Here is a 144,179-nt window from a genome sequence, read left to right as displayed (position 1 = left end):
TGCAAGCAAGACACTGCGAGTGAAGATCTCGAGTATTTAAACTCGCATTGTTTGGAGATCGAAAGGGGATATGCTCCCTATTTTTGAGCGCCATCTTGGAACAGTGAAATGTTTATTTAAAATGTCAGAAGGAATCGTTCGCCGAATTGAACATTGAATACGATTTATACATTTATCAACATACTATTATTTCAAAAAGACGTGTTGTTAAAGACCTATTACAATTAGAAACATGTTCACATAGTTTAATGTACCAAAACAACGATCGTCAAAAAATGCATTGCATGTGTGAAGGAAACACATCAACCTTAGGAGAGTTATAAACATGTAAATTCACTCTTTTCAAATAATATACATTCAGTTACTTTTGAATCACACAAAGGTTGTAATTCCAATGGGCACCATATATTGGAAAATAGATGTTATCTAACAGCCTGAACAATAACATTAGCTGTATGATCACATTATTTAAGATCAAGTTGATTGAAATTCACAAATTGAAAATGGATGGTATCTAACAGCCTAAACAGTAACATTAGTTGTATGATCACATTATTTGAGATCAAGTTGATTGAAATTCACAAATTACAACAGATTCCATTGTGTAGTGTCATACATTTACTGTCATCTTTATGTGAAAGTTCTAATCATATAGAGGGAACTAGAATCTTATGGTAAGCATGCCAACGCATGCCATTCTGTAGAGGAATTAAGTCCCTTATTGACAGTATCTGTAATACATATCAGTTTGCCCTCTCTCAAAGAGAGTATTCTGTCCATATTGTTATGTCTTTTATTTAGTTTAATGACCTCCAGAACCCACCAGATCATGTCGGTTTCTTTGTGGTCAAAACGAAGGTAATGCTCAACAAGTGGTGCATTTTCCTTCTTGCACCTAATGCGTGATTGGTGCTGTAAGATCCTTTTTTTGACCGGTTGGATTGTTTTACCGATATAGTAGAGTTGGCACGGGCATTGGATACAATATATTACAGTAGTGGTGTTGCAATTTGAAAAGCTCTTTGCTGTAAATTTGATACCGTTGATTTCACATGACTTAACTGTTGTGGTTGTGGAACAGGCTGTACAATTGTTGCATTTAAAGTGACCTAAGAGAGGTGTTGTTTGTAACATATTGGTCAATGAATTTTTTACAACAGGTTCTTCATAAGCATGACTCAGTCTGTCTCGAATATTAGTGCCTCTTTTGAAGGTCTGTTGTGAGCCGCTTAACCAAGTGGTCTTTCTCTTTTTGCTTTAACACTTATGTCTGAGGCAGAAACCTTAGCCTATTCAGATGAATATATTCTAAAAGTTGCTTCTGGTCCTTCGTTGCTTGGCAATAAAGGTCCAGTCACACAACTTCCCTATGAATCAGATATTAACCAGTTGGAACGTTTAAAGAAAAAATTGGTACGAACTGAACTTCATGCAAAGTTCTTGACCGACTGTTTAAGCTCTAATATCATACCTGCGGGTCTACAGATTCGCAATATTCCAATCACCTTTGTCGACGATGAGGAGTTCAAAATAGGTTTCAGCTTCTCCGCTAATCGCTGCTCAAGAACATGGATGGTTCTAAGCATCGAAACAGCGTTTAGACAAATCAAAATCCTCACCAAAGAAATTGAGACCCTAGAAAACAAGATCACAGGCGATAGTACCATCACCAACAGTAAGGTCCTCCTTGACAAAGTCAAACAAACAGTAAAAGAATTCGAAGAATTTAACTCTCATAAAAAAACTGAGAAATTACAAAACGATATCAGGCGATACAATAAAGAACGCACGTATCCCTATCCTAGAAAAGACTTCTATACAAATCAAGGAGCTAACCAGCAGCAATCTAAAAGAGTCACCTTTTCTGATTCAGGCTCTGAATCGGGGAGTGAAAAATCTTATGACCCCAATTACCATCGGTACGACCAACAACCATCCACATCCAACAAAGGTTTTTTAGCTCAGGACCAAAGATCAACCAGACCCCCTCGGAGACCACAGCCACCCAAGCGAGGATGGTACCGCAACCAGTACACCCCAGGATTTCGGCAAACACGGAACCAATACTACGAATGGTCGAAACTGATCAAACCATTCCAATCTTCAATCTCTCCACCCATCTTCTATCAGAACATGAAATATCTGTATTATCACATGGATTAAGCTATGTACCAACATATAGAAATGATATTTTCAATACTAAACTTGAATTATATTGTTTCTTTCGTACCATTCGCCTTCGTAATTATTTTGCCAATAACATCTGTGACCCCAAGAAAGGCATTACAGGTTTAAGAAATCCATCTACTTTTTATCCTACCAATGCGATGGTACGCAAAGAAATCCCAACTTTTGAAAATGCAATACTCATTGAAATAGAGAATCTTTTCAAAAAACCTTTAGGTTATAAACCAAACCTAACTAAACCACAACAACAGGCCTTAAAGAATTTGCAGAATCTCCCTACTGCTTTATTAAAACCCGCAGATAAGGGAGGAGGAATTGTACTCTGGGAAAAATCAAAATATGAGAAAGAAATGCATAGACAATTGACAGTTCCATCTCACTACAAAAAACTGAGTGGAAATCCCTCCACACGCATAATGAAAGAAATTGAAACTCTCAGCAAACAAGGTCTTGAGGGAGGTTGGCTGAATGAAAAAGAAGCTTCATTCCTTGTCAACAAGTCAGCGACCATTCCGGTAATATATCTATTGCCAAAAGTACACAAAGACCCGGTGGACCCCCCAGGCCGCCCAATTGTTTCAGGGTGCAATTCAATTCTTAAGCCCCTGGCACAATATGCCGATTTCTTTATTAGACCTTTTGCAGTAGATAATCCCAATTACATCAGGGATACCATGTCAGTGATTAATGCAGTGGAGAACCTGACATTTGATCCTATTGGTGACATCCTAGTTTCTATGGATATAGAAAGCTTATACACCAATATTCCTCAACCTGAAGTACTGGATCTCCTGAACAAAATTCTAGAGTCAAGACCCCGACCACATTCGGTGCCAACGTCATTCATTATGGAATGTATCAGAATATCCCTTTGCAAAAAAATTTTTCTTTTTCAAAATTGCTATTTCCAGCAACTTAAGGGGGTAGCAATGGGAGCAGTCTATGCTCCCGACATCGCCAATATTTATGTCTCCTTCTTTGAAGATGAACATGTTCTCAATGTAGCTAATCCATTTGTTGACCATATACGCAGATGGATTCGCTACATCGATGATGTTTTTATGATATGGCATAGTAACATTGAAGAACTTGAATTATTCTACCAATGGCTGAATGCTAGAAATGTTAACTTAAAGTTCACCTTAGATCATAGTTCAACAGAAATGCCCTTTCTAGATATCACCATCAAAATTGATGATAATAACTGTCTGTATACAACTCTTTACACAAAAAAACTGCTAGAAACACTCTTCTCAGCTACAAAAGCCATCATCCTCAAGCCCTCAAGGATGGCCTTCCTTTTTGGCAGTTTCTTCGCTTGCGGAGAAACTGTACCTTTAAAAATGATTACTTTTCAGAGGCAAACAAACTAAAATTGAAACTTATGGCACGTGGTTACCCCTCACGGCTACTTCGCAAATCTATGAAACGGGCCTGGTATTACAACCGGGAAGCCCTTTTGTGTATTCGTGAGCGCCAAAACAAAAAAAATATAGTATGTGTGTCTACTGTTGGCACACATTCTAACATCATCAAGAAAATAATTACCAGAAACTGGAATTTATTGACATTTATTCCTGAATTAGCACAAAAACCGTTGTTTGCCTTCAAAAGAGGCACTAATATTCGAGACAGACTGATTCATGCTTATGAAGAACCTGTTGTAAAAAATTCATTGACCAATATGTTACAAACAACACCTGTCTTAGGTCCCTTTAAATGCAACAATTTTACAGCCTGTTCCACAACCACAACAGTTAAGTCATGTGAAATCAACGGTATCAAATTTACAGCAAAGAGCTTTTCAAATTGCAACACCACTACTGTAATATATTGTATCCAATGCCCGTGCCAACTCTACTATAGCGGTAAAACAATCCAACCGGTCAAAAAAAGGATCTTACAGCACCAATCACGCATTAGGTGCAAGAAGGAAAATGCACCACTTGTTGAGCATTACCTTCGTTTTGACCACAAAGAAACCGACATGATATGGTGGGTTCTGGAGGTCATTAAACCAAATAAAAGACATAACAATATGGACAGAATACTCTCTTTGAGAGAGGGCAAACTGATATGTATCACAGATACTGTCAATAAGGGACTTAATTCCTCTACAGAATGGCATGCGTTGGCATGCTTACCATAAGATTCTAGTTCCCTCTATATGATTAGAACTTTCACATAAAGACGACAGTAAATGTATGACACTACACAATGGAATCTGTTGTAATTTGTGAATGTCAATCAACTTGATCTCAAATAATGTGATCATACAACTAATGTTACTGTTTAGGCTGTTAGATACCATCCATTTTCAATTTGTGAATTTCAATCAACTTGATCTTAAATAATGTAATCATACAGCTAATGTTATTGTTCAGGCTGTTAGATAACATCTATTTTCCAATATATGGTGCCCATTGGAATTACAACCTTTGTGTGATTCAAAAGTAACTGAATGTATATTATTTGAAAAGAGTGAATTTACATGTATATAACTCTCCTAAGGTTGATGTGTTTCCTTCACACATGCAATGCATTTTTTGACGATCGTTGTTTTGGTACATTAAACTATGTGAACATGTCTCTAATTGTAATAGGTCTTTAACAACACGTCTTTTTGAAATAATAGTATGTTGATAAATGTATAAATCGTATTCAATGTTCAATTCGGCGAACGATTCCTTCTGACATTTTAAATAAACATTTCACTGTTCCAAGATGGCGCTCAAAAATAGGGAGCATAGTCCCCTTTCGATCTCCAAACAATGCGAGTTTAAATACTCGAGATCTTCACTCGCAGTGTCTTGCTTGCAGAGTGACGGCTGATACACCCCGCTATTCGAACTCTCAGGATTCCTAGGGGTAAATGCTCTCAGTCCACAAGATGAGTCTTTTGACTCACTTGCATTTGGCCATCCAACTTGGTCACCCTTGGGATGGGTTGTAACCTTCTACCCATTCCACCTTCTTAGATCGTACATTTTTGACGACTTCGAAACACATTGTGATCCCTTTGACGAGTGTGTGAGGCGCAACTAACCAGGAGGAGAGCTTTAATTGCCTACCTTTTCGCTATTCTTAAGGTAACAATATAAAAATACTAATGCTAGACCACCTAAGTAAATGTAATGGAATAGGGTATTGACAGCCTATTTTAATATTACAGATTAACCTCTGTCCACCGCCCGAGTCCTTTTACAAATCGTCTCCTCTTTCATCATATCGATTGATGGTTATCGAACTAAGGTACTTACTAAATCATGTTAAAATAGAATGGCATTTACACTCGAGCTTATCATAGTGATGTTACTTAGAGTCACTCAAATATTTTCAGATCCGTTATGAAGTAACACTACTGATGCCAACAGAGCTCAAGGCATACGATACCTCAGTGATCTTCTCTTTGGGTATGTCAACATTTTTGAATTAATATACCTGAGTGGAACCGACCTATGGGCTATGTCCATTTTCTGCTAAACCATTGATTTCTATTTTACAAAATAAGGTATCCTAGAAACTCCTTTAATCGATTTCAAGTTAATGACCAATCCAAAGTTTTTTCCAAACGGACCGCTTTGGTCAACCTGTTAGAAAAGATTACTTAAATTAAGTTCGTTAAATTCACTGTAAATAATTCTTCTTGCAATTTTTAATACACATGATTTGAACAACCAAATAGAATTTTCTGTTTTCACTGTAAATATTGTCTAAATGTCATCTGGTCCATTTGATTATATTCATGACTTGATAAATGCAATTTTAGTATAGTTTTGATGTTCTTTGTTTGTATCTGTGTGTATAGCGCAACAATGAATTTTGGATTTAGTCTTCATGCCAAAGTGAAAATGTTTCATTTTATCTTTAATGAGGAGTTACAATATTAATTTTCTTTTGTCCCGATGATGGTCTTAAAGAGTTGCCCATAAAGACCGAAACGTCGACTTTCAGTTTTATCCAAAGGAGAATTTATACATCTGTATTTTGGATAGGCGGTTTACAGGCTTTACAGAGATTTTGATTTGTCTTCAGATACTTGTCCTGTATTCCTGTTTTGTACATATATTTTTCTGTATTGTATTTTTCCCTTTATGATTCAATTTTGATAAAATTTACTATTTTGCCTATACACATGTCTATTGGTTATTGCTTTAATGTTATGTATTGTCATGGTTATTCAGTCTTAATTATATGTGTGTTTATCTGATTTATTGAAATTAATTTCACTCAGAACTATTAAGTTACCTGAATTTAATTTATTTACACAACTAACTAAATTCAATTTTTAAAACAAACTCCTTTGGAGGCAAATTTACCCATCCTACTACATTTTACCCAAGCCCCCAAAGGTACATTGGGTCGCTCACTATATTTACTATAGAATCAAACGAGCCAGACAAGGTGGGAAGGTCTCATCTTATTTGGGTCCCTGCCACTGGAACAAGCTCCCTGTACACCTAAGACAATGCACGGAAGATCTCCTCTTCAGGAAACAGCTTAAGACCTTTCTGTTTACCTCCGATCCTTAGTTGTCAGGACTTTCCTCTCGTGTCCCGTCTAGAGCGCAGAGATACCCCTTTGGGGGTTGATTCTGGCGCTTTATAAGTAAGTAAATAAATAAATTCAGTGGATACATAGAGATCCTTATAGACTTAACCCAAATAGGGGCAAGCCCAGGAGAATTTGAGTAAACGTTCTCACATATACCCTAAAGGAGAAGATCTTGTCTAGGGCCTAGACCAAGAAGGTGTTGGAGATTGATGGGGCAAGGTTTGAAGTTAGATCGCACGTGTCAAGTGTAACCTCCAGGAGGCTTCAACTTCAAAATACTTTTTTCGATTTTTCATATTTAAAAACCATAAAAGCAAGGTTACAGCAGGAGGCTGTGGGAGCTAGGGAAGAGAATTGAACCTCTAAGGAAGCTTGGTGCATCAGTACAGTTAAAATTCCCAGCTTTGTTGAAGTGAATGCTTAATTATAAAATGCATTCCTTTCGTTTTGTTGAAGAGGTTGATAAGTTCGTTGAAAATTTGCAGCCTAGGTGTTAGCAAAGGAGGATATAGGAGATTAACTCTGCGGACTCCGGTACATTAATTTTAGACTTTGTTGTATTTCAATTAGCTTCTTCTTTTCTTTTTCCTTTTCCTTTCTTTTTATGTAATGTTTTTTACGAGTGGTGTTTGAGGCAAACTCGTGGGAGGGGTAACCATTGGAGGGGGGTGCAGGGGGCACAGGGTGTGGAGCATGATGGGAAAAAAAAAATCCCTAATTTGCAGTGTTGGCTTTTAACTTGCAATCAATGGTTAACTGTAAGAGGGACCTAATAATCGATGGCTAAGAAAGGTGCAAATGAAATAAAAATCTTATCTTGGAATGTGAACGGTTTGCGGGTAAGAGCAAGACGTGAGAAAATACTGCAATACTTAAGGGATTACCAGGCGCAGATTTTTATTATGCAGGAGACTCATTTGATAGAGTCTGAGAGTCTGGAGTTTTTTAAGGCTAAAAAATGGATCTCTCAAGCAATTGTTACAAAGCAGTCAATAGTCACTGTGGTGATTTTGGTGAAACGGGATGAATATCACAGTAGAAGGTAGTGTTTCAAGCATTGAAGGTAGGTGGCTTGTGGCAAAGTTAAAGATTTATGAGCATAAATGTAAATTGGTGGATTACTATGCCTAAGATCAAGATGATACAGGCCCCCTGGAGGCTCTGTTTGCCACATTTTTAAGTTTTCCTGACCTGATTATTATGGCAGTAGATTTTAATGCCATTATGGATCACAAGTTAGATAGATCCCTAAATAGTAGGGCAGTGGTAAACCCTAAAATGTCAGTGTTGATACACCAAGTCATGAGACAAATGGGGCTCTGTGACATCTGGCGGCAGAGGGAAGGTTCTCAGAAGAGTTTCACATTCCATAACAAGAGATACAGGCAACACTCTAGGATTGACTGCATTTTAATTGACAATAGGCTAAAGGACTTAGTATTAGAAATTAAATGCGTAGGTGTACACCTTTCAGACAACTGAGCTATAATACTCCAGATGAAATTGGGCTAGGGGAGGGTCTAATCAAGATGGCCTTTAGATCGTACCATCTTCTTAGATAATGAGACTCTTGGTATTTTAAAAAAAGAGACAAAATAATTTTTTAGCATTAAATCTGTTTTATTAGGTATACTCAAAACAGCAGACATAGACAAAAGGGCGCCTACAACCCAACGGGCCGGCTCAGTAATGCGATTCCATGCAGTCGTAACAATGAATCACGGTGCGTCACCACCTAATTAACACAGCAAGCCACCTATAACCCAATCGGGCCGGCCGCGTCATGAACAGGGGAAAGAGAGGAGAAGGGAAAGGCGCGCGCCCAGGGCTCCGTGTCTCCGTCGCAATGGACTCTAGTAGTTACATGGGCACCACCCACCCCGCTACCCCCGACACCCACCGCCCCAACCCCACATCCTGAGCTGTGTGTCGAAGAATAGGACCGGTGGAGGCCACCAAACCCAATGCCCCCAGGCCGCTCTGCATACCCCACCCAGGGCCTCCAAATCATGAGTCTCTTAGGTGACCCTCTAATGTGGATTTGATAGAATATTCAATGCCGACATATAGGCCTCGGTGTTAGGCAAGCAGAAAACAAAGAATCATAAAGAAGAAGAAAAACACCCCACCTCCTACCACCCCCCTCCCCCACCCAACGCCCCGCCCACCCCAGCTCCAGGTCCAAACCTCCCCAGCCAAGGGAGTCATCCTTCCGCCTCCACAGCCATCCGTCTGGGACAGACACAGTAGGCGCAGGTACCTAGGACACGCGATTTCTCTACATTCCGTGGGTAATAGGGAAAGGAATGGCTGCCACAGTTCTGCATATTTGGCCCCCTCACCCACTTTGATCAGTGATAGTTTTTCCATACCCAGGACCGCCCATAAGCGATAAAGCCATCCCTGGAACGTAGGAGTATGTTTCGTGCTCCATAGCGACATGATGCTCTGTAATGCGGATCCAATAGCGATGGTGATCAGTCTGCCCCTGCGGGACCTTAGTGGGTATGTTATGGGATTTGGCAGGCCCAACAGAATGTAAGAGGAGAATCGTGGGATTTCAGTATCAAAATGGGAATCTACTTCATCCAGGACGGACTTCCAATAACCCCGGAGGTAGACACAGTCCCAGAGGAGATGGACTAAGGACCCCCTTTCCCCGCAGCCACGCCAGCATGTCGCCTCTCGGCTGTGATCCATTTCCTGTAGTCTTTCTGGGGTATAGTACCAGTAGGATACAATTTTAGTGAGAGTTTCAGTCAAGTCCATGTGATAGGCGGAGTGGCGTGCGCGGTAGTAGATACCATCCCAGTCTTTGGTGCTTAATGTGCGTCCCAATTCCCTCTCCCAACGAGCCCTACCCGAATTGTACACCTAGGAATACCAGTCTAATACCATGCGGTAAAGGTCAGAGATGACGTGCTTATCCGCCGTCCTCATGATCAACCAGTACTCATAAGGGCACAGACGCCTATCTGCCCCTGCTCGCACCTGACTATCAAGCGCCCAATGCCGAGCCTGCAAATACCGGAGGCGTTCCGTTTCCGGCAAGCCATATTCTTGCTTGAAGGTTTCGAAGGGGATGATCCCTTCCCTGTGGTACATGTGGATCAACGTTCCACATCCCACAGGATGCCATTTCCCGTAAGCCGTGACATCCTGTCCCGGAGTAAAATCCGGGTTCTCCAGTAAGGGAGTAAGTGGGGATGGGAAGGTGGTCAACTCATGTTTCAGATTTGTGCTATCCCACACCTCCAGTGGTACCCTCGTAATGTAAGAGGCGTAAAGGTTAGGGGGTCTATGTTGCCTGCGGAGAAAGGGGACCTCCTGAAGCGGGCAGCCCACCAAGGCCTGGTCTTGGAAAAGCCGATGCTTCTCTGATTCCCATCTGCTCCACTCCACAAGCGTTCGCAGTTGGGTCGCCTGGTAGTATAACAGGAGATCCGGTAGCCCCAAGCCCCCTTTTTCAGGAGGCAGCGTGGCCAACCTGAGTTTCATTCTGGGCTTCCTGCCGTTCCATATGAATAGGTGCCAGTTTGGCTTCCGTCTGACGAAGCCAGCCTTCCGGAGGGCGCAAGGGGAAGCCCGGAAATAGATAAAGAATCTGCGGCAGAACCGTCATTTTTACGGCTGCACTTTACCCAACCATGACAATGGTAGATGTTTCCACCGGCTCAGCTCTTTGCGGATAAGGAGACGCAGGCGCTCATAATTGACCCTAACCGTATCGAGCAACGTAGGTGCTAGGTGGACACCTAGATAAGAGAGGGACGTCAGGGACCAACGGAATGGAAAGCACCTTTGTAGTTGGGACGGGGTGTGCGGGTCCAAGGAGAGGTCCAACACCTCCGATTTGGCCATGTTTACCTTAAACCCCGACACTCTAGCGAAGGCATCAAGACTTCAAGACTTTCAACGCAGGCAGGAAGAGAGGTGCTCTGGGAAGATAGAGACAGAAGGACGTTGTCAGCATAAAGGCTGATAGTATATTTATATGCCCCAAATTTAATACCGTGCACCTCCGGGTTGAGCCGCATCAGTTGTGCCAACGGCTCCATGTATAGGGCAAAGAGGAGGGGCGACAGCGGGCACCCCTGTCTCGTGCCACGCTCTATGGGGAAACGGGGAGATGCGCACCCATTAACCCTGACCGTGGCTGTGGGGAAAGAGTAGCAGTTAAGGATCCATGTGCGAAATTTGATGCCCAGACCCGCCTTCACCAGCACCTGCTCCAGATAGGGCCAATGGACCCGGTCAAACGCCTTCTCGGCATCTATGGCAAGAAACATGTACTCGCCCGTTGTCCTTGTGGCCTTCTCAATGAGATGGAGCGCTCTCTTGGTGTTGTCCACTATCTGACGCTCTGTGATGAATCCCGCCTGATCCGGGTCGATCAGATCCCGCATCAGCGGCGCGAGTCGAGTCGCCAGAATGCTAGTGTAGAGCTTAAGGTCCACGTTGAGTAAGGAAATGGGCCGTTAGGCCTCGCAGCGTGAGCGATCTTTCCCCGGTTTGGGAATGACCGAGATGGTGGCTTCGAGGAGGTCCCCCGGGATTGAACTTTGATCTACAAAGGAATTAAAGAGGGCGGTCAGCAACGGGGCTACCTGCGGGCAGAATGTCTTATAAAAGATGGCGGAAAAGCCGTCCGGACCCGGAGCCTTGGCAAGTTTGAGACGTGAGATAGCTGCAATCACCTACTCGGGCCTATTAGGGCTGTCCAGGGTCTCCGCCTGTTCTGAGGTCAGGGATGGGAGGGGAATGGATGCCAGAAAACTCTCTCCCTCCACAGGATCCAACGACGACCCCGCGTACAGGGAGGTGTAAAAAGCACTGAAGGCCGCTGCGATGTCCGAGTCCTCGGTGACCACCCTCCCCTCCTGTGTCGTGATTCTCTGAACCGTTTGTCGTTGCTTCACTTCCCGAAGCACCCGTCCCAGCAATCTGCCACATCGGTCCCCCCCAGTGTAATATAAATGTTGCACCTGTAGAGCTGCATACTCCGCCCGATCCTGATCTAGCGCTGCCAATTGTTGCAGAACCTGTCGCAGCTGCTGCCATATTCTCGGAGCCCCCGTGCATTGGTGCATGTGTTCGAGTTCCTGCGTCCTCCGCGACAGCTCCTCTCGTTTGCGCGCGCGTTCCGCGCTTTCGTCCACCGAGACCGCGATCAGCTTACCTCGATCAACTGCCTTAAGAGCCGCCCAGCGCGTCGCCAGCAAGGTGTCCTCGGTGTTGTTGTGCATTAGGAAATCTTTGGTAACCCTTTGATTTTGTTCATGATCTCTTTGCGATGCAGTAGTGTGTCGCGCAGTTTCCATGAGCGTGGTGTGCGAGTCAAAAGCGGGAAGGAAAAAACCGCCACTATGGGCGAGTGATCAGACAAGGCTGCGGCGTCTATTGCGACCTCAGAAGCAAGCGTGTACATGGAAGAGGAAGTTAAAAAGTAGTCGAGGCGGGCATAAGTTTTGTGTGTGTGAGAGTAATATGTGTATTCCTTCTCGTCTGGATGAAAGCTACGCCACAGGTCTACCATACCCAATTCCTTCAGTCTAGCCAGTCCTTCGTCGGAGAGGGCACCTGCCTGTGAGTAGCGCTGACCAGACCTGTCCTGTAGGGTGTCCATCACTAGATTCAGATCCCCACCAACCAGAATATGTCGATCAGGGGATGTGGTGACTTCAGTGAGGGCTGTGTGAAGGAACCTTTCCTGTTGTTCGTTTGGGGCATAGACAGAACAAATCGTGAAGGTCGCCCCGCCTAGTGAGAATCTATTGGATAACAGCCTCCCTATCAGCTCTACCCCTTTCTGTAGGACCTTCCCTCTGAAGCGCTAGGCCACCAGTATCGCCACGCCCGCCGTTTTAGTGGGAGAATAGGAATAAAATTGGTGTGGGAAGCAGCGAGACCGCATCCTAGAATAGTCTTTCTGCAGAAGGTGGGTTTCCTGCAGCAGGCAGATGTCCGCTTTAGAAGCCTCCAGTAAGGGGAGCACCGCCTTACATTTCACTGGGTTGTTAAGCCCTCTCACATTAAGTGTGAGGACCCATAACTCAGTCAGGGGATGGGGCATTATATGGGGCGTTGTGACCCCCCATGGGTCGTGTGAAATGCCAGCCAAAGACCGCTCCTCCGAAGCCAACAACCCTTGCCTATAGCAAGGAAAGGCCCCCAGTGCCACACCAAGGAAGCCCCCGGACCTGGAACCCACCCACCCCAATCCCCCATCCCAACAGAACCCAAAAATAAGAAAACACAAGTAAACAAGCAGTTCATAACATACTTATTGTCCATCATCCAAAGGTGATTGGTGAAGAAAAGAAGGGGGAACGCTTTCAGGTGGTACAGGAGATCTTTACCCGGTCTCCTCCAGCTCCTAGCAAAACAAAACCCTCCTTACGTGCCCGAGTAGTGCTGTGAGGATTTAGGCGTCCCCAGGAGCCACCGTCACTAACGCCACTGAGGCCACGGCGTCTCCATGCTCTTTCAGGCTTAAGGACCGGACAGGCCTCGACGCTGTCGCTTGTTTTCCCACTAGTTGCCATTCCGCAGAGCGCCTGTGGCGTCTTTGAGATGGGTCACTGACCTCAGACGGGGTAACTGAACTGTCCAGACCCACAATGGAAAGAGCCTCTTCTAAAGACCGGACCTGGACCAGCTTGGAGTTCCACTTAAAGATGAGTCGGAACGGATGTCCCCAGGAATAAGGGATCCCTTGCTCCTTCAAATGCGTCATGACAGGCTTGAAGCTCCTCCGTTTAGTCAAGGTGGGTGCTACTAGGTCTTGGAATAACACCGGACTATGATTCCAAAACTGGAGGAGGAGACGTCTCTCGCTTGCCGTAGTATTCTCTCTTTTAGTTGGAAATTGTGAACACACACGAGAATGTCCGGAGGGGGGGCCTTGGGGACCCGAGGCAGGCCTGCTCTGTGCACTCGATCCATCTTGATCTCCAGCGGTTCCTCTAACTGCAAGATATGCTAAAAGAGGGCCTCCACATGCTCACGCAGATCTTTTCCTTCCCCTTTCCAGGGGTCCGCCCTGATTCGAATGTTGTTCCACCGGGATCTGTTTTCCAAATCCTCGGCGTGGGCTTGGAGGTCAAGATTTTGTTCTGTAAGGCGGATCACATCCTGTTGTAACCTATGGATGTCCTCCGCGGTCCCCAAATCGTGCTCCTCCAGGGTTGCAACCCTCTCTCCCACTCCATCCACATCTTTTCGCAGGTCTCTCATGTCTGACGCGAGTTGGAAACGCAGTTCCGCGATGTCCTCTTTAATAGCCATGAACAGTTCTAGCATGAACGCCTTTGTCGCGGGGGGCGTCGCCATCCTCCCGGCACAGGGATTTGTCAACTCCCGGTGAGGCTGGGTGCATGGGGGTTTTCTGAGCAGTATCCTTTGCTGGTTTGTCCTTCTTGAGCCTGGCCGACGCCATTTTGTCTCTCCTGGTGGTTCACCCCGGCGACAGCAGCAGGGCTATCCCACCCGTGTGGCCTCGGGCTCCTCTATCGGCCCGCTCTGCCCCCCGGGTCCAGTCTGCCGTGCCAAGTGCTGCTCCCTCGCTCCCTCACTGTTTGCCGCTACAAGTTCTTCAGGCGGGGCCCCCTCCACTCAAGGGCCCCTGCGGCCTAGTCGCGCTGCGGCCGGGGACCAATGCTTAGGGAGGGAAGCCAGATAGGCCAGCCCAGCCCCAACCGAACCAATGCGCCTAGGAAATTTCTGTGCAGCAGGGAGGCCACCCAGGCGTGTGGAGAAAAGGGGGTAAGCAGCGGTCCCCTCGCTGGACAGCAGCGAATCTCCTGCCAAAATGCTGGTCACGTAGGACCCGGGGGGTCTACCGGGAGCAGGGGCCAAGGGGCTCCGGGGTGCATGGAACGTAACAGGCCGTGGAAGCTCCCACCCAGGGCGGAATGGAGCAGCTGTGCCTCGTGTCCCCGGACCCCTGCAACTCTCCTAGGTCAGTGCCGTCTGCCGACCTGCGGACCGAGTTCCGAAGTACCTTGTGGCAACCCCCGCCGCTCGCACCTGTCTTAGTGCGCTCAGCTCCGCAGCGCCGCGAGGGAGCACTCACCCGCAAAACGGGGATCTCACCACCGTGGCCCCAGGCAGGCAGGTCTCCGCCCTATGGCCCGCAGATCAGGCACCAAGATCGCTGAGGCTGGGCTGTCTCTCCCACTCCGTAGGGGCCAGGCACCCCTCAGTAGGTACAGATGCTCCAGGGGCACCGACGGGCGCCACCTTGCGAGGCCCGCTCCACACTCACGGGGCACGCTGATCGCACTCGGTTGGGCTGGCAGCAGTGCCCGCAGCCGTTCGGTCGGGACTCGTCAGATCTCGTAGCTCCCTCACCGCTGCGGGGGCAGCGTCCAAGCCGCAGGCAGCCCGCCTTCACTTCGCCGGCGTCACCTGATGCAGGGGACCAGCGCCACCCCGGTGCGCGTCTCGGGAAGGCCGCACCATGCTGCGCCGCTACGAGTGATCCAAACTGCAAAAGGAGGGCACCGATCAATGCCAGGCAACTCTCCGTGATGCCAAATCGGCTTTGTCAACTCCGATGGGCAGCGCACAGGGTGATATTCAAAGCTTATATTCTTGCGGCACCGGAGGGACCGAGAAACGCGTCCTACTCCGCCGCCATCTTGGCCACGCCCCCCCCCCGACAAAATAATTTTTTTACAGCAATTAGGGCTCTTCTTCGGTGCTATAATGTGGGATTCTTACTAAGCCTATTTGAGAGGTAGATTGGGCACTTTAGTGGCAGCTAGAAGAAGATCCTATCAGAATAAGATTCTAGCGTTAGAAGAGCAAATTCGGACTCTTGAAAATTCCCTGATTAGCTCAAGCAACCAGAGAGAATAAGATACCAGGTTGAGTAAAATAATAGAAAAAAAGGCAACTCTATTAGCTATTTTACAAGATAGGGTCAGGAAAAGGTGGGAGACAAGTCGCCTGGCACACTTTGAATATGGAGATTGTTGTAGTAAGTTACTAGCCTGGAAAGTTAAGAGTGAACAAGTGATTAACATGATTAAAGAGATCAGGTGTGAACAAACGGGATTATTACTCAGAGACAATCAGGCCATTGAATCAGCTTTCCATAGATACTTTGGTGAAGTTTACCAGAAGGATTTGGATGTCACGAAAGGGGAGGTGATGAACTGGCTGAGTCAAGATCCTGCTGAGCCTCGAAGAGCAGAGGAGATTGAGGTCCTGAATGAGAGGATAAATATCGCGGAACTACAAAGAAATAGGGGAAGGTAAGAAAGGGAGGGCACTCGGACCAGTTGGTCTGCCCCATGAGGTTTACCAGGCCTTGGCTGATATATTAAGGCCCATCCTGATTGAACTGTTTAATGCAATTTTCCTGACTGGAGGTGAACTTTCAGAGTCTTGGATAGATGCTACCATCACTCTAATCCCAAAACCTGGCAAATTCCTTAAGATTTGTGACTCTTACAGGCCTATATCACTTTTAGATTGTGATTATAAGGTTTTTGTAAAAACCAGAGCATAAGGGCTGAATGGGGTCATGCCTTTGTTGGTCCATGAGGATCAAAAGGGATTCATTCGAAGGAAGAACACTGAAAGAACTGACATTTACCGATATGGGATCAATTGACCTGGCAACTACCTACGGGCTCCCTTTAGCACTTATGGCACTAGATGCCGCTAAAGCTTTTGACCGCGTTAACTGTTTTGTTTTAAAAGCTGTGGCTAAATCCCTTAACCTCAGTCCTAATGTTTATAGAGTCCTGGAAGGAATCCATGCTGCTCCCATAGCCAGGGTTCTAGTTAACAGGGTCTTGACAAAACCTGTTCAGATTCTGAGGGGTACGAGACAAGATTATCCCCTGTCCACTCTTCTTTTTGATCTATACATAGAGCCGCTGGCCAGAAGATTCAGGAACAACGTAGAGATTCTACCATTCCAATATAATGGCTGGAACGAATAAATTGGTTTATATGCGGACGTTTTTTGATCTTCACTGCGGATATACAGAGAGAATTAAAGTGTGTTCTGACAGACACTGCTGACTTTGGGGAAATTTCAGGGTACGATATTAACAAACAAAAAACAGAGGTTATGGCCTGGAACTTGGAGGTAGGCAAGATAAGATGTAAAAAGGATATGAGGTATCTAGGGGGAAGATTACAAATGATATTACAAGCCTCACAAAAGAAAATGTTGAGTTAGTTAAGAAAGAGGTGGGTGCTATGCTAAAGAACTGGGCACATCTCCCCTGTAACCATGTTTGGTAGGATACATCTTATAAAGGTGGTAATCCTCCCAAAGTACACCTTTCTTTTTTAGTCCATCCCACTTCTTTTTTATGAAGAGTGGTTTGTAAAAATTCATAGTCAGATTAGTGCCTTCATCTGGTCCTCTAAAGGTCCATGGATTGCTTGGAAAAAGCTGAGAAGAAGGTTGGAGAAAAGAGAGCTACCATTACCTGGTTTGCTTTTTTATTCTTGGTCCTTTTTGTTAAAGAATGAAGAATGCTTTTGGACACACCCACTAAATCAGAGATTGGCAAGACAGAAAATGGAGGGGAAGGTGGTTTCATGTTCAAATACGCAAAATACTTTAAAAAAAGTGGTATTGCGGTGGTATGGTGACTCAGCCCCTATCTGGTAATATTCAATGGTCCCAAGCACAGTTCTGTTCCTGGGCCCAACTAGCCCTAGCCCTAGCCACTATCCTATGGATCCTGAGCAGAATACCTGCAACACCACCTCATCAGAACAACAAAGAAAGTAGCCATACATTCACGCATCAACGCCAAAGTACACAACAGCAAAGAACTCTTCGCCATGGTCAAAGAATTTGCCAAACCCAGCAGAGACAGCAGACATTACCCCCTCTCAAGACCTCTGCGACAACCTCACCACCTACTTCACCTGCAAGATCAAGGAGATCAACGACAGCTTTGCAACCCAAGAACCATCCTTCACACCCACAACCACTGCACCCAATGTCTCCAGACCCCAACGGACCCTGCCCAATTGGACTAAACTCACCTCTGACGACCCCCTCAGGATCATGAACAGTATCCACTCTGGAGCCCACTCGGATCCCTGCCCTCAACACATCTTCAACAGAGTCAGCACCTCTATCGCACACAAACTCTGCCACACCATCAACTGCTCCATCGAGTCCGCCACCTTCCTGAAAACTGGAAGCATGCAGAGATCAACTCCTGCTGAAGAAACCCTCTGCATATCCAACAAATTTCAAAAACTACAGACCTTTCTCTCTGATCCCTTTCCTACTCAAAGTCATTGAGAAAGCCATCAACGCCCAACTCTCCGAGCTCATTAAAATGAACAACATCCTGGACCTCTCCCAAACAGGCTTCAGAAGCAACAACAACACCGAGACCACTCTCCTCGCCGCTACCGTCAACATCGCACTCCCATCGACTGAGGCAAAATAGCCACCCTCATCCTTCGGCACCTCTCAGCCACCTTTGACACCGTGTCTCACCACACCCTCAGTGCAAGACTATATGACGCCAGCCTCCGCAACAAAGCCTTAGAATGGAATTGCTCCTTCCTCACTGGCAGAACACAAAGAGTCAGACTTCCATTGTTCAACTCAAAACGCACAGAGATCAGCTGCGGAGTGCCTCAGTGTTCCTTCCTGAGCCCCACCCTCTTCAATATCTACATGGCCCCGCTTGCAGCTATCATCAGAAACTACGGACTCATCATAGTCTCCTATGCCAATGACTCCCAGCGGATTCTCTCCCTCACAGAAAAACCCACAGCCACCAAGAGCAACTTCCACAATGGGATGAAGGCAGTCGCCACCTGGATGAAGGACAGCTGCCTCAAACTCAACTCCAACAAGACCGAAATCCTCATCTTGGGCTCCACTGCCTCCAACTGGGATGACTCCTGGTGGTCCACAGCGCTCAGAACCCAGACACCCACAGGCCATGCATGAAACCTTGGAATTATGCTTGACTCCTTGCTCTCAATGAACTTCCAAATCAACCCGTCTCGTCTTTCAGCTTCCACACTCTATGCTTCAGAAGATCTTCAAGTGGAACCCCACAGAGTCCTGGAAAATGGTCCCCATGTGCTTGTCAGCAGCAAACTCAACTACGGCAACGCCCTCTATGCTGGCACCACCCAGAAAATCGTACGCTGCAGCCACATCACCGGGCACCTAAAAGACCTTCACTGGCTACCTTTCAACTACTGAATTACCTTCAAGCTCCTCATGCTCGTCTACAAAGCCCTCCATGATGCCGGACCTGCATACTTTAACCACCGCCTCTCCTTCTACATTCCCACCAGACATCTTTGCTCTGCCCAACTAGCCCTAGCCACCATCCCACGAACCAGCAAGACCAGGGCTGGAGGAAGAGCATTGTCCTACCTCGCTGGGAAAACCTGAAACTCCTTGCCTCTGCACCTCAGGCAATCACCATCGCTACAGCAATTTAGGAAGGAGCTCAAGACCTGGCTCTTTGACTGAACTGCAGATTTCCACCCCTCAACACATTTAGACCCTATGAAGGACTGGGCTATTCTAAGGCCCAGCGGTGCCAGGGAACAACACCTGAAACCTTCGTGGGTTACCTGTTCCGGCGCACAAATCACAGAGACACGGGACACTTCCTTCGGCGTCAAAGATCAGCGTTTATTTACTGAAGGGATACAGAAATCACAAGAAGTACACAGCGTGTAGGTTCTGAGAGACTGCTTCGAATTGCAACAGTGGATCGCTCCTTTTATACATATTTTAGTCATAGCACAACATGGCAAACAAAAGGTTACAACTCAGTTCCCACAGTAAACTTCAAAAGGGTCGCTTTCATGTATTCAGAAGCCCGGAACATAATTACAGTAACATCGCCGGTTCCCAACTGTAAAAGTACGTTATTCCACCATTAGGTACATTCCATTCTGGCTGTAAACGAGTTAAGAAAAGAGACAGAAACAGGTGCAAGGAAGACAAAGATAGACAACAGATTGAAAAAGAGTGTAGGGGAAGCACGATTGCAGGATCAAAGGATTCGTGCCTAATGCATGCACGGCTGAAACAATAGACCGGCACGGCAAGATGAGCCTCAAGCGGAGCCATCTGCCTTTGCTGTGTCATCCCCCTCGTCATAAAGACACCCTCAAAGGAACACGAGTCTTCCGCAAGAGCTTGGGAATCCCAGGGTCACGAAGCGGACAGTGTCCGTTCGCTGGCTACTTGAGGGCAAGAGACAAAATGGATGCCGTATCTAAAATGGAACCCGTGGGTTCAGATGGAGAAACCCATGAATAAGACGAACGGTGCAAAGTAGTGTAGCGAAAACGCATACACCCACTAAACTCGTCATTTGCGGTTCATAGATACCAAACTCGTCCATATTCAAACAAGTCAAAAACGCCATTACGATTCTCACGGAACCTCAGACGCTCCTTTTGCCCTCATGTAGGCAAGCACTAGTCGATATCAGATTCGATCTCGATATTCATCAGATCATTCAGATGTTGCTGCAACATCATTCTATCCATCAATGCTTCCTTGGTAACAGATGGCCGTCTTATACACGTTGTAGCAGAGAGGCCACATAAGGCAGGACCACACTGTACACAAAGACAACACGTGAATAGGAACGTCGCAACAACCCCGATGATCATCAGAATCTTCCAACCCCACGTCGACATTAGGCCCCAAAACCATCCTAGTAGCGTCCAATCACCTACGTCCACGTGTATGGACTCGGAGATCTTATGCAACTTCGAGATGGCTTGATATACAGTTGGAGCGTTATCAGGGATGAAAATACAGCAACTCGAATGGATCACCTTGCACACACCACCTCTATCTGCAAGTACAACGTCTAAAACCATACGGTTCTGCAACGTCATAAGTCTATCCGTCTGAAGCTCTGCTGTTAGATTACCAAGAGCACTTGCAGTTATATTAGCAGTCGATTCTACCACACGAGTCAACTGTCTCAGGTTCCTACTATTAACCATAGGTCCCCAAAATGGCAGGAAACCCTTAAAGAAATCTCCTGCTTCTTGACCGGCAGTGTCCTCTTTGCTAATAACGCCTCTCACAACTCTAGTCTTGTGATAGTCCGAGGCAACTGTGAAAGTTGGTGGCAAATGATTCGCAATATAACAGGTGCCCGAGAAGTCACGGGGCAACCACGTATATACGCGGTCATAACATACAAAGTATGTACCCTTGGCAGTCAGGAAAACAGGGGAAGAGAGCATTGGTAAAACATACGTTTCAGTGCAAGCACTCTTCCCAAGCTGAGCTCGCGGATTTCGACCAAGACCTTGCAAGCAGAAATTACCGAGATGGGGTACGATCCAGATCGGAGACGAGCTCTTAAGCTGTCTATCACCCACTGACATGCTATACTCAGCCTCACTCAGATCCTTGTATGCTCGCACCTCTTCCTCCGGAATAAGCGATGCATCAAAAATATCTCTATCTAAGTCTGCAATTGCTATTGCCAGAGTCTTGTGGTACGGGCCGGGACCAAGACCTGCAGAGCGTGGCTCTCGATGGGGGTAGGAATCTAGTGCACTACGGAACATAGTTTGGAATGCTCGAGCTGACCCCTGGGAGCTGTAAGGAAGAACCAAATACGGAATACCCCTATCAATGGTATGTGGCATTAACCCACACACCCAGCAGTTAGTAGTATTCATCACCAACTGATGCTGATGTAGGAGTTGGACAAAGGAGTTGTTCATGAATTCCGCACGTCTAACCTGTTCATGTTGGGGTAGGGGATGAAAGGAATGTGGAGAAACAGTGGGAATAGAATCCAGTTCAGGAGAAAAAGAAGTAGGTGAAACAGAAGGTAATAACGACTGTATTCCAAAATACACTCCACCCACCAATAGCATAGAAACAGTCAGAAACAGCAGGAATACCTGAAACAGAAAGCATTTTGTTTGTACAACCTTATACAATTTTGATCTTTGAGCCGACATCCTCTCTACTTCCGACAGCTTAGTGGATGAAAGGTTTTCTTAAACAAACATTGAATTTTAATGCAAATCTCCTAGCTGTACAAAAAGAGGAATACACGTGAAAAAGAACTCAAAAATTAGTAAAAGATGCAATTGCTCATAATGTTCATAGCAACAGTAAGGGGGTAATATGAATTCAAAAGGAAAAACAAAAAGGGATCTCTTTATTAGTCTTTGTCACGTGAACGAAGAAAATATCGACTTCTTCCAGGTTGAGTCTGTTCTTCAAATAACTGTTCAGATGGCAAAACAGTGTTCGATCGTTCTGATGACAGTCCAGGCCTTGAATTTTCCAATGCTGACGATTCAACAGATGTATCTGGCTGCAATGAATTGTCTCCTACAGGTTGAGCATCACTAAACGGCACAAAACGTAGAGGGGTCTCTGTTTCCGTTGCGGCAATACCAGTTCGGACCCAGTTATCTGCTGGTAAAGGGATCGGGACTTTCTTGGTGTGGGTGGCATGCACCCAGTTCTTTCTGCCCTCCAACCGAACTACAGTCCTTGTCGCCAGCAGAACTTGGAACGGTCCCACAAATCTTGGCTCCAGATTATGCTTTCTCCCAAAGTTGCGGGTTACTACCCAGTCACCCGGTTGGAGCCGATGTCCAGGACCCTCTGTCTGTGCCGGTAGAGCTTCAAAGACCTGTTGATGAATTAACCTCAGTTTAGCAGTCAGATCATGAAGATAATCAATTAACATTGGATATTCGAGACTATCAAAGGCCTTAGGCCTCGGGACTCCCCAAATGTTCGCAGGACGGCCAAACACAATCTCATATGGGCTAAGCCCTACTCGAGAGTGCACAGTCGCCCTGGTCGACAAGAGAGCTAGAGGCAAGGCATTAGGCCATGACAGACCAGTCGTAGCTTGAATCTTAGCAAGTTTCAGTTTCAGAGTACCATTGTACCCTTCTACTAAACCTGCTGACTGGGGATGATTGGCGCTGTGGAATTTCGGTTGTATTCCAAGGCCCTTACACACACTCTTCATCACACTCCCCACAAATTCACTTCCGTTATCTGACCATACAATCCGTGGCATTCCATACCGAGGAAAGTATTCCTTCAGTAGGACTTTCGCTGTGGATAGGGCAGTATTATCTTTAAGAGGATAGGCCTCAATCCATCTGGAGAACCCGCAAACCACAACTAAAACGTACTTCAGGTTATTGCATATCTCCATATGGATGAAGTCCAATTGGATGACTTCAAAGGGACATGTAGGAGGAGCAAAATGGCCAGGTGGAGTGGGGGTGCCCTTGCCAGGATTATACATCATACATACCATACAATTCTTAACCACTCTCTCAGCACACTTAGCAATACCATCATTCTTCCATACAGGGGACAACAACTTACATATACCTTTCGCGCTAATATGTGACAAGCCGTGAGCCATAGTCACAACGGCTAGCACATATGCATCCGGTAACATCCACCTCTGACATTCTGACAAATCAACCCAACATCCATGCGCGTCTAACTTTCCCGTGCTTTCTTTCCACTTAGTCTTTTCAGTTTCGGTGGCCTCATTCTGAATCGCTTTCACGCTCTCACCAGTGTCTTCACACATACCAGTCTCCGCAGGCCACCTTACTGAACTCGTAACGTACATTCGGGTTGCAAGATTCTTAGCTGTTTCCTTAGCAATCTCATCCGTAAACGCATTACCACGACCAACATCATCCGTAACCTTTCGGTGCGCGCTGCATTTAATGATTGCCACTTGCTTAGGCAATGTAAGTGCATCCAAGAGATCGTTCACGAGCTGTCCGTGTTGGATCTTCGTACCATGCGATGTCATAAATCCTCTTTCTCTCCACAAACGACCAAAGCTATGTGCAACGCCAAACGCATATTGACTATCTATAAACATATTCACTCGCTTTCCCTTAGACAAAACACACGCTCTCGTCAACGCAATCAACTCCGCCGCTTGCGCTGAATTCTGACTCAATCTCGCAGTTTCCACAACCGTACTCAACGTCACCACAGCATACGCAGTCGTCACATCACCATTCGGCAGCTTAAAACAGGAACCATCAACATACAAAGTACCATCGGGATCTGTCAATGGAGTGTTTTTTAGGTCAACACGACCCTTCGTTTCTTCCTCAGTTCGTAGATAACAATCATGTGGTGGTACATCATCTGATTCCATACTAGTCGGCAACAATGTCGCCGGATTCAGCACATTACAGCGCTTGATTTGTATATGACTTGCCAAAAGCATCAACTCATAACCAGACAACCTTGTGCTCGTCAAATGTTGAGTTTTCGTCCGATTCAAGAGAGTGTCAACTGCATGCGGAACCATCACCGTAAGCATATTATCCATGACCAGGCCTGCAGATTGCCGGATGGACACCGCAGCTGCCGCTGTCGCCCTCAGACAACTCGGCAAAGCTCTAGCTACTGAGTCCAAGGTCGAGGAAAAATATGCACATGGATGCTGCTTACCGCCAAATTGTTGCGTCAAAACACTCAACGCACAACCTTCCCTCTCGTGAACGTATAGTGTAAACGGCTTACTGTAATCAGGAGTACCTAACACAGGAGCCGAACACAACGCATCACGCAATTCAGAAAAACTTTTCTGACACTCTTCAGTCCATGGCAAAGGAGTCGGAACATCCTTGCACGTGAGGGCTACCAATGGCTTCGCTAGCAATGAAAAATTTGGAATCCATTGCCTGCAGTATGACGTGATACCTAGAAAGGCACGCACATCTCTCTGTGTTGTTGGCACAGTCATTTGAGCAATCGCTGCAATTCTTTCTGGGGTCAACCTACTTCCCTCCTTTGACAATAAGTGACCTAGATAGGTTACTTCTTGACAACAGTATTGTAGCTTAGAAGGTGACACCTTGTGATGTAAGTCACATAGATGCTGTAACAACGATACTGTAGCAGTTTTGCAAATCTCTTTAGTGTCAGCAGCCACTAACAGATCATCAACGTACTGAATCAACGCCACGCCAGCCGGTAACACAAACGCGTCAAGTTGACTCTTAAGGGCTTGACTGTAGATCGATGGACTCTCACAGTAGCCCTGAGGAGCGCGTTTAAACCTGAAGCTGCGACCACCTAAGGAGAAGCCGAATAGATCTCTGCTTTCCTCAGCAATCGGAATGCTAAAGAAAGCATTCTTCAAATCGATTACCGAGAACCAAGAGGCAGAGGCTGGAATCAAAGTCAGTAAAGCCGTAATGTCAGGCGCCACAGGAAATTGTGGAATCACAATTTTATTTACCTCTCTCAAGTCAATGACAAAACGGTACACAGGAGGCTTGGATGGATCAGTTCATTTCAAAATAGGACTATTACACACATTTCCCCGAGTTTCCTCAATAACATCCTTCTTGATCAAGTCATAAATGATCGCTAATAGCGCTCGTTCACCATCAAGAGAGATACGATACTGGGGAATACGTGGTAATCGCACATTCGATTTCAATTGGACGACATAAGGTAATATGTCCAGCAGGCCCACATCATTGGGACCTGTTGCCCACAAAGAATCAGGAAGAGAACTCAATTCCGGTGGGAGCTTATCAGATGACAAGTACATAGGAGAGATCACTCTCTGACCCAATGTAAGCTCTACTCCCGCAGGAGAACAGTATAGAGTCGCATACAACCGTTTCAACAAATCCAGGCCCAAAAGATTCTCGCCACAACCAGTAGTTAAAATCAAAGGAGCTTCTAGCTCACGAGGCCCAATTGTAAGGGGCAAAGGGCTAGAAACCGGATTGCTAACGGGGGCGCCAGAGAATCCAACGGAAACATTCGTTAAGCCAGACAAAGGTGCGCCAGGGAGTTTTGAATGCATGATGGAACCTTTCGCTGCACCAGTGTCCAACAGAAAAGGCTCAACTACGCACGATGTGGCAACTGCGACGTAAGGCCCTCTCTGATCAACCGGAACTGATACTACTCCCTCTCTTTGTCTGTGGCTATCCTAGTAACTACCACCAGCATCAATATCATGCTCGACGTAATAGTCGTAAAAGACATAGAACGTTCATTCTGATTCTGGGTAACACCGCGACCTCTACCACGTGATGCTTGTTGAGGACCACTACGATCTCCCCGAGCCGAAACGCCATTATTTCGGTCACGTAGAACCGGACAATTAAACTTCAAATGGCCCTCACCCCTACAATATGCGCATTGATTATATCCAAGCATAGATCTCGGCGTAGAGGAGTCAGTACGCGACTGCGTCCTAGAAGACTGTGATTGCGATCTATTTTGCTGCTGTGAGTCATCTTGATTCGAGCGCGGAGGATACGCTTGCTGCAAGAAAACCTTAGTTTTAAGCTCCTTCGTTTTCTTATCTGCACGATCACTTTCTTCCTTTTCTCTGTTTTCGTAATATTGAGCCATGGCTAATATTTGAGCAGTGGTCGAAACAGCCCACGAACTTTCGGAATTTTTCAATTTGTTGCTTAGTTCAGGCAACAAATTCGACACAAATTTGTCAACAAACAGTCGCTGACCTCCCTCAGTGCTCATATCCTGACCACTGTGATCGATAAAGGCCTCCTCAAATCTGGTAAAGAAATCGGAGACACTCTTGTCTTTCTTTTGCTTGCACGCAGACAGTTTATCCCAATTAACTCTCATTGCTGGCATAAGTGTCTTCATAAGGGTAATTATTCTTTCGGGCAGATCCGTAATGATCTGTTCAGGCTTAGCCCCACCAACTTGTCGTCCGCCAGCCGCTGCAAGAGCAGCCCAATCACCGCTTACTCAGCTACGTGATTCTCTTGACGGATTTTTGCCCAAATTGGTTGAGGTACTACGTTACCAAACAACATATCGATGTCAGCAAGCTTCATAATGGTAGCATCCACAAGTTGGGATAACTCCTTGTAATAACCTGCCGGATTTTTGCGGGGGTCAGGCAAAGATTGCTTCACCTGCAAAACTTCCGACCGCTTCCATGGGAGGTGTATCCAAACTCTCTGGAAGTGTGGCAAAATTGCAGGATTTGCAGCAGCATCACCTGGCATCCAAACTGGAGGAACTTCTCGCATAGGATACTGACCAGGTTGTGCCATCCACTCCTCAGTTTCGTCATTAAACAATGCTCGAGGTTGTACTGTAGATCGAAAGGATAAGAGACGCTCTAAAGCACGACGAACATTACCACCCACAATCATTCCGTTCGAAAACTGATTCTGGAGTTCAGTCATTTCAGACGGTACATTTTCTACCTCATCATTATCCCACTGCTCTCTTAGGGATTTACACATTTCCTCAAACACAAATCTTTGTGTGGGCTCATTAAATTGAGAGAACGTGTCAAAAACTATGCGCAGGGTGTATTTAGCAGGATGCCTAATCCATTTACGCATCATTTTCACTAACGTCTCACTCTCCCTACCACCAGGAATTTGACTTCGTCTCTGAGAGACATCAGAAACATCGGACCCAAGGATCGGTCCAAATGGAGAGTAAAGATTGGCAACAGCATTAGGTATGCGACTACGGACAGCAGGAGAAGAGGAGAAAAGTACAGGGGCAACAACATGAGGGCTGAACGTAGGAGCAGTAGGAGTAGCCAAGAGAGCAGAGGTAGCGGGAACAATAGACGGAGAAGGTATAGGCAGTGGAGCAGTAGGAAGAAGGGCAGGTAAGGGAGCAGGAACAACTTGAGGAACAAGAGGATTCGGAAGAACAGGACCAACGGCAGGCTGACCAGCAGCTGCCGGAACAACAGGTTGAGGGACAGGAGGAACCACAGGAGCCGTAGTATCCTGCGCGTATGGAGGTGGTGATTTCAATAGATAGGACAGCAAAGGGTCCTCTACCGCTTCTTCTCCCTTCTTATCAGAACTTGACGGTAAAATCGGATAACATTTATCCACCGCCATATGTTGCAGTCTAGCAAAAACTTCCTTTTCCTTCTCTTCTTTGTCTCGCTGAAACTGCTCTGCATTTCTCATCACCGTAATGATACCTTCTCTCTTATTTTTTTTAATCTGTTTGATTTCTTTCTGCTTGGCCTCTTTGCGCCATAACCGAAAGGAATCAAACATGGCCGGCCTAGCTTTCTTTTTAAACAATTTAGCTTCAAGATTATCTAAAATTGCAGTTTTGAAACTACCATGGGGTGGCCAACTAAGGACACCATCATCTTTAGTGTAACAGATCCAATATTCATTATATACGATAGGGCCTACTCCGTGGCGACTATAGAGCTCATAAACTGGAGTTCCAACTGGAGGTGTCGGACATGAGTCCTCCAATCGGGAATCCGTACCGCAACATTTAAGGAAACCAAACAAAGTACTACGGCCAGGCATCGTGCATACTAACCGAGTTTACAAACTTCAAGGGTTATCGAATTACGATGTCCTTGCAAAAATGCAAGACCCTCGGTTTTTGGCAATTTCAATCGTCAAATAAAACCCAACAACTAAGAACCAACAACTAAGAACCACAAATGCAATGGAACCATGCATACAACCAAGTTTCAACAACAAAGCAAATGTCCCAAAAAGGAACCAACAACTAAGGACTGGGAGCGACCCACGAATACTTAACTGAAAGAACGATGGCGTCACCAGGAAGGCCCGTCTATCGTCTCGCTGTACAAAGGTCTACGCCAGGCGCCAAAACAGGTCGACAGTCAGACCAACAGTCCGTCGCAGCCGTCAGGAGGCGGGAATCTTCGCGGGAAAAATCTTCGGGCCACTTATTTCGACAACAGGATCGATGAAGCGGGTTGCACCTTCCCTCGGAGATTTCACACGAAGTTCCTCACGATCGTCGGGCTTTGGACCGGTACCGCTGATGTCACCCCACGAGGGGGCCAACTGAAGGACTGGGCTATTCTAAGGCCCAGCTGTGCCAGGGAACAACACCTGAAACCTTCGTGGGTTACCTGTTCCGGCGTACAAATCACAGAGACACGGGACACTTCCTTCGGCGTCAAAGATCAGCGTTTATTTACTGCAGGGATACAGAAATCGCAAGAAGTACACAGCGTGTAGGTTCTGAGAGACTGCTTCGAATTGCAACAGTGGATCACTCCTTTTATACATATTTTAGTCATAGCACAACATGGCGAACAAAAGGTTACAACTCAGTTCCCACAGTAAACTTCAAAAGGGTCGCTTTCATGTATTCAGAAGCCCGGAACATAATTACAGTAACATCGCCGGTTCCCAACTGTAAAAGTACGGTCTTCCACCATTAGGTACATTCCATTCTGGCTGTAAACCAGTTAAGAAAAGAGACAGAAACAGGTGCAAGGAAGACAAAGATAGACAACAGATTGAAAAAGAGTGTAGGGGACAGTATCGGAAGCACGATCAAAGGATTCGTGCCTAATGCATGCACGGCTGAAACAATAGACCGGCACGGCAAGATGAGCCTTGAGCGGAGCCATCTGCCTTTGCTGTGTCATCCCCCTCGTCATAAAGACACCCTCAAAGGAACACGAGTCTTCCCAAGAGCTTGGGAATCCCAGGGTCACGAAGCGGACAGTGTCCGTTTGCTGGCTACTTGAGGGCAAGAGACAAAATGGATGCCGTATCTAAAATGGAACCCGTGGGTTCAGATGGAGAAACCCACAAATAAGACGAACGGTGCAAAGTAGTGTAGCGAAAACGCATACACCCACTAAACTCGTCATTTGCGGTTCATAGATACCAAACTCGTCCATATTCAAACAAGTCAAAAACGCCATTACGATTCTCACGGAACCTCACCTAGCTGGTGAGTAGTCACCCTTTAAACGAAACATGATTGATTCATTGGACCTTGCTCTCCTGATGGCCATTATTTACAAGCCAACAGTGTCCTTTTACTGTTCTTGTGCTCCATTGTAGGACAGGCCATTTTCCTCTGCTGCCATAAGTAGAGATAGATTTTTGCTTTTGCAGTGCATGCTGCATTTCAATATTAACACCCAGACCCTTCCAGAGACCATCAAGACTCGAATTGGCTATTTAAAGTTTATCCTGTGGTGAGCCTCGTTGCCGGGCCTTTTAAAGAATGGAGGAGTCTTTCATTCATACAAAATCAAGAGAGTTCAGTATTCTATTAAATTATACCTTCTTTGTCAAAGCTGTGCTGGCTATACACAGAGCGACAAGTATACAAATAGAAGAACTCTGGCATTTGACCAGCAGGTTGCCCTGAGCCAGTAGCTACCAGTGGAAAAATAGCTTTGGTTGTTATGAGTCCCCTATTGAAGAACTGGCACCACTGATTCCACCATTCAGGGAGCTGTTTCCTTTTTGCCACAAATGCCTGTGGTACAGTTAGGAGCAACCAAATAGGGTTTCCAGTAGAACTGGTTAACAGGAAGGTTTTAAATGGGACTTTAATGAGCACATGCATCAATATTGCATTTTGCGATTCCTTACTTGAGAAAAATAAAGAATCGCAATTAAATCAAATCAAATCAAATAAGCTTTATTCGGTTTTTGTTTAAAAGCAACAAAGAAATAAAAAACATGTATAAATGACTCAACATATCAACAGTAAAAAAGAAAAACCAACTATTATAAACAAACTAAAATCAATTTGTCCCTTCAGGTGAATAGAAAGGTACTTGCAAAAATCGAGAAAAAAGGTAGTTGTTGGTAGCACACGGTTCATGGCATCCCCTTTTACCAAGAATTATGGTTCCATGTCGATTGCCTTAGGGACGGGTAGGGTCGGGGGCCGGGGTAAAAATCGTACAAGTCCCAGATGCGAATGGGACCATCTCCCTCTTTGGGTTGGGAGGATCGCAAATAGGGGACAATGTTCATAGTCTTGAATTTAATTAAAATAAGGTCGCCCGGGATGTCTTTGGGCGACGTACCAAGCCACCCCACCCTCCTGACCCTCAAAATGCCGCCATCTAAAGCAGGTGGCAATGGTCTGTGTTGTTTTAGCCAGGAGATGGTTTTATTTAACAAGTCCTGATGAGATTCAAATTTGCCCTGAATAGGTGCAGGGACCCCAGAAAGAACAGTCACGTAGGGGGCAGATTCTGGAGGTAGGTTGATCCAATCCCTGCTGTCATGTGCAAACCTGGGTAATCTATGGGGTACAGGTACGGAGTTAAAAATAATGTTCCGGCCTCTTGGATTGGGTGGAGAGATGAGGGGTTCAGGAATTTGAACTTTCATAAGTGTCGTGGGTTTGAAGTTTTCATTGTTGCAGGGGAGAATAGGGTGAATGGGTGTGGCAGTTGTTTCAGTTGAGATAAGGTTCCTTGATAATTTCTTTTCAATACTGGTCAACCTATCTCCCAGCTCATTGATTTTAGTAATCAGGGGTGATAGTGCGGTTGTTAACAATTGTTCGATCTGTGCCAGTAGGGTCAATTGAAGTGGTGATACTGGGTCAGGTGTTTTGTTCACCGCCTCAGTTGGCAATGTTATTGGTGGATTGGAGGGTTGTAGTGAGGGACTAGTGCACATTTTGTCGGTATTCTCAGTGTCAATGTCATTTACCTCATTGGCATCTCTACCCACTATAGGGGGGGTAGATACATTCTGGGCGTAGTTCGTACCACACAGGGCATTCAGCTCCTCCCAGATGGACATGTTGTGAAAACAGTGCAATGTCAGAATCGATATGAAGAGATACAGTACCTCCAACCTCGTAGCAGCCAAATGGGGTGGCCCGACCCGGCCTCTTCGTGCCTCTGAGGGCCGTAGAGGGCCCGCCCTTTGCCCGGGCTTAGCCCGGCGTCCCGCTCGTGTCCCGCGTAGCTCTCCCTTAAGGCGCCTCCTGGCGCTTCCCTGTTGCGTGGGAGCAGCGCCGGCGCTAGGGCCGCCGGGATCTTTAGTCCCGGAGCAGCGGCGCTGTAGGCTGTTCAAGTGGACTCCTGGCGGTGGCGGCTCGAGTGAGGGCTTGCTCTCCTCCCCCCTCCTTGTTGGTGCCGGTAAGTGTTTTTCTGCCCCCCCAATCGCAATTAAGGAATTGCAAACTAAAATGCATCAAGAAATCGCTAAAAAAATAGCGATTTCTTAAAATTCCTTAATTGCGATTCTGTAATTGAGAATCACAATTAAGGAATACCTCCCCATCCATTCCTATGGGCCTAGAGGCCCATAGGAATGAATGGGAAGACATTCTTAATTTGCGATTCACCATTAGAAATTAGCAAATTGAGAATGCAATTTCAAGGGTGCAGGGGTGTCCAAAGGACACCCTGTTGCACCCCTGAAATCTGCCTATAAGTACATTTTGCACACACACATGCCCCAAGAGCATGTGTGTGGGTGAAGGTCAACTTCATGGTAATTTGCTCCCCTTATTTGCGAATTCGCAAATTTTTAAAGTTTGATGCATTGAATTTAAGGAATCTCAATTTGAGATTCCTTAAATGTAATCGCAATTTAAGAAATCGCAATTTTGCGATTTCTTAAATTGTGAAAATTACAAAAATGATAATGCATCCCAAAAATTGGAATTGCATTCGCAAACGGCCGAATTTTGCGATTCGCACCATTTGCGAATGCAATTTCCATTGATGCATGTGCCCCTTTGTGTTTTACGTTGTGAGGAAATGCTGCCTTTATTGCAAGGTATCAGGCAAGTGTACCTTTTGACTGCTGTACGTGAAGAGACAACATCCTCAGTCTCCTTGCATGATCAAATAGCTGATATCCAGAAGACAACTTGCATTCTGGACTACAACAGATACATGGGTGGGGTTGACCATCATAACCGGATGCTTCAGCTCTACAATGCTGCACATACGACCTGCTCCTGGTATAAAAAGGGGGCTGTTGAAACTAATGCAAATGGGAACTTACAATGCATATGTTGCATACAGCCATTCATCTCCTGGCTGCAAGATGAGCTTTCTTGACTTTGAGAAGGCACTCTTATGCAAATGTGTTTCAGTTGAAGTTGCAGTTGTTCCAACTGAGTTGGAGAGAATTTTAAGATCAGTTGGGTGAGACTTTCCTGAACTTCTTCGTCCAACAGAGAAGAAACCCCGCCCTTACTGGAAACGCAAATTTGTGCAATCAGACCGTAGAACAGGAACTACTAAAATCCTTCTCTATGTCACTCCAAATGTTTCATTTTATGTCACACAATGGAGAACATTTGGGAGACCCTGTGATAAAGGAAATTTTGTAGTGGTAAATCTCAGGCACTGAGGGCCTTAACCACAAACTGCATTTTGTATTATGTAAAGTAGGACCACAGTGATACTACATACTTAGTAAAAAATGCAATTAGCAAACCTATGACTGTAAAGCTCTATATCCACCCATCCTATAATTTCTATAGGGAGATCCTCACACATGTAGGTTTACTATTTATTAGAACATGTGGGTGGGCATAGGGGGAAGGCTAGAAAAAGGGTATATTTATTACTAAATGGGACAGGATTAGGGAGTTGTAATGGGAGAATAAGGAAGAATTGAGAGGAGTTTAGGGAGGTACGGCACTCACCCACAAAAGAGGAAGCCCATTGCCATTCACAAACTGGTCTTGAAAATTTACTCCAAGCCATAAAGGAATCCTAAAGAATAGTATATTACTGCATGTGGCCAACCACTTGTATTGCCACACCTCCCATAATAAATATGGATATAGAGATTCAAACTAAAGCTTCATAGGAAATATAAAGAAATATACTTTAATGTTAAAATATATAAGAATAAAACAAATGTATTATTTAGTTCTGATATATTTTAACACACTTTTTCTAATTTTAAAATTAATGTGGCATCAAATTATAATAATATGAATGTACATCACTTTTAATTATTTCTCTACTTTACATTTAATTATTACCACCTGATGAAAATAGTTTTTCTTTTTAATTGGGGGTTTTTGATTTAATTTAAACCTAAAAAAAATGTCTAATGTATTTAAATTTATGACAATTTTCATTCAATAATGTTATAGTTATACAGCAATTTCTATTTTCTTTCTACTGTTCTTCATTTAAAAATACATTTATATAATTCATTTACAATAATTGTTAACATAAGCATATATTTTAATATGTTTTGAAAGTGAAATAAACATTTTTGCTCTTCACTATAATATCATGAGGAGTGTCCACAGCTGCAATGGAGAACTCCATGCGGTGAAGTGTAGGAAAAACTAGAAAGTTTATTAAACTTGGAAAACAGTCAGTTTAACATCGCTGTTAATTACTTCCATTTATTTATTTTAAATGTACAAGAAAAGAAAAAAATTGATGCAGCACTATCATCCTAATTTTGACCTACATTATTAAATTAAATTACAATTATCTTCTGAAATTTAAAAACAAATTCCCACCTAAAGTAAAATAATTTGTTTATTCATTATGCATTAATAATTATTACACATGAGAAGTATTATATATTTGATTAAAATGTAAGGTTACATCAATATATAAACTGAAAAAAGTTGTTAATATATATTATAAATAAATTATACATAGATTTTATTTTTATATTTTTTTACATTCAATTATATTTGTTTATATTTTTAACTATTTTAAATAATTTTATTTACTTCAACATGTGGTTTCCTTTTAAGCCCCTGGCTCCATTACTTACTATGAGAGAGTTTGCAGTATCAGTGGTTGACCATGTGTGGTGGCATATTTACTGCTGTTTCTTATTGGCAGTAGAAATTTGCACTTGTAAATTACCTCCACGTCCTTCTTCAGGGTGTGGAAAAGTACAAGTCTACACTTTTGAATAACTTTACATTTGGATTTTGTGAATTGCCAGAAAGTGTTAAGTTACTCAAAGGTGAAAAAGAAAACTTACACATGTAAACGCCTCATAAGTGTAAGGTACTTTTGTGAATAGCTCATTAAGTTGTTACTCAATATGATAGGTTGTCCCTGGTATTGATTTGATCAGTTTCTATAGTGGGCACTAGGCCCAGCAACAAAAGTGGGGTTATATTTAAACAGGACAAGTGTGGGAATGCAAGGTGGTAGGAAATTTGTGGATCTCTAATTTGCTCAGGTTTCCATCAGAGAAATGTGAGGTAATGTGTGTTTTTAGCAGAAATTAGAGGTTTAGAAAGGCATTTTGGTAGGAAAATGTCATGAGATCAATGGATGACACATCACTTTGGACTCCCCTGTTTGTTTAGTTTTCTGAAATGCTTTGGGATGGTTGGGCCCCAGAGTGGTGGCTGGACCCAGGCTTAAAATCCACACCTACTGCATTGAATAAATGATATGGGTTTGAGTGAAAAAATGTATTTGCCCATGTTGCATTTACTTGGGCACTTCGTTTGCCCACGCTGGGTGCACCCAGACAAGTGAAGCACCATTTTTATTGAGAGTGGGAATGCTGGGTTAATGGGAAATGTCTGGATCTCAACATATCCCCCCACAAGGGGAAAAGGCATAGTTTTAGCCTAATCCTGAATGTTGCAATGGCTCCTGAGTAAGAAAACATTGTGAGATCCATGCAAATCCCTTAGTCAGTAAGTTAATAAAGTGCTTATAAAGCAAGCGAATGCTATGTTGTTTTGGCGCTAGAGAAAGCGAGAAGGTGCAGAAGTCAGGAGGTGCTAGGTCGCTATTGAGGAGGGAAAAGCCAGGTTTTAACCAGGCTCCTAAACTGGGATCTGGATGATAAAAGCCTAATGTTGGGTGGGAATTCATTCCAGAGCTTAGATGCCTAAAAAGGAGAGACATCTGCCTCCCCATCTGGTCTTCTTGACTCCAGGGACGTGGACCAGAGCTTTAATGGCAGACTTTAACATCCGGCGTAGGGAATGCCATTGAAATAATTTATGGTAGTCGTTAGGCCCCCCACAATATAGAGCTATATGCACCAAGCATAGTGCTTTAAACTCAGTTTGCTGTTTAACTGGAAACCAGTGCAGGTTTCTGATGGCGCCAGAAATGTGACTATATTTTGGAATGCTTAGCAGTGTACGTGCTGCCGCATTGTGTAGGGATTGAAGTTTAGACAACTGGCATTTGTCAATGCCTAGGTACAAGGTGTGACAATAGTCTAGGCAGAAAATAATAAGAGCCACCACCACCGTTTTCCTCAACTCCATAGGTAGAAAAGGTAGGATTTTATGTAGCATTTTTAGAAGGAAGTAACAGGCTGATGTCAACTAATTGATCTGCCCTGAGAAGGTGAGCTGAGCATCAAATAAAAAAGCCAATGTTTCTCACTTTGGTAGTAGGGACAGGACAAGCTCCTGCCACTGCTGGCCACCACAAATGGGTCCAAATAGGAGGACCATTTACAAATTCCATAACCTCAGTCTTGTCCATATTTAATTGTAAGTATTTCTTATGCATCCATTTCATATTGTGGCCAAGATAGCTGTGGAACCTGTCTGCCGACGAGTCATCCATGGATGAGATGGAGATAATAATTTGAGTATAGTCAGCATACGATACTAGCGAGAAGCCATGGTCCCTGATTAGTTTGGTCAATGGGGTCACATATATGGTAAACAACTTTGGATAGATTGCTGACCCTTGTGGAACTCCACCAGGGAGATAACATTTGCCTGATTCTAGGGAATCCCAGAATACCCTCTGTTCTCTAGCTGAGAGGAAGGAGGTGAGAATGGTGAGCACGGTGTCTGCACTTCCTACTGCCTCCAGCCATCGCATAAGTACAGTGTGATGAACCATATTGAACGCAACTGATAGGTCAAGTAGGATCAGGATAGCCCTGCCACCCCTATCAATTTGCCATAGTATTTCCTTAGAGGCCATGAATAATGCAGACTCCGTGGAGTGGCCCGAACGAAAGCCATGTTGTGTTGAGTCTAAAGGGTTGTTGGTATTTAGGTAGTCTGTGAGCTCTGAGTTAATGTCTTCTTCCAAATACTTGGCTGCCAGAGGCAGACAGGAGATCGGGCGGTAGTTTGTTACTGCGAGAGGATCAAGGGAAAAACTGGTCAAGTTACAGGTGATCGATGTCAGGTCTTCTGTAAGTGTGGCCTGAGGGGAGGGGGACCAGAGCTCTGGGTCTCTAATTCCTGATATATCATTTGAACCTTTGACTGAAAGTGGCCATTTTATCACAGAGCACTTGATCCGGGCCAAGTACATTGCCCTGTTGGAGTTTGAATAGTGCATTGACAGTCTTTAAGAGTTCTCTAGCAGAATGTTTGGCCCCCTCTATTTTGCAAGTGTTGAAGTTCTTTTTAGAGCTGATGATAGCTGCTTTATAATCAGTTAGTGCTTGGTTGTAAATCTTTTTTTGTCCGTTGTACTGTAGTCTATCCTCGATATGAGTTCTAAGCGTCTGCATGTGGATTTTAATGTTTTCAGCTCAAGGTTGTACCATGGGGTGGTGAGCTTATTCCTGCGTTGTTTGACAGACCTTTCTGGAGCCAATTGATTAATGGCTGATTCTCATAGCTTTTGGCCTCCATGTTGGAGTCTGCAGCTAAGGTGGGCATACTGTTTTACAGCAGGTCTGTTAGCTCCTCAGACCACATGTTTTGCCAGCATCGTACTTTAGTCAGAGCGGGGTGTGATAACGGCGGGTCTTTATTGAGCCCGTCAGGTCGGTTGAAAAAAATTGCCATATGGTCAGTCCAGGAAAGTGGCAGAATTCTATTAATACTAATAGAGGGGTTATTTGTGAAAATCCCATCCAGCATATGCTGTGCCTTGTGAGTTAGTTCTGAGACTATCTGAGTGAGGCCAAAGGATTCATTAGTGTCTACCAGCACAGAGGTACACACATCATTCCCACGTTCTAGGGGAAAATGAAAGTCCCTAATATGGTGAACGTAGGCGAGTGTAGGCACAATTCCAACAAGGAATGTAAGGCTTGAGAATATAGGGATTTGGGTCCGGGCTGTCTGTAGTGGAGCAGACCAGGAAAAGGTAACACAGTCTGGATTTTGATGTTGAACGTCAAAGCTTCTGCTCCTGCTCTGACGGGTGCAGACGGGCCCGCCCTTGACTGAGCTTTGCCCGGGCAAGGCCCAGGCACGCCCGCCTGTGTCCCGCACTGCAGGAGCCCTGTGATGAATTTAAGCTCCTCCTGGTGTGAAACAGATACTGCGTTGGCTGCGGGGCCGCAGGACACTTTGGGGGATGGAGTCCACTTGGAGTCGGTAGGTGAAAAGGGCATAAACAGGTTTCAGTACAGCAGGAGCCCTGTTATGAATTTAAGCACCTCCTGGGACAAAACCGATCTGGCGTTGGCCGCGGGGCATGTTGGAGGATGGAGTCCATTTGTAGCAAGCAGGTGAAAAGGGAAGAGCGCGGGAGCCCTGGGATAAATGTAAGTGCCTCCTGGTGTGAAACAGATCCGGCGTTGGCTGAGGGTCCGCAAGGCACATTGGGGGATGGAGTCCACTTGGAACAGGCAGGCGAAAAGGGCAGGAACAGGCTTCTGTTGATTGATTTTACTGGGTGTAATGTGATGTCTGAAAGCTGAGTATTCAGGTGTGATGAATTACGCCCTCTAGGCTCAGCCACAAAATTGGGGTACTGTTTCTATTTAGTGATGGGTGGTAATGCACAATAGTAGAACATTTGTAATTACAAATTGAATTCCTATGCATTTTTGTCTTCCAAATGTAAAGTGTGCAACTAAGAAGACACTTTGCAAAATGCCCTCTGAATCACCTGATTATATGTACAAATAACTACTTTTCATAAGCTCAAGATCTTTTACATAGGTTTCCTACATACCCATTTTTTATTAATTATATTTTACTATATGCATTGTTACATTGCTCGGTCCACCATCAAAAATCATTCAAAGCTTTAGGTCTGTTGTTGACTCTGGGTGTCACATGTCCCTGCTAGGGGCCCCAAAAGTCAATTTCCGACAGCCAATCCATGTCAGAAAGGCCGACATGTATTGGTTGTCAGATACCGCCATCATAATGGCAAAAAAGCTGTCATTAAACAATGATCTTTCATCATAATACAGCGGTCGGACTTCCAACCTACGATGTCGGTCGGTAAGCCTCCGACCAGTGGTCAGAGCCTTTCCGACCGACACTGTAATCAGGCAGAATGTTGTGGTAAACACTATTATTGACAATAATATTCTGTAAAAAATATTGTTTTCTACAGTATCGAGTTTTATTGTTGCCACTAAAATGTTCTACAAATAGACAAAAATATTGATTTTGTAAAGTAATGAGTTTAAAGCAGTAAATGTTAAATGTTTTATTATATGCATTTAATGTAAATGAAATATTCCAATAATATAATTTAAAAGTAGCTTCTATATGGCAAATTTTAGATTGAAAAAGGCAGTTGTACTGCTGAAAAACGTATTTCCTGTGTCCCTGCAACCGGGGCAACCTGATCCAATAAAAAGGTTTATTTACCTGACTTTGAGTGTCGGCTATCATTCTCTTAGAGTTTGGAGTAATCTTGATACAATAGGACTAGCAGTCTTTAGAAATACTAGGCAGGCAAGCCCTCAATCTTGGAGTGGGATGATGGAGACGAGGAGTTGGCCGAGATGGAGAGGGAATGGCTCAGCGCTGGGAGCAGATACTCCCATGGCGGCGGCTTTGGATCTTCCACTTCAAGTCGGGCCGCACTCTAGAATTGCCACCCAGGCTTGGAGTTGGGCACTGTAACTGTATTTAAGGTACTGGCGAAGTGGCGAGGGCTTGGGACCTTACACAGATTTGAGGATCCTATTAAACCGGACGAATGAACTGAAGTTTACTATTCTGCCGCCTCAGTGAGTATTCCAGTCGGATATGAAACAGAGATTTTGAGAGCAACGCTCATTATCCTATCAAGACTATGAGGAGAATTTATTACCTTGAAGGTGGTATTAATCAATCATGAGTCTCTGGACATGTGAAAGGCAGCATTACCGGTATCAAAGAGTGATTTTTGAACGTTAAAAAAAAAAAAGAAGAACAGGACTAGTGATACATCCCAGCCCAGGTTTTGAGTATTCCAATGCGATTCGTTATGGAATACTGTAATAGAAATGATTTTCATTGATAACTGAAACAGCACAAAGTGAAATGTGCCGGATATTTTTTTTAAAAGACTAATTTAAGAGCTTTATGCCAACATTTGTTGAGTTAAAGTAATGTGTTGTATTCATATTTAAATTTTGTATGATGTACCAAATATATTTTTTAAGTTTCCGCTATGAATTATAGTATATTTTTATGTTTATTGTAGTTTAAGTTTAAAAGGAGCTTCAATATGGCGAATTTTAGATTTAAAAAGACAGTTGTACTGTCGAAACGCTTCCTGTGTTACTGTGCCAGGGGCACACTGATCCAATAAAAAGGTTTATTTCCCCTGACTTTGAATCTTAATACTTTAGCGCTAGTGGTAGCACTGTCTTCTGAGCACCACCAGGGATTAGGTAGCACACTAGCATTCTCTTCTTTTGAGATATATATATCACCGGCAAACTCCTCACAAAAGAGCAGAGGCCACAACGGGGGACAGCCACATAAGCATTTTGTTAGCAAAATATTGTCGAATACATTTCGGTACAGGCTTGCCTTCATCAGCGGCCAAATATTCAGGAGGCTTCCATCGTCACAAGGTGTAACTTCTGCTGCCTTCTTATTCATGTAAGACGGCTTCGCCCCCAGAGATGTGAGTTCACCTGTTCCAGTTCACGGGGTGTTCGTGAACTGCAATACCCAGAATGCAGAGTTCTGATTCAGGTAGGTGATGCGTGGGATGTTTGTTCCACCTAATGGTTTGGTGGAATGCGGGGTTGAAATGTTTTGAAATCCCAATTTTCCTACTCGGAATGAAAACAAAGCGCCTCATCGGGTCCCCACCTCGCTTCAGCCACAAAGATCAGGACAATACTCGGCGGGGGAACCAATGGCAAACCATACCTCCCAGCATGAGGTTAATAACCTCACAACCACCCTGTCTCTCCCCAAACATTGCGGCGGGCCCAGGCCGATCCAATATATATTGAAAGACCATAAACTCTCCGAGCCTTCACACGGCGAGAAGAGAGTTACGAACTCCAGTGGGTGAAATGGCATTAGTTCTTTATTGCTCACAAGCCTCCGTAATATATATATATATATATATATATATATATATATATATATATATATATTGAGGTTCACAGGTTGCCCATTTGCGGGGTGCACTCCACTCGGCGTTCATGAGGTCAGGAAGATTTGTAGCACACCCAGCGTCTTGCAGCACCTGACGCGTTTCTGGCTCCGCCCTTCTTCAGAGGTGCTCTGCTACATAGCAAGTGCTGACACGTGACCATCCAATCAATATCCCAGTGCTGTAACCAATCTAACTCCAGTGAGTGAAAGCACACAGTCTTGTGGGATTGGAAGTCCAATATGCGCCCCAGTGGGCTGGCAGCACTTGCAATGCACAAATTTAAAATATTCACGAGCGTGCTGCAGTTATCTCCCCCATTCAGCCAACGCCTGTTCGTCCAAGAGCTCACGGAGAGCCCAGGAGCCGCCTTCTGCGCGGCGGTGCGACCCCCCGACCGGACCGGCCGGATCTATTGAGGTTCACAGGTTGCCCATTTGCGGGGTGCACTCCACTCGGCGTTCATGAGGTCAGGAAGATTTGTAGCACACCCAGCGTCTTGCAGCACCTGACGCGTTTCTGGCTCCGCCCTTCTTCAGAGGTGCTCTGCTACATAGCAAGTGCTGACACGTGACCATCCAATCAATATCCCAGTGCTGTAACCAATCTAACTCCAGTGAGTGAAAGCACACAGTCTTGTGGGATTGGAAGTCCAATATGCGCCCCAGTGGGCTGGCAGCACTTGCAATGCACAAATTTAAAATATTCACGAGCGTGCTGCAGTTATCTCCCCCATTCAGCCAACGCCTGTTCGTCCAAGAGCTCACGGAGAGCCCAGGAGCCGCCTTCTGCGCGGCGGTGCGACCCCCCGACCGGACCGGCCGGATCTATTGAGGTTCACAGGTTGCCCATTTGCGGGGTGCACTCCACTCGGCGTTCATGAGGTCAGGAAGATTTGTAGCACACCCAGCGTCTTGCAGCACCTGACGCGTTTCTGGCTCCGCCCTTCTTCAGAGGTGCTCTGCTACATAGCAAGTGCTGACACGTGACCATCCAATCAATATCCCAGTGCTGTAACCAATCTAACTCCAGTGAGTGAAAGCACACAGTCTTGTGGGATTGGAAGTCCAATATGCGCCCCAGTGGGCTGGCAGCACTTGCAATGCACAAATTTAAAATATTCACGAGCGTGCTGCAGTTATCTCCCCCATTCAGCCAACGCCTGTTCGTCCAAGAGCTCACGGAGAGCCCAGGAGCCGCCTTCTGCGCGGCGGTGCGACCCCCCGACCGGACCGGCCGGATCTATTGAGGTTCACAGGTTGCCCATTTGCGGGGTGCACTCCACTCGGCGTTCATGAGGTCAGGAAGATTTGTAGCACACCCAGCGTCTTGCAGCACCTGACGCGTTTCTGGCTCCGCCCTTCTTCAGAGGTGCTCTGCTACATAGCAAGTGCTGACACGTGACCATCCAATCAATATCCCAGTGCTGTAACCAATCTAACTCCAGTGAGTGAAAGCACACAGTCTTGTGGGATTGGAAGTCCAATATGCGCCCCAGTGGGCTGGCAGCACTTGCAATGCACAAATTTAAAACATTCACGAGCGTGCTGCAGTTATCTCCCCCATTCAGCCAACGCCTGTTCGTCCAAGAGCTCACGGAGAGCCCAGGAGCCGCCTTCTGCGCGGCGGTGCGACCCCCCGACCGGACCGGCCGGATCTATTGAGGTTCACAGGTTGCCCATTTGCGGGGTGCACTCCACTCGGCGTTCATGAGGTCAGGAAGATTTGTAGCACACCCAGCGTCTTGCAGCACCTGACGCGTTTCTGGCTCCGCCCTTCTTCAGAGGTGCTCTGCTACATAGCAAGTGCTGACACGTGACCATCCAATCAATATCCCAGTGCTGTAACCAATCTAACTCCAGTGAGTGAAAGCACACAGTCTTGTGGGATTGGAAGTCCAATATGCGCCCCAGTGGGCTGGCAGCACTTGCAATGCACAAATTAAAATATTCACGAGCGTGCTGCAGTTATCTCCCCCATTCAGCCAACGCCTGTTCGTCCAAGAGCTCACGGAGAGCCCAGGAGCCGCCTTCTGCGCGGCGGTGCGACCCCCCGACCGGACCGGCCGGATCTATTGAGGTTCACAGGTTGCCCATTTGCGGGGTGCACTCCACTCGGCGTTCATGAGGTCAGGAAGATTTGTAGCACACCCAGCGTCTTGCAGCACCTGACGCGTTTCTGGCTACGCCCTTCTTCAGAGGTGCTCTGCTACATAGCAAGTGCTGACACGTGACCATCCAATCAATATCCCAGTGCTGTAACCAATCTAACTCCAGTGAGTGAAAGCACACAGTCTTGTGGGATTGGAAGTCCAATATGCGCCCCAGTGGGCTGGCAGCACTTGCAATGCACAAATTTAAAATATTCACGAGCGTGCTGCAGTTATCTCCCCCATTCAGCCAACGCCTGTTCGTCCAAGAGCTCACGGAGAGCCCAGGAGCCGCCTTCTGCGCGGCGGTGCGACCCCCCGACCGGACCGGCCGGATCTATTGAGGTTCACAGGTTGCCCATTTGCGGGGTGCACTCCACTCGGCGTTCATGAGGTCAGGAAGATTTGTAGCACACCCAGCGTCTTGCAGCACCTGACGCGTTTCTGGCTCCGCCCTTCTTCAGAGGTGCTCTGCTACATAGCAAGTGCTGACACGTGACCATCCAATCAATATCCCAGTGCTGTAACCAATCTAACTCCAGTGAGTGAAAGCACACAGTCTTGTGGGATTGGAAGTCCAATATGTGCCCCAGTGGGCTGGTAGCACTTGCAATGCACAAATTTAAAATATTCACGAGCGTGCTGCAGTTATCTCCCCCATTCAGCCAACGCCTGTTCGTCCAAGAGCTCACGGAGAGCCCAGGAGCCACCTTCTGCGCGGCGGTGCGACCCCCCGACCGGACCGGCCGGATCTATTGAGGTTCACAGGTTGCCCATTTGCGGGGTGCACTCCACTCGGCGTTCATGAGGTCAGGAAGATTTGTAGCACACCCAGCGTCTTGCAGCACCTGACGCGTTTCTGGCTCCTCCCTTCTTCAGAGGTGCTCTGCTACATAGCAAGTGCTGACACATGACCATCCAATCAATATCCCAGTGCTGTAACCAATCTAACTCCAGTGAGTGAAAGCACACAGTCTTGTGGGATTGGAAGTCCAATATGCGCCCCAGTGGGCTGGCAGCACTTGCAATGCACAAATTTAAAATATTCACGAGCGTGCTGCAGTTATCTCCCCCATTCAGCCAACGCCTGTTCGTCCAAGAGCTCACGGAGAGCCCAGGAGCCGCCTTCTGCGCGGCGGTGCGACCATATATATGCCCTCACCCATGGAGGGTGGCGCGTTCGCAGGCGGAAAAAAAACGGCTGACAAATCCAAAAAGTAAAACGTGCTCTGAGGCCAACAATCCAGGGAAAGATTCAAGCAAAAGGGGATTTATTATCAACATTAATCCTCTGTGACTCGTTTCGACCAGAAATGGTCTTGATCACACAACAGAGCAATAATCTCGTGCCATTTACATACACTTGCATTAGAAATCAACATAGGACTATACAAACATGATATCTCAAAGTGATCGGAAATAGAAGCCATGATGGAAAGGCAAAGTGTAAAGAGAGATCGTAAACACCAGCCAAGTAGCTACTAACTCAGTGGATGCCTCGTATTAATTTATTGGTGGAGGCAGGACTAGGGCTGAAATAAGTGGGCAAGGATGAAGATAAGTGAAATATATATGTTCGTCGGGTGTTACTTATGCTGTCTGAGTGGCTGGTGGCGGGATGCCATGAGCTATGCAATCGTACAGTATGAAAGAAAGAGATGGCGGCCATCTTGTAGGGGTTATTCTCAATGTGTAAGGCAAATAGTGATTGGTGTATCATATATACACAATAACACCATAAAAATATAAACAAGTGAATAAGAAATAATATACTAATTATTGTAGACGATCAATAAAATGTTCAAATTAAAAAATTATTATCAACATTCAAATACATGTAAAAATAAAGACAAATAATATAAACTATAGAAACAACTAATTCTAATAACATCTATTTAACCCAATAATTTGAAAAGTATTGAAGACTAAGAATATTAAATATACTATTCTCACTCTAGTTTATGTAAAATTAGGGAAAGTGCTGGACTTCAGAGGAGTTAGATTTACTATTCTTACTCCAGTCATTGCAACAGTGGGGAAAGCGTTGGATTATGGAAGGGTGGCATATACCATTACCACTCCAGTCTAAGCAATACTAGGGAAAGCGTTGGACTTCAGAGGAGTGAAACGTACTATTCCCACTTCAGTTTACACAACGGTATGGGAAAGTGTTGGAGGGGTTAAATATGCTAATCCCACTCCCAAAAACAAAACGGTATGGAAGTATTGAACTTCATGGGGGTTATATTTACTAGTTTCTCTCCAGTCAGCATAAATGTTGGGAAAGCGTTGGGCTTTGGAGCGGTAGAATTTACTATTCCAACTGCAGTCTGTGCAACAGTAGGGAAAGTGTTGGATTTCAGAGAAGTGAAATGTATTATTTTCTCTCCAAAGAGGGCAAAAGTAGGGAAAGTATTCGATTTCTGAGGGGTAAAACACCTATTCCAACTCCAGTCTGTGCAACAGCTGGGAAAATGTTGGATTTCAGAGAAGTGAAATTTACTATACCATTAAATGGTAGGGAAAGTGCTGAACTGCAAAGAGGTTCATTTTACTAATCCATCTGCAGTCCAAGCAAGAGTAGGGAAAATACTTCACTTAGAACACATTGCATATATGAGAACCCCATAAATGTAGAGAAAATATATATTTCTCAATAAAAAATATTACATAACATAAATAACATAAAAATATATATGTATTAAAAAACTAAAAACAATCAACTTACATAATTACTCTTCAACAAAAAAAATCAATGATCAATTAATAAATAATTGGTATTCAATTATTAATTAATTAGCGTCCTACCCTGTACCTCTACAAACCTAGCAGCCACACTTAAAATGTAACTACAAAAACTATTCCACAACTTACATATTTACAATAAATTAAATATTTAATTAATAGTTAATACCTAATTGTTATTAATTTTTACTTACTTAATTAACTTCCCAACCTATACACCTACAAACTTAGCATACTGAAACTAAAATAAAATGAAATTAAATAAGTAATCCACAATTTACATATTAAACATTCAATTAAACAATTTATTTACACTTAATTAATTGTTATATAATTATTTCTCAATTAATTTCCCACCCTGTTCCGCTACAAACCTAGCATCCAACAAATAAAATATAAGTAAATAAATCAGTTTTCCTTAACATAATTAAAAATGAATTACATAATTATTTAACAATTAATAATACATTATTAATTAGTTATTACTTAATTAACTTCCCACCCTACTCCTTTACAAACTTAGTAGCCCACCCACTAAATCTAAGTAAAACAATACGTATTACTTACATTCCTAGAATAAAAAGCAATCACGTAATCAGTTAACAATCAATTATTACTTAATTAAATTCCTACTTTAAACCCCTACAAGTCTAACAGCCTCTTAATAATATATAGCAAAAATAAATCAGTATCATATAAATGACATAATAAGTATCAATCATATGATTAAATAAAATGTATACAATAATTCTTAATTATTTATTACCTAATTAACTCCCACCCTATCCCCTAAAAACCCAACAACCAACAATGCCACTATAAATTACTATTACAAATGTATAAAAAATTCTAAATCATTTAACATTTCAAGTTATATTTAAAACAATAAATAACATTTAGGTGAAGAATAGTTTCATAAAATGAATATATCAGCTAAAACTTGTTAAAATAATTAAAAATGATATTTTTAATTTCTATATTAATGAAAATGATATAAAACATCAACATTATTTATAACAATCTTACTTACCTAAACAAACAATTTTCTTGACACCAATATTTATGCATCACGATACTTGTGTGCCAAGGTATTTTATTTTTAGATATTTCTGTCTCGCTATATCTTTCAATCAATATTTTCTCCAAACACCAAAAGAGTTCATCCTATGTGTATGATGTTAGAAAGTCATCCTTTTGCCCTGTTCACCCCCATTCTTTGCTAAATGATACTGGTGGTAACTGACTCTGACTGTACCCTGGGCTCTGCTAAGCAGGCCCTAGGGCCAGTGCTATGTGTGAAAAGCAGTTGCTTGCAGACACTTTCAGATGTGCCTTGCTGTGTGCCTGCTTTCTTCTTAATGGTAGTCCTGTTTTGTAGTCTGTCTATAAAAGTAAGTTCTCACAATTGGTATTGACAGACCCTATAAGTCACTAATATATAATAGGACTAGGGGATTCAAACTACCTTTATCTCCCTAATATGCGATAGGGCATAGAAGTGTAGAGGCACAGCAGATTTCCTGCACTTGCATGTGTGCAATGCGGAGTGGCTGCTTTCATTTTAAAGGCAGCCTGGCTTCTAAATTGTCTTCAAATGTAAATTGTATGCAAGCTTGACGTTGGTGGTATGAGCACTTAAAAAATTATAATCTGCCTTATTCCTACATATTAGGTACCCCAGCGTCTCCCCTAGGAGTCTCAGGGTGGGGGGTCACAATACTATAAGCAGGGGTCTTATAATAGATGTTTTATATGTCCTCAGAAGGGAAAAACTGCCCATTCATTTAATTTTTCCCCATTGTAGATACCTAACTCCATAGGCTAACATTGTAATATTTTATTTAATTATAAATATTGCTAGGAAAGGAGTGAAATATAATACAAAGACTTAAAAGATTTGTATTGATTATTCCAAAAACTTGCCAATGTTGAATTTATCATAGCTAGTACATAAACGAAGTTATGGAATTTTCTCTTACATAAGCCAAAATCCAGCTTCCTACTGGTCTGTGCTGATTGGACAGCTAAATAGACTTAGCCAGGCTGCTTTGATTATATGATAAGTGGCCTGGCCTGAGCAGACATCATCGATAGTTAGATCTCTGCAGCTGCGGAGGATGGGTCCTGCAGTGGGAGCTGGGTAATTTAAAGTGAGCTCAAAGGTAGAGCAGATCAGTAAGGAATGCCAGGAGTACCTACCTTCACTTTTTGGGCCTCAGCCAGATGGCAGGTTTAGAAAGGAATTTGCAGAGATCAGGGGGAGAGCTGATGTAAATGAACCACATGGTGGGTTGGTTTAGCTAGCTCTTACTCCTCTGTAGAGAAATCATCCATTTTGGACTTTGTAAGAGCAGTGCTTCGTGGGACAAGAAGATGCCAAATTTGGAGGAAGTTGTCATCCTTTTGGGTAACACTCAGCATCTCATTGGATAGAAATGCCTCTGCTTGCCACCCCATAACACTGAATAAATATCAGAGAGCTGCATGGTCTCTCAGTTCTGCTGCCCTAAATTACAGAGAAAGAAGGACTGCCCTGCTGGAATCTGGATATGCACCCAAAGGTCTGCACTGTGACAGACTGCGCCTGCTGCACAATCTGGTACTACAGCCCTGGGGACTATGCCTGGCTTCAAGAAGGCTTAAGAAGTGGACTCCCTGCAAGCTACAGGCTAACAGAGCCCACCTGTCTCATCTCCACCAAGTGTCCTCATCCTGAAGTGACTTTTTTAAGGATTTGGCCAAGTGCATTGTGGAAGTTGTGTACAGAAATCCCAGAGACCATCTAGAAGATTCCAGACCTTTGGATTGGTGTTTTGGACACCTGGTACCTGCAAGGATACCTTCAGAAAGCACCTCCTGAAGTTTGGAGAACTTTTGGGAAAAAGCTCCATAAGCTGACCAATCCGATCATGAGAGACAAGTTGATTGCCTTCAATAGTGACCCAGACAGGGTTCCAGGTTTGTACAGCTCTCCTCTCGATTTCCAGGATTTGACCAGGTCTCAAGGAATGTGAAGCTGGTGAACCATCTCCAAATCCATCCTGCTGTGGGGGATCAAGCACAGTCAGAAGAAAAAGCTTCAGAAAAGCTTCTAAGCGTAAAGGTAACATTCTGACCGGGCCTCCCACTTAGTGTATCTGACCAGGACTCGATCTCGGTCTGCCTCAAAATTTGACTCCATCCCGGTAAGAGCTACCAGATGTCCCAGAGTGGTGGTATATGTTTTTAAGCCCTTTAAGTGATTAATCTTTAAAAATTCACTTCTCCGGTTCCCTACATTGGATTATTGTTATTTTGATGAATTTTTGTTCATTAAAATATTTTCTATTTTTATAAATTGGTGTGGGATTTTTATTGTGTGTTGTGTCTTACTTATTTGATGTATTGGTATTTTTAAATGCTTTACAATTCTGTCTCTTAAGTTTGGCCTGACTGCTCGTTATCATCTACCAAGAGTTGGGCAAGAGGCTAATTTACTGAGACCATTACTGGACCCTGTACTGTGCTAGTGGCCTTATTACTAGTGGCAAGTGCATACTCATCCCTACCAATAATCTACTTTCTAACATATAAGTGCCAAGTACCCAGCCCCAATGGGTAAACATATCCTCAGTGTCCAAGTATTTATAAAGGAGGTTCTAGTCAGGCAACAGAAGAGATACATTTTCCCCATAAATAATGAACAACACACTTATAATCAGAAGTAGAACAGCCCTCAAGAATTCCACTCTTTACTCAGAAAGTGTATTCTCACACTAAGGGCCCGAGTCTGATGTCGGACGGACCTGAGTCCGTCTGACATCAGCCAGGAACTGTGACTGAACGACCTACTGACTTACACCTTTAGCTTAAACCATCATCTATGTAATTTGTACTCATGTAAAATTTTAAAGAATGTGAACTTAAGGGCCAGATTATGATGACAGCTGTCACAGGATTGAGGTCACATTTTCAGTGGTCTGACTGCTGCCTCCTTGGCAGGCCGACCGCCCAATTACAATATGTGCAGTGAGACCACCACAAGACTGCCGCCACCGCCGACATTTCGAAGTCACAATTAAAGGGTTGACCCAACGGTACTGGGACCTTGGTGTTAAGTAGTACAAAGAAGGGGTCCCAGACTAATTAGAACATATATATACAAAAGATTCTATAAACTTTAGATACATATTACTCGTACCCTGAGTTTGAAGAGGAATGTTGTTTATTCACATCCTCTTAGTTTGACATTTCATGTATAATACATAATCCACATTTACATTAGTGCCCATGAGAAGAAGGAAGGGAAAAGGGTTTGTGAGGGTAAGGTGTTGAAGGAATATTGAAAAAGTTGCATGTGATAAAACAGCAATCCGTAAGTTTGAATCACAGGGGTGTTATAATCAATCACCCAATACATAAGTACAAACACATTCCATCCTATCCCAGTCGTTTAGTTACACAGTGGTTATACATTGTTGTAAGCTGGGCAGGTCGTTGGTATGACAGTCGACGTTTTGACCCCTGTTGTGTGTAGGTTGTTTTCACCTTACAGTGGGGTCTTCATCAGGACGTGAAGGGAGGGGGGGCACCTAAAGTTAAAAAACAGGGAAATTTTAGATGAAGGGACTATGAGTGGGTCAGATTATAATACAATTAATGTGAAATATTTACCAAAAGGGGGGTTTCTTGGAAAGGGCCAGCAGGCTCCTCTTGTGGGTGAGCGTGGGAAACTACCTGTGAATGGTAAGAGTAGTCTACTAATCATCATAAACCAATTAAGGGTTGGTTGCACAGTTAAACCATGTATATGTCCATTTCCAAGGAAAGGAAAAACTAGTTGATAAACACATACATACTGAGGCATAACATTAAAACCAAGACATTAATATTCATACTGCAATCCACAATATGTATAGTATTTCTGTACAATTATGCAAAACTGATGAAACCCAGCCGGGTTAAAAACTGTCATGCAAGATAACTTACTAAAAAACCAGCCGGTTCAAATTACAATAACCGTGATTGGGGCAGAGCCAGCAGTATAGTCAAAGACAGCACCCTTGAATATAAACCATGAGCATATTTATTTAACAGGTTTAAATGGGAACACAATTGCACACTGCCTAAATGGTGGGGGAGAGGGAAAGAGAGAGACCACATGGGGACGTTCTCGTCGGAAAAGTTGTAACAATAAAAGTTACAGAGTTTCAATGAACAAACACACATCCTAATGCACCTACTATATATGGGTTCAAAAATTAAATACCTATGTACTGTCCATCAGTGGCAGTGTAGGTAGAGTCAAATTCAGCGATCCCCGCCGGATTGCCGATTTTCGTGTGAATCTGAAAGTTAAAGGCGGGATGGAAAGGTTCACGGCCTTGTTGGTAAAGGAGCGGGGGGGAGGAGGGGGTACAGGGACTCAAGCAGAGTCTGCATGCGCTTACCGTACGGGAGAGTAATCATCCCAGGGATGGATCGGGGAAAACATCCGTGGCCCAAACAAGGTCGTGTTTATGTTTTACACGCGCGCACGAGCAGCAGCTGGATGCTGGTGCTGCGCGTCCATAAAAGAAAGACTGAGTGGACGTGGCGCATTGAAGGTGTTAAATTCAACCTCCATAATACGATGAACCGACAATTAAGGTTAACTTCAACCTCCACAATACGATGAACCCACAATTAAAGTGAATATTGATGTAAAATTGCATCAGTTGTTTGGACAATTAGAGATAGCACATGAATTACAATGTAACATTAAAAAATGGAACATGTCATTCTTCTACATTACTGAGGGCAGGATGTTAACCACATGATCAGTATAACAAATAAATATAATATAACAAATACAGGCATTGAATACATGATAGCAGAGGCCTGGAGAAAAATGACAAGCAATTCTTATATGTTGCTGAGGGCAGGATGTTAACCACATGATCAGTATGACGAGTACAGGCATTGAAAACATTGTAGTAGGGGCCTGAAGAACAATGACACAGTTCAATTCGGTAAGCCTCGAATTTTTCAAGTTGTGATTAAAATGTGCGGTATATCTATTAGGACTTAAACATGACAATCAATTGAGCACTGCTTTAGTGAGGAGGTAAACAGAGCAAATTATTATGATGAATACAGGAAAACACCAGTGTCAAAGTTCAACATAAACAAGCTAATTGTGCATAACTAGCATCCTGTTCATTGAGCCCGCTATGGATAGTATCTAGTGAAGTCATCCATTTGCTTTCCCTAAGATTGAGAATGCCTGAGATATTACCTCCTCTAGGGCCTAAAGTAACCTTTTCGAGTACAACCCACTTGAGTTCATTAGGTGTATGATTCTTGATTTTACAGTGGTCAACTAGGGGCGCCCCCTGAACTTCACATCTTATCCTACTTTGGTGTTGTAAAATGCGTGCCTTAATGTTTTGTTGGGTTTGGCCTATGTAGGCTAATCCACAGGGGCACGTGATGCAGTAGATGACACAGCTGGTGTTACAGTTTGTAAAGGATTTGAGTCTGATGGTATGCTGTTGATAAGTAAAGTATTGAGTTTGGGTGGTGGTTTTGCAGGCCTTACATTGTCCACACTTGAAATGCCCTATCATTGGGGGTAGATTCCACATTGTTCTTAAGGTGGGCTGTGCAGGGGTGTCCAGAAATGAACACACTACATGGTCGCGTACACTTTTAGCCCTTTTAAATGCGTGCATAGGAGGGTCACTTTGATCTATCTCATCAGATATTAGAGGCCAAAGTTTATTCACAATTTTGCGGATCACATTGCTCTGTGTGCAGAAGGTGGTTACACATATCAAACGCTCCTGTTTGTCTTCATCCCTGGATTGAACTGTTAGTAAATTCTCGCGAGGACTGTACCATGCCCGCTTCTGAGCTTTTTTAATGAGTCTGCGAGGATCTCAATGGATCCAGCTCTACACGTATTCCCGGTGCTGTACCTGATACACTAGCAGCAACTCATGCACCGTTGCAGATGTCGCCGCAGGTACGCAATAACACAACTCTGCACACAACAATACACAATACTTGGGCAGATATAGGGTCCCTGTCACACAAGACACCCTGGTGGAGACAGGAACATATCCACAAGTGTACCCACACATTGCCTACTTGCCTACAAATCACCACTCCGCATCCAGGTCACCCACCAACCTCGATATTGATGTTATGTCCCGGTCATGTCACAGCAGCGGTGAAGACGTGGGTAAACATGCGCACAATGAAGAAGGCAAGACCAGCGCCTGGCATGGGCAGTGCACAAAGAACAAAGGGCCACACCTCCACCCTCCATACAACAGGCCCCCATCTAAACATAAAGAGACATGCTTTGTGCCCCCGTGCACCCCCATGCACAAGAACCAGCCAGGTGAATCCACACCCTGCACCACACACCAAACAACAAGGGTCTCAGCAGAGTCCAAGCACAAAATGAATAACCACAGAGAACAGGAACAGCAATCCAATTGGACACACAGCCTGCCAAGTCACACACACATACCCCACGCTGACACACAGCCACATACTCAGACCAGATGTCAGCAGCAATGGAGGCCAACAAAATAAGAAAGCTAAAGTGAGGTGCACACAAATAGAAGGGCAAGGACACAACCACTATGCAGGTGTACATCACGTGCAAGAGAAGGAAAATATAACAACACCCTGAGCACATCAAATCACACTTGGCTGGAACAGTAAAACCAAACCACAGTTACCTCTGTGCAGCAACTCAGGGAGGCAGCAAGGCAAACCATGCTTAGGCACAGGGATGAAAGGAAGTCTCTGAAGTCAAACAGTGAGCAGCCACACATCTGCATCCAACTACTTGACAGGTGTATGGCAGCAGCACAACACACAGGGCCCATGGTCACACTCCATTGTGTCAGGACTGTCAAACATAAGAAGGATCCTTCACACACACCCCCAACCTATCACCTGCAGCACACAACACCAGTGTCAAACACACAGAAGGGTGCCAATAATGTCCAGTCAATACACTGAAAAACAATCACACTCCCTGGGGGGCATACAAAAAAATCACACACATACCTAGGGGTGCATGAACCATTGCTGGCACCAAAACAAAAGCCAAACACGCACCACACAAACAACATACACAGAAGGACAACAAGACCAGATGTGTGCAGTAAAACAGTGGAAAGGCAATGGGAGCAAAGACAGAACAGGAATACGCGACATCATCACCCAGGAACAATGCACTGACAACATACCCTAACACAGACAAGAAGTGCATCATCTCAAAACAATCATGGACACAAACTAGGACTAATTGGCCTACAATGAAACACAGACAGACATACCACACCACCAATCAAGTCAACATGGTGTCATAGTGTACCACAAACATGCACATGCACAATCCTGACAAATGTCAGGTCACATATGAGATGAGAAATCCACAAGGATGCACCCAAAACAAACCCAGGAACAAGATTAGCTCTATGTGCATGTGACAGACAACAAGTAATGCAAACCACACTGGCAACATACATCTGAATGAATCACAACCCACTAACAAAACAAACACACTGACATGCAAATAAAACATCACACAGAGAGCATCTGTCAGCTGCAAGAGACAACACAGGCCAAAACTACACACATCCACATCAAACACACTACAGATGCACATGCTAATACAGCACATTGCAAACACAGCAATACATCAGGGGGAACACCAGGCAAGGACAAGGCAACATACACTCACAGGACAGCATGCACAACAAGCAGTGTGTGCACAACAAACATACCCGTTCCACACATAAATGAGTGACACACCATGAACCCCCATAACACTAATCAGCACAGCACACAGACAACATTACACTCCGGAAGGGAAGCAGTACCTCAGCAAACACACACAGCTAACCCAACACCCACAGATGCACAAGTCTGGGACACCCAGGTGAAAAGAACATGACCAGAGGACTGTGAAGCACTTACAGATGAACTGCATATTAGCAACCATGGCTGCAAAACAGTACAAGAAAATCACATACAACCAATTGGGAAACTGTCCTGAGTGGCACATTGATCCTGTGCACAGTACAGCACCACAAAGCATGGTGTAACAAAATGAAGTAATGGGTATGCACACACACTGGCAACCCAAGGGGACACCTAACATGAGAGTGTGGTGGGGTGTAAGTCAGTAGTGGACAGGTTGGGAGTGCACCACACTAAAATTGATAGAGTGCATACTCACAATGGGTAGGCATCAGAGGCACAGATAGGGTATGGTATCACTGCATACCCCACATGCCATAATGGAGCCAAAGATGCCCCAAGTGACAGCAATGCATGAGAAAACACACCCACAATGTCAGTGTGGCTGAGCATGGCTGCACAGGGAGTGCAAACAGTATTGAGACACATGGCTGAACAACAAAACAGAACACTTGACTTGGCAGTAATACACTCTGCATACTCACACTTGCCACTGACAACAAGTAGGTGTCCCCCAGAAGTGCAAGGACATACCAACACACTGCACAGTGCACAACCTATAAATCCAACATGTGCACACAATCACAAGCACAGGGCTGACAAATTCAAATAACAGGCATCCAATTCCTGGACTCCACATGTGTGCAGTTGACATTTTAAGGGCACACACACATCAACACCACTGACAAAGATACCCCATTCACACTGCACACTTCTTGACCAACCAGGTGCACATATTGAAATTCACCCACGTGACTAGGATGACTGGCCATCACAAGATGAGCATACACCAACACTGCTGGTCGCATATCAAGAAAGATCATACATACATGATTACCCTGGCCAGCCACCCTGTAATCCTGTGGCTAGAATTCCACTTTGTCCTGACAGTGCATACAGACATATAAAGAGAAAATTCTCCCTCACAACGTAAAATCTTATTTCATCTACATTAATTAAATTACAAAATGTGAGCACCAAGAAGATTTCAAATACTCAATCAAATCACAAAAATATATTATTTTATTCCATTTCTTTTCTTAAAAATTGTTTTCATCGTCTTGTTCTTTTTTTTGGCAAAGATTTTTTAGAACATACATTTAGACAACACCGCACAAATTATTCCAAATAAAGATACACATATTTCAATAGAAAGAATAATAAAGCATTATATACAAGAAAAATAATTATAATAAACCTTGGTAGAAAGACACAAACCAAATACACACACAACCATTCATACCACACTCTCAGCAACCTTTACACACATCACATATATCTGAGAAGCTCAGCTGCAGAATAACATTGTAGTTTAAATGACCAAGTCCAACAACTGCATATAGCAGGATCTTAACAAGGCTATGGTCGACGCATTTCGGTGGCTACAGAAATGATGACATGCCACCGTCCTCAGGACCTGCAAGATATAGAGCCTTAAAAAGAGCCTCTCAACCCGGGGGAAAGGCACAACCTAGAAAAGTATAAAGATAATAAGAACAACTGGCCCACACAAGGAAGATATATAAGTTACAATATTTTATGCAAGTCTTGGACCACCAAAATTATACTCATTACCATTGCTTTGACATTCAAGTATTGCGAAATTCATACCAATGTACTACATTAATCCCAGAGTGAAAACCACATATACCAACTCATTGAGCCCCTACCTACTCAGGGCTACTAATGAGTTATACAATACCCAATGTGTACATATACCACCACCAATAACACGTGAATAGACACAAAAGTAACAAAAAACAAGATGTGACAACTTAACCAATGTTCAAAAATCCACAACAGAACCAGACCCATGACATAATGGATACTTACTGATGAATCATCTGGCTTTTGCAAAAGTACATCCAATTTTATGTATATCCAACACCAACTAAGGGAAATGTTCTATTGTCCCTCCTATGGATTGCCAAACTTTAAATTGTGTTCTACTATCCTGTATAAACAGACCAAAAGATATTCTCATGTCCAAGTCCAATCATACTCTAATGGGGACAAGCCCATAACCATATGATTACTAAGTCAAATGGTATAAAGAAACCAGCATATATCAGCAAGATCAACAACCCCACCAAATTAAAAAATAGTATCACCTATCAGGGGAACACACTTTCGTATGATCGGCGCACTTAACTGGTTTACACACTCTCTTACCTGATAATGACTGAGAAAGATATGCTGCTGCTTCTCATATAAATTGTATTGTCCTTTCTGAAGGCCAAATGTTGCTGTTGATTGTACTTCTCCAATAGAAATAAACGTTGTATCGGCGTTCTAACACGGTCACCAGGTTATATCCCTAAGGAAAAGATTGACAAGGTGCATACCATTGATATAGATAGATTAGCCCTTAGCTACATTATTGTCACATGCCAACAAATCTCATATCAGGAGAAAAGTACCTTGAAAGGTGAAAAAAGGCTGATCCCAGCAAAACCTCAGTCTCCGTGTTTAGCACAGGTCCTTTTAAGCAAAACAACTCCTACTCAGCTCTAAATATAACGAAACAATCCACAATCTCTCTCTGATCAATCCAAGGTACAGTGTTTTATCTCAAATGACTCATTACTGGTATTTACCTTTTAAATAACTTTCTCCTCTTGTAAATCAAATCCTGTTCCCCAGCAGTGTGCTACATCCTCTATCGTTCTGAAACAAAATAGAGTACTACCCCTAATTAATGAATTGCCATGCTACTCTAACATGAGGCACTAAACAAGATGACAATATCCCCGTATTGCACACCACGTTGTGTAGTAACAAAGTGCAAAGTCACTAAAAAATTCAATTTTGCGTGTCATCATTCAAACGTGCAAACAAAACGATGGATTTGGGCCCAGATCTTTGGACTGGGTTGAATGTGTGACATTGATCCACATTCGGTCCACAACCTGTTTTGTTTGCAAATACCGCCATAAGTGCGCTGGGGATGCTCAGACGTGGGTCCCAGGCACTCCACACCACTGGAGTCAAGCTAGCCGGGCTGATGAGAGGTGTTACCTCGAAACCGGTCCGGTCCTCGGATGCTTGATTCCGTTCTGGGAAGGACATGGCTTTTGTAGTTCGGACTGGACTGTTCCCATGGGGCACAGGGTCAGAGCTGATTTGCATATCACCATTGTCTAACCCACGGTGGTGTGGAGTGCAAAAAAACGATGGATTTGGGCCCAGATCTTTGGACTGGGTTGAATGTGTGACATTGATCCACATTCGGTCCATCACCTGTTTTGTTTGCAAATACCGCCATAAGTGCGCTGGGGATGCTCAGACGTGGGTCCCAGGCACTCCACACCACTGGAGTCAAGCTAGACGGGCTGATGAGAGGTGTTACCTCGAAACCGGTCCGGTCCTCGGATGCTTGATTCCGTTCTGGGAAGGATATGGCTTTTGTAGTTCGGACTGGACTGTTCCCATGGGGCACAGGGTCAGAGCTGATTTGCATATCGCCATTGTCTAACCCAGGGTGGTGTGGAGTGCAAAAGAATGATGGATTTGGGCCCAGATCTTTGGACTGGGTTGAATGTGTGACATTGATCCACATTCGATCCATCACCTGTTTTGTTTGATCATTCAAACGTGGCAAATGTGAGCCATGTGATGACCACACTGCCAAATAGCCTGCCGTTGGCTCCATTTAACCAGACACACATATCCCTCTGAGCACACCCAGGGCCCTAAGGGAGGCAAAAATTCACCTCCAAACATGCTGCCACTCTCAAATCTGGAGGGAGCAGAAGTGGACAACACAGACACAGACTCAAGCATAACAGTCAACAATTGCCATGAGCTCATGTCATCCACCAGGTTGTTCTTTGGGGCACAACTACAGTTGCACATTGGTGTCAGACGTCTAGTCCTCACAAATCTGATGTAAGGCAATGCACACATTGAGGAACGCATACTCAGATGATGCACACTGCTGTTCCCTTGGAATTGGAATTGGAATTGGCATTTATAAAGCGCGACTGTCGCTCCGGAAGAAGCATCCTGGCGCTGACTGGAAGGTGTGTAGAAGGATGGAATTGGGCAGGATTAGATGGTGTCCCGCACATACTCGTCAGATGGGATGTCCCTGACTAACCCACTGCAGACGATGCCAGAAGTCCAGGAGTAAGAATGCAATGTCAAGGGACATTACTCCAATGATATGAGGCAACACAGAGGCCACTTACAAGCCACTGCAGCATACTACTAACATCACAGAGAGCAGCGCTGGCCCAGGCTTGGACCACATGCAGCTACTCACAACCAAAGTCACCCCTCCCAGAATACTCACCCCCATCTTGCTGCTGATGCTCCCTCAGACGTGCATCCAGCTCAGACTGTTTCACAGCTAAGATGCAGGCCATTAGTGGTGTCATGCTCCAGGGCACCAACCTGCCAGTCCATGGGAGCAGCCCCAGTGTCATCTCGGCCACGTTCTTGCTTAACCGGCAGATGTCCTCCCACCTCTTGTGACAGTGGGTACGTCATCGGTTGGAGACACCCAGAGCCCTCACCTTGTGTGCAATGGCCCTCCACACGGCCCATGAGCTGCAGGCATGGGAGACAGGAGGGGGAAAATCAGTGACAGTGTTTTGTACCCCTATTTCTCAGTACAGGTGCATGGTGCATGATACTAAGTCAGCCCAACTTCACAGATATGCCAAGCTGAAACCATACTGCATCTCATATGGCACATTTGCATGGGAGAGTCATACGAAAATGCATGCTGGCATGAGTGTGGACACAGTACCTGGTCATCTCTGACACATGCAGTATGCCAGCTCAGAAAGTCATGTGTAGGCTGCCAAATCTACTATCCAGTCTGAGGTTGAGTAAGAGATAGAACACATTTCAATATTTTTTTAGGGGCTGAGTCACTGTGTCCAACACTGTGCAGCCAACAATATCCTATATCTGTGAATCTCTCACTGTGTCATGGAGGTCACATCGAGGGACATGATCTTGGGATCCCACACCCTACTCACAAGTCCTGTTGTGTGCACTCTACAGGGCTGAGACAGCTCTTTGATGAAGAGTCCAGCAAACCACCCACATGGTACACTCTGTACATTCAATGATGTGTCCTAGTCTGATTGGGCAGTGACTGTGTAGGCCAACGTGGGCCAAAAGAAATGTTGCATGAAGGGACAATATGAGAGCCAAAACATTGCCTACACATGCCAGTCAGGACACATGCTGGTGGAAATGGAAGGGGCTGTGCACAAAAGTACGACAATCTGCTACATCATAGGTGAATGAACCCCAGGAGTGTCACCATCTGGTATTAAAGTCCTGAGCATACTGCTAAGCCATGGCTCGTGCAAAGTCAGACACAATTCCACCACTACCCTCTGGATGTAAACCCTTGCTAAGGCCACAGATGAGCCTCTGAATTACATCAGGGACCCTCACATCCATACACACAAGCAATTACTGTCCTGACTCCAGCATTACCAACTTGCTGCATCACTGTATGGCTGACAAGACGATACATTTCCCTCCAATCTCGATGTGCAGGCAGGGAAATGTGTGAAGTAGGCTGCACATCTCTTTCCCCTGGGGAAAGCATGCTAGGCAGTGCATGACACAACCCCACAACCTCAGGCACATACTGCAGCAGATGAACGTCATGTGTGCCCCCCTACACTCTCACTTCCACTCTGAAACACTTACCACGACATTTGGAGCACCATATAGCCTCGGATACCTTGTGAGCACCTCGTCCACCAGGACCTCCAGCTCCTCAATGGTGAAGGGACTGGCCCGGATCTTCTCATTCCTTTCCATCTCTGTGTCCAGGAGATAGGAGCAGCAGCACCTGCAGTTGGTGGCGAGGGGTGGCAGGCAGCAGGCTCTGGAGACAGGAGCAGCAGCAGGTGGTGGTGAGGAGTGGCAGGCAGGCAGCAGGCTCTGGAGACAAAAGAGCAGCAGCAACAGTTGGTGGTGAGGGGTGGCATTTAGCAGTCTCTGGAAACAGGAGCAGATGCAGTTGGTGGTGAGGAGTGGCAGGCAGCAGGCTCTGGAGACAGGAGCAGCAGCAGGTGGTGGTGAGGGGTGGCAGGCGGCAGGCTCTGGAAGCTGTGGAAATGTGAGGCTCTCTCGCACACATATATAGCCCCCTAGGGCAGTGTCAGTGGTTCTAAGCTGCTGAAATTTGTGTTCCAGGTCAGCCTTTTTCAAATGCATCCAATGACCTGCTCCGCGGTGGCAGAGCACGCCTACAGCAATTTTAAAAATTGCAATTGTCTACTGCGATTGAGGTTTCCATTGGCTGTAAGGGCATGGTCCATGGTGGTGACACACCGTAGGGGCCAGGCGTCACTACCGTGGTCGTGCATTTTTCAATTGCATCCAATGACCGGCTGCGCTGTGGCGGAGCACGCCTACCACGATTTTCAAAATTGCAATAGTCTACCGCGATTGCGGTTCCCATTGGCTGTAAGAGCATGGGCCATAACTGTGACACACCGCAGTGGCCAGGCGGCCGCAATTTATGTGCCATACATTTCTATGGATGACCCGGATTTGGGTGGCGGTGCATGCTAACCGCCATTTGACCATACTCACAACACTATCAATTCCACTATTGTGTATTAAACATTGGCTGGGACATACCACAGTGGCCAGACGGTCGCTACCACGATTTGTGTGCCATACATTGGTATGGATGACAGAATTTGAGTGGCAGTGCATGCCAACTGCCATTTGACCATACTCACTTCATTATCACTACCGCAATTGTGTATTGGGCTTTGGTTGGGACACACCGCAGTGGCCAGGCTGTTGCTACTGTGATTTGTGTGCCATACATTGCTATTGATGACCAGGATTTGGGTGGCAGTGCATGCCAACTGCCATTTGACCAAGTGTATATGCCTATCACTACCGCGATTGTGTATTGGGCATTGGCTGGGACACACCGCAGTGGCCAGTCGTTTGCTACCATGGAATGGCTGCCATGCATTTGAGCCAGTGACCGTGATTTGGGTGACAGATCACCTTGACAGCACCTATGGACACGTCATGCAGTGTGTATGGCCATTGGCCAAATTTCAACAGTGCACATTGGACAAATTAATCATGGCACAAGATTGTGCACTCACTGCCAACGTAACCTTAACCCCACTGCTAACTTCTCATGCCATATTGTTGAATATGATTAGTAACATTTGTATTTACTCCCTCACATGTCACCTGTGATTTTGCTGTGCATGTACACAGAACAGTGTAGTGATGGACTCCCCATTGGATACACATGTCAATGTTTGAGAGTGCTGAGCAACTCACAGTGATGATTGTCTGACTTAACAATGTGCAGATATGACGGTCTACTTTTCTTAGATCATGCACATGTTTGTCAATCTACACATAGTTTTGGGTCATTGTGTGGTTGATGTGTGTCCTGTGTGACTTACTCAAGAGGGTGTGGCAGGTACAGTAGTTAGGTAGGAGACAGTAGTGTGGCAGTTTCCAACATATGCTGTTGACACTACTCTCAAGGCTGTCCATGCAACATGTGGCCATATACCTTTGTGCATTCACATATTTGGATACAGTGTGTGAGGTGCTAGCTGTGTGAAAAGTGCACAGGTGCATGGATGTTGTAGCTAAGGGTGTCCCTACATATAAGTTGTGCCATAAACTGAACTGTGATGCTAGTCATTGTTAGCGTTGTGTCTGTAAAAACGTACGTTGTTGGACGCATCTCCCGGTGGATTGCTTTGACATGTTTCCGCTTTCATCCCACCTATGAGGAGACCAAATGTGCATCGTCCCTTCACAGTGCTGGCAGACTTGGAGGATGAGGAGGTCATACGGAAATTCGGTCAGGATCGAGATACCATCCAAGACCTATGTGCTATATTGGAGCCCCACCTGCAGCCTCGCAGGACATATTCAGGTGCTTTTACATCAATGTCTAAGCTGATGGCGGCCCTGCATTTTTTTGCTTCTGATCTTTCCAGTACATGGTGCTCAGCACAGGTGGGATGTCGCAACCTATGTTCAGCATCGTGCTATGTGATGTCCTGTCCACTATGATGATCTACAAGGACAGATATATCCATTCCCCGAGGGGACATGAATTGGCAGCTGTGAAGGGAGATTTCTATGCACTTGGCCACATCTCCAATGTTGTTGGTACCATTGACTGCCCACATGTTGGGTTGGTACTACCAGAGGCACGTGAGCACATCTATAGGAATAGGAAGCATTTCCATTCCATCAATGTGCAAGTGGTGTGCCAGGCGGATATGATCATCTCACACGTCTCTGCCAAATTCCCAGGCTCGGCCAATGACTCGTACATCATGCGTAACAGCATTGTGCCCTGACTGATGCATAATCTGCTTCCGGAGCATGCATGGATTGTGGTTGAGTCCTGAGAGTCCACTGGCGTGCTGTGTGTGTGACATGCTGTCCTCTGCCATAGTTACATTACAAAGTTGCTATGTGTGTCTCACACCTAGGTGATTCAGCATATCCCAACCGTCTTGGTTGCAGTGCCCACTGCGGAATCCCAGGACGCCAAACCATCAAGGGGCCGTCCGAAGAAGGGTGAAGTCCGCTACAATCATGCCCATGGGAAGACATATTGTGTGGTTGAGCGTACTTTCTGTCTCCTGAAGTCACGTTTTTGTTGCCTGGACAAGACCAGAGGTGCCCTGATGTACTCGCCCAAGAAGGTGTGTGAGATTGTAGTTGCATGCTGCATGCTCCGTAACCTATCCTTGTGCAAGGAGATCCCCCTGCTCCTGGATGCTGATGATCAGCCAAGGCCCCCACCTGAAAACCAACCCATGTCTAGTGATGAGTATAGTGGAGAGGAGGAAGGTGTCGACCTGCGTCAACAGCTCATCAACCGCTACTTCACCTGAAGGTGAGTGACAATGTACAACAGAGCCATTGTCTGCTGATGTTGTTGTTGGCAAGGTATAAGTGAGCTTTGTGACTGAAGCCTGTTGTTGACTCAGTGGTGCCTGCCAATGTTTGTGGGACAGGGGAGTTTGACAAATCTTCTGTAAATGTACAGGAATTTATATAGCGCAAATCACCACTGGTTTCTAAGCGCTTGCTTAGGGAACCCGTCCTGGTATTCCCCTGTGAGATAACCCCGGCAGGGTATCCGCAAGGTGAAAGCCAGGCATTCCACCACGAGGGGCCGTTGTGGAGATTGAGCAAGCTATTGCCCAGAGTCGCAGAGTGTGAACCCATGAATCGAGTAGGCACCGGAGCGAGAATTGTCGAGTCCATGGACATTTTAGGACTCAAGACCCCGCCGAGCCGAGAATTGAACCCTGGTCCCAGGCTGACCTCTGCTTCCAGGTCTGCCTCCTCTAACCAGTGAGCCACACTTCTCCACTGATGTATATGTTGGTACTGCAGCTCATTGTAATGTGTGCATATTGGAGTACCTTGATGACCAATTTTGTGTGGTGGCTGTGATGCCAATATCTGACTAGTGAACAATGTTCTGTTGTGTTTTCCTAGATCCCTTCAGCCTCTCCTCGCCTACATACATTCCATACTCAAGGTACATTGTAAGCATGGTGAAGACTGCACTTTCTGGAATAAACGTGGAGCAGACACAACGACATGTGTATATAAGGAGTGTTAATTTACTATGGGGACATGTGACAGGGGGGTGTATATTTACAATGAGGTGATTGGTGAGGCAGTGAGTTGTCAGTGATGGTACATGAGACAATCGAGTAGTCACCACATTGATGTGGTGACCCAGTCCAACAGACGTATGGCATTGACAAGGCAGTGTGAGGAAGGACAGCCCAAAAAGTCAATGCAGTAGAGACGAGGGTTGCCACCATGGCTGGCTCTGTGACCGTCATTTGGCAGGTGCTTCGCTGCAGGATCCTTCCTGGTTTTTCTTCGGACGGCCCCTTGATGGTTTGGCAGGGGGGCCTCTGCTGTGGGGCCAGTGGGGTCTGAAGTCGCCCCCCTCTCTGTGGCCGCAGGGGAGGATGGTGACTTGTCATCCTGCAGGCCACCAGAGGGAGGTGGAGGTGTTGTTTATGATGCACAACTGTCCCTGAGTAATGCCACTAGGTGGCCCAAGAGTTCCACGATTTGGCCCATGTGGGTATCCATGGACCTCACCAGAAGAAGGAGCTCGTGTGAATCTTCCTCGGCCTGGTCCGTTCATCCCTGTGCATGTTTATAGGCTTGATGTTGTCCAGGGCTTTGGTCCCAGTGCCTGGTTGTCTGTGACTGACCATTGCCCTTCCACCTGTCCTGCTGACCTGTTGCCTCACCACTGTTGGCACTCGCATCCTCTCCCTGCCATCCTCAGTTGTTGGTGTGTGGGTAGAGTGTTGCAGGCAGCACTGGTGGTGGTGGAGGCCGCACAGGCTGTTACAGCAGGGGTCTGCGTAAATGTTGCTGTTGCTGCAGATGTTGGGGGACAATGGGTTCGTTCCTGGGACCTGCTGTACCCTGGCACACTAGATGCGCGCTCTGAGACCGAAAGTTCCAGGGAGTCCTCATCCGAGAGTCCATGTTCCGGGGGGGGAGGTGGGATTGGCTCTGCAGGTTGCTGTTGTTGTCCTCTGCAGTCAGTTCTTGGTCACCTTTGGGACAGAGGGGAAATACTAATTGAAGTGCACCCCTCATGCTTGGTGTTATAGACATCTTATTCACAGGTTATATACCGCACAGTTTACTAGTTATCACATTGTTGGTCTGCACACTCGTGCCCGCCTGGCAGATATTTCATCAGAGCATTCACTAGTCATTGTTGTTTCATGCATGCGTTTGTCATGTCATGTACAAATCTCAATTTGTACTACAAACCATCCTTGCTTTGCTTTTCACATGGCCATTGATGCTCTGCCCACATGGCACTTACGCAAGGTATTCAGTGGTCTGCATGATTGTGCACATACTTTCTTCTACGTGTGAATTGGTGATTCACACTGTGGATGATGTAACAGTTACATTTGCTTAGCTGTCTGCACACTGTAAGTGGGAATTGGATATGTGTGAATTTTTGTGGGATGAGAGGGCTGGTTTTGGCATATGGCAGCATGTTTTTTTATATGAATGGCAGGGCGCTTGCACTGTCTACTTACCTATTCTGTCATCAAATATAGGTTTAAATTATGACACATCTCTGTGTGTGTGTGGTGGGAGGCTCCATCCTGCTCAGGGGTGGTACAAGAGAGCAGGAGGTGGCTACCTACCTGGTATTTTGAAGTGCCCAATGCAATGGCTGCCACATGCATCCAGGAGGGAGTGTCCGTCCTGCTGAGGGGTGGGACAGGCGGCATGTGGGAGTTGTAGTGCAGGCCTCTCACCCCTAAACTACCTTCCCTGGGAATATGGCTACCCACCTGTTAGATGAAGGTGAACACTGCAATGGCTGACACATGCTTTTGGGTAGGAGGCAGTGCTCCTTCCTGCTCAGAGGTGGGATGGAGGCATAGTGAAAATAGTGGGGCAGGCCTCCCACCACCAAACAGCCCTCCATGGCAAGCTGGCTACCTACCTGTTAGGTGAGGGGGAACAGTGCAATGGCTGGCACATGCTTCTGGGTGGGAGGGAGTGCTCCATCCTGCTCAGAGGTGGGACAGGAGGCATGTTGGGAATATTAGTGCAGGCCTCCCACCACCAAACAGCCTTCCGTGGCAAGATGGCTACCTACGTGTTAGGTGAGGGTAAACACCGCAATGGTGGACACATGCTCAGGGGTGGATCAGGGGGCATGGGGGGAGTTGTAGTGCAGCGTGCCTGTACACATGCAACCCTGGGAATGTCACAGGCTACCGTTGGGGTGATTTAGATGGAGTAGAGGTTCCATCTCTGAGACCGGTTTTGGATATTGTGGTGCATATGGATGTACTTGGGCCTTTGTAGTTGTGCAAGACAGTACATGGCAGTGTTATGGTTTACAGTTGTTTGTTCTTACCAGCCTGCACTCCCCCTGGGTATTCATGTGAGACTCTCTGGATGCAGTATGGCAAGCCCCTTCTCCTACCATGCGGTAAATATTTTTGGTGGGATGGGTGGGTCATCGCCAGTCCTCTGAGACAGCTCAAAGTTCTTGTTCCTCTTTTCTTTGACAACGCTCTTCAAGCCATGCTACCGCTTCATGATTTCTTTTCTGGAATGTGGGGTGGTCCCTACTGCATTCACCTTGTCGAATATCCTTGCCCACATTTGTACTCTGTTGGCTAATGGTGTCTGTTGGACCTGACTACCAAACACTTGTGGTTCTACTCTGATAATCTCATCTACCATGACTGACAACTCACTCTCTGAGAATTTGGGCATTTTCTGTGGTGCCATTGTGTGTGCTGTGCTAATGTTTTGGGGTGCAGTTGTGAGGGGGGTGGTGGTGGTGTAGGTGGTGTGTGTGTGTGTTGTTGTGCTGGTGTCCTGTTGTCAGGTTTGCCTCTCCTTTGTCCTGTGGTGTTGATCACTTCAGTTGTAAAGTATAGGAAAGGATTCTGGTCAGGGAAGGGACTGGTTTTATGCTCAGCTATGTGGGTGTGTCAAGATGAGGTATTGCTGTCAGGTGTGTTGTGTGGGTTGTCCTGGAATGATACTTGTTGAATTTGCGATCGCGGTGTGTCTTTGGGATGTATTAGGTGTTTTGGTAGGCCTTCTAGTAAATTTTTTGTCGACCACCATTTTTTTCACGGAGGGTCCGCAGCGATGTCTGTGCTACAGACCTTCCGTCGGCTCTCCCATTCATCACTATTTGCAACCGCAACGGTCGGATACAGCGTAACGTTTCACATTCACATCAGGTATATCATAATTTCCAATGCTGTCTCTCCGCAGTCCTGGCGGCGGGTTGGTGTGTTTTCACCACGAATCTGACCGGCACGGACGGAATTTTGCCTTCTCTGCATGGTGCCCTCATTCCACTGTAGTCAGATTATTTGGGCGGTTGATCTTAATTGGACCACCAGTTTTGCCGCAGAACTGGCGAACGGTTGATTTCTGCTACCATGGCACTCGGGGTGGTTTTCCGACCACCATCCTAATAGACCCCTAGGTGTCCTGTCTGCCCATATAAAATCTTTATACTCTTGCCCATTTGATTGACTAGGGAAGCAGGAACTGGGATGGACAATATGCCAAATAAGTATTTATTTAATGGACCTACTATCATTATAGCCACATGTACCCATCTTCACAGAAAGAGCTGCATTGAGAACCATATGAAAACATCATTGTCTATATTCGCCATAAGTAGTTTGAAATGTTAAGTCTGTCCAATAGCCCCCTATTGACTTGCATACACAGCTGTTTCAAATGTCATGAAACTCAAATGAAACCAAGGCCAGTCACCACTACCCTTGTGGTCCCTCCAGAAAAAGGATGATCTTTGCATTTGCCCTAGTCAATTTTGTAACTCAAGTAGAGCAAGAACTTTTCAATCAGTGAGATAAAAGCAGAAATTGATTTTCTTTGGTTTCCTAGGGTGAGCCGGATATCATCTGTCTAAAACATGAGTTTAGAGCTTCCTGAAATAATATCTATCCCTTTTATGTTAACTTCCTGCCTACTGCTGTAGCCCAATAGCTCCATTGCCAACAGGAACAGGAAAGGGCTGAGAGTTCTGCATACCTCTAAATACAGAGAAGGTGACCGTTATAAATCCCATGCACGCAATGTGGGCTGTTTAACCTTATCAATAAAGGAATGACCTATACCAGTACGTAAAAGAGGCGTAATATGGATTTTACCGATCTTTTATAATTCGCTGGAAAGCTACTTCGTTTCCGGGGCTTTGCTGTACAGAAGTTTAATGAGCACCCTCTCAAGTTTCTCCACAGGAATTTCACTTTCTAGGAAGCCTGCATCAGTCTCAGATAGGGAAGGTAGCTGGTTATTTACCAGAAAGTTTTCTTCTGCTCCCAATGTGACATATTCTGACCGGCAAGTACCAAGCAAAGGTGTTAGTGCTCAGGGCCAGGTGCGTGAGAAGACCTCGGTCTTCATCAGCAATGGCAGGAATGCCTATTTCTGCTCCTCTATGTTTCAGTTATCAGCCAACAACAGCCCAGTCTTTCACCTTGGTTATAGTGGCATCGTTTTATAGGTGATGGGGCATATCCAAACACGAAATTGAATAGTACATTAAGGTAAACTTTTCTTCTGTTCTAACAACCTCAGTTTGCCATGAATATTCATCTCAAATATCGCAATTAAACTTCCCCCACTGTCACTAGGATGTACAATATAAATAAAGAACAATATAAACCAAATATCAGGGAAATAACACAGCCCATTCTTTTAAATTAGGTGTGTGAGACATTAGTGCACATGGGCCAGAGCAATGCCAGGGTTTCAGAATAACAACATCAAATATACACATTCACAATGACCCTAAATGGAACTGATTTAGATAGTAAGTGGTTATCCTAAATGCCTGGCATGGATCTGGGCATCCCAGACATATGCGGAACACACATATTCTAAATATGTTCCCCTAACCCAACTGTAGTCCAGAAGAGGTTGGTAGCAATGGCATACCACCACCCTACAACCCTGCCCATTGAACCCCAAATATCTGTTTAAAAGTGGTTTTTAATGTCCCTCACAGGTCAGGTCAGACTGATTTGCATATGGCCATGTCTGAACTGGGATGGTGGAGCGAGTTAAAGAATGATGATGGATTAAACCCAGATCAGTTGACTGGGGGTGAGTGTTTGATTTGCTCAAACGCTCCGTCCATCATCCCCTTCGGTATCACTTTGCTGGCCCACTAGTAGCATTTAAATTACATGCCCTGGGTATTTATTTATTTGAAAAGTTTTATAAAGCTCAAACATGACCCATGCAGGTTTCAGAGTGCTGTACACAGAGGCTGAAGCATGCATTAACTCAGAACAGTTGAGGTCAATATTGTAAAACAACAAGGAGTAAACTGTCAGATACCGGATAGAAGGCCCTTCTAGTTCAGTGTCTCATATAGTGCAAAATATTTCCTGTAACATTCAGTGAAACAAACAAATAGTGGCTCGTCACAGCATAGTAGAGTAAATGACAAATCTGTAATTGGTCCACGAAGTATTCTTCAATTTTAGTTCCGAAAGGGCCCTAGAGTAAAATAACAGTTTAACAACCAATCAAAAATACGTAGTGAGAGATACGTTGGGAAAAATGTCAAATCTGTCAACAAGGGGACTAGAGAAAGAGTACATTAAGATGCAGTTAATGTCCAATCAGGAAAAGCCATTTGGCCTGTTTCTTGAAATAGGCACTGGAGGGATTGGTTCTCATCTCCTTAGGATGAGCGTTCCAAATTCTAGGTGCAAGGACGGAGAAAGCACATTTTTACATACTTTTCTTTTTGAATTTAGGAGGTTTCAAGAGTAATGTGGACGTACTTCTTAAGTTCCGACCAGATCCAAAAAGAACAAGCTTGTTCGCCAGATAGGCCTGAGGTTCTGTGACAATCATAACGATGTTTTTTTATTCATTCGAATATGGACGAGTTTGGTATCTATGAACCGCAAATGACGAGTTTAGTGGGTGTACGCGTTTTCGCTATGCTGGCCTGAACCGTTCATTTTATTTGTGGGTTTGTTCATCTGAACCCACGGGTTCCATTTTAGATACGGCATCCATTTTGTCTCTTGCCCTCAAGTAGCCAGCGAACGGACACTGTCCGCTTCGTGACCATAGGATTCCCAAGCTCTTGCGGAAGACTCGTGTCCCTTTGAGGATGTCTTTATGACGAGGGGGATGACACAGCAAAGGCAGATGGCTCCGCTCGAGGCTCATCTTGCCGTGCCGGTCTATTGTTTCAGCCGTGCATGCATTAGGCACGAATCCTTTGATCCTACAATCGTGCTTCCGATATTACCCCCTATACTCTTTTTCAATCTGTTGACTGTTTTCTGTCTTCCTTGCACCTGTTTCTGTCTCTTCTCTTAGCTCGTTTACAGCCAGAATGGAATGTACCTAATGGTAGGATAACGTACTTTTACAGTTGGGACCCGGCGATGTTACTGTGATTATGTTCCGGGCTTCTGAATACATGAAAGCGACCCTTTTGAAGTTTACTGTGGGAACTGAGTTGTAACCTTTTGTTCGTCATGTTGTGCTATGACTAAAATATGTATAAAAGGAGCGACCCACTGTTGCAATTTGAAGCAGTCTCTCAGAACCTACACGCTGTGTACTTCTTGCGACTTCTGTATCCCTGCAGTAAATAAACGCTGATCTTTGACGTCGAAGGAAGTGTCCCGTGTCTCTGTAATTTGTACGCCGGAACAGGTAACCCACGAAGGTTTCAGGTGTTGTTCCCTGGCACCGCTGGGCCTTAGAATAGCCCAGTCCTTCAGTTGGCGCCCAACGTAGGGCGACATCAACGGTACCGGTCCAAAGCCCGACGATCGTGAGGAACTTCGTGTGAAATCTCTGAGGGAAGGTGCACCCCGCTTCATCGATCCTGTTGTCGAAATAAGTGGCCCGAAGACTTTTCCCGTGAAGATTCCCGCCTCCTGACGGCTGCAACAGTCTGATGCCCTGACTGTCGACCTGTTTTGGCACCTGGCGTAGTCCTTTGTACAGCGAGACGATAGACGGGCCTTCCTGGTGACGCCATTGTTCTTTCAGTTAAGTATTTGTGGGTCGCTCCCAGTCCTTAGTTGTTGGTTCCTTTTTGGGACCTTTGCTTTGTTGTTGAAACTTGGTCGTATGCATGGTTCCATTGCATTTGTGATTCTTAGTTGTTGTTTCTTAGTTGTTGGGTTTTATTTGACGATTGCAATTGCCAAAAACCGAGGGTCTTGCATTTTTGCGAGGACATCGTAATTCGATAACCCTTGAAGTTTGTAAACTCGGTTAGTGTGCGCAATGCCTGGCCGTAGTACTTTGTTTAGTTGCTTTAAATGTTGTGGTGCTGATTCACGATTGGAGGACTCATGTCCGATACCTCCAGTCGGAACTCCAATTTATGAGCTCTACAGTCGCCATGGTGTGGGTCCTATCGTATATAATGATTATTAGATCCGCTACACTAAAGATGATGGTGTCCTTAGTTGGCCACCTCATGGTAGTTTCGAAACTGCAATTTTGGATAATCTCGAAGCAAAATTGTTTAAAAAGAAATCTAGGCCGGCCATGCTTGATTCCTTTCGGTTATGGCGCAAAGAGGCCAAGCAGAAAGAAATCAAACAGATTAAGAAAAATAAGAGGGAAGGTATTGTTACGGTAATGAGAAATGCAGAGCAGTTTCAGCGAGATAAAGAAGAGAAGGAAAAAGAAGTTTTTGCTAGACTGCAACATATGGCGGTGGATAAGTGTTATCCTTTTTTACCGTCAAGTTCTGATAAAAAGTGAGAAGAAGCGGTAGAGGACCCTTTGCTGTCCTATCTACTGATATCGCCACCTCCATATGCACAGAATACTACAGCTCCTGTGATTCCTCCTGTTCCTCAACCTGTTGTTCCGGCAGCTGCTGGTCAGCCTGCCGTTGGTTCTGTCCTTCCGAATCCTTTCATTCCTCAAGTTGTCCCTGTTCCCTTACCTGCCCTTCTTCCTACTGCTCCACTGCCTATACCTTCTCAGTCTGCTGTTCCCGCTACTTCTGCTCTTTCGGCTACTCCTTCTGCTCCTACGTTTAGCCCTCATGTTGTTGCTCCTGTACTTCTCTCCTCTTCCCCTTCTGTCCGTAGTCGCATACCTAATGCGGTGGCTAATCTTTACTCTCCATTTGGACCAATTCTTGGGTCCGATGTTTCCGATGTCTCCCAGAGACGAAGCCAAATTCCTGGTGGTAGTGAGAGTGATACGTTAGTGAAAATGTCGCGTAAATGGATTAGGTATCCTGTTAAATACACCCCGCGCATGGTTTGTGAGACGTTCTCTCAATTTAATGAGCCCACTCAGAGATTTGTGTTTGAGGAAATGTGTAAGTCCCTAAGAGAAGAGTGGGATAATGATGAGGTAGACAATGTACCATCCGAAATGACTGGACTTCAGAATCAGTTTTCGAACGGTATGATTGTGGGTACTAATGTTCGTCGTGCTTTAGAACGCCTCCTATCTTTTCGATCTATAGTACAACCTCGAGCATTGTTTAAGGACGAAACTGAGGAGTGGATGGCACAACCTGGTCAGTATCCTATGCGGGAAGTTCCTCCAGTTTGGATGCCAGGTAATCCTGGTGCTAACCCTCCAATTTTACCACACTTCCAGAGAGTTTGGATACACCTCCCATGGAAGCGGTCGGAAGTTTTGCAGGTGAAGCAAACTTTGCCTGACCCCCGCAAAAATCCGGCAGGTTATTATAAGGAGTTGTCCCAACTTGTGGATGCTACTATTATGAACCTTGCCGACATTGACATGTTGTTCGGTAACGTAGTACCTCAACCGATTTGGGCTAAAATCCGTCAAGAGAATCACGTAGCTGAGTTAGGCGGTGATTGGGCTGCTCTTGCGGCGGCTGACGGACGACAAGTTGGTGGGGCTAAGCCTGAACAGCTCATTACTGATCTGCCTCAAAGAATAATTACACTTATGAAGACACTTATGCCAGCAATGAGAGTTAATTGGGATAAATTGTCTGCGTGCAAGCAAAAGAAAGACGAGAGTGTCTCTGATTTCTTTACCAGATTTGAGGAGGCATTCATCGATCATAGTGGTCAGGATATGAGCACTGAGGGAGGTCAGCGACTGTTTATTGACAAATTCGTGTCAAATTTGTTGCCTGAATTAAGCAACAAATTGAAAAATTCCGAAAGTTCGTGGGCTGTTTCTACTACTGCTCAAATATTAGCTACGGCTCAATATTATGAAAATAGGGAAAAGGAGGAAAGTGATCGTGTAGATAAGAAAACGAAGGAGCTTAAAACTAAGGTTTTGTTGCAGCAAGCGTATCCTCCGCGCTCGAACCAAAATGATTCGCAACAGCAAAATCGATCGCAATCACAGTCTTCTGGGACGCAGTCGCGTACTGACTCCTCTACACCAAGATCTATGCTTGGGTATAATCAATGCGCGTATTGTAGGGTTGAGGGCCATCTGAAGTTTAATTGTCCTGTTTTACGCGATCGAAATAATGGTGTTTCGGCTCGAGGAGGTCGTAGTGGTCCTCAACAGGCATCACGTGGTAGAGGTCGCGGTGCCACTCAAAATCAGAATGAGTGTTCTACCACTTCATCAGATTCAAATAATTGCTTTGATCAGCGCAATTCATCATCTGGTAGATCTACACAGTATCATGTGGACGACTGTTACGTCGAGCATGACATTGATGCTGACGGTAATTACTAGGACAGCCACAGACAAAGAGAGGGAGTAGTATCAGTTCCGGTTGATCAGAGAGGGCCTTACGTCGCAGTTGCCACATCGGGCGTAGTTGAGCCTTTTCTGTTGGACACTGGTGCAGCCAAAAGTTCCATCATGCATTCAAAACTCCCTGGCGCACCTTTGTCTGGCTTAACGAATGTTTCCGTTGGATTCTCTGGCGCCCCCGTTAGCAATCCGGTTTCTAGCCCTTTGCCCCTTACAATTGGGCCTCGTGAGCTAGAAGCTCCTTTGATTTTAACTACTGGTTGTGGTGAGAATCTTTTGGGCCTGGATTTGTTAAAATGGTTATATGCGACTCTGTACTGTTCTCCTGAGGGAGTGGAGCTTACATTGGGTCAGAGAGTGATCTCTCCTATGTACTTGTCAACTGATAAGCTCCCACCGGAATTGAGTTCTCTTCCTGAGTCTTTGTGGGCAACAGGTCCCAATGACGTGGGCCTGCTGGACATATCACCTTATGTTGTCCAATTGAAATCGAATGTGCGATTACCACGTATTCCCCAGTATCGTATTTCTCTCGACGGCGAACGGGCGCTATTAGCGATCATATATGACTTGATCAAGAAGGATGTCATTGAGGAAACTCGGGGAAATGTGTGTAATAGTCCTGTGCTACCTATTTTGAAGCGAACTGATCCATCCAAGCCTCCTGTGTACCGTTTTGTCATTGATTTACGAGAGGTAAACAAAATTGTGGTTCCACAATTTCCTGTGGTGCCTGATATTACGGCTTTACTGACTCTGATTCCAGCCTCTGCCTCTTGGTTCTCAGTGATCGATCTGAAGAATGCTTTCTTTAGCATTCCGATTGCTGAGGAAAGCAGAGATTTATTCAGCTTCTCATAAGGAGGTCGCAGCTTTAGGTTTAAACGCGCTCCTCAGGGCTACTGTGAGAGTCCATCGATCTACAGCCAAGCTCTTAAGAGTCAACTTGACGCGTTTGTATTACCGGCTGGTGCGGCCTTGATTCAGTACGTAGATGATATGTTAGTGGCTGCTGACGCTAAAGAGATTTGCAAGGCTGCTACAGTATCGCTGCTACAGCATCTATGTGACGTACATCACAAGGTGTCACCTTCTAAGTTACAATATTGTTGTCAAGAAGTAACCTATTTAGGTCACTTATTGTCAAAGGAGGGAAGAAGGTTGACCCCAGAAAGAATTGCAGCGATCGCTCGAATGACTGTGCCAACAACTCAGAGATATGTTTGTGCCTTTCTAGGTATCACGTCATACTGCAGGCAATGGATTCCAAATTTTTCATTGCTAGCGAAGCCATTGGTCGGCCTCACGTGCACGGATGTTCCGACTCCTTTGCTATGGACTGTAGAGTGTCAGAAAAGTTTTTCTGAATTGCGTGATGCGTTGTGTTTGGCTCCTGTGTTAGGTACTCCTGATTACAGTAAGCCGTTTACACTATACGTTCACGAGAGAGAAGGTTGTGCGTTGAGTGTTTTGACGCAACAATTTGGCGGTAAGCAGCGTCCATGTGCATATTTTTCCTCGACCTTGGACCCAGTAGCAAGAGCATTGCCGAGTTGTCTGAGGGCAACAGCGGCAGCTGCGGTGTCCATCCGGCAATCTGCAGGCCTGGTCATGGATAATATGCTTACGGTGATGGTTCCGCATGCAGTTGACACTCTTTTGAATCGAACAAAAACTCAGCACTTGACAAGCGCAAGGTTGTCTGGTTATGAGTTGATGCTTTTGGCAAGTCATATACAAATCAAGCGCTGTAATGTGCTGAACCCGGCGACATTGTTGCCGACTAATATGGAATCAGATGATGTACTACCACATGATTGCTATTTACGAACTGAGGAAGAAACGAAGGGTCGTGTTGACCTAAAAAACACTCCATTGGCAGATCCCGATGGTACTTTGTATGTTGATGGTTCATGCTTTAAGTTGCCGAATGGTGATGTGACGACTGCGTATGCTGTAGTGACGTTGAGTACGGTTGTGGAAACTGCGAGATTGAGTCAGAATTCGGCTCAAGCGGCAGAGCTGATTGCGTTGACGAGAGCGTGTGTTTTGTCTAAGGGAAAGCGAGTGAATGTGTTTACAGATAGCCAATATGCTTTTGGCGTTGCACATAGCTTTGGTCGACTGTGGAGAGAAAGGGGATTTATGACATCGCATGGCACGAAGATCCAACACGGACAGCTCGTGAACGATCTTTTGGACGCACTTACATTGCCTAAGCAGGTGGCAATTATTAAATGCAGCACGCACCGAAAGGTTACGGATGATGTTGGTCGTGGTAACGCGTTTGCGGATGAGATTGCTAAGGAAACAGCTAAGAATCTTGCAACCCGAAAGTATGTTACGAGTTCAGTAAGGTGGCCTGCGGAGACTGGTATGTGTGAGGACACTGTTGAGAGTGTGAAAGCGATTCAGAATGAGGCCACCGAAACTGAAAAGACTAAGTGGAAAGAAAGCACGGGAAAGCTAGATGCGCATGGATGTAAATGTAAATGTAAATGTAAATGTATTGGCATTTATATAGCGCACTACTTACCCGTAGGGTCCCAAGGCGCTTCGACCGCTGCGAAACCCTTCCTGGCTTCCCTGAGAGATGGTCCCTTAATGGGTATCTCCAGGGTGAGACAAGGCATCCCCAGTGGTCTGGTCGGGCCGTTAGTGAAGATGAGGCAAGCTAATGCCCAGAGTTGCCGAGTGTGATCGCTGATCAGAGTGGGCACCGAGGCGAGAGAATTATCGAGTCCGCTGACCCTGGTCCAGAAACCTGCCGCGCCGGGAATCGAACCCTGGTCCCGGGCCGTCCTCTGCTCTCGGGTCTGCCGCCTCTAACCAGTGAGCCACACTACTTCACTATGTTGGATTGATTTGTCGGAGTGTCAGAGGTGGATGTTACCGGATGCATATGTGCTAGCCGTTGTGACTGTGGCTCACGGCTTGTCACATATTAGCGCGAAAGGTATATGTAAGTTGTTGTCCCCTGTATGGAAGAATGATGGTATTGCTAAATGTGCTGAGAGAGTGGTTAAGAATTGTATGGTATGTATGATGTACAATCCTGGCAAGGGCACCCCCACTCCACCTGGCCATTTTGCTCCTCCTACATGTCCCTTTGAGGTTATCCAACTGCACTTCATCCATATGGAGAGATGCAATAACCTGAAGTATGTTTTAGTCGTGGTTTGCGCGTACTCCAGATGGATTGAGGCATATCCTCTGAAAGATAATACTGCCCTGTCCACATCGAAAGTCCTGCTGAAGGAATACTTTCCTCGGTATGGAATGCCACGGATTGTATGGTCGGACAACGGAAGTGAGTTTGTGGGGAGTGTGATGAAGAGTGTGTGTAAGGGCCTTGGAATTCGACAAAAATTCCATAGCGCCAATCATCCCCAGTCAGCAGGTTTAGTTGAAGGGTACAATGGCACTCTGAACCTAAAACTTGCTAAGATTCAAGCTACGACTGGTCTGTTATGGCCTGATGCTTTGCCTCTGGCCCTCTTGTCGAACAGGGCGACTGTACACTCTCGAGTAGGGCTTAGCCCATATGAGATTGTGTTTGGCCGTCCTGCGAACATTTGGGGAGTCCCAAGGCCTAGGGCCTTTGATAGTCTTGAGTATCCAATGTTAATTGATTCTCTTCATAATCTGACTGCTAAACTGAGGTTAATTCATCAACAGGTTTTTGAAGCTCTACCGGCACAGACAGAGGGTCCTGGACATCGGCTCCAACCGGGTGACTGGGTCGTCACCCGCAACTTTGGCAGAAAACGTAACTTTGAGCCCAGATTTGTTAGTCCTTTCCAAGTACTGCTGCCCACAAGGACTGCGGTTCGGTTGGAAGGCATGGAAAAATTGGGTGCATGCAAACCACACCAAAAAGGTTCCGATCCCTTTGCCAGCGGATTCTTGAGTGAGGACTGGGAACTGGGATTGCTGCAACGGAGACAGAGACCCCAACAAGTTTTGTGCCGTTTAGTGATGCTCAACCTGTAGGAGACGCTTCATTGCAGCCAGATACATCTGTTGAATCATCAGCATTGGAGAACTCGAGGCTTGAATTGTTGCCTGATCGATTGAACGTTGTTTCGCAATCTGAACAATTGTTTGAAGAACAGACTCGACCTGGCAGAAGTCGATATTTTCTTCGTTCTCGTGACAAAGACTAATAAAACAAACCTTTTTCTTCCTTTTGAATTCACATTACCCCTTATTGTTGTCACGAACATTATGATCTATTAATTCTTGAGAGTTTTTCCATGTGTATTACTTTTTCCACAGCTAGGAGATTTGCATTAAAATTGAATGTTAGTTTAAGAAAACCTGTCATCCGGGTTGACCGTAGGGCCGTGCGGGTACTTCCTTCTATTTAGCAGGTTCCTGACACTAGGTCGGTTACTTTTGTCGATTCCTGGGAACTCCTGGGAATTGATAATCGCTACTCAGAACGAAGTGCGTCAAGAACGTTACGGACGGTTTTTAGAGGATGGAGTTCTCTAAGCTGTCGGAAGTAGAGAGGATGTCAGCTCAAAGATCAAAATTGCATAGGGTTGAACGAACAAAATGCTTTCTGTTTCAAGTATTCCTGATGTTTTTGACTGTTTCCATGCTATTGGTGGGTGGAGTGTATTTTGGAATGCAGTTGTTATTGCCTTCTGCTTCCCCTACTTCTTCTTCTGAACCGAAATCTATTCCCACTGTTTCTCCACATTCCTTTAATCCTCTGCCCCAACATGAACAGGTTAGACGAGCGGAATTCATGAACAACTCCTTTGTCCAGCTCTTACATCAGCATCAGTTGGTGATGAATACTACTAACTGTTGGGTGTGTGGGTTAATGCCACATATCATGGATAGGGGTATTCCGTATTTGGTTCTTCCTTACAGCTCCCAGGGGTCAGCTTGAGCATTCCAAACCATGTTCCGTAGTGTACTAGATTCCTACCCCCATCGAGAGCCACGCTCTGCAGACCTAGGTCCCGGCCCGTACCACAAGCCTTTGGCAAGAGCGATTGTTGATTTAGATAGAGATATTTTTAATGCATCGCTTATCCCAGAGGAAGAGGTGCGAGCATACAAGGATCTGAGTGAGGCTTAGTATAGCATGTCAGTGGGTGATAGACAGCTTAAAAGCTCGTCTCCGATCTGGATCGTACCCCATCTCGGTAATTTCTGCTTGCAAGGCCTTGGCCGAAATCCGCGAGCTCAGCTTGGGAAGAGTGCTTGCACCGAAACGTATGTTTTACCGATGCTCTCTTCCCCTGTTTTCCTGACTGCCAAGGGTACATACGATCGCACATATACATGGTTGCCCCATGACTTCTCGGGCACCTGTTACATTGCGAATCTGTTGCCACCGACTTTTACAGTTGCCTCGGACTATCACAAGACTAGAGTTGTGAGAGGCGTTATTAGCAAAGAGGACACTGCCGGTCAAGAAGCAGGAGACTTCTTTAAGGGTTTCCTGCCGTTTTGGGGACCTATGGTCAATAGTAGGAACCTGAGACAGTTGACTCGTGTGGTCGAATCGACTGCTAATATAACTGCAAGTGCTCTTGGAAATCTGACAGCAGAGCTTCAGGCGGATAGGCTTATGACGTTGCAGAATCGTATGGTTTTAGACGTTGTACTTGCAGATAGAGGTGGTGTGTGCAAGGTGATCCATTCGAGTTGCTGTATTTTCATCCCTAATAACGCTCCAACTGTATATCAAGCTAACTCGAAGTTGCATAAAATCTCCGAGTCCATACACGTGGACGTAGGTGATTGGACACTACTCGGATGGTTTTGGGGCCTAATGTCGACGTGGGGTTGGAAGATTCTGATGATCATTGGGGTTGTTGTAGCATTTCTGTTCACGTGTTGTCTCTGTGTACAGTGTGGTCCTGCCTTATGTGGCCTCTGTGCTACAACGTGTATAAGATGGCCATCTGTTACCGAGGAAGCATTGATAGATAGAATAATGTTGCAGCAACATCTGAACGATCTGATGAATATCGAGATCGATTCTGATATCGACTAGTGCTTGCCTACATGAGGGCAAAAGGAGCGTCTGAGGTTCCGTGACAATAATAACGATGTTTTTTTATTCGTTCGAATATGGACGAGTTTGGTATCTATGAACCGCAAATGACGAGTTTAGTGGGTGTACGCGTTTTCGCTATGCTGGCCTGAACCGTTCGTTTTATTCGTGGGTTTCTTCATCTGAACCCACGGGTTCCATTTTAGATACGGCATCCATTTTGTCTCTTGCCCTCAAGTAGCCAGCGAACGGACACTGTCCGCTTCGTGACCCTGGGATTCCCAAGCTCTTGCGGAAGACTCGTGTCCCTTTGAGGATGTCTTTATGACGAGGGGGATGACACAGCAATGGCAGATGGCTCCGCTCGAGGCTCATCTTGCCGTGCCGGTCTATTGTTTCAGCCGTGCATGCATTAGGCACGAATCCTTTGATCCTACAATCGTGCTTCCGATATTACCCCTACACTCTTTTTCAATCTGTTGACTGTTTTCTGTCTTCCTTGCACCTGTTTCTGTCTCTTCTCTTAGCTCGTTTACAGCCAGAATAGAATGTACCTAATGGTGGGATAACGTACTTTTACAGTTGGGAACCGGCGATGTTACTGTGATTATGTTCCGGGCTTCTGAATACATGAAAGCAACCCTTTTGAAGTTTACTGTGGGAACTGAGTTGTAACCTTTTGTTCGTCATGTTGGGCTATGACTAAAATATGTACAAAAGGAGCGACCCACTGTTGCAATTTGAAGCAGTCTCTCAGAACCTACACGCTGTGTACTTCTTGCGACTTCTGTATCCCTGCAGTAAATAAACGCTGATCTTTGACGCCGAAGGAAGTGTCCCGTGTCTCTGTAATTTGTACGCCGGAACAGGTAACCCACGAAGGTTTCAAGTGTTGTTCCCTGGCACCGCTGGGCCTTAGAATAGCCCAGTCCTTCAGGCCGGAGTGTTGAAATGCAAGGCTTTATGTGTGAGGCAAGCTATTTTGAAATAGATCCTGGCTTCAATAGACAACCAGTTGAGCTGCAAAATGTCAGGTACGATGCAATTGTGTTTTTTGGAGCCTGTGATGAGCCTGGCCGATGCATTGAGCGTGGTTCTGATAGGGGCCAAGCTCACTTTAGGAAGACCTGCAAGGGTCACCAGCCCATATACCAGTTGTGATATCACCAGGGATTGCAGGCTGTAAGTCTTCTGGCAGAAGGAAAGGCTTGAGTTTCTTAATTATGTTACGATGAAAGTTAGCACCCCTAATGGTGGTGCTGATGTGAGTTTGCATATTAAGGTATTTGTCCAAGGTAATGCCCAATGAATCAACCACGTGAGGTGTGCAGTTAAGGGCTGTGAGTTGTTTTAGCCATTTGTGGATCGTTGCAGAGTGGTTGTGTGGGGCAATCAGCAGTAATTCAGTTTTGAGGGTATTCAACAAAAGATGGTTCTGGGCTAACCATTGTTGAGTTTGCGAGAGAGCCTCATTTCAGATTTTAATTTCCTCCAAAGGGGAGATCTTCAGGTACAGTAGCGTGTCGTCCGCATACATGTGGTAATGAATTTGAGAATTGTTCAGAATGGAGGTGAGAGTCTCCATATAGAGGTTAAAGAGCGTCGGCGAGAGTGCAGACCCTAGCGGAACTCCAATCCTGACCGCAGTACTAGATGCAAGAGACTGGTTGAGTTTATTCCTTTGAGTGCGGTTATGTAAAAAAGAGGCAAACCACTTTAGGACCAGCCCGGAGAGACCCATCCTAAGTTGAAGAAGATTAATCAAGTTTTCATGTTTGATGGTATCGAATGTAGAAGACAGGTCCAGAATGATCAGAAGACAGGGGACATTTTGATATAGGGATTTCAAAGCGTCATCCACAATGTGCGTAAGAACAGTTTCGGTACTTTGCCCTGCTCTGAAACTAGATTGATAAAGGTCAAGTAGTTGAAATGTCTCAATATGGTTGCATAGCTGCTTGTGAAAGCCTTTCTTGAGGAGTTTGGCTAGTGTCATGATGTTGGTGATCGGTCGGAAATTGTTAGGATCCAATAAATCTGAGGTGGGCTTCTTAGAGATGGGAGTGATTCATGAATGATCCGCTACCAAAGCGGTAGAATGGCCGAGTTGAGGTCTTTAAAAAATGTTGCCGGTAGAGGATCATTAAAGTGGTTGGCCGGTTTAAGAGTTGTCATAGTGTGTAGTAGTTCTGTGTAATCTGGCAGGATGAGGGAATTCCAAGAGGCATCATTTTTGGGAGAACAACCCAAAGGTAGGGCGAGTGCAGGGGGAACCCTGAGCTCCCTTGATGATGTGGTGTAAATTAGAGGAGGCACCCTGGGAGTGTTAGGTTGCCACACCTGTTCAATTTTCTTTGTTTTTTCAGAGAAGTGCACTCTGAAGTCCTCCCCGCTAGGAAGCGGAGTCAAGGAAGCCAGGTTGGAGTTGGACGTGTGGTTTGATTGCTGTTTGATGATTTCAAATAGTTTCTTGGGTCTATTTTTAGCACCATCCAGCTGCTCCCTAAAATGGTCAGTTTTAGCAATGCTGATTTTTTTGTTTGTATGTTCTTCTTATTTTCCTAAGTTGATAGAGGCTAGTAGTGGAAGGCTCATTTCTCCAGATCCTCTCTGAAAACCTAAGTTTACGGCGTTCGTCATTTAGGGTACCATTAAACCAAGGTTTGGATCGTTTGAGAGGGATCCTTTTAAGTTGTTTCAGCACAATGGTGTCAAAGATATTTGCGACAGTGCTAATGTAGTGCTCAGAAAGATCTTCAAGGTTGGTCATGTCAGGGGGTGGCTGAAGTCCATTCATAGTGATGGAAGTAAGATCCTTAATGTTGATATCTCTCATGTTGCAAGACAATTGTTTAACTTTAAAAAGTTGTCCCTTTCTGCGAGTGATCTTTTCCAGAATGTGGAAGGCGATTTGATGATGATCCGACAATTCACAAGGTAGGATGTTATCCAGTTGGATGATATTGTCTCTAGCAATAATGAGGTCGAGGGTTGTTCCTTTGTTCTGGGTAGGTCCATTACAGCTCTGAGATAAGTTGAGATCCGAGAGGAAAGACTTAAAGGAGTTGACTAAAAGATCATTGGCATCAATCCAATGGAGGTTGAAGTCTCCGAGGAAGATATGGTATGGTTGCTCCAAACAAGAGCTGATAACCTCCATGATTTGCTCTATGAAGTGCAAATTGTCACCCGGTGGATGGTAAATCGTGTGAAGCACACAGACAACCTTGCTCTTACTCCAAATTTCTGCTACTAGTAGTTCACAGGAAGATAGCAGAGCATTCTGAGAATGTTTTATAGTGAAGCTGGAGTGATGAATGAAAGCAATGCCCCCTCTTGATTTTCCCCAGACGATCACACCGTATAATGGCACAATCAGGCGGGACTAATGTAGTGCTCAGAAAGATCTTCAAGGTTGGTCATGTCAGGGGGTGGCTGAAGTCCATTCATAGTGATGGAAGTAAGATCCTTAATGTTGATATCTCTCATGTTGCAAGACAATTGTTTAACTTTAAAAAGTTGTCCCTTTCTGCGAGTGATCTTTTCCAGAATGTGGAAGGCGATTTGATGATGATCCGACAATTCACAAGGTAGGATGTTATCCAGTTGGATGATATTGTCTCTAGCAATAATGAGGTCGAGGGTTGTTCCTTTGTTCTGGGTAGGTCCATTACAGCTCTGAGATAAGTTGAGATCCGAGAGGAAAGACTTAAAGGAGTTGACTAAAAGATCATTGGCATCATTCCAATGGAGGTTGAAGTCTCCGAGGAAGATATGGTATGGTTGCTCCAAACAAGAGCTGATAACCTCCATGATTTGCTCTATGAAGTGCAAATTGTCACCCGGTGGATGGTAAATCGTGTGAAGCACACAGACAACCTTGCTCTTACTCCAAATTTCTGCTACTAGTAGTTCACAGGAAGATAGCAGAGCATTCTGAGAATGTTTTATAGTGAAGCTGGAGTGATGAATGAAAGCAATGCCCCCTCTTGATTTTCCCCAGACGATCACACCGTATAATGGCACAATCAGGCGGGACTAAGATGTCAAGAATAGGGGAGGAAGCATTTTTGAGCCAGGATACTGTGAGAATCAGTAAGTCCAAGTCTTGCGCTAATATGAGTGCAGAGATGTCGGCAGCATGTTTCAATGCTAATCTGCAGTTGATCATCATCACATGAATGTAGGGGGAGGTGTTAATCTCTTCCTGATGAGTGGTAGTAATTTGGAGTAGGTTATCCTTGTTAACCGATCTAGCGTTGAACCTGGGTTCCATGTCAGGGTCCGGGGAAATAGCGGGGATGTTAATAGCGGAGTTAGAGGAGGCGCCTGACCCTGTGCCATTGTAAGAAAGTACACGAGCGAAGGTCTCCTCCTCCGAGAGCTGAGGTGGAAACCTACGCGGTCTGGATTGATGGTTAGGAAGAGGCCTAGCATTCTAGTCGGAACTAGGTAGGAATTGGGTAAAGGATTTTTTTACCCTATCCCGGAAGATTCCAGGAGGATTGCGTTGTACATTCCCCGGAGGAGGGAGTATATTCCATACCTTCTCCATCTTTATGGAGAATTGTAATAGGGACTGCATGATCTCTTTGACAGCCCGGAGATCTTGCTTGAGGTCAGCGAACTTCTCCTCAAGGTTAAGCCAGTTAGAGCACTCCTCAGCCACCCTAGTCATAGATGAGGGGTAGGATTCCGATGTGTGGAAGGAATTGGAAGGAACAGTAGGTCCCTTACCACATTTACAAGGGGAGATGGAGTTCCGCTTGAGTATGGTTTTGTCGTCATCCAGTGGTAGATTACCCGCATGAGTTGGAGTCAGATACGATGCAGGAGGGAGCTGCGCCGCACCAGGGGAGGGCTTGGTAGCAGGTACATTGGTTTCAAAACCAGCACTAGGAGAAGCGCAGCAGGCAGAGGAAGGTGAGACAAAGCTGCATGGAGAAGGACTGGGGTCAGTAGCAGTGTCCAGCGCCATTGAGGAAGGAATGTCTGCCCTTAGGGTCGATTAACAGGGTAATCAAGGTTAGTAGTGTGGAGGGTGTGATGCACAGACCTCATATAATTGGAGCTGACAGAACGGCCAGTGGTTAAGGCAGGTGATGGGCAATTCGACGTCAAGAGGGGGAGAGAAAGTGAACTTCTGGGTGCAGCCCCTAGGTGGGAGTTTATCAGCTCAGTACTACCACGTCCAAGTGGAGGAATAACTGGTATGTCCCTCTTGTTGTAGGAGAGAGCAGAGCAGTAAACCTGTAAATGAACAGGTTCGGAGGTGGGGGAGGAGGAGGCGTAGGGTATCGAGGATGCCAATGTAGTTGTAAGGCACATAGGTAGGGCTTGGATATAGAACTGAAGAAAGTAGAGGTGTAGGGTGCAGTATGGGAAGCAGCGACGGCTCGTGGAGGGAGTTACGGTGGGGCAGGAGGGTGGGGAGGGGGAGGGGCAGGGCGGAGGTTGCTAAAAACCGGCATATGGATAATTGCAGGTAAGTAAACAATTTAATTAATAAAACGAATTTCGTAGCTCGCACTGCATTGCATTTTGCGATGCAAGGCGCACTACAAAATTCGTTTTATTAATTAAATTGTTTACTTACCTGCAATTATCCATATGCCGGTTTTTAGCAACCTCCGCCCTGCCCCTCCCCCTCCCCACCCTCCTGCCCCACCGTAACTCCCTCCACGAGCCGTCGCTGATGGGAAGATATACAGTGGGAACAGTTGTGGTAAATATAAAGCGATGTCAGGTTATTAAGTGTCTTTTTGATCCCCATAAAGAGATTGTGAAAGTGTTTGAGATTCCTGTCAGTGGCTTAGATAAGGATGTTCCCAATATTATATAGAGAGATGGCCAAATCTGCCTTGAGGGCAGGGGAGGGTAGCGTGGTCAGGCGGAAACAATGCTGAGTTTTGGTCAGTAGCTTGATTCTAAGCCTAGAGGTAAGAGTCTTTCTCCACTGGGCTCTTCTGTTAGTGGCGGTAGATAGATTGGTGGGGTAGATGATCTTAAAAGCATTCGATCCTAGCTGTGCAAGGTGGTAAGCGGCGTTCAAGGTGCTTTGAGACATGGTGATGGTAGGGCACAGATAAGGTAGATGCAAAAGTTCAAGTAGTGAGCGTTCAGGTAGAGAGGGGTTAAAGTTGTCTGAATATGTGCGATTATTGGTAGAGGGTAGTGCTAACTGCAGAAGAGAGCACTCTGGTATGTGTAGAGGGGCGGACTTGAAGTTCTTAAGAATTGTCTGTGTGATAGCAGTTGATTTAGGAATTAGTAATAGCCCCACAGCAGAATAATCAAAACCATGGTGGCATCACCGAACCCAAGTTTATATGGTATATTACTTTACCAGGGACTTACAGGTAAACAATATATGCCAGTCAAGTGTACACCAATGTTACCATGTTTAGGGGAGAAGCACATGCACTTTAGCACTAGTCAGCAGTGGTAAAGTGCTTGGAGTCCTAAGGCCAACAAAAAGATACAGCATAAAGTGGCAAAATATTGGGGAAAGACCACCCTAAAGATGACAGGTCTAACAGATCATAGGAACATAGCAGAAGGAGGCTTGTATAATGGGCTATGACCACATCCTTTATTCACATGTGCCCTTTCATAAATACCACAGCAAACAGACTTAAATGAATCCCTTAAATAATGTTTGCAATTGGTATGCACTGAGATGCACACAGGAATACATAAGACATGTAAATGCCCCAGTATTTATAACCTAACAGGTATATTTGTAGAGCGTTCATCCGTTCCTTGAGCAGTCAACATTTAGATAAAACATTGCAAATATATTCACATAGGCTTGATTATCACACCGCAGAACATAATATAAACCAGACGTGTGTCATATGAATCACCCAAAAAAGGAAAACATGAAGGGCCTGATTCACAAAGGTAAACTTACACTTTTGTGTAAGTTTACTTTTTTGGTATTCACAATCTATGAGTTTTATTTAGTAATTTTACGACTGCAGAGACTCGGCAGTCGGGGCGGAGGACTCCACACATAAAAATATAGGGCAGGCCTACCTTTTAATGTGCGGAATCTACACCACAAGTGTGGCATCTTCACGGTTGTACAGTTACTATCAGTAAAATTTACCTCATAGTTTTTGAATAACAAAAAATAGTAAACTTATACAAAAGAGTAAGTATGCCTTTGTGAATCAGGTCCGAAATTCACAATAATATCAGCGTGTCCTACTCATTTTATTTGTCAAAAGATGTCGAATCTGCTTATTCTATATATTCATATTGGTCATAAAGGTTTCAAAAGGCACAGACATTGGCCTTATTAGCAAAACGGTTCCATACTTGTAAACTATTGTCTTTTGAGGAATTTCATATCCTAGCTGCCAATTTCAATAGAATTTGACCTGGCTGCAAACACTGCTCCCAAATTTTATATCTGAGAAAGTATCTGAAAAGATGGGATATCCCAGGGTATTTAAATAATTAACTCTGCAAAAATGGCAACTATTACTCAAGCATATAGAGGCAATCAGTTGTAGTTTTCTTTTTTCATATTTAATGGTTCTTGTTCATATCTTAAGGAATAAAAATGATTATTAATGAATAGGAGTATTCTGAGAATGTTGACCATTCATACATACAATAGGATTTTGATTGTCCCGAATGGATTCATAGCTCTTCAGGTATTCATGCTAACAATTATTTTGAATTAAGAGGCCAGATTTACTATGAGGAATGCAAAGAAGTGCAGCATAAAAAAGCAGCATTGCATTGCATTCCATGAACAATGTAAAACTGCTGCTCACAGACTAGAAAGAAATGAGTGACAACTATGCCATCAATGGCGTTGTGTAGAAATGCTGGCATTGTGCAATGCTGTAAAACGTAAAGAAAGGCAATGCTATAAAATGTGCGTTACTTAAGACAGGGATAATAAAGCAAATGTGAAGTCCTAACGCAACTCAAACAATTGTCATAACATATAATAATAATATATTGAAGGAACCAAGGTATACAAATAAATCACATTTTTTTTATCTTAAAAACACTACGAAACCTTAATCATTATATAAAATCACATAATCAATAGTTGAATTAGTTCCCATGCTCGCTCCAAACGTGTCTACATTCACTCATTCACTTTCATACTTGGTGTACATTCAAATTATTGAACAGGAAAAAATGTATGATGGATTCAAATGATGATTTCCACAAGTTCTGATCTAACTGCTTCATAAAAGTTATTCATACAAATTCACTAACTAATGAAATGTGCCTATTGCTTTCACCTGGTTTCATTTGACGTAAGGATTTCACAAAAAAGAAAGACCACACCATTTTAGTTGGTTGGCTGATCGTGCTGACTCTACTTTGTTACACTCCATTTGCATACATTAGCAGGTGCACACTGTCGCCACGTGAACTTCCATCACAAAGTAGCTTTCGCATGAGAATGCTGCCGTTACCATCACTCTGGAGCATAGCTTAGCCTTGCTCAAGTGGCACTGCCAAGCAATAGTAAATCTGAACGAAATTCCTTTTAGAGCTGTGAACATTTGTCAATGCAGATATTTACTTGGTCATCAAAAGTCTTCTTTAATTATTTAATATGTTCCTATTGAAAAGGCTGAACGTGGACGGCCATTATTGAAGCCTTGACAAGAAAGCATAAGGATACCCAAATAGGAGCAATCCGAGACGAAGAGATGCCTCAGTCCGCCACACGCGCAGACCACCGAGCTATGCTTGAGCCTAATTAATCTGTATCTTTCCCATTCCGCTGTTCTAGGGTCCCGCTTCTCGAATTCTACAAGGCGACCGCTGGTGCGTGATCTCCCGCAGGGATAAAGGGGATGAAAGAGTCCTTGAGGGAAGCATCATGTTCATTAGCCAGGAAGAAAGGGCAACTGTGATCTGTATGAAACAGAATGCACAATCACTAACGCCTACTTATAGATTCAAAAGAAAAGATGGATCCTGCGGGCTTTATTTCGACAGGCACATTCAATTATTACAGTTCCTAATGAAAATGCCATTAAATGATCCTTCTACGCAATTAAAAGAGGTGTGACTTCACCGTAATGTATCTTACTAGAAGACAGTACGTACCTGAGGGCGACGGACAGCTCAGTCTGTTTTGGAGACTTTTCACTTCAGGTTCAAAGTTCCCCATTTAGGTGCAGCCCAGATTGTCGGTGAACATATTTAACATTGGATTCTTATTAGGAGACCATATGTGTTTGCAGTCCAGCATCCAGTAAGATCAGGCTGACTTCACAGAAGACATGAAAAAGTGTGCCTCTATTACACAAATCCCCGCTGCAAGCTACAGCTCTCTGGGCCTCATTATTATTCCATTTACACAAAGTGGTCGCAAATTGTGCACCAACTTTTTGTGAATGGAATAGTATCATGCACAAAGACCTAGGGCTTGGTACATACAGGTCAGTTCACAAACTACTGAATCACATGGGGGCCTAGAACAATCTTCTTAATTAATATTCATTGGGCATTTTGCAATTAGCAACTCCTTACAATTGGACATCACAGGATGTGTTTTAATGGAGTTGGTTTCCTTAAAGGAAGCATGATTGCATTTGAAATAAAACGTTTTGTAAACGATTCACTGAGATTTGGCATAGGTCCATGGGACCACTGCTTAATCTCCTTGAAGGGTTTTTCAAGATTCACAAAGAGGAAGGGATCCATAGAGGACCAGTTTCCTTTTGCAAATCAGTTACTACCCCGAACTTGGGGTTCAGAAACATTTCAATGTTTTGCAACGAAATTGACTTGTTTCGAAAGGAGGCCAAAAACACACCCATTCCTAATAGTGATTCTGAAACAATTTCTAAATCTGTTTAGTGATTCATAAAGGTTACTGCATTTGAAGTGAGTCAAACACTCACCTCTTTAACTCCATGCGCGTAGCGGGTTTTCCCGCTGTGCGCTGACTTTTTTAAAAACCCGCGGTTCATGGCGAGCTCAGCTCGTCATGAGCGTACGAGAGCCGTAACTCATGACGAGCTCAGCTCGTCATGAGCGTCGTAGGGGTTAAAGAACACTACATCACAATGCATTTAAGAGGCTTCAAACCGGTTGTATGTGATTTCCTAGAGAAAGAAAAATGGATGGAATACCATTACTGAGAAACCATTTCACCAAAACTGTTGAATGGAAATTTGCAGGATGAATGGCATTTACCATTTCATTGAAACCAATACATAGTATGTCTGTTTTTCGAAACAGCCTTTAGCACGCTCATCTGGTGTAAATTTATTTTATTTATTTATTTATTTTCAAAGGTTTATATAGCGCGAACAAGATCTTTGCAGATATCAGAGCGCATTACAGAAACATGGGGTAAGGGAAACAAGGGAGTGGTTAAACAAACTTTTGGGTACAAAATAGTAGGTAGTAGGTGAGTAGCAAAATACGATAGCAATCAGATAAAACAAAAAGTTAGACAGTTAAACAATCAGATAAACAAATAATACAAAGTCGGTGCAATGTGTTCGATATATCCAAAAAAGAGTTCAAGTGAATTTAGCCATAAGGATGGCTTTTACTTCTTTCTTAAAAAGTGCAGTGGAGGAGATAACCCTTGTTTCGGGAGGGAGTGCGTTCCAGATCCTGGGTGCCATTCCAGAGAAGGAGCGTTTATATGTTTTTTCCTTCCGGAATCTTCGCGGTTTCAGGAGGAGATTTTTTGTGCTTCTGGTGGATCTCGAGCCCCCTGATATAGTCAGCTTATGAGTGAGGTAGTTGGGTGACTTGTGGTGTACAGCCATGTGAGACATACAAGCGATTTTCAGCTGTATCCTGGCTTCAAAAGGCTGCCAGTTCAGGGATTTTAAGTCAGGGGAAATATGCAAATGTTTTTTTGATCCAGTGATAAGTCTCGCTGCAGCGTTCAAGGAGGCTCTTAGGGGTGCGGTTGTTGATAGGGGGGTTGATAGGGGGAGTCCGCAGAGAGCGACGATTCCGTAGTCTATGCGTGGGACGACTAGGGCTTGTACTGCAGTTTTGAAGTCCTTAGCTGGGAGGAAGGGTTTAAGTTTCCTCAGAGTGTTGATTTGGAAATTAGCTCCCTTAGTTGCTTTGCTGATATGCTGCTGCATGTTGAGATTGGTGTCAAGTGTGATGCCTAAGGATTTCGCGGAGTCGACGATAGTGGGTTGGACATCGAGTGCAGTTAGGTGCTTGAGCCAGGTTTGGGTGGTGGAGATTTTCGCAGGAGGTGAGATCAGAAGAAACTCAGTTTTCAGAGCATTTAGTTTGAGGTGATTATCGGCCAACCATGATTGGGTGTTTCTGAGCGTAGAGTTCAGAAGTTTGATGTCTTCCGGGGATTGTAGTTTGAGATAGAGTTGAGTGTCATTGGCGTACATGTGAAAGTGTACATTAGATGCTTGTAACAAGGTGGTGAGCGGTTCCATGACTAGATTGAACAAAGCAGGGGATAGGGAAGATCCTTGTGGGACGCCTAATGTTACAGGCACAGATGGGGATAACACGTTGTTGATCTTGAACTTTTGAGACCGGTTATGTAGAAAGGAAGTGAACCACTTGAGAACAGTCCCGGATAGACCCATTCTGGTGCTTAACAGCTCAAGTAGATTCTCATGTTTGACGGTGTCAAATGCTGAAGAGAGATCAAGTAGGATGAGGAGGCAGGTGTCGTTATGATCTAGGATTTGGAGGGCGTCATCAATTATGTGTGTCATAGCCGTTTCCGTACTGTGTCTTGCTCGGAAGCCTGACTGATGAGGGTTGAGGAGGTCAAACTGATCGATGTGTTTTGTCAGTTGGAGTTGTACGCATTTTTCCAGCAGTTTGGCCAGGGTGGGGATATTGGTGATAGGGCGGTAATTGTTTAGGTCAGCAGGGTCAGCTGTAGGTTTCTTGAGTATAGGTGTGACTTGTCCCACCTTGAGGGAGTCAGGGATGAGGCCTTGTTGAAGGGAGCTGTTAATGATTTTAGTCCAAAGTGGGAGGAGCAGGGGGATGAAGTCTTTTACAGCATTAGCAGGTAAGGGGTCTGTGAGGTGATTAGAGGGTTTCAAGGTGCCGAGCAGTTTGTTAATTGTTTCTTCTGAGTAGGTGTCGAAGGAAGACCAGGCCGCGTTGTTTTTAGGATGAGTGGAAGTTTTGCTGTTGGGGCTGGAGTAGCGGCTTACATCATTGAGGAGATCGCTTCTTATGTTATCAGTCTTTAGCTCAAAGAAAGCAGAGAAGTCTTCACAGGATGGTATAACGCCTGTTGTGCTATTTGATTGTAGAGGTTGCTCTTTGGTTTGAGTTTTGACTAGTTCAAACAGTTTTCTTGGTCGTTTTTTTGCTTGATCGAGCTGGAGGCTGAAGAAATCTGTTTTTGATCGCTTGATTTTTCTAAAGTAGGCGTTTTTCTTTTTCTTAAGAGTTTTAAGGTGCAGTGCTGAGGGGTCTGATCTCCAGGTGTGCTCTGCCATTCGCATGGCACGGCTATCTTCGTTGAGTCTACCATCATACCATGGGTTAGAGTTCTTGGTGGAGACTCTTTTCAGTTGCAGGGGGGCGGCTTCATTGATTATTGAGGTCATAGAGTTGAGGTAGAGGTTGGTCAGAGATTGTACGTCCTAGGCGCCAGAAGGGGATGAGTTTCTTTAGGTCCCTTTTCCAAATCCTGGATTTGGTGGGTTGAGCCGGGTTAAGTTTAACTTTTTCATGGATGATGAGTGTGATAATGTGGTGGTCTGACCAGTCACAGGGTTGGATTGCCCCCAGTTGGGTGGAGTCCTCTTTGGTGATGATAAGGTCGAGGATAGAGCCTTTGTCATGGGTCGGGCTGTTGCAGATTTGGGTGAGGTCAAGCACGTAGAGGAAAGTTTTAAAACTATTCACCACCGTGTCATTGTGATCGTTCCAGTGGAGATTGAGGTCACCCAGGTAGATTTGAGTGTTCTGCCGTCCGGAATTGGTTGAGATTGTGTCCATGAGTTGTTGGGTGAAGGTGAGGTTGTCCCCGGGTGGGTGGTAGATGACATGTAGAGAGCATACAGGTTTGCCCTCGCTGGTGACATCGAGACAGATGAGTTCGCAGGAGGTGAGGGAAGAAGTGGCTTTAGTAACAGAGAGGTTGCTCCTAAAAATGCATGCGATTCCCCCGGCCATCTTGCCGATCCTGTCAAGTCTAATGATGTGGTAGTTGGGGGGGACTAAAATGTCCATTATAGGTGTAGAAGATTCAGTAAGCCAGGTTTCGGTCAGAATGGCTAGGTCAAGGTACATTTTTATGATGAGATCCGCGATGTCGGAGGAGTGTCTCGGGGCCGATCTGCAATTGAGTAGTATGCATTTGAATCGGGGAGTGAAAAGTGTGGTAGATGGTTCTAGAGAGAGGGGGACTTTTCTAAGGTTATTGGGGACGGAACTTCTGTTGTTTTGTGTGGGGGGCCTAAGGGGATTTGAGTGAATCGTGGGTATGGAAAGGTGTGTGGTTGTGTGGTTAAGGGGAACTGGGACATATGAGCGGAGGAGGGTGTTGTTGCAGGTTTTACTTTCAGGAAATATTTTTTAAAGGCATTTATTAAAGTTCTCTAATTCAGAGGGACATTTTTTTGGATTTATACCTTTTACATTCTCAAACAATTATTTTGGATGTCTTTAATGTGCTGAATACTCATCACATCTAAACACTGCCATCTCTGACCCCCCTCACAACCCTGAAACTCCATCCATCCCCTAAAAGCCCCTAACACATATACTCAAACCATCAATGGAACCTAAAACCTGTTCTACCCCTAAACTTCACCAAATTCCAAACTCTAAAAACACTCACTAAACCTAAACTTCACACATTCCGATGCCTAAACTCCACCCATCCCTGACCCCTAAACACAGTTTCTACACATAAACCTTTTACCCTTGAACTCAGTACCCCTAAACTCCAACCTTGCCTGAACCCTAAAAACCAATTTCCAACACTAAATCTAACCAATCATTGAAACCTTAAAACCCCTCACCACCTCAAAATTCCATCCATCCCAAACCCTAAAAACCCCAACACCCATGCTTGACCCCTAAAAACACTCACAACTTTAAGCGTACCCCGTCCCTGAACCCTAAAAACCATTTTAAAATCGAAACCAGCCTATAATCAACCCATTCTTGCATCCTTAAAGTCTTACTGCCCATAAACTTCATCCTTTCCGTATCACCTAAAACCTCTCACCACCCCTAAACTTCACCCATTCCTGAATCCTAACACCCAATTTCTATGCCTAAACCTCTATCCCTGAATCCCTTAAACCCATCACAACCTCTAAATTCCACCCACTCCTGAACCATAAAAACATTCACCACCTCTGAACACCACTTAACCCTGACCTCTAAAACCCCAACACCACCCCTACCTGAACCCTACAAATCCTTTACCACCTTTAGGATTAACCCCTCCCTGAACCCTAAAAAAACTTTTTACATCTATATATTAGCCATGCCTGAACCCTCAAAACTCATTACGAACCTAAACTCCACCCATTCCTGAGCCCTAAAAACCCTTCACCACCCCTAAACTGTAGCCATCACTGAATCTAAAAAATCATCACTAGCTCTAAACTCCCCCCACCTGTGAACCCTAAAAATCCCTCAACACTTCACCAACTGTGAACCGTATAAAAAGTACTCACATCCCCTTAATTCCACTGTTCTGAATACCTAAAAAAACTTTATTCCCCCTAAACTCCACCTGATATTGATTCCTATAAAAGCCTCACCACTCCTAAACACTGCCCATTCCTGGTCCCTAAAAACCCTCACTATCTCAAAAACCTACTCATCACTGAACCCAGAAAATCCCTGTCTAAGCCAGAATTCCACTCATCACTGACCACTAGAAAAACAAACTTCATTCACCCCGAAATGTTACTCATCTCCAAACCCCTCACCCTAAACTCAAAGCAAGTATAACTCAATTTAGAATGTTTCCTTAAATTCATCTTTCCTTTAAAAGGTTTCCCTTAATTTTCAAGTTCTTTGTGTTTCCCTAAAATTGACTTTCCATAAAATTGGTTTTCTATGAATTGGTTGCCTCCAAAGGGGTTTCTCAGTTTTAGTTTTTCCAGTAATTCACATACATCCTTTCAAACTAGTTCCATCTCATATCACTCATGGACTTTATGATTGATTTGATCCTGTTCACTACTACGCTGTAGAAATACCACATACATACATACATACCATCCATCCCGTTCTGTCTAAAGGCCTAATTCAGAATTTGGTGGACGGGCACAAATGTGACGAATATCCTGTCATATATGCCATTACATATAATACACTTGTGATAAGGCAGACAGGATATTTGTCACATTTGTGTTAGTGCATTCCCTCCGCCAAATTGTTAATCAGGTCTTAAGTATAAAATGCATTTCTTTCACAGTGCGCACATATAAATATGATATCCATGCCTTCCTTTGAATGCTGAATGAGGAGAAACAGATGATTAACTTCATTGCACAGTAAACATTCTGTGCTCACCCTCAAAATAATGTTTGCAGCTTGATATGAATTAATTTGAAAATAAACAACCTATTACTTTTCTTTCTGTACTTCTTTCGGTGTGATTGGATTTGCCAGCCGACTGTAAGCACCTGAACTTTGATTAGTGCCCTCAATCATCAGTTATTATAGGCCAACTGTACTAATAGCAGATTTGCAAAAAATGGAATAGGATTGTGTGAATTGACCGTTCTAGTGTTGAGTAGGTTCACAAAATCACCATTCAGAATGGATTGTAATTTGACCTACCTCTCAAATAATAATGAGGTAGGTTGCCAATTGCAACTTACTCTGACTGGAAGGCATCACAGGGATGGTGACCTACTTGGGTCAGCTGATCATCATGACCTTGTTCACATTTGAATAAGGTCTCATTTGTTTTTTACTGCAGATTGTTTTCCTTAAATAAAACTGGTCCATGTAAAAAAGTAACTTTTTTTTAAAGTTTGCTTGAGAGCTGGCATTGGCCACCTTGACTACTGTCAACTCCTCCAAAAATGTATTTTCAACATTCACAAAAGGGAAGAGACCCCAAAGGTACCTCTTCCTGGTCGTAAATGGGTTACAACCTCATTTGAAGCGTTGGTGGTGAAACTGCCATTGGCAGCCATTGATTCATTTTATTTAAATTTGGAGGTATTCTTCCAAAATAGCGAATAAAAAGTGATACCAGAATATTGTGTCAAAACTATATAGTCAACTCAAAAATATTGTAAGACAAAAGAAAGTAGATAAAAATAGCATTTTCGAGGTATATAATATTGTTGTTCTTAATTATCTATCAATATATGTAATAATATTTATTTTTATATACTTTTATTAAATGCAAGTTTTAATTATTTAAATATATATTGGTATTATATTAACATTAGATATTAGTATTATAATTGTTGTTTTATTTTTTAACATAGCATATTTTTTTAATTTGTACTTTTTGAAAATTTCTTTTGTAATTTTTTATTTCGTTGTGAGTTGTTGTTGCTGTTGTTCTAACCCTCCAAAGTTCAACACTTTTGTTACTGCTGCTTACATTGGAGTGGGAAAAGTAAATATGCCACAAACCACTCAGCTGAACTCTAGGCTCTCTCATGGAGCGATGACTGGACCGACTTCCGCTGAGAGCTAACCTTGGTAGCAGCTTCTGAACACTGCACAGGCAGAAGTTTCTGAAGGGATAAAAAAAAAAATAACCACATGGTCTGGAATATACAGAGCATCTCAGCAAAGCAAATTATGACAAAGTCTTTTTGTAACCAAAGTCTTTAGGACCAAGTGTCCTTGATGTATTCACAAATGTGCACAGTTTCTTGAATGGTATATCCATGACCCAACAAAAATAATTGGGACAGCGCAGTGAATCCTTTTCAGGCAAACAAGCATGCTGCGTCAGAGCGCTGTACAAGTGAAAGGTTTGGTTTTTGTTTTGCATGCGAGGTAATTCTGAGGGAGACAGTGCTTCTTAGTCTAGATCAGTGCTTAATTTGTAAAATATTAAGTGCAGGTGCTCCAATTTTTTCCCGGAGGCCACACCCACTTTCCTGGCTCCACCCACTTCTGCCAGAGGCCCCACCTACTTCTTTTATTGGTTCCACCCACATCTACAAGCATCAACACATCATAGTCACTCCTCACACCTTGAGTTCCGCAAGGAGCTGAAGATCTGGCTCTTCACATAAGCACCTCGGGGACCTCACACCTGCCTAAGTGCCTGAATACCCTCTCGGGTGATTAGTATTTCTACTAATCAATATAACTTAAAATAATGTAACATATGGGAAGCCTATGACAAAAACTTAAAAGTGAACTCAAATTGGAGAATGTGTGTAAATCTCAAAGAAAAGGTCATTAGAGGACTTGAGGCAGCTTTGGAAATTAAAGAGAATGTGCGTGTACTGTGCTGTTTAAAAGAAAGGAAGGGGTGAAGGAAGGAATACATTAAAGAAGGCAGCAACAAATGCAGGCAGGAAGGGGAGTACTGGAGTGAGGATATATATGAGCAATGGATGAAAGAAGGAGGAAATAAGTAAAGAATGTGAAAGGAAGAAATGAAGGAATAGAGGGAGAAAAGAAGTGAATGATGTGTGATGAAAAAGGCAAGAAGAAAGGAAAGGAGCAAGATAAGCATAAGGATTGGTTGATGATAAGAAAGGAAGAAATTAAAGAAGAGGTGAAGGAAGGAGGAGAAAAACAAAGGAAAGATTGGAGGAAGAAGGATTAAATGCACCTAGGGAGTAGGTATGGGGAATGAATGAGGGTGTAAGGGAGCAAGAATGGAATGAGGGTATAAGCAAGCAAGAATGGAATGAGGGTGTAAGGAAGCAAGATGCAAGAGGGGAAAGCAGGCATGGTTGGAGGTGCAGAGGAAGAGAAAAAGAGAAAAGATTAAGATGGGACAAAGGGAAAGAAAGGAGGTCAGGGGACTGAATACGAGTAAGAAAAGTACTGGATCAAGGAGGATCAGAGAGAATAATGACAGTGTAATATTGCATAGAAATTGGAAAAAAAAAACAAGATTGAAATACATTTGTGTCCTTAACATACCATGTATGTTTGTATAGCACATATTCACCAAAGGGGGCTTTGACACTGAATTTAAAATGTTGTTAACCAGCTCAATGGCACACATTTTATCGACCTCAGAAATATTAAAGACTGAGTTGCCGCACCAAGATTTAAATTTATGACCCTGAGAACAAAAACAGATTCCTGGAGTGGATATGAAGACATGCGCAAGAAGGAAAAACATAAACGGGAGAGTGAGGAAGGAGCAGAGGTCTGAAGCCAAAGATAGTTACGGTAGACAAAGAATGTGAATAGAAGTGTGGAAAGCAGAGACAGGGAGTGCAAGAATGGAGTGGAACATGATGAGAATGAAAAAAGGAAAGAGGAAAAAGGGAAGAGCAGACAGTGGGGAATGTGTGAAAAGAAAGTGGAAGGGAAAGATAAGAAGGTGAAAAATGAAAAGCAGTTAATGAGGGGAGGTGGGGATTAAGGGGAAACGTGGCCGTAATGCAGAAAGAGAGAAAAACGGAGAGAGGGGAAGGAGTAAGGTGTGAAGGGGAGGAAGAAAAGCAGATACTGAGGAAGAGCAAGAAAAGAGTACACCACTGCATTATTAAATCTAAAGTAATCAATTATGTAAAGGTGAGGGGTGACAAGGCTGTATCATTCTGGGTCTGTCTCATCAATGCACAGCTGTGCTGTCCATGACACAAAACAGTGATTTAGGACATCATATCACTGAGTGGCAAGCTTGGGGGCCTGCCATTTGTGCATGCACTGTGAAAGCCCATGCCATTATTAATTCTAAGGCCTAGTTCTGGCACAGGCCTATTTTTACACATGTGGCGTTTTACACAAAATTACATGAGCAATTGCTTGGAAAGGAATTTTAACTAACTGGTTAACAATTGGCGACATTTCAGATGATAGGCAAAGAGCTAAAATATATTTGAAAGGATGAAACACATTTACTTTTAAAATGTTTATGTTCACAAGGATTTTGGAAATTATTTAAAAAAATTGAAGATTGTAAGCATCTGAAATTGAAGACTGGAGTTAATAAACATGACCTATACTTTTTCCTGGCATGCAACATGGATTAAAACTCAAAAAGACATTTATCATTCATTACAATTTTCAAATAATTTGATCACCCTCCTCCTCCTTTCTCCAGTCCCCTCACTCACTCGAAAACAGGCCATTGCAATAGGAGAGACAAAGGATTTTCAATCATAAACATACGTTTGACCGAATCTACCTTTTTTATGCCCACCAGGAATTCACACAGGGATTGGTTTGCCTTTATCAATGTCCATATAGTTGTTCATCTGTGGGTATTGACAAACTTCACCCGGGAAAGAGTTGGAAATGTACTCCTGCACAGGGTAGTGTAAATCCCCGTCCAGGCTAGGAAGAGGAGAGGATCAGTCCAGATTTGGAGGGGCTCTTCACATGCACATGATCAAATATATTCCCCACAGAGAATTTTTTTTAAATTTGCACAAGTAGTCTATTTTACTCTATGCGGACTTATCTACTATAGTGAACTCTGCACAGAAGAAAATAGCATTACTCTGGAAGGTCACGTGGCCTACCCAGGATTACACTTGGTGTAATCTTGAAAATGTTTACGAAACCCAAAAAGTAGGAAACACAGGTTCAATTGAAAGTGGAGATCGCCATATGTAGTTTTCCAAATGTAGTACGTGAATCAGGCCACATGTGCATTATGGTCTTGTTAATAAAGTGCATAGGAAATTTAAGATTTGTAATAATGAATCTATTTAGGCTGATAGGATTCAGCTGAGCCGTATTTTGAAAAGCAGATACAACAGCGACCAATGCCACGTAACGGAACAGACAATGTGCAAAATACAACTGTTTGTACTAGAATGCACTTTTCTACCTAACGTTAATATGCTCGTATGATGCCTTCGCCAAATGTCTAGGCAATAAATCTGAAGCCAGGCCCTCAGTCAGCACGGGAGACATGAGATGAATAAAACGTGCCTCAATGCCATATATTTTATTTCGGAAATGCTTTTGTTGCCTTTATGAACCAAGTTAAATCGATGATTGAAAATTATACCTGTATTCACAGCGGCGCTCGTACATATTTATTTCTTCTGGACGTTGTGATACCGTGAAAAGTTTATTCGCATGTCCTGCACACTTCCAGCCAGTCTTTTCATTGCCCCAGCTCTGTGAAAAGCCGCCCGCCACAGGCCATTCTCCAAACCGCCGGAAACGAAACCAATTTAGAGTGAAAGCCTGCTGCAGGCAGGCGCGACGTGACATCACGTGACGTCCGCTCCTTCAATATGCCTGGACTAGGGTGGGACTGCCGAGGACATACCAGGCAGCCACAGAAGGAGGCAGAAATTTAGTTTTAATAATTACCGGGCCAGGAGAAAAATCGCATAGACCCGGCCCGGTAAAATAAGTGCCGGTGCTGAGCACCGGAAAGCACCGGCACAAATTAAGCCCTGGTCTAGATATACTTGTGAAATACTGTGTGGCCAATAAATGGTCATGATTGGAAAGGGGTACACATGGGCTTACAATTGAAAGATTTGGAAAAGGGTCTTGCATGTTGTTGTGTGGGTGGTATGATTAGGTTTGACTTTTGGTAAACAAAATCGTTGACAAAAATATTGTGTCATAAATATTGTTTAGCATAATATCGTGCTCCCATACTAAACCTAAATATTGGAAAATAAATATTTGTGACACTAATATCGTCCAAAAAGAGAGAAATATTTTAGATTTTTTAATATAAATAGAGAGTAAAGTGGTAAAGGTTAATCATTTTAATACATAGATTTAATATAATGTAAATTAAATATAGTCCACTAATATTTAATATTTACTACTATATGTAAATATGTACGTATATCAACATACAAACACATATATATGGAAAATGTTATTAAAGTGATTGAGATTAAATATACGGAGAAATCAATTGCTATTGAAGGAACGTGATTGGCGATATAACAATCCATAATTTATGGAATACAGGCACTACTGTGGTAGTAATGTTCAAAACATGAAAACTTTATCAATTAGAAGGCTGACATTAGCGTGATTGACTAGACGCTTTTCAGTGTTTACATTGCTTTTCTCTAATGGATTGTGAAATATTGCCGTTTTTGACTGCTGCGCCACAACTATCAGTTATTGTTGTTCGTTTTTTCAACAATGAAATTTTCAAAAATGTGTTGATATTTTCGATGTATTTATATCATAATGATGAGACATTTCATAAATAATGATGTATATAGCATTATAACCTCTTGTAAAATGTATAAACTTACGAAAAGCAGAGATCGCTGTTAATACGAACAGCTTCTAAGATCTTTCAAAATGGCTGCATTGATTGTTGATTGTTTTGCCAAACATATGGGGTGAAAGTCCTGTGTCTATTATGGATACGGGATAAATATGAGCAGGTAGCATCATAATGGTTGAAACGTGATCAAGCCGAATGGTGAAACTCGTTTTTTCCTTCCAATAAATCACTTTTTGCCCAAGCAACTTGAAGTGTCCGAGTACGTCTGTTGTACAAACTGAGTTGTTCTGGAAATATATTTTTATAAATATATATGTAGATATAAATATATATATATATATATATATATATATATATATATATATATATATATATATATATATATATATATATATATATATATATAGAGAGAGAGAGAGAGAGAGAGAGAGAGAGAGAGAGATACATATACAATAATTACTAAAAACAATTACTATTCAATAAAAATATTTATTATCAATTAATACGTGTTATTAAATTATTATGTATTAATTTCCCACCCTGTACACCCTAATAAACCTAGGAGCACTCACCTAAAATATAACTAAAAACATAACTTTTCTATAATTTATATATTTGAAATGTATTAAATCATTCATTATCAATTTTAGTAATTCATTCTTAATCAAATATTACTTAATTAACTTCCTTCTTAAATCCCCTACAAACCTAGAATCTTGCAATTAAATCATAAAACGAAATATGTTTACCATATTTCACATAATTAAAAAGCAATTAATTAACAACTACCAATAAATGGTTAATGAATGTTGTCCTAATTCACTCCCCATCCGATACCCCCTCAGACCTAACAGCCTGCAAACAACATATAACAAAAATATTGAGTATTACATAATCTACATAATAAATATAAAACATACAAATACAACTAAAAAAATATATTAAATAATTCTTACTTAATTATTGCCTAATTACCTTCTTGCCCTATCCCCTACAAACCCAACAATCCACTACAACACCATCAATTATTATTTAAAAAAATGATATTCTAAATCGCTTTAAATTACAAGCTATATTTCCTTAAAAATGAATACCATTTATATAAACAATAGTAATACATAAAATTAATATGTCAACTAAAACACATTGTTAGAAATGTCGATTTCTGGTTGGCTAAGGTTTGCACCAAAGCAAGGCAGAAACCACCATTCTAAGTCAGGGCAAGGAAGTCACCCGCCAAGAATAACCCCTGCTCACCCTCTTGGTAGCTTGGCACGAGCAGTCAGGCTTATCTCAGAGGCGATGTGTAAAGCGTTTGTGCGCGCACCCAGAAACAACACCCAAGGCCCACCACAAATAAAATTCCACACAAGGTTATATATAAAAATAGCCTTTGTATTATACAGAACACATTAGATAATAAACACACAATCTACACTGTGCCACTGGCACCGGCAGTATTTACAGGGACATGGAATGGGACAGGACCACCTGGACCACTGTCAGGAATAAGCACTTTTAGAACTGGCACTTGGTAGAATTAGCACTTTGTAGGAATAACGCTTAGAACATGGAATAATTGTAGCACCAAATAGCAAATGTAGCACACAACCAATAATCACTGGTAAAAGGTAAGTACCACCTATGCAATCCTAAACACCTTAGGGAAATATCACGCAGGGAACCATGAACTCACTAGCATCACCTATACTAGGAAAACACCCTCCTAAGCATACAAATACATTTAGGGGTATAAGCATAAAAGCATTGCATATGATAACAATCACATTAGGCAAGTATCACATTAGCGCAAACATATCACAGAACTGACCCCAGGCCAACCTGGCCTCTCAGGGGCTCACAGGCCCAATGTCTAGAGTGTCTGGGCTGGCTGCGCAGGCAGCCAAAGAAGAGGCGCAAGGGGCCTAAACGTAGCAGCTGCCCACTAAGTGCTGGGCAGCTGGGGATCTCCTCTGCACTGGGGGAGCGGCCCGCTGTCAACCGGGGCCGCTCTAACCTTGGAACTGCCCCAATGCGCATGGAGCCTTATGGGTTCTAAACAAAACAATGCCCAGGAGCCTCTCGTGGGCTCTCAACAACTGCTGCCTAATTCCTGTGGGAGCCTCGTGGCTCTAGATTCACTAATTCCCCGACGTTGGAGCCTCTCGGGCTCGAATACAAAAATGCCCCCAGGAGCCTCGCAGGCTCAAATTAGCAATGGGCCCGCACATCAATGTTGGAGCCCCGGGGCTCAGAGTCACCAGCAAATGCAGCCAAACGCTGTGAAATGACCCGGCACCGGTGGAGCCTCTCAATCTCTCGACACCGCAACAGCAGGAGGGGAAGGGCGGGCACCGGCAATGTGCCCCGATGCCCCCTCCGCAACATTGAACACTGGGGCACCACTCACCGGCTGTTCAGGGGTGCTCCTCATCTTGGCTCTCCTGTCTGGGCTGCTCCGGGACTTCTCCGTCCTTGAACACCTGCAGCGTGGGGCTCTCCTTCAACACCGGAGCCCCGCCTGCACTTACAGCTGCTCTCCGCTCGCTGCTGTGCCCCACGGCAGTCAGGGGCTCTCCCACGCTCCCCACGGCACTCCGGGGCTCTCCCTCGCTACCGGGAGCCCCGAGGGAAGCGCTCGCTACCTCTTTCCGGTACAGGAGCACAGGGTAGGTTCCAGTCTGCTTCCTGCTGTGGCAGCCAATAACAGCTTTGGTCGCCTGGGGAGCCTCCCGCAGCCTTAACCAATGGCAGCACGGCTCCCCGGGTGACATCAGTGGCTGAGGGATAGGCTTGCTCAAGAGGCACACAGCTGCGGGGTAGGCACCCGCTTCAGTACGGGGAACATCCTTTACGATGCAACTTTTACCCCGCAGTACCATTACAACGCAGGGATTACAACAAAAGTCGATACAACGACTTTCACTGGAGGGCGCTGTTGGATAGGGAATCATTTAATTTTCTATCCAACACCTTCCCTACTATCCATGGGGACTGGAGTTGGAATAGAAAATTAAACTATTCCACTATCCAGCGCCCCCCAATGCAAGTCGTTGTAATGACTTGTGTTGTAATCCCTGCGTTGTAATGGCATGCGGGGTAAAAGCATGCGTTGTACTGACATACAACCTTCAGTACCATCGTCCCTGGCTGGATGGGCACCCGTCAGGGGTCATAAATGGAACAAATGTGCCGGGAATGGCACCTGCCTAACTCCACGAAGGACGGCAATGAGCAGGGTGGCACCCGCGCCGAAAAGGAAGACAAGGGGGATCCCTACGCCGGGGAATCATTTCGAGGCAAGGGCTTGCAGCTACGGGCTGCAGAGGAAAACGACAGCTCTCCTGGACAAGAGGAACCAAGCACTTCAAAGAACTAAAAGTAAAGCGCTCCCAGGTGCTAGTGGAAGCAAAATCACCAGTCCAGGCATAGTCCTTAGGAAGGCAGGGGGGGGGCAAAGGGATATATGATGTTACAACGCGGACTTTTACTCCGCATACCGTTACAACGCGGATTTTACAACGCGGATACTGTAACAACGCATGTATTTACAACGCATTTTTTTACAACGCAGGTACCTTTACAACGCAGACCATTACAACGTAAGTATTGGTAAGTATATATTAAAATTAATATTATAATCGTAAATTAAATTTAAAAAATATAATTTAAGGTAATTTTATTTAATTTAATTTCCGTTAATTAATTTAATTTAAAATTAATAATAGATTATTTTTACACTGTACCCCTGTACCCCAGAAACTCAAAACTGACCCTCAACCCCCAAAATAAATGTAAGTAAATTAATTTAAATTAATTTAAATTAATTATTGTAATTTTTAAAAAAAAGTAATTTATTTTTACCCTGTACCCCTGTACCCCAAAAACTCAAAACTGACCCTAAACCCCAAAAATAATGTAATGTAATTTAAATTAATTTATTTACTATTAAATAATTTAATTAAAAATTAATTTTAATTTACCCTGTACCCCAAAAACTGAAAACTGACCCTGAACCCTAAAAATACCCCTTTACCCAAAAACTGAAAACTGACCCTGAACACTAAAAATACCCCTTTACCCAAAAACTGAAAACTGACCCTGAACCCTAAAAATACCCCTTTACCCAAAAACTGAAAACTGACCCTGAACCCTAAAAATACCCCTTTACCCAAAAACTGAAAACTGACCCTGAACCCTAAAAATACCCCTTTACCCAAAAACTGAAAACTGACCCTGAACCCTAAAAATACCCCTTTACCCAAAAACTGAAAACTGACCCAGAACCCTAAAAATACCCCTTTACCCAAAAACTGAAAACTGGCCCTGGACCCTAAAAATACCCCTTTACCCAAAAACCCAAAACTGACCCTGAACCCTAAAAATACCCCTTTACCCTAAAACCCAAAACTGACCCTGAACCCTAAAAATACCCTTTTACCCTAAAACCCAAAACTGACCCTGAACCCTAAAAATACCCCTTTACCCTAAAACCCAAAACTGGCCCTGAACCCTAAAAATACCCCTTTACCCAAAAACTGAAAACTGACCCTGAACCCTAAAAATACCCCTTTACCCAAAAACTGAAAACTGACCCTGAACCCTAAAAATACCCCTTTACCCAAAAACTGAAAACTGACCCAGAACCCTAAAAATACCCCTTTACCCAAAAACTGAAAACTGACCCTGAACCCTAAAAATACCCCTTTACCCAAAAACCCAAAACTGACCCTGTACCCTAAAAATACCCCTTTACCCTAAAACCCAAAACTGACCCTGAACCCTAAAAATACCCTTTTACCCTAAAACCCAAAACTGACCCTGAACCCTAAAAATACCCCTTTACCCTAAAACCCAAAACTGACCCTGAACCCTAAAAATACCCCTTTACCCTAAAACCCAAAACTGACCCTGAACCCTAAAAATACCCCTTTACCCTAAAACCCAAAACTGACCCTGAACCCTAAAAATACCCCTTTACCCCAAAAATATAACATTTAAAAAATAATTATATACTTACCAATACTTACGTTGTAATGGTATGCGTTGTAAAGGTACCTGCGTTGTAAAAAAATGCGTTGTAAAAACATGAGTTGTAACAGTACCTGCGTTGTAATAGATGCGTTGTAACGGTAGTGCGTTGTAAAAAATGCGTTGTAACAGGTGCACACCGGGGCAAAGGCTGGGCCCAGTGACCAGCTCACAGGGCCCTCCAGGCAGGGAGGCAGTCCCCAGTGGTGGTCGTCCTGGTGCCCATTAGCAGCAGCAGGCCCCTCCCCAAGCTAGGATCAGCAAGAACATTTTGCAATGGGTCGCAGCCCCTTTTATACACATATTTCCTTTGTCTGTGTCTGCAAGGTGGGGGGAAAACCAGATGCAGCTGGTTTTGGAGCACTCTGTTGTGCTCAGCCCCTCTCACCATTCACTGGCCAGGCTAGGGTCATCAGTTGCACCACAGGGGGTGGAGCAAGCATTGTGTGGGGAAAGCCCAGCCCTATTCAGGTCCCATGTGCACTCCTCCCACCCATCTGGCTGTCAATCTCTCTATTCACCACTGGGGCAGACCCATCCTGACTCCGGGAGCCAGGCTCACCAGCCAACTCCAGCCAATCAGAAGCCAGACAGTCATTTCACCTTTATTACACAGACATGCCAACTTCTAGAAGTGGCACTTCCACACCAGACACATTAACGCCGCACACATCATCGCGCAGCATTCACTCTCACGAGTTCGCACGTACCAAACTCGGGCCTGCACTCTCACGCATCAGGAACTACCATGGACACATACATTCCCCATGAACTCCTATGGGAGGGCAGGCCAACCTTACCACACGCACGCACTCTACCCTGGGACAAAGTGGTAAAGTGCGCAGAAGCCAAAAATAACTAGCACCAAGTCACAATTAAAAGCAAAAAGTTTAGGGGTGAACCTGCCAGAAGGGCCAAGTCCAACACACATTAAAACATTTAAAAAGCAATATTTGTAACCACTATAATAGTGAAAACGATAATAAAATCTTCGAAACTATTTAAAACAATATTACTTACCTCAAAAGAAGATATTCTTGTTGGTGGTATTTGTGCATCACAATATATGTGTTTCACAATATTTAATTTCCAATCTTTCTGTCTCCCGACATTTTTAACTCAATATTTTGTCCATACACCCCTATTGGTTATTTCAGAATCCCAATCCCCAGTTTCTTTATTCAAATTGCTACCACATGCTCTTTCAGGCTGGGACAAGTAGAGATATGTGGTCTGTATTCAACTGGAATTCTCATAGTTAAACACCCACAGTACACTGAACGGCACTGAAACATTGAAAAACTAATTGTCAATATCCTCTGATTATGTAGAAATACAACAGGAATGTGTCCAGTATAAAACAGTATCAGGGAATGCAATGCTTCAACATTTAGTGACACTCTCATCCCATGATGAAGTGTAGAGTAATGTTGAAAGCATCCAATCTCCAGGTATGCACCCCAATACATGTTGCTATTTTAGTTCTCTACTGAAGACTGATGGTTATGTTATTTCAGCGCTCATGAGCATGGGTTTAAATTGCCAACTCCTCAACCAGTAAAACTATACTAGAAATAAAGATATGGTCTGATTCCATTCAGACCTTGCAAAATAGAATACTGTATTTATTAAAATTGACCTGAAGGAGGCCTTCCCTGTGGATAGAATCCCTTCCAAGCCCTTTTACTTTTAAGGTAGAAAAATCTTTCTGTCCCTCCAGTTGTCTCAACGTTATATTTAGGTGAGCTTGTCGAGCAAAAGGATCATACAAACGTGTCTCACTCACCTTCTTAAAGGGCTACGAAGTATAGTTTGATCAGTCTTTTAGCAGCACCTTAATACTCTGTCGATAAAAGAAATAGATACTAAGGGGCCTATTACAATGTCAGTCGGAGTTTCCTCTGACCGGCACCGTAATGGAAATGGGACCAACTGACCTCCAGATGGCAGTCCCAACTGCCTAATTTATGATGAGAGCACACATGGTGAGATTGCATACTTCAATTTCTCTATGGGAGCTTGTGTTGCGGCTGTAAACCGGCCGAAACAAATGCTTCCATAGAGAAAGGAGATATTGTGTTAATCCCTGCACCCCATGGCAGGCACCTCAATGTGCCTGCCACAAGATGCAGGGATTAACATTAGCCCAAAGGGAAACAGTACCCTGCTAGGGGCCCCAAAACACGCTTTCTGACAGACTTTTCATTGTGGAAAGCCCGGCATGGCAAGCCTGCCAGAAACTGTGCATCGTAATCCAGACTGCATAAAACGCTGTCCATACTGATTACGGGCCGGTTCCGACTGGCCACCAGGCTCTTTGAGCCCATCGTAAGCCATCCAGAATGACCTGCCGGTTTCAATTCTGACTGGCTGTATTGTTATCCGCCGGTCGGAATTTAAACCAACGATGTTGGCCGTAAAGCCTCTGACCTAAAGAGGTGAAATATTTTTTGATCCATTTAAATAATAATTGATTTGCGTCAGATCTTCTTTTTGGAGTTCGTATACTCAGCAACGTCACTCGCGGTATTAACTGTCCCGGTGGGAACCCATATGAGATAAACCATTTCTGATCACTGACTCCAAGCTCTTTAAGTTTCACTTATCTCTGCTTCCTACCTGTAGATGCTGTCTCTTCATAAAGCAAAATTGGAAAGCAGCGGTCCTTAAGTGAAGTCAAGATGTGAACTGTGCAAACTTTTTCAGAATTCCCTGGGAAAACAGAGATTCCTGGGCTATGATAGTGTCTGAGACAACTACAACGGGTGGCATTTAGCCTAAGCATACCATTGGATCCAAATCAGAACAGCAAGTGCACCCCTTTAGAATTTGACCCTTCAAGATATTGAAGAAGAGTAGGCCAAGATCTATTCAGACAACCTCGCCAACCTGGGACTCAAGCAACTGGTGTCCACCCCCACCCACCTCGCCGGACACACACTCGACGCCGTCTTCTCATCCAGCACAGACATCGACTTCAGCCACGCCACAGAGCTTCAATGGACGGACCACAGCTGCGTCCACTTCACCTTCAAGAGAACGACGACCCACCAACACCAGCAACACACCGCCCGCAGAAGCTGGAACAAGATCACAGCAGACCAGCTCGCCACCTCCCTGAGCCAACACCCTCCTGCCAGCTCAGCGAACCCCAGCCAGGCCGCCGATAACATCACGAAGTGGATCAGCAACTGCGCGGACGAACTCGCCCCGCTGAGGACCCCGCCTAGCAGACCCGGCAGCAAGAAGGCCCCATGGTTCACCGACGAACTCAAGAGCTCCAAGAAGAACTGCCGAGCCCTCGAGAAAGTCTGGAAAAGGAATCCGACACCGGACAACAGGACCTCCTACAAACTTGCCACCCGGAAACACCACCAGCTGATCCGCGCCGCCAAGAGAACAGCATTCAAGGACCGGTTGGACAACAACGCACACAACAGCAAGGAACTCTTCAACATCGTGAAAGAGCTTTCCAACCCCAACGCAGGAAACAACGACATCACCCCATCGCAAGACCTCTGCAACTCCCTCGCCTCCTACTTCCACAACAAGATCACAGACATACACAGCAGCTTCAACAACCAACCAACGCACACCACGACCGACCAGCCACCCCCCCCCACCACCACCCTCCACGCCTGGACCCCGATCAGCACCGAAGACACCATCCGCACGATGAACTCAATCCACTCCGGATCACCAACCGACCCCTGCCCTCACCACATCTTCAACAAGGCCGACGCTGTCATCGCACCCCACCTGCGAGACATCATCAACACTTCCTTCGACACCGCCATCTTCCCCGAGAGCTGGAAACACGCCGAACTCAGCGCTCTACTCAAGAAACCAACAGCGGACCCCACCGACCTCAAGAATTACCGCCCCATCTCGCTTCTCCCGTTTCCAGCCAAAGTCATCGAGAAGACCGTCAACAAGCAGATGGCCGCCTTCCTCGAGACGAACGGATCCCTCGACCCCTCACAGTCCGGCTTCCGAGCCAAACACAGCACCGAGACCGCCCTCATCGCCGCCACCGATGACATCCGAGCCCTGATGGACAATGGAGAAACAGCGGCCCTCATCCTCCTAGACCTCTCCGCGGCATTCGACACGGTCTGCCACCGCACCCTAGTACGGCGCCTCAGCAACATCGGCATCCAGGACAAGGCGCTGGAATGGATCATCTCCTTCCTCGACGGAAGAACACAGCGAGTCCGCCTACCACCGTACAAGTCAGAGGCCTCCGAAGTCATCTGCGGCGTCCCCCAAGGATCATCCCTGAGCCCCACCCTCTTCAACGTCTACATGAGCCCCCTCGCGGCCATCGTACGCAAACACCACCTCAGCATCATCTCCTACGCCGACGACACCCAGCTGATCCTCTCCCTGACCAACAACCCCGCCGCCGCCAGAGCCAACCTACACGAAGGGATGAAAGAGGTAGCCGAGTGGATGACAACCAGCCGCCTGAAACTGAACTCGGACAAGACGGAGGTCCTCATCCTGGGCTCCTCTCCCTCCGCCTGGGACGACTCCTGGTGGCCTCCCGCCCTGGGCACCGCACCCAAACCGACAGACCATGCACGAAACCTGGGCTTCATCCTGGACTCCTCCCTCTCCATGACCAGGCAAGTCAGCAGCGTCTCCTCGGCGTGCTTCAACATCCTACGCATGCTACGGAAGATCTTCTGGTGGATCCCCACAGAGACCAGGAAGACCGTCACCCAGGCCCTCGTCACCAGCCGACTGGACTACGGCAACGCCCTCTACGCCGGGACCACCGCCAAGCTCCAGAAGAGACTCCAGCGGATCCAAAACGCCTCAGCCAGACTCATCCTCGACATCCCACGATCCAGCCACATCTCCGGACATTTGAGAGACCTTCACTGGCTCCCCATCAACAAGAGAATCACCTTCCGCCTCCTCACCCACGCACACAAAGCCCTACACGACCAAGGCCCGAGCTACCTCAACAGCCGAGTCAACTTCTACGCTCCCAAACGCCACCTCCGATCAGCCAACCACGCCCTCGCCGCCGTCCCCCGCATCCGAAGAGCGACTACAGGAGGAAGGTCCTTCTCCTACCTGGCCGCCAAGACCTGGAACTGCCTCCCGTCCGACCTGCGCCTGACCCAAGACCACCTCTCCTTCAGGAAGAAGCTGAAGACCTGGCTGTTCGAGCAGTAGCGGCACCCCCCCCCCCCCCCCCCCCCAGCGCCTTGAGACCCTATGGGTATGTAGCGCGCTCTATAAGTGCCACTGATTGATTGATTGATTGATTGAGTGTGGGGTTAGAGACTCAGCCCTCAACACATTACCTATCAAAGGTCAAGATTTCAAGATTTTAATGTTCAGCCAATGCATGTTCTTTGGAAAAGAAGAGATATTTTACTCCAAAACACACAGATTTATGCAGTACATACAGTCTCAGCAGTAACAAATTATACTGCCAATACTACTACATATGAGGAAGGCATCCTCAGCTGCTTCCAGGGGACAACTCCGGGGTATTTGTGTGCAATAGTCATTGACCAGTCACTGGGGACCTCTTCCAGAGGTATTTGGAAGCAGGAGAGTTTCTAGAGGAAATAATGCTGGGACGTGGATCAAACTCCGTGAACCTCAAGATTCCCTCCCCATTAGTTGCAGTTTCTTTAGTCTAGCAGTAGACATCTCCATAGTGTCCCTCTTGATCAGTTGGTGAGCTTTCTCCTTCAAAGCAGAGTCTTTGCAGCTGCTCCTGGCAATCCTAGGTTTCTTGGCCAAACCTGACAAGTAGACTTGGTAGTAGATGTCCGAGCACAGGTACAGAAAGAGTTTCCCTGTTGCAAATGTTGTGAAGACCACAGATGCCTGCTAATCCTGGCACTGTGTGTAGAAGTCTCTGCCTCATCTTTATATTACAGTGCAGCTAGAAGTTGTGTATTGCAATAATGAAGTTATGTGACTGGTTCTGGACAGCTTTTCCCTTGTGCTTATTCTACTCAGACAAGTCCAGAAAGGTCAGTGTCACACGATGTGAGCAAGAATGTGGGATAGAGCCTGGAGACTGATTGTTGCATATGGGGAATTTTACATTCAAGCTTTTTATTTTGCCTAGTTGGGTCCCTCAGGGATCTTCCGAGTTGGACCCTTTTTAACATATATGTGGTACCTCTGGCCAAGCTGATTAGATCGTTTGGTTTCTCCACTGTATCATATGCAGATGATGCACTGATTGTAGTTTCAATCTCGGGAGATCAGTCAGAGGTTGCAAATCATTTTAGTTCTTGTATGCGGGAAGTTGTGAGCTAGATGGGTAACAACTGCCTGAAATTAAACTCAGGAAAAAAAGATATCCTAATGTTTGGGGGAAAATACTGCTTTTTGGAATCCCACCTGGTGGCCTCAGGAATGATGCCCTATAGCATCCCCTGTCTCTAAGGTCAAAAACCTAGGGATTTTGTTTTCATAGCAAGCTCGCTCTCAGAGCAAATAAATCAAACTACTTCTGCATGTTTGTACCTCATAAGAACATTGAAAAATATATTGCCGTTTATCCCATTCGAATTACAAACAAGCATTTACAATGCAATAGGTCTCGCAGCATTAAAGTGTGAGTTATTGGCATTGTGTATGACAATGCGTTGCATACAATTTTTCAAAAACTCTAAATTGGTGTATAAAGATGATTTGCCAACTGTCAGATCTTGCTTAATAATAAGGAAAGTTGGAAATAATATTGTCTGCTAGTTTGTAGCTATGAGCATATATTATGTGTTATGCTATGCTATGCTTTGTTTTGCTATGCTTTGTTTTGCTATGCTTTCTTTTGTTATGATATGCTATGTTTTGTTGTGTTGTATTATGCTATGCTTTGTTTTGCTATGCTATGTTTTGTTATGCTATGCTATGTTTTGTTGTGTTTGGTATTCTATGCTATGGTTTGCTATGCTATTGTATGTTTTGTTGTGTTTGGTTAACCCCTTCCATGCTGCCATCGGCCATTGGCCGACGGCAGCACTACCTCGCTGGTGCTGCCATTGGCCAATGGCCGACGCGGCCCGCCCATTTTTTTTTAAACGGCCGCACTGCCGCAAAATCGCAGCAGCAGCCAAGGCGTTAAACTATGCTATATTTTGTTGTGTTTTGTTATGTTTAGTTATGCTATGTGTTTTTGAAATCGCGGCAGCAGCCAAGGCGTTAAGCTATGCTATATTTTGTTGTGTTTTGCTATGTTTAGTTATGCTATGTGTTGTTGTGTTTTGTTATGCTATGTTTTGTTATGTTATGCTACGTTTTGTTATGTATTGCTATGTTTTGTTTTGCTATCCTATTTTTGTTTTGTTATGCTATGCTTATTATTATTATTTTTATTATTTATTATTATTTGTGAATTTTATATAGCGCACAGCTACCCCAACGGGGTGTCCCGGCGCTTCTGGGTATACTAAGCTGGATCAGAAACTGGGGAGAAGTTTTTTAGCAGAAAAGAAAGGTTTTGAGCGCTCTACGGAAGGGGAGTTCTTCCTGTATCATCCGAATGGAGATGGGAAGTCTGTTCCAGTGAGAGGAAGCGGAGAATTGGAAGGTTTTCCCTCCATAACGTGTTTTTTTTAATCTAGGTGTGGCGAGGAGATGTTTAGAGCTAGAACGGAGAAGGCGAGCATTACTGAGAGGCGGAGGCAGGAAACAAGATATGCAGAGTCCTTTCCTTTTGCTGCCCTATGGGCGAGTGTGAGGGCTTTGAATTCTGCTCTTTTTGGACTGGCAGACAATGAAGTTTTTGTCGGTAGGGAGAGATATGCTCTCGTAGGGAGAAGCCACAGACCAGGCAGACTGCTGCATTTTGGACTGTCTGGAGACGGTGGAGTAGGCCAGAAGACAGACCTATGTACAGGCCGTTGGCGTAGTCTAGATGTGACGTGTTTAAAGCTTGAACAATTGTTTTCCTCGTATGGCTGGGAAGAAAATTGATACATTTTTTCACCATCCTGATTTTGGAGAAGCATGCTGCGGACACTGGGACTGAAATGTAAGCCTAGAATCCCATCTGACTCCAAGGTTTTTGACAGAGTCCTTGGGTATGGGGGCTGCACTTAGGTCCAGGGGCCACCAAAGGTTGGAATCCAGTGGCGAGGGCTGCTGAAAGAAGAGGACTTCGGTTTTTCCGGCATTTAGCCGGAGGAAGTTGCTGTCCATCCAGCGGGCGATGTTGCGGAGGCAGTCTTTTAAGGGATCGAAGGTGGTCAGGGAAACGATGTCATAGGAAAACAGAAGCTGAATGTCGTCAGCATACGACGTGGCCTTGATTCCTGACTGGGAAATAATCTCCTCGCCAGAGGGGAGAAGTAAACATTAAACAGAAGGGGACTCAGGGAGGAGCCCTGAGGGACTCCCCACCTGAGCGGACGGCTGTTGGAGGTAAACGGAGGGGTGAACACGGCCTGTGTCCGATTTGAGATGAAGGACGCAATCCATTCCAACGCCGGCCTTGGATTCCTTTTGCGTGGAGACGCTCGAGCAGGACGGGGTGGGAGACGGTGTCAAATGCCGCCGACAAGTCGAGCAGCACCAACACCGCCCTTGATCCCTCATCCATTTTCCACCGCACTGAGTCTGCCATCTCAATGAGTGCTGACTCGGTACTGTATCCGGGTCTGAACCCATGCTGCGAGTCGTGAAAAGTACCATGGGCTTCAAGGAATTTAGCCAGTTGCTGTTGGACTAGCTTTTCGAGCACTTTAGCAGGTGTGGGGAGCAGAGAGATGGGTTCGTAGTTAGCTGGTTCGTTAGGGTCTGCATTGGGTTTTTTAAGGATGGGTACCAATCGAGCGTGCTTTGTTTTGTTATTCTATGCTATGTTTTGTTTTGTCATGCTATCCTTTGTTATGCTATGTTATGTTTTGTTATGATATGTTTTGTTGTGTTTTATTATGCTATGCTTTGTTTTGCTATGTTTTGTTATGCTATGTTTTAATTTGCTATCTTATGCTTTGTTTTGTTATGCTATGCTATGTTTTGCTATCCTGTGCTTTTTTGTTATGCTACGCTGTGTTTTGTTATGCTATGCTATGTTTTGTTATGCTATGCTGGTGAGGATGTGTGAGGGTGAGTGAGGGTGTGTGAGGGTGAGTGAGGGTGAGTGAGAGTGTGTGAGGGTGAGTGAGGGTGTGTGAAGGTGAGTGAGGGTGTGTGAGGGTGAGTGAGGGTGTGTGAGGGTGAGAGAGGGTGTGTGAGGGTGTGTGAGGGTGAGGGTGTGTGAGGGTGAGAGGGTGTGTGAGGGTGAGAGGGTGTGTGAGGGTGAGAGGGTTATGAGGGTGAGGGAATGTGAGGGTGACGGGGTGTGGGGATGAGGGGGTGTGAGGGTGAGGGGGTGTGAGGGAGAGGGGATGTGAGGGGGTGTAAGGGTGGGGGGGTGTGAGGGTGAGGGGGGTGAGGCTGTGAGGGTGAGGGCATGTGAGGGTGTGAGAGTGAGTGAGGGTGTGTGAGGGTGAGGGTGTGTGAGGGTGAGAGGGTGTGAGGGGGTGAAGGGGTTTGAGGTTGAGGGGGTTTGAGGGTGAGGGGGTGTAAGGTGAGGGTGAGGGGGTGTGAGGGTGAGGGGGTGCGAGGATGAGGGGGTGTGAGTGAGGGTGAGGGGATGTGAAGGTGAGGAGGTGTGAGGATGAGGGTGTGAGGGTGTGTGAGTATGAGGGTGTGTGAGGGTGTAGAAGGGATAGCTTCGCATGTGACTTACTGCCAGTTCTCTTGTGAGGTGTACAAAGACAAAAGGTAAAGAGTAACACACAGGAGCTGATGAATTGCACACACACCTCAGGAACTGTGACTCCCTCCCTCCGCAATTTTGCAGTACATAAAGTAGTCCATTTGTATGCAAAACTCGAAGTGACCAAACCATTAAAATTGCAAATATTTCCAAAAGGCTCAAAGTGTTGGAGTGCGCCATTCAGAGGAAATTTCAGGCATGGAAAACCTTAATAGAACCAGCTAGAATCCTGTGCTCCTTGATTTTACACAGTCACCTGCTCACCGGTGGGCGCCTCGAACACTCTGTCCCTGGTTCCCCTCCATGCCCCCTGCTTCTGCCTTTCCCTCCCACCAGCAGGCGCCTTGCTGAGGCCGAAATTTCAATCAGGCGGCAGGAATAATTGCCAATCGCCCCGTCCTTCTGATGAAACGATTGCTCGTGGTTCAGCACCAGGACTTGCATCCCTTCCACTATTAATCTGGCGTGGGGTGGGGGCGTGAAGCAGATGGGCGGGGGGTAACATGAGTGATGCATAATGTGGGTGGGGGGAAAGGGGGCGGAGGAACAGATTGCTTCATGCGCGTGGCTCACAACTCAGAGCGGCAACTGCTAGTTCCAGGCGGTATAGCGAGGGAAAAATCAGGCCTGAAAAGGATAGCTGACGAGCCATAATCTGTATTGTCTCAGCTGCTCGAGATCTGTGATTTAAGATGTCTCTGTCCAAGCTCTTATTTGCGCCCAAGGATGCTGAGAGGACAGCAGAATCTTCCTGAAGCAGCCTCTCGCCCAATGGTACCCGGAGGAGACCGGCTACTGGCTGATGATGTGTATGTATGTTCAAAGATAGCCATGCCACGTCATTCACTTTGTATGTAGCCCGCGCCCCCTCCCCCGTCACGGCGGGTTCTGCATGTATCTTCCAATGTAATATTATTATTTTATTTATATTTCTCTTGGGTTCACGCCAGTCAGTTCTTGTATTAGATTACTACCCTGTAGATGCTGCTGGTCTGCTCTTACAATAGAAGGGAGCTTACATGATTGCAGAAACAGAGCAAGACTTTGTTTTCCTGGGCATAATTGAAATAGATACTGCAAAGGAGAAGTTGAATTGAAAACAACAAAGTGAGGACAGGGCATTTAGCTAGACAAAAGGTGAAGAGAAAAACTGAAATTAAAGAAGCGAACAAAAGAGAAAAGCAGCAAACGAAATAAAGTACCGAAGGAAAGAAAATAAGCAATTTAAAAATGCACTGGCGCTGCTATAGGTCACTCACGATAAAAACAAGACGTGCGCGTGCACTGGCAAAAACGAAACCTGTGGTGGGGCAGGACTTCCGTCTTTTGCCAGAAGCCCGCGCCCATGGAGTGACTGGCCAGAGAAGCAGTGGAGACGCGGGGCTCCCATGCCCGAGGGAGAGCCCCGCGGAGGTAAGCGTGGGCGGAAAATCCGTTCCGCTCGCGGATTTTGCGGATTTTCGGGAAATCCGCAATCCGCGAGATTTGCGGATTTCCCGCAAAATCCGCAAATTCGCACGCAGCGGATTTTTTTGGCGGCGCGTGGCGTTGGTGATACAATTTTTGCGGCGCGCGGCGTTTATCATCGTTTGCCGAGTTGTTTTTTTCAATAGTTTGCGAGTGCTGCGCCATTTTGGATCTTGCTGTGTGATCCCGCGGGAATTGGCGAGCGCGATTACGTCATCGCGGCTTGCCAGCGATAGTTTGTCAACGCGAGTACGGCGAGATCACGTCTCGCGGTACTTCGCAATTGCGAGATTTGAGATGCGGCGCGCGAAAATATAAATTTGCAATTCTGCACAAGAAATCCACCAGCAAGCAGCATAAACCTTCTAGAAATGATGATTTTTATGTGAATAACTCCTTAGTTTGACATTTGCCTGCACTTTTTTAGCGAGGAGTCCATTTTGGGGAGGGGGGCAGGGGGGTGGGAGGAAGGAAGTGCCCCATAGTCTTCAACTTCCTGTTCCTGTTCAGCAGGCTCCTCCCAGTGCTTTGTCCATCTCCTGGTCACTTTTCATTTGGATGTGGACCTGGAAGGATTACTTTTTGTGGATGCTGCTGGATCTTTGGATTTGAGGCCTTTTTGACTTTCTTTGGATCACTGTTGGATTAGAAATTTTACAAGTAAGTTTGTTTGGGGCATTACAGTTGCTGCAACTAAAATTTTGGGATTTTCGATTTTTGGGCTGTTTTGGGGCCTTTTGCCCAGGGGTACTCAGTGGTGGGTGGACTGATTCTTTCTGTGGGTTGTCTTGAACTTAAACATCATGGAGGCCATAGATGAATTGGGATTGTGCTGATTTTTCTGTGTTTTTCGATTTTTTTTTTTTTGTAAAATTTTGTGTTTTTCGATTTTTGACCTGTTGTTGGGGCCTTGACCAGGGGTAGTGAGTGGTGCATGGGCCTAGTCTTTCTGTGGGCTGTCTTGAATTTAAACATCATGGAGGCCATGGATGGAATGGGATTGTGCTGATTTTGCAGTGTTTTTCGATTTTTGGGCCTGTACTTGTGGCCTTTTCACCAGGGGTATTTGAGTCTAGCATGGGCCTAGTCTTTCTGTGGGCTGTCTTGAATTTAAACATCATGGAGGCCATGGATGGAATGGGATTGTGCTGATTTTGCAGTGTTTTTCGATTTTTGGGGGTGTTCATGGGGAGGGACATGCCATGTGGCTGGTGGCCATTTTGAGTGCAGCTACAGGCACTGGGCATGTGCTGGCAGGCAAGTGGCCATTTTGAATGCAGGCTTTGTTGTTAGGCCTCCAACCATTTTGCCTACTTTTCAACCTTTATTTATGCCCAGGGGTAGTGAGTCTTGCATGGGCCTAGTATTTCTGTGGGTTGTCTTGAATTTAAACATCATGGAGGCCATGGATTGAATGGGATTGTGCTGATTTTGCAGTGTTTTTCGATTTTTGGGGGTGTTCATGGGGAGGGACATGCCATGTGGCTGGTGGCCATTTTGAGTGCAGCTACAGGCACTGGCCATGTGCTGGCAGGCAAGTGGCCATTTTGAATGCAGGCTTTGTTGTTAGGCCTCCAACCATTTTGCCTACTTTTCAACCTTTATTTATGCCCAGGGGTAGTGAGTCTTGCATGGGCCTAGTATTTCTGTGGGTTGTCTTGAATTTAAACATCATGGAGGCCATGGATTGAATGGGATTGTGCTGATTTTGCAGTGTTTTTCGATTTTTGGGGGTGTTCATGGGGAGGGACATGCCATGTGGCTGGTGGCCATTTTGAGTGCAGCTACAGGCACTGGCCATGTGCTGGCAGGCAAGTGGCCATTTTGAATGCAGGCTTTGTTGTTAGGCCTCCAACCATTTTGCCTACTTTTCAACCTTTATTTATGCCCAGGGGTAGTGAGTCTTGCATGGGCCTAGTATTTCTGTGGGTTGTCTTGAATTTAAACATCATGGAGGCCATGGATTGAATGGGATTGTGCTGATTTTGCAGTGTTTTTCGATTTTTGGGGGTGTTCATGGGGAGGGACATGCCATGTGGCTGGTGGCCATTTTGAGTGCAGCTACAGGCACTGGCCATGTGCTGGCAGGCAAGTGGCCATTTTAAATGCAGGCTTTGTTGTTAGGCCTCCAACCATTTTGCCTACTTTTCAACCTTTATTTATGCCCAGGGGTAGTGAGTCTTGCATGGGCCTAGTCTTTCTGTGGGTTGTCTTGAATTTAAACATTATGGAGGGCATGGATGGATTGGGATTGTGCTGATTTTGCAGTGTTTTTCGATTTTTGGGGGTGTTCATGGGGAGGGACATGCCATGTGGCTGGTGGCCATTTTGAGTGCAGCTACAGGCACTGGCCATGTGCTGGCAGGCAAGTGGCCATTTTAAATGCAGGCTTTGTTGTTAGGCCTCCAACCATTTTGCCTACTTTTCAACCTTTATTTATGCCCAGGGGTAGTGAGTCTTGCATGGGCCTAGTCTTTCTGTGGGTTGTCTTGAATTTAAACATTATGGAGGGCATGGATGGATTGGGATTGTGCTGATTTTGCAGTGTTTTTCGATTTTTTGGTGCTTTATAACTGAACTGATGTTCCTCTGTCTTCCATTTTTTTTAGGTGCACAAGACTCAAGAGAACCACCAGTGCCAGGAAGAAGTCCTGCAGCGGTGTGTGTGTGCAGCATAACGTCACGCGACGTCACGTCTGGCCTCAGACAACTCTACAATTCGTGCAACTGCGGCCTGCTGTCTGACCTGCTCTGAAGAAGATGGCCCCGCCCCCAAAGAAAGTTCTCCGTAGCTCCTCTAGCAAGAAAGTTGCTAGTAAGGAGCAGAAGAAGCAAGTTACCAAGGAGGCTGGTGTGCCACCCGCCACTTTTTTTGGGAGCAAAAAAAAAAGTACGCCTGCAGCAGCAGGATCTGCTGGGGACCAAGCTGGGAGCAGCACCCCTGCTCCATTGGGTTCAGTGCCTCCACCACCACGCCAACTTAAGTCAAAGCCCTTGAGTGCTTCAGAGGCAGTCAGTGTACTTCTCCAATCACCATCGACCAGTGATGTTGGCTCATCGCAAGAAAGTAGCAGCAATGTCCCTGAATCAACACAGGTTGTTGTAACTCATCTGACAAGTGTTGAACAACCACAGCCGCAACAACAACACCACGTGCAAGTACACGCCCAAGTACATGTGGAAGGAGAGGCAGCAAAAGGAGATGCGCAAGCAAAGGTGCATGGAGGTTCACAAGTGCCCACAATAGTTGTTCCTCCCGAAGTAGGGGCACATCAGGAAATCGACAATGAAGCCGAGGTATCATTGGAAGCCACTCCTCCTGATGATCATTCATTGTCTTCCACATCCCTAGCAAGGAAAAGATCAAGGGGGGTGTCTACATCTTCTTCAAGCCCACCTCCTTCTGATGATACAGATCCAGCTTGGGAACCACAACTGCGGTCTGACAGTGAGGCACACCATGATCTGACACCGGTACCTAAGCGTAAAAGGAAGGTCGTCCAAAAACTCAAACCTATGGAGTGTGATGAGGCTCAACAAGAAGTGACAGATACTGCTGGTGATGAAGCCTCTCACGATGACGACGAGCCAGTCATCACAAAGGTCACTGCAGCCCCACCGGGCATGCAGCAAAGAGACATTTTGACCCTATCACGAGAAGCTGCTGAGCGTGATGATGATGTCGGCGAGGAGGCAATGGAAATGGAATCATTAGATTCCGAGTTAAGTAGTACACCAAAACCTACCGCTTCCATATTTCTTCGCAAGAAGGTACCCACCTCGTCCTCGACCTCAATTCGTGGTGGTGAAAGTGCAAAACGTACTGAAGTTCGGCAATCCACATCCTCCACTTCATCTGTCATTAGCAGCAGGACCACCACCACCAGTATCGCCGCCTCCTCCGGCCCCCGAAGACATTTCAAGTCTCCAGTTTGGGACTTCTTTAGTGTTTGCCCAAAAAAGGAAAACGTAGCCATTTGTAGCCTTTGTAAGCTTCGATTTAGTCGTGGTAAGCTTGGTTCTAACTATGGTACCGGAGGCCAGAGAGGTCATCTTGAGAGAAGGCACGCTGTCCAATGGTTTCCGCACCTAGAGGCGGTCAAGAAAGCCGGAATTGCACGTAATGAAAACGTTGATTTGTCATCTGCTGATGACGAGGAGGTAGAAGAAGACGATTCAAACACTTCACTTACACCCAGTTCCCATGTCAGCAGCACACCCCATGGGAGCCACACTAAGAGTGTGGGAGAGAGTGAGACATCAATGCGGAAAAGTTCATCAGCGAGCGTAACTGGGTCGAAGAGATCATCATCATCCCGTAAATCATTGGTCCAGGGCAACATTAAAAAGATGTTGTTTACAGAAGCGCAATATGAACGCAACCACCCAATGACCCGTCTGTATAACACTAAGCTGGCTAAAATGCTAGCTCTGGACCTTCTCCCTTTTTCTTTTGTAGAAGGGGTTGGTTTTCTAGAATTAGTGACAGCGCTCTGCCCTAAATGGAAGGTTCCTAGCCGGTTCTATTTTGCCCGAGTTGCGGTTCCAGCACTACATGAAGATGTTCTGAAGGTTGTTGGGGCCTTGACCAGGGGTAGTGAGTGGTGCATGGGCCTAGTCTTTCTGTGGGCTGTCTTGAATTTAAACATCATGGAGGCCATGGATGGAATGGGATTGTGCTGATTTTGCAGTGTTTTTCGATTTTTGGGCCTGTACTTGTGGCCTTTTCACCAGGGGTATTTGAGTCTAGCATGGGCCTAGTCTTTCTGTGGGCTGTCTTGAATTTAAACATCATGGAGGCCATGGATGGAATGGGATTGTGCTGATTTTGCAGTGTTTTTCGATTTTTGGGTGTGTTCATGGGGAGGGACATGCCATGTGGCTGGTGGCCATTTTGAGTGCAGCTACAGGCACTGGCCATGTGCTGGCAGGCAAGTGGCCATTTTGAATGCAGGCTTTGTTGTTAGGCCTCCAACCATTTTGCCTACTTTTCAACCTTTATTTATGCTCAGGGGTAGTGAGTCTTGCATGGGCCTAGTATTTCTGTGGGTTGTCTTGAATTTAAACATCATGGAGGCCATGGATTGAATGGGATTGTGCTGATTTTGCAGTGTTTTTCGATTTTTGGGCCTGTACTTGTGGCCTTTTCACCAGGGGTATTTGAGTCTAGCATGGGCCTAGTCTTTCTGTGGGCTGTCTTGAATTTAAACATCATGGAGGCCATGGATGGAATGGGATTGTGCTGATTTTGCAGTGTTTTTCGATTTTTGGGCCTGTACTTGTGGCCTTTTCACCAGGGGTATTTGAGTCTAGCATGGGCCTAGTCTTTCTGTGGGCTGTCTTGAATTTAAACATCATGGAGGCCATGGATGGAATGGGATTGTGCTGATTTTGCAGTGTTTTTCGATTTTTGGGGGTGTTCATGGGGAGGGACATGCCATGTGGCTGGTGGCCATTTTGAGTGCAGCTACTGGCACTGGCCATGTGCTGGCAGGCAAGTGGCCATTTTGAATGCAGGCTTTGTTGTTAGGCCTCCAACCATTTTGCCTACTTTTCAACCTTTATTTATGCCCAGGGGTAGTGAGACTTGCATGGGCCTAGTATTTCTGTGGGTTGTCTTGAATTTAAACATCATGGAGGCCATGGATTGAATGGGATTGTGCTGATTTTGCAGTGTTTTTCGATTTTTGGGCCTGTACTTGTGGCCTTTTCACCAGGGGTATTTGAGTCTAGCATGGGCCTAGTCTTTCTGTGGGCTGTCTTGAATTTAAACATCATGGAGGCCATGGATGGAATGGGATTGTGCTGATTTTGCAGTGTTTTTCGATTTTTGGGCCTGTACTTGTGGCCTTTTCACCAGGGGTATTTGAGTCTAGCATGGGCCTAGTCTTTCTGTGGGCTGTCTTGAATTTAAACATCATGGAGGCCATGGATGGAATGGGATTGTGCTGATTTTGCAGTGTTTTTCGACTTTTGGGGGTGTTCATGGGGAGGGACATGCCATGTGGCTGGTGGCCATTTTGAGTGCAGCTACAGGCACTGGCCATGTGCTGGCAGGCAAGTGGCCATTTTGAATGCAGGCTTTGTTGTTAGGCCTCCAACCATTTTGCCTACTTTTCAACCTTTATTTATGCCCAGGGGTAGTGAGTCTTGCATGGGCCTAGTATTTCTGTGGGTTGTCTTGAATTTAAACATCATGGAGGCCATGGATTGAATGGGATTGTGCTGATTTTGCAGTGTTTTTCGATTTTTGGGGGTGTTCATGGGGAGGGACATGCCATGTGGCTGGTGGCCATTTTGAGTGCAGCTACAGGCACTGGCCATGTGCTGGCAGGCAAGTGGCCATTTTGAATGCAGGCTTTGTTGTTAGGCCTCCAACCATTTTGCCTACTTTTCAACCTTTATTTATGCCCAGGGGTAGTGAGTCTTGCATGGGCCTAGTATTTCTGTGGGTTGTCTTGAATTTAAACATCATGGAGGCCATGGATTGAATGGGATTGTGCTGATTTTGCAGTGTTTTTCGATTTTTGGGGGTGTTCATGGGGAGGGACATGCCATGTGGCTGGTGGCCATTTTGAGTGCAGCTACAGGCACTGGCCATGTGCTGGCAGGCAAGTGGCCATTTTGAATGCAGGCTTTGTTGTTAGGCCTCCAACCATTTTGCCTACTTTTCAACCTTTATTTATGCCCAGGGGTAGTGAGTCTTGCATGGGCCTAGTCTTTCTGTGGGTTGTCTTGAATTTAAACATTATGGAGGGCATGGATGGATTGGGATTGTGCTGATTTTGCAGTGTTTTTCGATTTTTGGGGGTGTTCATGGGGAGGGACATGCCATGTGGCTGGTGGCCATTTTGAGTGCAGCTACAGGCACTGGCCATGTGCTGGCAGGCAAGTGGTCATTTTAAATGCAGGCTTTGTTGTTAGGCCTCCAACCATTTTGCCTACTTTTCAACCTTTATTTATGCCCAGGGGTAGTGAGTCTTGCATGGGCCTAGTCTTTCTGTGGGTTGTCTTGAATTTAAACATTATGGAGGGCATGGATGGATTGGGATTGTGCTGATTTTGCAGTGTTTTTCGATTTTTTGGTGCTTTATAACTGAACTGATGTTCCTCTGTCTTCCATTTTTTTTAGGTGCACAAGACTCAAGAGAACCACCAGTGCCAGGAAGAAGTCCTGCAGCGGTGTGTGTGTGCAGCATAACGTCACGCGACGTCACGTCTGGCCTCAGACAACTCTACAATTCGTGCAACTGCGGCCTGCTGTCTGACCTGCTCTGAAGAAGATAGCCCCGCCCCCAAAGAAAGTTCTCCGTAGCTCCTCTAGCAAGAAAGTTGCTAGTAAGGAGCAGAAGAAGCAAGTTACCAAGGAGGCTGGTGTGCCACCCGCCACTTTTTTTGGGAGCAAAAAAAAAAGTACGCCTGCAGCAGCAGGATCTGCTGGGGACCAAGCTGGGAGCAGCACCCCTGCTCCATTGGGTTCAGTGCCTCCACCACCACGCCAACTTAAGTCAAAGCCCTTGAATGCTTCAGAGGCAGTCAGTGTACTTCTCCAATCACCATCGACCAGTGATGTTGGCTCATCGCAAGAAAGTAGCAGCAATGTCCCTGAATCAACACAGGTTGTTGTAACTCATCTGACAAGTGTTGAACAACCACAGCCGCAACAACAACACCGCGTGCAAGTACACGCCCAAGTACATGTGGAAGGAGAGGCAGCAAAAGGAGATGCGCAAGCAAAGGTGCATGGAGGTTCACAAGTGCCCACAATAGTTGTTCCTCCCGAAGTAGGGGCACATCAGGAAATCGACAATGAAGCCGAGGTATCATTGGAAGCCACTCCTCCTGATGATCATTCATTGTCTTCCACATCCCTAGCAAGGAAAAGATCAAGGGGGGTGTCTACATCTTCTTCAAGCCCACCTCCTTCTGATGATACAGATCCAGCTTGGGAACCACAACTGCGGTCTGACAGTGAGGCACACCATGATCTGACACCGGTACCTAAGCGTAAAAGGAAGGTCGTCCAAAAACTCAAACCTATGGAGTGTGATGAGGCTCAACAAGAAGTGACAGATACTGCTGGTGATGAAGCCTCTCACGATGACGACAAGCCAGTCATCACAAAGGTCACTGCAGCCCCACCGGGCATGCAGCAAAGAGACATTTTGACCCTATCCCGAGAAGCTGCTGAGCGTGATGATGATGTCGGCGAGGAGGCAATGGAAATGGAATCATTAGATTTGGAGTTAAGTAGTACACCAAAACCTACCGCTTCCATATTTCTTCGCAAGAAGGTACCCACCTCGTCCTCGACCTCAATTCGTGGTGGTGAAAGTGCAAAACGTACTGAAGTTCGGCAATCCACATCCTCCACTTCATCTGTCATTAGCAGCAGGACCACCACCACCAGTATCGCCGCCTCCTCCGGCCCCCGAAGACATTTCAAGTCTCCAGTTTGGGACTTCTTTAGTGTTTGCCCAAAAAAGGAAAACGTAGCCATTTGTAGCCTTTGTAAGCTTTGATTTAGTCGTGGTAAGCTTGGTTCTAACTATGGTACCGGAGGCCAGAGAGGTCATCTTGAGAGAAGGCACGCTGTCCAATGGTTTCCGCACCTAGAGGCGGTCAAGAAAGCCGGAATTGCACGTAATGAAAACGTTGATTTGTCATCTGCTGATGACGAGGAGGTAGAAGAAGACGATTCAAACACTTCACTTACACCCAGTTCCCATGTCAGCAGCACACCCCATGGGAGCCACACTAAGAGTGTGGGAGAGAGTGAGACATCAATGCGGAAAAGTTCATCAGCGAGCGTAACTGGGTCGAAGAGATCATCATCATCCCGTAAATCATTGGTCCAGGGCAACATTAAAAAGATGTTGTTTACAGAAGCGCAATATGAACGCAACCACCCAATGACCCGTCTGTATAACACTAAGCTGGCTAAAATGCTAGCTCTGGACCTTCTCCCTTTTTCTTTTGTAGAAGGGGTTGGTTTTCTAGAATTAGTGACAGCGCTCTGCCCTAAATGGAAGGTTCCTAGCCGGTTCTATTTTGCCCGAGTTGCGGTTCCAGCACTACATGAAGATGTTCTGAAGGTGATTGGGGCAGCTTTGCAGAAGAGTGCTGTTCACACTATACATCTGACAAAAGACATGTGGACCAGTGGCGCAGGCGCTGATTACATGTGCATCACTGCACACTGGGTCTCTTTTTCAGGGGCTAAAGCAAAGCTAAACTCAGGTGTTGACACTAACATTGTTTTTAAAGGTGCTCGGAAACATGCAACACTAGCCATGTTTGGTTTGGAGAAACGTCACACAGCAGAAAACATTTTGGATGTCTTTAACACTAAGGTCCTTAACTGTCTGTCCCCACTAAAACGCAAGGTTGGTTATGTTTCCACGGACAATGGCTCCAATATAGTTAAGGCCATGAGGGACGGTTACTATTTCAGAGTGCCGTGTTTGGCGCACTGTATAAACCTGGTTGTCCAAAAATTCTTGGGTAATAAACGCAGTGCAGCGTACAGTGTATTGGAGAACTGCCGAAAAATTTGCAAGCATTTCAGGCATTCTTTTAAGGCCCGGAAGCAGCTGAGGAGCATGCTATATCAATGTCAAATGCCAGTGAAAGCACTCATCCAGGAGGTGGTAACACGTTGGAACTCAACCTTCTACATGCTTGAGCGTCTGTATGAGCAGTATACGCAACTCGATCAATATTTCTTGAAAGAGGGTATAGAGGAGCTGAGGATGGGTGGGCCGCAATGGAACATAGTTGAAAGCCTAACACGCATGCTTCGTCCTTTTGAGGTCTTCACGCGTGCAGTCAGCAAGGAGGACTCTAATTTGGGAAAAGCTATCCCATTGTTGTACATGCTGGAGGACCAACTGAAGGAGGTGTGTTCTGTGTTTGGAAAAGATGACAAAAAGAAAGACTCTTTGCTTCTGGCTGAGCAATTATTAGAGCTCCTACAAGGTGATGAACGTCTTAAAAAGATCCACTCAGATCAGCATTACATTTGTGCTACTATTCTGGATCCACGCTACAAAAAGGCGCTGGCAGGCAGAGCATTCTTTCCTTTTGGTGATGAAGATGTTACAAAGTACAAACGTTGGCTAGCCTTGTCAGCCAAGAAGTTTGAAACAGAACGGCTGGAAATTGAAGGAAATGGCAGTACATCAGCAGGCCATCCCCAGTCAAAACAATCCACTTCTGCACCTGTGGCTGTGGCACAAGTGACCTCTCAGCCGTTAAAGACACCGGCAACCGGATCATCTGCACGAAAGACAACAGAAACATTGGAGGCTGAAGAGGATTGGCTAGCTCTGCGTGGGTTTGGTTCTCAAAAGGTCAGAGGCACAGCAAGAGCTACGCAAAGTGGAGGAACCTTGGAGGAGGACCTTGAGTCGATGGTGAAGGACTATCTGAATGACTCCACAGAGGTCTATGTTAATTCTGACCCATTGGCGTATTGGCATGGGAAAAAAGAATTGTGGCCACAGCTCACCAACCTGGCTTTAAACTACTTGTCTTGCCCACTCGCAAGTGTGTCTTCTGAACGGGTTTTCAGTGCGGCTGGTGGGATTGTAACTCCCAAACGGAGCCGCCTCTCGCCCAAAAATGTGGAGAGGTTAACAATGATCAAGATGAATCAGCACCTCATACCACCAGATATAAGAGTACGAGAGAGCGTGCCGGATGAAGAGGAGGTGGCCAGCAACATAGATGAGGGAATTTCTACTCTGTCAGGTGGCACTGACCTCACCCTGGCTGAATTCGCAGAGTATGATGACGAAGCCTTATTCTTATTCCTGGACCGTGATACCGACTTCGAGCCCTGAAAATGAGACAACGAATCAATAACTTTCTTTTTCATCCTTATTCACTTTTATTCCTGTGTGTCTGTCTTTCTTTGTTGTGCACAGTTAATATAATTCAAACTTTAATCAGATAATCACAAAAACAAGCCCATCAGCAGAACTGTCTTCACTTGTTTGCTAATTTATTTGAAGGTGCCGCAGTCTGCATTCCTCAGGTTCACAAGTTCAGAAGAACATGCTCCTCTATCCTCCAGACTCCTATTTCCATCAAAGCAGAGGGCTGGTTTACGCCCAATGAAGAAAGACTCAGCACTTGTGGGGGTGTTGTTCTACCTCTTTGCAGGTGAGTTGACGGGTCTGGGGCCATTGCTGGGAAGCACTAAAAGTGGTTTGGACCAAATCCGAGGCGGAAATTTTTTTGTGTTTTTGATGACTTGCTTGCCTTTGAGGTGCTCTTAGGGGGGGTTCCGTCTGTTTGTGGGTGAGTTTCGTGGTCTGAGAGCATTGCTGGGACACTCTAATCTTGATTGCATTTGCTTTTCAGGAAATCCGTCGTGCCAACCCCGACTTATGGCCTAGCTACGCAGCGCGTTTGGACCGAAGGCCCAGAAATATTGCAAGTATGAGATTTTGCTTTTGACCTGTTTGGGGGTGTTATGCTTCTTGGCGGGTGGGTTGCCGGGTCTTGGGGCATTCCTGGGAAGGTCTAATACCGGGTAGAAGTGGTTGGGACAAAATCCAGGCCGATTTTTTTTTTGGCTATTTCTGACATTTTGCTCTATGTAGCGTTTTCGGGGGCCTGTTTGGGGGGCTTCCTGGTGTTTGCGGGTGAGTTTCGTGGTCTGGGAGCACTGCTGGGACACTCTAATCTTGATTGCATTTGCTTTTCAGGAAATCCGTCGTGCCAACCCCGACTTATGGCCTAGCTACGCAGCGCGTTTGGACCGAAGGCCCAGAAATATTGCAAGTATGAGATTTTGCTTTTGGCCTGTTTGGGGGTGTTACGCTTCTTGGCGGGTGGGTTGACGGGTCTTGGGGCATTCCTGGGAAGGTCTAATACCGGGTAGAAGTGGTTGGGACAAAATCCAGGCCGATTTTTTTTTGGCTATTTCTGACATTTTGCTCTATGTAGCGTTTTTGGGGGCCTGTTTGGGGGGCTTCCTGGTGTTTGTGGGTGAGTTTCGTGGTCTGGGAGCACTGCTGGCTATATATACTTTACTTTGCAAGAGGTTTGAAGCAAATCCATGGTGGCAGAGGGGACTTAGGGCCTAGCTGCAGAGCGCGCGCGGAGTGATTTGGGAAATTTGTGAAAAATTGACTAAGTCCCCATTTTTGTACTTTTGCTCTTTGGCTGTTTGGGGGTCTTCTACTCGTTTTCTCCTGGGTTGACGGCTCTGGGGCCATTGCTGGGAAGCTCTAATACCGGATAAAAGTGTTTTGGACCAAATCCCAGGCGGAATTTTTTTTGTGTTTTTGATGACTTGCTTGCCTTTGAGGTGCTCTTAGGGGGGGTTCCGTCTGTTTGCGGGTGAGTTTCGTGGTCTGGGAGCACTGCTGGGACACTCTAATCTTGATTGCATTTGCTTTTCAGGAAATCCGTCGTGCCAACCCCGACTTATGGCCTAGCTACGCAGCGCGTTTGGACCGAAGGCCCAGAAATATTGCAAGTATGAGATTTTGCTTTTGGCCTGTTTGGGGGTGTTACGCTTCTTGGCGGGTGGGTTGCCGGGTCTTGGGGCATTCCTGGGAAGGTCTAATACCGGGTAGAAGTGGTTGGGACAAAATCCGCGCGGAAAAGCCTTTAGTTTTGGCACTTTTTGTAACTTAGGGTTCGTTAGGGTTAGCCCTAGCAGCAGGATTGCATGTGTTTCGGGGTGTTCTAGATTTTTCAAACTGAGTTCTGGGGTCTTAGAGCACTCGTGAGAATGTGTAATTTTGGTTGCAAGTCATTTGAAGAAAATCCATGGTGGGAAAGGGGGGATTTGGCATAGTTAAAGAAAGCCTTTGCCACTATTCTTAACTTAGGGTTCGTTAGGGTTAGCAGTATTTCTATTGCATGTGTTTGAGTGGGGGGGATTTCGAGTCTTGGAGCGATGCTGGCTATGGCTACTTTTGCTTGGTTGCTTGCAAGTGGTTTGAATGCAATCCACGGTGGGTAATGGGTAATTAGGGTACTTCGGCCTACTTTTACTTTCAAAGTAAGTTTTGTCACCAGTTTTCTGCTAGGCCTCGTTTTTTGAGATTTGATTGGGGGTCTTCTACATTTTTGCGACTGGCTTTAGTAAGGGTCTGGGTGGGAGCACTGCTAGGAAGATCTAATTTTGTTCTAAAACACAGTTTACAGTACACCTAGCTTGAGGGGCAAGATCCGCTACATTAATTTGCCCATACTTATTTATCCTTCAAAAGGTGACTCAGAGTACGCACTTTCAAAAACATTGTACTGTCTACTAGGAAAAACAAATTGTGACTTTTTGCACTCCACAGCCTACATACCTTATATTTATTTATCAGTGGTGTTGTAATATTATATCACTTCCTGTTTTTCGTTGAATAATTACAGGCCGGGTTTCAGTCTCTGCAATGGGGAAAAAAGGATGGAGTCAGGCTTCACAGTAGCGAGCCACAATTCAGCATCAGGCAGGCAGTGGACAGGGTGTCTTCTGGTGACCAACATCGATGGACGAAGCGTCGGCTGCAATGGAGGAGTGCCGCTAATAGGAGGATTTTTTTTCTGCGGGCAACTTACTTACCACTTCCAACAGGACCACTACAACCACATAGATACAGTATCCCTTGCCTTTTTCTCTGACTGTGACTGCATTTCTTGGCTCTCTCTCGGCTTCTACATTGATCCCTTAACACATCACTTAGTCCACTCCACTATCACATCTGCACCACACATAGTCATTTGTAAGTGCTCCTACGTAATTCGCAAGTCGCAGCACGCCCCAGCCCGTAGAGGACTGGGATGGCCCCAATGATGAAGCATGTCACCAAGGGGCAACCCTGGTGAGTGAGGGGACACCTAGAAAAAAAGCAATTTCTCCTTTTCTATCTACTATACCTTCTGTCAGGTTACGCAGCCCCTAAGCGCCTACCGTACTATGAAACTACATTTCCCATGAGTAGGCGGGAGACTTGCAGACTATTTAGTGAGACTATATGAGAGTACCCTTGTATGTTAGGACAGCACTTCACTGATGCCTGTCTTGTCTTCTGTTACAGGTATCCTTTCCCTGCTGACCCTACCTTTACCCATCCCACATTTTTTATTTTAGTTTGTTATTTTTCTCCTCCGCCTAATGCCTCGAACACCCTGTGTTTACACTTCTGGGTGTTGGTGACATTTGGAGGTGGAACCATATTTGCATCGACTGGATCACGGGGAGTAAACCTGACACCTTCCAGACCAACCCCATTGAGTGTTTTTGTGAATGGATTTATAGTGACCAGCAAGGCTCTCGGGTATCTGGCTACAGAGACCTTATGTTGAATATCGTTATCAATAATTCCACACAGGCCCTGTACTGTCGCATTCTTTCTTCCACAGTTGTCGAATGTACTACTTACTTTTCACTGACATGCATGCAGTAGTGTATGCACTTTCAAAGATTGATGGATAGGTTTGTACCCAAAGATTTGTTTATGTTCACAATTGTTCGTCCATGCTGTGCTACTTTTTCTTGTCTCCCAAAACCTTTCCCAAAAACCCCCGTACCCATCCATTTTTCAAACCCTAACCCTCTTCCCCCGGGCTGTGTGGTTTTGATTGATGTGTGACTAAATTACAGCAATAAATCCACACACTTGCTGGGGAGGATAAGGTGATAGCAACAGGCTGGTGAAGAAATCCGAGGATATATTCTTACTCTGCTTGACAAAGACCCATGGCTAATGTCAAAGAACTTCAACCGAATTAGTTATACTTTAACATTTGTTAGGCTACAACGTGGCACTGTTCTAGTGTACTTCTGTCACCTGCTATATTCTGTATTGTACCTTTGTATTGCTCAGGAGGACAAACCAGATTTCATTTTCTTTTTTTTCATAGGCAAGCAACTGCCACTGTGTCACACCACTAGTACCACCGCTATGAGGAAATTTTATCCGCCCAGGATTGCCAACCTTATTTGCTGTTTCCCGTGGAGCCAGCCCTGGGCCTAGCCCTACTTGCAAACAGAAATTACAGGTAAGATAGGCGTTTGGTTGGAGGTAGTATAATGGAGTATTAGGAGAGACGAGAGATTTGATTGACGGTAGTACTACTAAAGTCCTAGGACTATTCAGGAAAACAAACTTACTGTTATGTTAAACCCCCACCCACCAGACTCAAAAGCAGTAAAAAACAGGTATGGTCAGATAAAGTTTCAAAAAGTATATTTTTATAGCCCTAACAAAAGAATCTCCCGCAAGACCCTCCCTAACCCCAACGATTGTCCTTCAAAAGTCCCCAAAAATCACAACTCCCAATTCCCACCCCCCAAAAGTCTCTAAAAAAGGGGCAAGGGACACTATGGCAGGGTGCTGTTGGAATTAGCAGCCAGGGCATCATGCTCCTTGCGGAGGGTGGCAAGTTCGAAGCGGAGGCCCTCCACCACGTTCTTATAATTATGGACCTCCTGCTCCAGGTAGGACAGTCTGAGGGATAAGCGGCGCCGGTGTGCCTTGCAAATCCTGTGAGGGGCAGCTGCTTTCTTTGCTGCTGGGCGGTGGTGTTTGGCTTTGGTAGCCCGGCTCCGTACCGCTGGAGCACTGCGCTGGCTGGCAGCCCGCACGGAGGAGGATGCAGCTGTCCCAGTGGACGCTGTTGTTGTTCCAGACTGCGTCTCCTCCTCCTCCAGGGCCACCAGCCGCCGATATTCAGCAACAGTGGCATCCAGCCTCCGTTGCCGGGCCATTCGAGCCAGCTCCTTCCTCCTTGATGGTGTCTTGGATTTGGAAGGAGCAACTACATGAAAAAAGAAAGACATAGTCTGTAACCAATGCTCCTTAAGATTAACACAAAATGATTGAGCAGAAAGTTTTCACAGTACAAGTAGCAAATTGAAAGCACAGTGCATAACTATTGAGGACAGTATCTATGTAACCTCCGACTTCTTCATCCTTGCTCTAACATTAGTGGGAGTTTAAGGAACAAATTCTACGAGCACTATGGACTTCTATTACAGTCGACTATGACAGTACACCACTCTTATTCTTCTTCTTCTCTCTTGTTTAGGAAAATTGGTACGTTATCTTATGCAAGCCGGCATAATGCCAGCGCAGTGAACTTGCACCCGAGAAAAACAGACGCACACCATGGTGAGTGAGACAGACTTGCGTTACTGTACCGGTCCAGTACATGCAGGTGGTGAAGCTCTTACTTTTCTATTACGGGTGGCACTGAGAATACTCTGTTAAAAGGGCTACTGCTTAATTAATTTAGCTTTCACCCTACTGTGCAAATGAGTATTAGAAAAGGAAAATGAAGAAGCTAAATTATCTGATTATCTATCACTTCACATGGGATGTATTTGATGACATATGGGATGACTTTAGGTGCTTTGCTTATTATTGAGTGAACAGTGATACCCCCACACATGAATGACGTACTACTACTAAACTAAAGTTATTAAGGGAGGTAGGGAGTGTCCACCGTAATAACTGGATATATGCTGTGCTTGCAGTTGCAATACAAACTACTGCTACTATTCATGGTAGTCTTTGGACAACGTTACAACTTCTTTTCCTTGCCTTTCCTACACTGGAACGGACGTGCGGGTGCGGTGTTACATGCTCTTCAAAGTAACACTTAGTTCATCCAGTGACCGTCTACTCTCTCTAGATTCACATATGCTATCTAAGAGTCAGATAGTACCATGAATGATCCAGGCATCCATCCATTCAAAGTATATTGCACACATACAGTTTCTGTCTCACCCACCCAGGCTGTTCTCCTTCCACCCATCCTTGCTTCATCATTCACCCAGCCATGCACCATACCATTTTCTTACCTTCCCAGCCACCTCGGGGACCAAGCAAACACATATCATTCTTCTTTGCCAGTCATCATTACATTTCTCGTGCTTCCACACTTACTTACACCCTTCTTTCGCTTTTCGTTCATCCCATCCATCAAGTTCACTTCAGATCTGATTGGGATTCTTCTCGCCAAAAACTTCACAGCTAAGTCGAAGTACATTTAGAGGAGGCTACTACCTGCTTTTTTTATAATACACCCGTGCAGAAAGCACACTCTGCAGTCTTCAATCTCAATGACTAAGGAATGTATAGCTTACCTCTGCCCGCCACCACCGTTTGAACCCTCACAGGCATGTCCTTTTCCGGCACTTGCACCGCCTCCTCCCCAGAGTTGTCCTCCTCGTCCAATGCCACCACCTCCGCGCTGGCCCCGTCTCCAGATGTTCCACCTACAAAGTACATTTAATAATGTTAGAATACACCACTCACTACTATATAATATTTGGTCTAGGAGGAAGAAAGAAATGTGAAAAAAAGTGTACAATTTAATAATTTTTGACTGTGTACTCTAGAGTAAAAATGTCCCTTTTTCCAGGGAAGGCTGTTGTCTTGCTGCACTTTTTGGCACAACTGATGAATGTTTGCTTTTTACTTTTTAACACGCACCACTTTTTCTCCTAACAGACAGAACCTTGACTTCTAAGAACACGAGCAGGATCAAGTTCAAACCAGGTGAGAGCTCGGCTCGACCACAAGAAATGTGTCCAATTAATCGTCAGCACTAAGCACTTTTCCATTTTCAGTTACACGTTCACTTTTATGACAAACTTGAATTTAATAAATGTGTTTACTTTTAATAAAGCTTTTAAACTTAAATAGACTCTGTGGTTTTTGGTCCTCCAGACTAGAGTGGATGAGCTAAAGGTTTTCGAATTTTTGCAAGCATGAGTCCGTGCCTCTGCCATCGGTGACTTTGGGAGCTAAATGACTCTGCCACACTATCTAGTCAGTAAGGAGATTGGGGGTTCAACTACAAAGTCTGTTATCACTGAGGTATGTGGAAAGTCTAACAGTTACAGCACCTATTATAATTGATAAGCTAAGCGATGCATTATTTAGTGTCCATACTAGTTCTGTTTGTGCAGATTTGTCCCTGCAACAGCAGTAGAATGGATTGTCCTCCTATCCAAACCAAAAGTAAAGTAGTATCTTATTATTTCTTGGTGGTGGTCATTCACCTTTTTATTGTTGGCAATGGTCAAAGCATAAACATTTAGAATACTTGAAAAGACATTATGGACAATCCCAGAGGACTACACTCAGTGCATAGAGCTATTGCTGACTAGAATGGGAGTCCAATGGAAATGCCAAATGTGCAATCTTAGTTAGCTACACAGACAGACTAATAAGAATAATCTAGTAATACCACACGGAGTCATAGTCGAGGCAGGATAAGAATTTAGATCCTGTCTACAAGAAGATCAAAGACGATTTAGAAAAAATCGAATGAGGAACGCTAGGAAAAAATAAGTACTCTATATTAAAATTAAAACTTACTGGGGCCAGCAAAGGAGCCCTCGACTGCCCGGTCCTGGCCTGCATCGACAACAGCACCCTCCTCCTCCTCCTCCTGTGTCCTCCTCTTGCCCCTGGGGGAAGCTGATGTACAACATGAAAGAAAGAAAAACAGAAAACATGGATGATATTTCTCAACCAAATCAAACATTTAAAAAAGAACTAACAAAGTAACAAAATATTTTTGCGAAATAGCAAATAGGGAACGACTCCACGGGATATATTATTGACCAATCTCATGTGGTCGACTACGTCATTACTTTAGTATTGCTTGATTTGCGGACCGTCGAATTGGAAACTACCCTATGTAACTCACTAAACAAAGTACTAAAAAGGTTTGCCTAGGATTGGCAGGCAGCAGTCCGCAGCACGCAAAGTGACAGCCAAAGTCCATCGTGATTGAAGATCAGCGACAACACTAAAGTTTCCTACTACATTCACCAGTCATTAAAATACTCAAACTATTAATCCACCACCACTATTTCTTCTTATCGCCATGTGTACAAAGGAAGGACTGGACTTGAGTCTGTAGGGGCTGATTTATAAGGCCCTTGCGGCTCTTTTGCTCCATTGTTGCGTGACTTTTGTGACGCAGCGACAGCACAAAAGAGGCGCAATGGTGCGGCGTATATTAACAACGTGACGCATCTGGGAGATGCATCACGTTGTAAAGCCCTGCGCCAATAGGGGTGTTCCGGCGCAAGGGAGGGCGTTCCTGCGCAGGAACGCATCCTAAAAGTGGCTGAGGGAAATCTACAAGATTTCAATCAGTCACTTTGAGGACAATGATGCGTGACTCAAACCCTGCGCCTGCTTGAAGCAGACGTACGGCTTGACGCAGCATTGGGGAGATAGGGCACCCCAGAGAATTGATGGAGCTGCACCATCGTTGCGACGCAACTCCAGCAATGCGCCACCTTTACGGCACAGATGCGTAACGCTTTGGTGACGTTTTGGGCCCATGGCGCGCCGCATTGTAAATACGGCGCACCATGGGTGATGGTGGCGTGACGCACAATTACTGGCGCATCCCTGCAACTTTGCAGGGATCCGCCGGTAATTAAAAATCTGAACCTTAGTGTGTAGCATTGCGCAGTTCTTTCAACTACACTCATACATAATTTCACAGGCCAATGAAATGAACACAAAATCTAAAACAAATAAGCATAGTAGCAACACTACTGAGAAGGAGAGCAGTGTACCTGAAATGCACAGAAGATTTTGAAATAAAATGTACCTACAATGTAATGAGCAGCATTACTGCTCTTGGTAAAAAACAAAAATTTGCAATATAATAACACAGCAGGAGAAAACATAGTAGTAAAGACATAGCTACTACTACTCACCAAGCCCGGGGATCTCAAGCCCAAGGAGGTCGTGCAGATCTCGCTCACGGGTCAGGACATCCGTCCAGCGGTGGGTGGCCTGGTTGTAGGTGCGCCAGACCCGAGAGTGGTGGTAAATGGCCTGGCACACCTTCTCCCACCGCTTCCGGCGCTCCCGGGCCCCGTACCCGGCACTGATCTTGCCGCCTCCCATGATGGTCCTGGGGAGGCGGCGCTGAACATAAAAAATGAGTTGGGCCACCTCCTCCGGGGTAAAGATCTCCCGTGGCATCACTAGCTCCCCCCTCAAACGCCCGCACGGGAGCCGGACACGGGGTGCGGGACCCTTCCCCTTCTCGGGATGCTTCCCGGCTCCCTTCACCATGGTCTGGGCGGAAAGGAATAAAGAAAATAGAATAGGGAAGAGAAGAAAAGAAAAGAGTTTACAAAAGTAGTTTAAAATTAACCAAAAGTAGCAGTAAACACAAAAATATAGGGCTAGAAAAATAGAGGGATAGATAATAAGTAAAATAGATAAAAAAAAACTTCAAACAAGCAAAGGATGGCAGAGATTGACAGAGGATACAAAGACCATGCCCAGAACCATAGCAATGAATGAGAAACAAGATGGCCGCGCCCGTTCACGACCGCGCGGGTAAGTTCGCGCGAGATTTTCCTTGCGAACACGCGCGAGACTGTACTGGCAAGCCGCGGACTTTGCGAGATTACACTTCGCGCCCGGAAACGGAAATACATCAGGCAAACAAGATGGCTGCGCCCTTGAACGACCGCGAGGGTAACTTCGCGTCTTGCGCTACGAGCGGCTCGCAAAAACGCACAAAACCTTGCCAACTAACACGCCGCAAAAAAACAAATAGCATATTCGCACGAATTTGCGGCTTCCGAATCCGATCTTGCGCGTGTTCGCACCCCGCGAACCCCGTGAAATTGCAGAAAAACGAGTTTTTCAAAAGTGAAAGCACTCGGCAGGGGCAAGAGTTCAAACTCATCATTAGTAACAATTCCCGGTAGTGCTTCCTGACTGGGGCCCCTCCAGAATTCAGTTGCTAGTTGCAACAATTGTATGACCCTGCTCTGACCCTCACAGCAGGCTCATACAATAGCTACAAGTAGGCCACAAAGAAGGTCCTGGGGAAAAAAAATGCACTGCAACAGAAAGCAAAATTACAGATAAGGAAGCAGGTGCCAGACTGGAATTTTAAAACAGTGACACATTAATAAACTAACCCCAAATTAATTCATCTCAGTTGAAGCAGGGCTGGTGTGCTTGCTTTTCCCCCCCATAATCTACAGTAATGATGAACCAGAGGGTGGCATTGATGTAACAGAGGGTTGCAGTGGTGAAACAGAGGGTGCTGGGAACCTGTGATGATGAACCAGACGTAGAAACAACATAATTCGCGACCGTTGCGCGACGAAATGTAAGTTCGCAATTGCGAACTGGTACGAAACCCTCGCGAACTGGCAGAAATCCTTGCGAACACAAAAAAAAAAAAAAATCCGCAAATTCGCAAGAATTCGCGGATTTTGCGGATTGCGAGATCGCAAATCCGCAAAATTCGCGAACGCGAGATTCGCAAAATTCGCCCATGCTTACGCGGAGGCTGCAGAAGTCCGGAGTGGCGGTAAGTGGGGCTTAGTTGTAGCGGGGAGTGGGGTTGGCGGGGGGGTCTCGGTGCGCTTGTGTGTGTGTGTGTGTGTGTGTGTGCGCGCGTGCGTGTTTGTGTGCGGCGGCGGGGGGTCTCTGTATGTGTGCATGCATGTATATGCGCTCGTGTGTGTGTGTCTGTGTGTGCGCTTGTGTGTGTGTGCATGCGTGTGCGAAAGCAGGGGGAGGTGTGGCTGTGTGTGTTGGAGCTTCCCAGGAGACAGGAGATGTGCACACGCGTGCGTGGCCCGCTCCGACCCAATTCTTGAAGATGCGCGTGGCCATCTCTTGTCTCCTGGGAAGCTGAGACGGTGACTACAGGTCTCTGGCGAGACCGCACTTTCGTGCGGTAATCGTCACGAGACCTAAAAAGCAGTAATCACCTCTTTAGTGCTGTTTAAGATTGATTACAGTAATGCCCTTTATTTGGGCATCTAAAAAAGACACTTAAGTAAATTACAGGCACTTCAAAACGCAGCTGCCCGTTTGCTGATTAAAATTCCCAAACACTCATCAGTTTCTCAAAATATCAAACAGCTGCACTGGCTGCCTGCGGGATAAAGAGTGTCTTTGAAAGTGCTGTCTTTGGCATTTAAAGAGCTTCATGATGCAGGCCCTCACTATTTGAGGAAAGCCTTTTGTTGGTATAGACCGAGTAGAGCCCTCCGCTCCATCTACACTAAATGTATGGCATGCCCAAAAATTAAGAGAGCTGTCTGGGGGAGGAAATGTTTTTCAGATGGTACCATCAAGTTATAAAATACGCTCCCTTTAGATATCAAAGCATCCTCTGCCCTCCAGTTTAGGAGACAACTAAAACATGCCTCTTTTCATAAAGCAGATTCTTTAATAACATCATCTCTGCCTTATAAATCTGTTTTTATTAACTGATGCAAGGGTCAAGATGCCTTAGGGCATTCAAGTGTTCTACAAACACGTTCAATATCCATAGCAAATGGCCTACTGTGCCACTATAAACTTTTTGGCGACACCACTGTCAGCCCTCTATAGCCTGGTGAGTAGTCAAGGTAGTCATGCTGGGTAAAAAAGTGAGCGCATGATATGCAGCTCTAAAACACAGAGGCCTTCTCAGGGTTTCAGTCCTTGTCACAAAAGTAACTCCAGCAACACATGCATGATCGTTCTCTTTGTGGAGGTAAGGGTCACCAAGCTACATGTTGATCTGATGACTTTAAGACTGGGGTACACATTGTCCAGAACCATGAAGGGCACCTTTCTTCCTCCTCTCATGAACCATCTTGGAAATGGTAGAAAGCATGCCCTGTGACCCTGGCAGCCTCAATAATAATGTGGTTGGGATTTGGTACATGTGACATTATCCCGATAAAGGAGGGGTAGGATACATTAATGCTGCCATTGTGTAAATTTGACATTTACACCAATAGAACTATCAATTCATCGTTATACCAAATGTAGTCCACAGGCCATTGTTGACTCAATTAAAACACATTTTAAACTGTACACAAGGTCATCCCTGTATCTGTATCACCATAAAATAGACATAAAGGACTGAATCATGACCTGCTACAATACAGAAGTGAAATGTGTTTGCTATGCATGACTGACTACTAAGAGTTTGATAATTACATACTAAAAATACTTGTCAGTGTAATTCACTATTATAAACATTATGTACTTATAGCAGTCTCTTTCTGGTTATTAGATCATTTGTGATTGCCCAGCTATCATGAAAAATTATTTTGGCCCAATAATCTAATCAAGTAGGACCAAAATGTGTTTATCTCTAACACATCAACAGTATCTTCTCTCAGTATAGACCACGATATGTACATACTTTAATTTGAAGTAAACTTTGACATCCTCCAAGGCAAATTTGTTAATCATTGACTGCTTTTCCGATACCATGCACCACGCCCAGTGAGCCTTTAGGGCCTAACTTAGGGGTGACTTAAAAGTATTAGAATGTAACTTTAGGTCTGGCAAAAGGTTTATTTAGCAGGTCGAACTAGCAGTTTAAAACTGAACTACAGGTTTCAGGGGCAGGCCTTCGAACTGTTTTGTAGTGCTACTTTAGTGGATGGTACAAGGGGTGCTGCTGCCCACTCGTAGCATTTCATTGATGGGTTCTGGATACATATAGCACCACTAACTCGGGAATTATAAGTACATTAAACGTGCCAATTAGGTGTAGACCAATGTTACTATATTTTAGGGAGAGAACACTTGCACGTATTCACTGTTTAGAAGGGCAAAAGTGCACAGAGTCCCAATGCCAACAAAAACGAGTCCTCAAAAATAAAAGGTGAAGGCACAAAATACGGGCAGCATAGCATGCCAAGGATATCAGGTCTAACATACACAGCAGGACCCCTCTAAGAAACAGTGGCAAAGTAGTGACAGTAACCTATGTGCACTGAAATTGGTGAAAGGGTGTATCCGAGTTTCAGAAGGAAAATGAGGTAAAAGAAAAAAGGAAGACAATAAGTAAACGAGGATGATGTAAATCATGGTACTCTCTCCGTGTATGAAACCAAAGAAATAAAATATAGATAGGGCTTTATTTAATATATGCATTATATCACACCACTCCTTAGTTTTACCGAGCAACCATTTACATAGTGTGTATGCTGTGACCCTTGTAACGTCTTGACCACCCTATGTGGACAAGCAACAGATATATACATCCCTGAGAAGACCTCCACAGAAAGTATTTGAACTCGGTAAATACACTCACCTTCGGAGATAACATTGTTCACAAGGGCAAAACCCTAAATCCTATTAGACCGCATGTACTCATCGCTAAACATGTCTTTTGCCCACGGTTTCAATATAAAGTCCCATAGCAAAACAATACGTTTAGGTACTTTTCACTGTTTCATTTGGAACAAATATTACTTTCAATACACTTCTATGTTAGCGGATCCTGGTAGCTCACAATTACTTTTTATTGAAAACTGTAAAAACTTCCTTTTCGGTTTCATTCTTGATATTCATCCCAAACTGTAATCTCTTTATTCTTTTTGCTTCATTGCTTTTTGATTTATTGATCTTTAGATCCTGGTTCATCTTTTCATAGACAGCAGTAACCAGTAGCTGTTCTCTCTCTCTAGGGTCGTTTCTGTGCTCCTGTGGTAGTATATTTGCCCCAAATTACTCAAACTGGCGTAATCATGTGATTTCGATAATTTAGCATCACGACGGTCAATCGTAATTACTGAAATTACTCCAATTAGTCCTGCATAAATACAATTACTCAGAGGTTTAAAGAAATACATTAAGGTGCTTTTTCAAACACGTTTGTTAAGTTCTAGCTACCAATGCGTTGTGGTAATCGCGCAATAACCACTCCACGCATCAGTTTGCGTAAAAGGCCATTTATTAGGACAGGCATGACATCTTACAATAAACATAACATCATTAACTTAACAATCCCCCCAACATCCTGCCTTTCAACCGTCATCCACTCACGTGCTCCACCAGCCATTCCCAAATCACACCACAACCTCTTTGCATCTCATTCACTTCCCCTTTCCACTTTCCAACTCCTCGGTCATTTCCATCCATCGCACTCCCGTCTACCACTCTCTCCCATCCTGCACCTGTAACCCCCTCCCTGGAAGGGTGATTCTGCCCGTCATGGACTCCCCACCCCTCCCAGTTCCCGGAAACACCCCCTAACGTGCCATCCTGTCCTAAACTGGCATGTTGCCCAACATGGCCACTACAACAACAACACCCAACTTCCCCTTTCAACCATGTAGGGTGGGTGGGTGGCAAGAATAACTTCTACCTGAGGCACTGGGGACAGGAAAAGGAAGTTGTTCCCCTCCTGTACCCCTAAATGGCCTCCCACCTAACCCCTCCCACCCTTGACCTAACCCCCTACCTAAATTCCTGCCTGTCCTAGCCTCGCGCGAACACCCCGGGGAAAAGACTGGTCTGCCGACCTGCATTCCCCCGGGGGCCGCATCGCGCAATAACCACTCCACGCATCAGTTTGCGTAAAAGGCCATTTATTAGGACAGGCATGACCTCTTACAATAAACATAACATCATTAACTTAACAATCCCCCCAACATCCTGCCTTTCAACCGCCATCCACTCACGTGCTCCACCAGCCATTCCCAAAGAACACCACAACCTCTTTGCATCTCATTCACTTCCCCTTTCCACTTTCCAACTCCTCGGTCATTTCCATCCATCGCACTCCCGTCTACCACTCTCTCCCATCCTGCATCTGTAACCCACTCCTTGGAAGGGTGATTCTGCCCGTCATGGACTCCCCACCCCTCCCAGTTCCCGCCACCCAGGGAACCCCCGCAGGGCGGTTACCTGCCCCACCAAGCATGCACCTTTCGAACTCAGTCCCTCTTACACCAGATTGATTCATTCCATAAAAAGCTAATCAAATCCCACAGCTCCATCAGATAAAATGCGTTTCCCATGTGAAAAAGGTGCACGCCGTCGTCCCTGAAAAGAAGAGGCTGTTCCAGCTGAAGCCCGACATGAGCCAGCACTTTGATACCCCGATCCGCACAAAAGAGTCTCATCGCCCTGTTCAATTTCCTGCGGGCCCTTTCAACGGCCGCAGGCTTGAGTACACCCCTCCAGATCCTCCGTGGCACAAATTCAGTCCACACAATGCAGGCGCCAGCCAGATTGCGTTTCATCACCTCCAAGTCCCTCTGCATCAAATGCAACAGTGACACCCCCGATTGTTTCACCAAGTCATTTTCCCCCAGGTGGACGATAAGCATGTCCGGGCAGCCCAGCTGCGACACTTTCTTTGTTAGCCTTGGCAACAGTTCACCCCATCTCATTCCGCTCTTATCCCACCATTGTACTTCATGATGGCTGCTCCTCAGGCCCAGGCTAAGGCCGTACACCTGCCTGTCAGCGTATTTCGGAGCCCAGTGTACAAAAGAATGCCCAACGACCCAAGTGACCGTCTTGGCCCCCGGTCCACGAACGCAACCTACGAAGAAAAAGATATTAGTACCAAGGTATGACAAGAAAAACGCCAAGCAGCGCAGCCGTCCAAGCATTGCGCCCCACGCCCTCACTTGCGCACATAGCGCTCACAGCACCGCGACCGCCAGCGACCAATCCTCCTGATCTCCTCCCATGACCAACCCAAACCCGCCGCCGCCGTAGCTGCCCCAATTCGAAACGAATGCGTGCCAAAATGAGCCGGATCCCTGCCCAGCCTCCTCAAAGCCAACCGCAAGACCGCCAACAACTGGAATGACGTCAAACGATTCCGCGACGCGTGCACAAAAATTTCCCCTTCTGACCTCCGCACTTGCCCACCAAAACTCAGCCACTCACGCACCGGGCACACGCTTGCACACCCACTCTCCGACAACCAAACCCACTTGC

The 144,179-nt window shown here is 45.1% G+C and overlaps 1 long non-coding RNA gene across 1 annotated transcript; it reads right to left on the bottom strand.

Annotated features, from left to right (window-relative positions):
- Positions 1-50,299: 50,299 nt before the first annotated feature.
- On the bottom strand, positions 50,300-100,382 carry LOC147751576 (uncharacterized). Its single transcript, XR_015300052.1, has 4 exons — positions 100,017-100,382; positions 96,488-96,591; positions 56,785-56,929; positions 50,300-50,364 (listed from the first exon to the last, which is right to left on the bottom strand). It is a non-coding gene; the product is annotated as an uncharacterized LOC147751576 (long non-coding RNA).
- Between the last annotated feature and the right edge of the window lie 43,797 nt (positions 100,383-144,179).

The sequence above is a fragment of the Lissotriton vulgaris genome, chromosome 1_1 (assembly GCF_964263255.1).
Source record: "Lissotriton vulgaris chromosome 1_1, aLisVul1.2, whole genome shotgun sequence".
In the NCBI taxonomy this organism is placed as follows: domain Eukaryota; kingdom Metazoa; phylum Chordata; class Amphibia; order Caudata; family Salamandridae; genus Lissotriton; species Lissotriton vulgaris.
The sequence above is the reverse complement of the archived record's forward strand: the minus strand, read 5'-3'. Positions and strand labels throughout refer to the sequence as shown.